The sequence below is a fragment of the Amborella trichopoda genome, chromosome 1 (assembly GCF_054954075.1).
Source record: "Amborella trichopoda isolate Santa Cruz 75 chromosome 1, AtrichopodaSantaCruz75HAP2 v2.0, whole genome shotgun sequence".
In the NCBI taxonomy this organism is placed as follows: Eukaryota; Viridiplantae; Streptophyta; class Magnoliopsida; order Amborellales; family Amborellaceae; genus Amborella; species Amborella trichopoda.
In genome coordinates this window covers 20,575,910-20,720,088 of record NC_142336.1, presented here as the reverse complement: position 1 = coordinate 20,720,088, position 144,179 = coordinate 20,575,910, and the positions used below count along the sequence as shown (strand labels likewise).

The window sequence follows — 144,179 nt, the reverse complement described above, 5'->3', positions numbered from 1 at the left end:
CTTTTTTTTTTTTTATTGCAAAGGAATTCTTCTTTTTTCTTTTTTTTCAAAAATGACAAAGGCCTTAATTTTTTTTTTTTTTTTCAAAGCAAGATGGCCTTAAAAGAAATTTTTTTTTTTTGAAAGACTATTGGCTTTTTAAAAAATAAAAAATTGTTTTTTCTCTCTCCCATACCCTAAAATTCTCTCTATCTATCTCACAATCTTTTCTTCCTATTTTCTCTCAATCTCCCTTTCCTATTTCTTCTCCGTATTTTCTCTCAATCTTCCTTCCCTATTTTCTCTTCCTATTTTCTCTCAATCTTCCTTCCCTATTTTCTCTCCCTATTGTCTCTCAATCTCCGTTCGCTATTTCCCTCAATCTCCCTTCCATAAATTTCCTCTGAAGGGATTTGTTGCTATCTAAGTAAATCTTTTATCAAGGGAATAGTTTCTATCTATTTCCCAAAATCCTCTTAACAACTCATGCACCTCATCCCACTTAACTTAAAGTCGCGTATTATTGATATGAAAAACTATCCCATGATTACCAAAGAAGAAAAAATTATTCCATGAATATCAAAAATAGATTAAGGAAGAAGAGACCAAAGAATGTTTTGAATGTGAATACCAGCAGAGACTGCTAACAATTAACCCAAAGTGATAACTACGGAATAACTCCAAATAGAAAGCTCTATCTCTTAATCAAAAACTCTACCTCTTTTAATAAGATAAAGGAAAATGAATAAACAACAAGGAAACCTTATGAAGAAAGAAAAGAAGACAACAACGAATTAAAAAAAAAAAAAAGGAAACTAAAGTTAGAATCCCAAAAGAAAATATTTATGCCCTTCTCTCTCTTTCTCTCTGTCTAAAACTCACAAAAGTTCAAAGAGATGAACATAAAATAGAAAACATTGAGATCTAAAAATGTATAGCCATAAACAAAGACATGCAAGTTCCCTGAAACACAAGAAAGTTATTTGGAACTGATCTAAGCCCTTAAAAAGTTGGAGTAGGTGGAGAGAGAATAAAATAGAAGTTGAGTAACCTTTTTTAATAGAGATAAGCATGAACCCAAAACAACCTTTTACAAGTAGAAAAGAAACAGACACATAAATATAAACATGCTCATATCACAAAAGTCTATGAGTGATCCTTTTTTTCTTTTTCTTTTTTTTATACTTACAAACTAAAATAATAATAATAAATAAATAAAATGAAAAGAAATACTAAGGGAAAAAGGTAACAAAAATAAGATTTTCCTATGAAAAAGACTATTTTATTTTTTTTCGTTTCTTTTGGAATTTTTTTTTTTTAAAAAAAAGACTCTAAAAAGGAGATCAGGGGCCGATTTTATTTTATTTTTTATTTTTATTTATTTTTCGTTCACGAATCTAGCTCGAAATACCCCACGGTGGGCGTCAAACTAGTGCAAAATCATAGATATCTTCAGAGGAAGATCCCTCAGATATAAACACCATAAACTAATTTTAAAAGAAGATGATAGATAATGTGGGGAAAATCGAATTCTGATCTGAGGCCAAATCCGTCGAGACACAAGCAGATCTGTTATCAGATCAGTGGCAGGGCCAGCATTGATCTGAATACATAACACGAAATAAAAAGTAATAAAAACTAATCTAATCTAATTAAAATGAAATAAAAGCAAAAAATAAATAATAAAAGAGTAAGAAAAGATGTCAAACCAGATGGTCCGAGACTCTCGAGCCTTTTGGGGCTCGCCCGTATCAGAACCGGTCCTCTTTTGTCTCTTTGAGTCAGATGTTCACCAGCAAGTCTCTTTTGTCTCTTTGAGACGGATGCTCACCAACAAGTTGAAAGTGGATGCAAAGACTAGAGCAAATTTTCAAGCCAAAAAATAAGGCAAAATGAACACCTTCAACAAGCCACTCGCTAAAAACCAAGCTAAGTGAATAAGTTACAATCCTTTTACATAACAATTACAACCATTTCTAGCCTTGTATAACCACTGTAAATAAACTCAAATACCAACCCCTTATGGGGCAATTACATATAAAGCAAGACTAGTTTATGAATTACACTTTCATAACACAAATTACATAAACTATGTCCCAAAGCTTTAATACATCATGCAACTAATCTAAACAAAATTCTAAAGAATAAAATCAACTAAACAGATAATTATAATGTCAAATTAAAATAGGAAAGTCATGTTTCGAACCCCTTGTGCTGGGGCCACGCAATCAGTCCCTATAAGGACTTAATTTTGTCCCTTCGAATTGTACAAAAGTGGTTCAATCTCACAAGAAGGTCTAATCCAAATAAGAAGAATTTGAAAATATTAAAATCACTTCTTAAGGTCTCAACATATTGGCATTACCATTCAAAATAGAATGAAAAATGTTTGAATTGAATCGGATAAAGAACAAGAGTGTTATGGCCAAACTACACACGGTGGTCCTCGGACCACCAAAACAGTCTTGTATGGAAAGGTTATGAACCCCTATAGGTAAAAATGTGATGAAAAAGTTCTGAAAATGGATCTATACGCTGATACTAAATTATTTGATGGGTTTGAAGCAAAGTAATTAATGGATACTATGCATGATCATGGATTCTCATGCATATAGGCTATAACTCATGAACGACCACACTATAAATTAGCATGATGAAAAAGATGATCAAATGGGGATTCTAAGATCAATTAAACTTTTCTAAATTAAAAATTCCAACAACTATAGATTCCAAGGATATGATCTTATGAGAAAAGAAAATTCAATACAGTTTACCTTGATAAATGTGCACTATGAACTTAAGCATAAGAAAGGAGGACCACCATAGAAATCACCATTAATAGAACTCTAAAATCTCTCTCTCTCTTCAATTTTCTTTCAAAAACCTTAGAAGAAGAAGGGGAGCAACAATTTTCCAAAATATTTTAAGAGTTGAGATAGTTAGGGTTTGAGATCTCACGATGTGCTTTTACAACATGGGTGTAACTTTGGATTCAATCAAAACCCTTGATGCACTAATCCAAAGGCACATGAGAGGCTAATGTACCTAGCCACCCATCCCCATCTAACCACTAGGATGAAGGGTCGGGATTTCACACCAATATCACTCACCCTAACCCTAAGTTATGCCACTTTATCATTTTATCCTTGGCCCATATTTTTGTTCCAATTTTATCCAATATGCCCTTACAAAAATACCTTTAGTTTTTTTTAATAATGTATTAGAGTAAATAACCACAAAGGCTAAAGGGTAAAGAAGTAATTGACAAAGCTCACATATGTGTAGATATTCTACATTATCAAAGCTAATCACTTTATAGATCTAGAATTTCAAGCCAATCGATTTAAAGATAATGTCCCCTTCACACATGTGTGTGAAGATATTTTTCAACTCAATTTGAAAATATATTTTCTCTTTAATATCAAATAAATAAAATAATTAAACTTCACACATGCCATGCATGACCATGTGTGAGTTAATTAAGACATGTGATAAAAAAGGGGCCTTAAACATAACCAAATATAACAATATATAACAAGACCCCATAACACAACCCCTTATAAAACAAGCAATCAAATGCCAATCTAGCCCCCCGCCAAGGGATCAGTGCCCAGATGGACAGTGATCCTAGAGTGAGGTGTGGGTTGCCATGTGGCAGCCCTATGGCCACTCGGATGCTACATGGCACTATCAAGTTATGACTAAAGTGGAATTTGAGCCAAACAATATGAAAACCCTCATTTTTTTATCAAATAAAATCCAAAAAAATTCTCCAACATTCACAATAAATATTTAAAGTATTTTTGAGCAATTACTAGGTTTTTCTCATCATTATAAAATCGTACAAAAGGTATAGTGAGATCTCAGGCTAATAACTATATGTATTGGAGTACTCCATTAGACTAGTCTCGAATGATGTTCCGTCGAGTCTCAGATCGACCCAATAGACCTATGTTCCACAGTCTAAATTAGGGACACATAATTGGTCATATCAAAGCTGTTGAGTCAGAACTTTCGATCATTTGGCTCTTAATGGATTACAAGTGTACCTTATGGGACATGGTCCAACTCAATTACAGGGGTCCTCTCAAAGTACATATGCACTGCCTCTTCCAAACTCGGATAATGCATTTTGTAGAGTGGCTTCCCGCATGAAATGAAAATGCACATGCCATGCAATGGTCTCATATAAGGATACAGACTTATATCCCATAAGTCTTGACCATTCCATACAGGGTGAATACTCAATAAGTACTCGGGTTCTATTTTTCTCATTTGGATTCTCCATGCCCTAGCCAATTGCAGCTAAACATGAGGCTAACCTATAAAATCCTGACTAGGAGATGACCCTCACACCTCCTTGAGAAATTGCTTTCTCATCACGCAAACTCTCGATGCCTCATGCGTACTAAGGGTAAAAGAATCTGGGCTGCATTTTTCAAGACGTTAAGATTTCAATCTCTTAATCTCTCCCACTGAATGAGAGACTGCTAGAGTTTAGGTCTTGATAGGCTATATTTCCAACATTCTCCCACTTGGCCTTTTGAGGCCTCAATTCGTATATCTCTCTCTCTCATTTTCATTCACAATAAATCAAAGCATGCAAACTTATCCATAGATTTATCATTCATAAGCAATGGACAAAGTAATAACAACTATGTCAACCTCCTTAAACACATCCCATGCACATGCCTCATAAAATCATTTGCCCCTAAGCCTTTTGTTAATGGATCTGCATGTATAGCCACAGATGGAATGTAACCAACTTCTACTTCACCAGCTGCTATCTTTTCTCTTACTCTATGTTATTGAGCTGTAATGTACCTTGACTTGTTGTGGAATCTTGGTTCAACTGCCACTGCTATTACAGCTTGATTGTCACACATGATTCTAATAGTTCCATGTTTTAGAGGGTTGAAGTTAAGATGATTCAAGAACTTCTTAATCCAAATGGCTTCTAAACTTGCGGAACCTAAAGCCATATACTCGGCTTCCATGGTAGATAGGGCTATAATGTCTTGCTTCTTGGTGCGCCAAGAAATGGCACCACCCCCATAAAGAAATAGATAACCCGAAGTGGATCTCGAGTCATCCGGGTCTCCTTGATAGTCGGAGTCTGTGTATCCCAAAACTTTAATCTCAATCACATTGTCATAGGCTAATCCATAAGCAAATGTTCTTTTCAAATACCTCATGATTCTTTTCACGGCTTTCCAATGTTCTAATCCAGTATCACTTCAGAATCCATCAATCAAGCTTTGAGCAAAAGCTAGATCGGGTTTAGTTCCCATGGTTAAATACATTAGTGATCCTACGACACTCCGATACGGGATCCTTTCCATCTCATTTCTCTCAATATCATTGTTTGGTTTCATATTGACATTTAATTTTCCTCTCATTTCCACAGGTGTATCTATAGGCTGGGATTCACTCATACCAAATCTCTCAAGAACTTTCTTGCAATATGTAGATTGAGATAATTGAATAGTGTGGGCTGCTCTATCTCTTATAATATGAATCCCTAACACATATGAAGCCTCTCTCATATCTTTCATATCAAAATTACTTGCTAGCATTGCCTTTGTGTCCCTTATATGGTCTAGGGTGCTACTAGCTATTAGAATGTCATCCACATTTAAAGTTGTGAAAGTAATGTCAGTCCCATTAGTCTTATGGTATACCCAATAGTCATCCTCATTTGGTTTGAATCCATACCTAATCAGGGTTTGGTGGAACTTGAAGAACCATCTTCTTGATGCTTGTTTGAGACCATAAAGTGATTTGTTAAGTTTGTACACGAACTATTCATTTCCGTTCACAACAAAACCCTCAGGTTGGTTCATGTATATATCCTCTTCTAGGTCACCATTTAAGAAGGAGATTTTCACATCCATTTGATGCAATTCTAGGTCAAGGTAGGTTGTTATGGATATGATCATCCTAATGGAAGGCATTTTGACACCAGATGAGTAGGTGTCAAAATAATCTACCCCTTCCTTTTGAGTAAAACCTTTTACTACAAGTCTTGCCTTATATTTTTCAATACACCCTTCGGAGTTGTTTCTTTTTTAATATCCACTTACATCCAATGGATTTAATGTTAGGTGATAATCGGACTAACTCCCATACATGGTTCTTTATGATTGAATTTATCTCATCTTGCATGGCATCCTTCCATAACTTATTATCCGAACAAGACATAGCATGTAGGTAAGAATAAGGTTCATCAGCGGGTTCTTCACTAATCCTCTCATAGTCCTCCCCAAGGGAAGTAAAAAAGGTAGGTGGTCTCTTTATTCTCTCACTTCACTTAAGTGGGATGGTTTCAATTTCTTTGTTAGGCTAAAGCTCATGAAAGTCTACTCTCTTTTGGATTGATTCTCTCTCAAGGAATTCATCTTCAAGGAAATGGGCATCAAGGCTTTCAATCACATTACGATTCAAGAAGTTATAAAACCTAAAACCCTTCCCATGACTTGGGTATCCTATGAAAATATATTTTATGGTTTTAGGATCAAGTTTGGACCTATTTTGGGATGGTATGAGAACATGGGCTGAACATTCCCAAACCTTGAGGTGCTTTATTGAGGGAGGTCGGCCCATGAAGAGTTGGTAAGGAGTTGATTGAATTACTTTGGTGGGAGTCCGATTAAGGACATATGTGGCGGTAAGAATCGCCTCTCCCCAAAACTCTAATTCAAGATTAATGGTACTCATCATACTTCTCACTATCTCAACTAAGGTCCTATTCCTTCTCTCGACAACCCCATTTTGTTCAGGTGAGTAAGGCATGGTGGTTTGGTGGACAATCCCATATTGGACACAAAGATCTTGGAAGGCTTGGGAAGTGTGTTCCCCACCCTATCAAATTTAAGGCTTTTGATGGTTCAACCTAGTTGGTTTTCAACTTTCACTTTATATTGTTGGAATTTGGTTATTGCCTCATTTTTGTTTCTCATGAGATAGGTGTGACTAAAACAGGAATGGTCATCAATGAATGTTATGAAATACCTCATGTGCCCATGGTAGGCACACTCATAGGTCCACACACATCTGAGTGGATTAGTTCTAAAAGACTAGAGACCCTTTCGACTTTTTGGTGGGACTTCTTTACCATCTTTCTTTTAAGGCAATCCTCGCATCTATTATGAGAATCGATATTCATTTTATCAAGCAATCCTTCTTTCATCATAATATGCATTCTCGATGGAGTAATATGATCTAACCTCAAATGCCATAAAGTAAAATTTTGTAAATCATCACCCATATAAACAAACTCCCTTTTCATTTTGATTTCATAAAGCCCTTGAACCAAGTGGGCTACAAAAATAAGGTCTCCATTAATAGAGCCATCATACACATAGACCTTTTCCTCCTTGAACAAGAGCACAAACCCGGCTTTACTCATCTTGAAAACTGAGATTAGATTCTTTTTAATCCTGGGTGCATAGAGGGTGTCCTTAAGCATGAGAGTCTCACTATTAGTGAACTCTAACACATAGTCTCCCTTTCCTAAGACCCTTTCCATTCGATTTCCACCCATATAAAGATTATGGTTACCGGGTTTGACATCATTAAACCTTCTAAAGCCCTTCATAGAATTTGTGACATGGATAGTAGCCCTCGAGTCAAGAACGCACACATCCGCCTCCTCATTGGCAATCAAAGTCTCATGGACAACACAAACTCTCTCCTTCCTTAGTCCTCCACCGGTATTAGCTTGAGGCTTACCGGTATTGGGCTTAGGAGCAAAATGAGGGTTTTTTGGAGGAGGATGATACCTATAAAACTTTTGAGTATGCCCGTATTTCTTGCATCTAAAGCATTGCACCTTTGAATAATCTTGACTGGAAGGCCAAATCGACCTCCCACCTACCATCATTGGTGTGGACGGTGGTTTAGGCCTAAAAGGCATGGGGCTAGCATGATTTGGTGGGTAGGCATGAGTTTTAGGAGGGTAAGGGCTAAATGGATAAGGGGAGTAGGATTTTCCCTTTTGCCTTCCCTTCCCTTTCCATTTGCCTTTTCCCTTTCTTTTCTTGTTCTTAGCATTATCACTCCCACTCACTCTCACATTACATGTATTCACCATAGAAGAGTTAGGAAGAGAAGAAGAGATAGGAGTAATGAGTAAGGGTATGAAGCAGATGAGGGTTGGTGAGATTTTACCATATGGACCATGGAAGATGGTCCATCCATTGCCATCCATCTTTGCTCTTCCCCTTCCATGAAAAATGCAATCTCCTCCAATGTTGTAGGCGTATCTTTGCCCATCAAATTGGCCACAAAGATCTCCCATGAGGGAGAGATCGAAAGCACAAACATCGTCGTTTGTGTCACCTCATCATATAAGGGACCGGCTCACTCACTCTCTCTTATACAACTCTTGAACTCTCGTAGATTATCACCTACTTTGGTGTGATCATCCATTTTGTAACACATGATATTCCTCATTCTCATGATCCTTTGAGCTTCATTCGGTGTGTCGTATTTCTTTTTCATGCTCTCCATAATATCTTTAACACATATGGAATTCTCGTACTCCTTAACAAATGAATCACTCATGGTTGCAAAAATAATATTCATGGCACTTCGGTTTTTGTTATGTCATATCTCATATGCATCCTTAACAACTTGAGGAGCATTGATTGCAGGCGAATTAGGTGGTCTAGAAGTCAATAATGGCAATAGACCATCTTCATGAAACACATAACCAATATTTCTTCTCCATTCGGAGAAGTTGGTTCCATTGAACCTCTCCTCCTTAAGCAATTCGGTGAGTATGAACGGCCTGCAATGGGTTCCTATTTGACACTCCATAATCCCTCTAAAGACCCTAAAAGAGGCTGTAAATGTGCCTAGCTTTGATACCAATTGAAAGTGGGTACAAAGACTAGAGTAAATTTTCAAGCTGAAAAACAAGGCAAAATGGGCACATTCAACAAGCCACTTGCTAAAACCAAGCTAAGTGAATAAAATACAATCCTTTTACATAACAATTACAACCATTTCTTGCCTTGTATAACCACTATAAATAAACTCAAATACCAATCCCTTATGGGGCAATTACATATAAAGCAAGACTAGCTTATGAATTACACTTTCATATCACAAATTACACAAACTATGCCCCAAAGCTTCAATACATCATGAAACTAATCTAAAAAAAAATCGACAGAATAAAATAAACTAAACAGGGAATTAGAATACCAAATTTAAATAGGGAAGCCATGTTTCAAACCCCTTGTGTCGGGGCCACGCAATCGGGCCTTCTAAGGACTTAATTTGTCCCTTTGGATTGTACAAAAGTGGTTCAAACTCACAAGAGTGTCTAATCCAAATGGGAAAAAGTTACACACCTTAAAATCACTTCTTAAGATCTCAACATATTGGCATTACCATCCAAAACAGAGTGAAAAATGTTTGAATTGAATTGGATAACATGATCATGGATTCTCATGCATATAGGCTATAACTCATGAAGGACCACACTATGATTAAGCATGATGAAAAAGATGATAATCAATGAAAATTTTATAAATTAAAAACTCCAGCAACTATAGATGCTAAAGATAAAATCTTATGAGAAAAGAAAATTTAATGGAGTTTACCTTGATAAATGCACACTATGGACTTAAGCATAAGAAAGGAAGACCACCATCAAGATCACCATTCATAGAACTCTAAAAGCTCTCTCTCTTCAATTTTCTCTCACAAAACCTTAGAAGAAGGAGGGGAGCAATAATTTTCCAAAATGGTTCAAGAGTTGAGATAGTTAGGGTTTGAGATCTCATGATGTGCTTTTATAACATGGGTGTAACTTTGGATTCAATCAACACCCTTGATGCACTAATCCAAAGGCACATGAGAGGCTAATGTACCTAGCCACCCATGCTTATCCAACCACTAGGATGAAGGGATGGGATTTCACACCATTATCACTCACCCTAACCCTAAGTTGTGTCACTTTACCATTTTGTCTTTGGCCCATGTTTTTGTTCCAATTGTATCCAATATAGCCTTACAAAAATACCTTTAGTTTTTTTTAATAATGTATTAGAGTAGATAACCACAAAAGCTAAAGGGCAAAGAAGTAATTGACAAAGCTCACACATATGTAGATATTCTACTTTATCAAAGCCAATCCCTTTCTAGATTTAGAATTTCAAACCAATCAATTTAAAGATAATGTCCCCTTCACACATGTGTGTGAAGTTATTTTTCAACTCAAATTTGAAAATGAATTTTCTCTTTAATATCAAATAAATAAAATAATTAATTTTCACACATGTCATGCATGACCCATGTGTGAGTTAATTAAGACATGTGATAAAAAAGGGGCCTTAATTTATAACATAACAATATATAAAAAGACACCATAACACAACCCCTTATAAAATTAGCAACCAAATGCCAATCTAATCCCCTGCCTAGGGATCAGTGCCCAGCTGGGCGGTGATCCTAGAGTGAGGTGTGGGGTGCCATGTGGCTGCCCTATGGCCGGCCACTCGGACACCACGTGACACTACCAAATCTAGACTAACGTGGAATTTCAGCCAAACAATATGAAAACCCTCATTTTTTTAACAAATAAAATTTTGAAAAATTCTATAAAATTCACAATAAATATTTGAAGTATTTTTGAGTAATTACTAGTTTTTCTCATCATTATAAAATCGGACAAAAGGTACAGTGAAATCTCAAGCTAATAACTATAGGTATCGGAGTACTCCATTGGGCTAGTCTCGAATGATGTTCCGTCGAAGTCTCGGTTCGACCCAATAGACCTATGTCCCACTATCTAAAGCAGGGATATATAATTGGTCATATCAAACCCGCTTAGCCAGAACTTTTGATCATTCAACTCTCAATGGATTACAAGTATATCCCTATGGGACATGATCCAACTCAATTACAGAGGTCGTCTCAAAGCATATGTGCACTGCCTCTTCCAAACTAAGATAATGCATTTGGAAGAATGGCTTCCCATACGAAATAAATATTCACATGCCATGCAATGGTCTCGTGTCAGGATACGGACTTATGTCCTATAAGTCTTGACCATTCCATACAGGGCGAATACTTAATAAGTACTCGGGTTCTATTTTTCTCATTTGAATTCTCCATGCCCTAGCCGATTGTAGCTAAACATGAGGCTAACCTATAAAATCATGACTAGGAGGTGACCCTCACACCTCCTTGAGAAATTTTTTTCTCAACACGTGAACTCTCGACGCCTCATGTGTACTCGGGGTAACAGAATCTGGGCTCCATTTCGCAACATGTCAAGATTTCAATCTCTCATTCTCTTCCACTGGATGAGAGACTACTGGAATTTAGGCCCTGATAGGCCACATTTCCAGCACAAGTCTCTGGTTTAAGAAGGGTGGTTATACCCTTAGGGTAGATCTAGGGTGGTTATGCCCTAGGCTTAGGTTTTCCCAGACTTAGGTTTTCTCTCAGGAGGCTTGGGTTCCTGAAGCAGTTTCTAGGATTTTCTTTTCTTTCGTGTAACTTTCTCTCTTGTTTTTTCTCTCTGATCTCTATCTATTCTCTTCCCTAGGGTTTTGGTCTCTTAGATTTTTTATCTCTATCTGCTCTCTCCTATGGTTTGGTCTCCCTCTTTTTTTTTTTCAAATGACTATGAAAAGAGGGTTTATATGTGTCAAAATCCATTGGGGATGATATACTCACACAACCTACACGTACTTATCCAAAAAAATGGGTTTACTAGGTTAAGTATGATCCTAAGGGTTCAGGAAACGACAGAATTTGCCAAATTTAAAATGGGGTGTCTACACAAGGCTCGAATCCAATCCGGGCATGTTGAGCCTCTATAGACCAACTTGTCTCGTATGACTTGCCAAGCCTGGCAGTCCACTACTCAACCTAGCGCTGATCTTCCAGAAGAAACAGTCAGTTTCATGGTGATCAATGCGCCGGATGATGCCCAAGAAGAGCAAATGAATAGGTTCGAAGTAATGACGCAGTCCATCGTCGAAAAAATGGATCACCTAGAAGCCTTCAAGTCCCCTTCTTCTCACCATGAGACCGATTCCCCGTATGGTGAAGACACAATTCCCAGACAAACTCCCCCCCCCCCCCGGTTTCCCAAGACAGCTTTGCTTCCCGTGGGGTCTCCCAAACTAACATAGATGTCATGGTTGCCCACAGTCTCAAGAAGAAGGTCTCGGGCTTGCAAGAGGCACCGCTCTATCAAAAGTCGTACCCCTTGTACATCGATCAGGTGTCGTTTCCCCCAAATTACCAAAAAGGGGAGCTTCCCCTATTCAACAGCATTACAACCCCGCACTAGCATACTGCTCACTTCCAAGCGACCTGTCGAGAGATGGCAACCGACGGGCGAATCCTCCTCCATCAGTTCGTCAAGACTCTCGAGGAGCCAGCCTTCCAGTGGTATGCTCGGCTGCCTCCCAACTCAGCACACGCATGGAAAGAAATGGAACAGTTGTTTTACTAATACTTTTACAAAGTCTAAAGAAACATGGAGACGATCGAGCTCCTCACTCTGACTCAAGACCCCGGTGACCCAGTTGACAAGTTCATCGCGCGATGGAGAGAGTTGTCAACCTTTCATGCTACTCCCATGACTGAAAAAGAGGCAGTTCAAACCTGCATAAGAAATATGCTGCTCGAGATCGCCCGGCATGTTGAGGCCTCCAATCCACCCTCCATGTCAGAGCTCATATCTAAAGCAGTTCATATAGAAGGTCTGTCCAAACACCATGGAGGATCTCATCAATAGCCCTCTAGCTCCGGAAACAACAGGGACAATCCTCGCTCCAACAATCGGGGCAACCAACAAAAAGCAGTGATTAGTGTGACTGTCACCATGACCGACACTAACAAAGCCGCTCCTCAAACCTTGGACCTCTCCATGGCACAGACGCCTTAGGCCAAGGGCAAGCAGCAGTCCTACAACAGGGTCCCGCCCCCTAAGAATATAAATCAAAATGACTTCTTGATCCAGTACCAAAACAAGGTGTACCCCTTCGAGAAGAAGTGGGTCCCTGCAATGCTTTGGTTACTGGTAGAGCAGAGTATGATCCAGCTACCAAAGGTCAAAACCCTAGAGCTGGCCGGACAAAAGACACTCAATAGGTACTTCGCCTATCACCGAGCAGTAGGCCACCCCACTCAAGATTGTTATACACTCAAGGACATTATTGAAGCCCTTATTAACAAGGGTTAGATAAAGCTCGAAGAGTTAAAGAAAGCGTTCGGGGGCAACTGAGGCTGCCCACATAGTGTCAATACAAGAAAATGACGAGGCACCTGCTATCCTCCATGCACTATTTTCCATAATGCTCGAAAAAAGACTCATCACATCAATGCAGACTAGGCAGCCCAATTTCCTGCCCCCTGGAACTGAGAACCTCTGGTGCTCTTATCACCTGATACAAGGCCATGACCTGAGCAAATGCTTTGGCTTCCATAAGCTCTTGGTAGAGAAGATGCATCCATACCTGGAAATTCAGAATAACCTAGAAGGACACCCCCTATTCCCTCTTCCACCAGTGTAAGAAGAACTCCCGACACAAGTCCAAAGATGCGCTGAGCCAGATCCTCTGCAAGCCCTCTTCAAGGCAATGCTCCAATAGGGTCTCATCATTTCCAAGCCCGCCAGGCAACCCAAGCGTCTTGCCCAGGGTACGAAGAATCTCTGGTACCCATATCACCAAGTATGGGGCCACAAATTGAAAGAATCCTCTTGGTTCGAAGCTGTAGTCATGAAGAAAGTTGAGAAAGGCCACATTGTTTGTGTCGTCCTCCCAGAACACTTCCAAGCCATTGCTCCCATTCAAGAGGAAGCCCCACTACAAGCCCCCTCTGAGCATACATTGGACCCTTCAGAGCCCTTGATTTCTCAACCCTAGGAAGTTTACCATGGGCAAAGTAGGCTCAAGTCCCTGAAGCATGAGGCAGTCCACCAGGCTAGGACTACTCACCAACTCGATAGGGCAGACCAAACACCTCCTCAGGGATTCAAAAGGAGACAAGCACTCAAGTCAGCCCGCCAAAGGAACCACATCCCTCAGCCACCAGTCAAGGAAGAATATCTCAGACCTCTTCTCCCACTGCCGACCTTGCGGGACTTCATCCCAAGCGTAGCTCGCCTTATTCTATCATCCGATCAGGTGGACATCCCTGAGTCATCAACTGCTCGGGATTTGTCCAATACAGGTGATAACGCTAAAAGCACCCCACAACGGTCAAAGCTGGGGCAAGACCTAAAATACCCCCTGCACACTTCCAATTCTAACGACGACGTAAAAAGCTGCTCAGAATATACTAATGCTTCTTCTTCTCCTCCTCTCTCCTCATCTATTTCTTTCACACGTGTTGCACACCACTACCTTTGAAATCTGGGCACACTGCCTGACACCCGCGGCGTGGCCTGTCACCATGCATGCAGAGGGTGACCTTTCGGCGTCCCACAGCCTATTACCTCCTCGACCGTTACGGCCTTGCAATGCCTCGGGATCTCAGCAAAGTTTCTCTCCTCGCCTGGAACTCACTCTTATTCGCTGAGAAACTTTTCCACTGATGACTGAAGTTAGCGAAAAACTGTCGAAATTTCATAAAACGCTTCCCTGTGACCCTGCGGGTTTCCCTTCTCCCTTCTTCGCACTTCTACAGTTTTCCACCATTCACCAGAATTTCACTATGCTTTCGGTGTGTCCACTGCTGCTTCTCCTTCTTTTCTCTTGATAACCAGAGGACCGTCAGAACCCCCTGACCCTTCTGCAACCTGCCGACAACTACAAAACTACTGGAAAAACACTAGAACTCCGGCAGCGCACCACTGTGACTCTTGCAGCTTCACTGGAAAAGTCCTGATGAAACTCTGAGTAGCCCCTACTCCTAAAAATCCGTGGCACTCTCCGAAAACACTCGCAAGCACACTGCGAACGCCCACGTCCTGCTCAAACTCGCAGGAAAGCTACTGAAGGCCTGTCTGCTACAAATTTTGGTTGAGAAGCTATTGTTGGAAGTCTCTTGATGGAAGCTCCAACTCTCTCTCTAAAAAAAAAAACTCTCTTCAACAGTTTTACCTCTCCATAAAATAATAAAATGGGGTTTTCCCCCTTTTATACTCAGCGGTGCCACAAACTGCCCTCGAAATTGCGCTCCTGTCATCATCTTCAGACTGTAATAAGATCAGGCAGGGGCACGTCAAGCCCAAGACGGGAAAGGGTTATCACGGTGCGCTTCCCCAAGGAGCTATCGTCGTGCGCTTCGTCAAGGAGCTATCGCCGCATGCTTCGAGAGGACTTGATGTCACACGCGCCTCACCCAAAAGTCATCGCTGCAACAAGGGCTTAATGCTGCGTGCCCTTCACAAGGGCCTAACGCCGTGTGCCCTTCATCAAGGCCTAATGCTGCATGCGCCATCCAAAACTTAGCATCGTGCGCATGCCATGGCACTCCCATCTGGACCTTCGTTCTGCATCCCCAGGAAGTTCATTCCCTACACCCCAGTCTCACTCTTCACGAGTCAAGTCTCCAGTTACGGCTCTGTTCCCAAGAGATTCACTTTCCCTTATCATAACCATGGTCTAGATGCACGACCCTAAACTGCATGGTCCAAACTCTACGACCTTAAACTGTAGCGGAGGTCTAGTTGCAAGACCTTAAACTGCATGGTCCTAGTTGCATGACTTTAAACTGCATTGCCATGGTCAAAGCTACAAGACCTTAAAACTGTAATGCACATCCCTATAAGCACGATGATAGACGACTCGACAAATAGTCCATACGCATGACTCTAAACTGTGAAATGGACGCACCTCTTCGTCAGGTGTATTCCATCAACAACCCTAGTGGAGTTAGACATATTCCATCAACATTACCAGTGGAGTTAGATGTATAAAAGAAAAATAGGGTCACCTTACCCCTTCAATCCCCGATGGGTCTGTTTCACACCAACATCCCCAGTAAGAGTCACATCTTTACCATGACCCATTATCTCCACAAGGTCATTCTTGTCTTTTCAAATCCCAGTGGGGTTACATATGTTCCCTGGCCTATCACCCTCAGCAGAATTACATCCATACCATTACTCACTATCCCCGGGGAGCCACACTGGCCCTTCTAATCTCTAGTGGAGTTCACTTCCATTTACCACTCCTCGTAGGGCCATCGTCTTCATCTAAAGCGCTCTGCTTGTGTGTAGCCTAAACTATTTCCCCAGGGAGTCAAATTGCTATTCATAGACCTACCTCCCATGCAACTTCACCTACATGGCGATCCATATAATGGTCCTAGCCGCATGACCCTAAACAGCACAGCCATGGTCCAAACTATATGACCTTAAGATGTAGCAGAAGTCTAGTTGCACGACCTTAAACTGTATAGTCCTAGCTGCATGACTTTAAACTGCACAGCCATGGTCCAAACTATACGACCACAAACCACAGTCTACATCTTAGTTGTATGACATTAAAAGGCTTAGCATCATGGTCCAAACTATATTACCTTAAAAATGTAGAGAAGGGCTAGTTGTACGACCTTAAACTGCATGGTCCTAGTTGCATGACTTTAAACTGCATAACCACGCTCCAAGCTATATGACCTTAAACCATAGTGCACGTCCTGGCTGCATAACGTTAAATTGCTCTGCACAAGTCCTAGAGGCATGACCTTAAACACACCCTGGCGTATGTCCACACCCCCTTTACGTGCATCTTCATACATGCCTCCCCTAATCAACCCATCTGTGTGCATACATCACCTTCATTGCTTCCCTAGTGAAACTATTCACTTCACTACCACTATTCATCATTCCCCAATGAGTCTCACCCATGCTCACAAAATGGCGAACCATCTCGCCATCCATACTCGTCATTAGCTAGTGGGTCACCATTTTCACCCACTCATACATCATTCATTTTTCATAGGTAGCCTCATGTCATATGACTAAAGTGAGTCAAAACCACCATCATACTCACTCCATGGCCTCCACAGACTGTCATCCATCTCCACTCTGATCCAGCTATACGACCCTAAACTATAGTACATGTCCTGGCCGCATGACAATGACAGTCTTTGCACAGGTCCCGAAGGCATGACCTTAAACACGCCTTCACAAAAAATAACGGGCATGATGTATACCTGGACAAGGGAACGCCATGAGTAAAAATGATGGACGGGCATGGTCACGAAACCATGAGTAAAACAGTTCTGTAAAAATAAAAACCTAGGCATGGTGAAAACCCCAAAAGGGCACCGTGAGAAAAAATGGATGAAAAGGGTGGACATATCTGAAAGTTCATAGTAAAAGAGCCCAAAAATCAAGGAGGTTGGTGAAAACCATCTCTATGGCGCCACTTCCCTAGTCCAGGTGAAAACCCGTAAAGGGTGCTTGGACCAACAAAAAGCAGGTTGACACAGCATCACAGCCTCAGTCGGCACCTAATTGCCAAATAGGCACAATTCTGGCTAGTGAGTCCATACAAAATCCTCAACTGCCGATATCCAATCAACACAAAATGGCTCACCAGGGAGTGAGAGCCTCACAAGATCTCCCAACCAACAAGAATAAGAAAACCTTATGACAAACCAAAGACTCCGAAAGCAAGAAACTGACAAAGCCAGGGCAGATCAGAGACTTCAGGCCGCCTCGCCAAAATCCCCTCTAGCCGACAAGCCCAAACCTTCGAGACAGGCAAACAAACCTCCGACTGGACCCGACAGATGAGGCCCACATAGGTACCATGATGTCCAAAGCAAATGTGGTGTAGTAGCAAACAAACACCGACCAAAGGTTCTTTGGTTGTCAATCCAATAGTGCCCTAAAGCACGGCACCCAGCCTTTAGATAGGCCTGATTCTGACCAACGAGGTCCACACAAAAGCCTCAGTTGCCAGAATTGCAAATAGTCCCTTGAGGGTGAGGACTTCGATAGATCCCTCAAAAGTCTCTTCTCCCCCCAAAGTCTCCACAGATGGACATGTACATTGCATCCAAAAAATTGAGCATTTTAGTTACAACATTGCGCGAATCTCCTCGGCATTCACGTAGTCCTGTGGCTAAGAAGAAAATAGAAATAGAGCTAGAGGAAATTTTCCAAATGATTGTCCTTCTTGTTTCTCTCAAAGCACAACATTCAGTGGGGCATGCTGTTGGAATATATTTTTCATCACCATGGGTCCCCGATGAGGAATAAAAGAGAAACCAGTCAATAAAGCCTAACAAACAGTGGAAATTTTGATAGTCTCAGAATGGCTCCCAGAATAGGTCAAGATCTTCATAAGGATTCTCAAAGGTCTCCTGCCAAGTTTTGTCACATTCTGAAATGTCTAGCACAGTGCAGACTGAGAAACAGTTTTCGCAGAATCAGCCTCTTGCACCCTAAAACGGACCCCTATAACTAGAACTATGTTTTCAGTACATTAAACGAAAATTTTAAGAAGACATTATAGGCAAAAGAATGAAACAGGAGGAGCCGCATGCTATTCCCGTGCAGCCACCCTGCAACTAAACTCTATTAAAGGGACAATCATGAATAGTGACCTACGATGCTTATATCACCCTCGTCCAAGATCAGATCATACTCAAACTTCTTAAAGAGTGTTCGTCTCATTGAGACGAGCGTTTCGATATGTGGCATGCTCTATGACTCTGCCCGAATACAGAGAAAAGCTAGAGGGAAATAGCTGATCCGTGAAGAAAGTTATAGGAAAATCAACAGCAATATGCCTCACTCGAGCGGTCGAATCATGACGCTCGCGAACTCGATCGGTGTAAAACCAGTTGCAATGCGTGTGTAAGCCCCATGATTATCACTTGCCCTATCCTCGTGCATGATGAACCGTTGAATTTTGCACACAAAGCTGATAAAGTGACTGCAAATTTCGATGCTGGAATTCCAGATTCCGGCCAAAACTCTGATGTTGCAAAATTCCCATCCGGACACGAAATCAAGTTGCGTTTGTTGCCACGTAATCATGACAGCGTGCTTGGTGCGATCCAGTGAAGAAATCATGGAAAAACATTAAGAAATGACCACACTATCGATTCGAAATTTGCAAGATTCATCCAAAATTTAAGTCACATGATCGTGGCCTAAAACACCATCCATGGCTCGAAGTTGGTATCAAATTGATCGTCATGCCGAGCACTACAAGAAACAATCATCTTTCTATCAAATGGACATCAGAACAACCCTGAATCATTCATAAAAGATCACACAAGTTCTAAGGCAGCAACAGGGACTGTTTTGGAATTCCATGAATTGTTAGAAAGGGCAAATCTGTCATTTTTGCACCTTATTTTCCTATTTTATTTAATTCAGTTAAATCTTAATTTCCAGAAATTAGGTTTATTTTGATCATCCACACATGTTTGGGTAAAACTCTATATATACCACATGCTACCTTTGTCTGCAGGACCCTTCGCCAAAGCGCATTTTACTCAATAAAACTTCCTCTTCTTCTTATTTTTGGGTCACATTCTGAGAGAGAGAGGTAGGAGAGAGAAACTTTCAAATCAGTATCCCTAGGCTCAAGGTAAATCTCTCTCTCTTCCCCTTCCTTCCTTTCTTCTTCTCTCTCTTCTTCTTCGTCTGGGCTTTTCTCAAAGGCCATGCACAGCAGTGGCAGTGTCGTGCACACCTCTTTCTTTTTTTCTTCTCTTGTGGCTTCACAGGTCGTGCATGGCGATGCCAGCACCATGCGCGAGCTTCTTTCCCCTTCTTTTTTTCCATCTCTATCTCTTGGCAAGGCTCGCAGACAATGTTGCTCATCGTTGTCCAAAGATGTGTCTTCGACGTCTCAGCGAGGAGCGCAGACGGCAAAGCCTATCGCCACCCACGAGGGTCTTCCTTGTTGCACGCCTATCACAGACGGCGATGCCTATCGCCGTCCATGGGGGTCTTCCCTTGTTGCACACGTATCACAGACGGCGATGCCTATCGCCGCCCGCAAAGGGTCGCAGCAACACCTATCGCCATCTGCAAGCTCCTTTTGTGTGCTTGGCGCCTATTGCCGTCCTCAAGCTTCCTTCGTGCACTCGGTGCCTATCGCCGTCTGCAAGCCTCTTTCAGCCATTCGGTGCCCATCGCCATCCGCTGGTTTCTCTTGTGTCCCACGCTTATCGTCATATGCCTCAAAGGGAACTATCGTAGCGCGCTTCACAAGTGGCTATTGCTGCGCACTTCACAAGAGGCTATCGCCGCACGCAAAGGGGTGTGTTGCCCTCTCATGTTGCCGACGACGATGTTTAACGTCGCCCGTAGTTCACTGCTCACCCTCCAACCGGAAGCAGTAGTGCCTAGCGTCGTCCAAGGGCCATGACATTGTTGCTCCACGAATGTGAATGGCATTGCCTAAACGCTGTCAGGACCCCGTCTCTTCATCATCTTGTGCTTTCTCTTCATTCTCTTCTCTTCTCACTTAACTGAGGGTAGACTCAGCCTAGTATTGCCATAACGGTCTAGCTGTCGAGTAGTATTGATGTCGTGCTGGTCTTGAGTATCATGTCCGTCTTACTACCACATTAGATTAGGACAGCCACATCGACCTCTGTTTCAAGTAGTATTATCGTCGTGCTGGTCCTGAGTACCATGCATGTCTTGCTACCACTCCGAGTCGGTCGCTAGTCCATCTATCATGCTAGTCTCATCCCCTTATCAAGTTCCCTTCTCTGTCTTTATTCGAACCTTCCGTTTCATCCCCCTCACTTATAAATGTGCCTTGCCCTAGGACAAGGGTGGTTCCCTCGGCCCACTTGTCCTGCAAGTTAACCATGATAATGTTGTGTCGAAAGCAAGGAGATTGCAGGTCAAGGGAGGATATTTCGAACCAACTGAAGAAGTTGGGGGGCTTTTCGTCGTGATCTAATAGGGCGCCCGTGCAAGTCAGCCCGAGGAAGTCATGCACTCAGTTGAGGTTGGTTCCCACCTCGCATTAAAATTCCTCTCTCACTAGTTGGACACCTGCCCTTGTTCTGTGAACGAGGTTCTCGAGAGAGCGATCTCAGATCCAGGTCTTTCAACTCGAGATAGTGTCACCTAATCACCTAGATCAGGGGAGACAAGATCGAGGCACCTAACCAGGCTGCTCACCGAAGGAGAAAACCCCCTCAACCTCATACAGAGGGTGAATTCCTCAAGCACCTTCCTCCGTTTCCAACCCTGCAAAATTTCTTCCTTGAGTCAATCGCTTTTACTGACCAAGACCTGTAATCCAATCAACAGGGCATTCCTGAGCCTTCCTCGGCTCAAATTCCCACTATGTCCAATAAGGGTGATGACATTAAAAGCACCCCCCAACGGTCCAAGCAGAGTAATGATCTAAAAGATTCCCTACACACATCCAATTCTAGTGATGACGTTAAAAGCTACCGGGATCGGTCCAATCTAAGTAATGACCTTACTCTCCCCCATCTTCTATCCCAGACTCTTCTAAACCTTCTTCTTCTCCTCCTAACACGTCTTTTGTAGGTTCAACTCTCAAATGCCCAGACTTTGAGGCTCTTGACAAAAAGCTTAAAAGTTGCAACATCAGCAGGCGGCATAGAAAACAACTGAAGAAGATGGTGGCCTAAGCAGCTAGGTTTCTGATAGTCCCTGATGCCTTGGTATCTCAAACCAATACAAAGCCTCCTCCCACTATTGAGGAGCTCCTCAAGCGACACAAGAATCCCAAGGCCAAGAAACCCCAATGACCTCTTGAGGCCGACTTCGAGCAATGGCTGGAAGAATAAAGATGGCAGAGCTTCCATTCTCACGAAACATTCCACATGGTGCAGGTCTTTGAAGCAGTGACAAATGCTAACCCAATCAATCTCAGGTCAAGCAAGACGTTACCGCCACTCATTCAGGAACCAAGACTCTTGAAGTACCTTGGTCCGCTGCTCATCCCCGTACCTTAATACACCAACCAATCCACCACTCCTTAGGTTCCCGGGACCACCATTAGCCCATATACCCAACCATCTCCAAACCCTCAACTTCCATCAACCTCTATTTTACCAACCTCTATTCCTATCGCCCAATCTAACCAGTCCACACCAGACTTGACTACATGACCTGACCAGTCCGCACCAAGTCCAGTGGCGCAACCTTTATCTTCCCAATCCTCACAAACTCACCAATCCATACCGGTAACGCAGCAAAGTCAGTCGGCAACCCAAAACAAACCTCTACCATCTAAGCCTACCTCATAATCTACCATCCCACTAAAGCTTGTGGCAGATCCAGGAGTACATAGAAATGGTAAGCGCAAGAAAGAGAATGATGTAGTGGTTGTATCTATGATCTCCGAATCCCAGAACCCTCCCCTCACATTCTTTGAACCGTACTCTTCCCAGCCGACTCAGGTGCCCCAAAATTCACTCTGTCGACTCTATGCACCCCCTCTCCTTGAAACCGACCCCTCATCAAGTAAACAAGCAGTAGAAGTAGCCACCACACTCTATACTGTCAAAGCCCAATTTGAGGCGGAGATTTAAGAGCATGGGTACTTACAAACTCTGAGATCGAGATATTTGAGTTTAATGAAGGATCCTCTAGATCATCAACTGATGACGAAGTGGAAGTTCAAGAAGCCCCTGAGGAATGGGAAGAAGGTGGACAAGCTACAGTTGACGATCTCGAGGAAATAAACTTAGGCGATGAAAAGGATCTTAGACCAACTTTTATTTCAGCTAACATGTCTTCATATGAGAAGGAACAATAGAGTGCCTTACTTAGAGCAAATCGAGACGTCTTCGCCTGACACTATCATGAGATTCCCGGTCTCGATTCCCAAGTTATGGTACATCGGCTTGGCATTACCCATCCTTCGAACCATTAAAGTAGAAATCGAGAAGGTTTCGGCCCGATCTTGAAATGTAGATAGATGCTAAACTAACCAAACTCAGGGAACTTTTATTCGGGAAGTCAAATACCCGAAATGGATCTCCAATGTACTGCCAGTTAAAAAGAAGAACGGGCAAATCAGGGTCTACATTGATTTTCGGGACTTGAATGCTGCTTGTCCAAAGGGTGACTTCCCATTGTCGTTCACAAAATTTTTATCGATTCCACAGCCCATTGCCAAATCTTCTCCTTCATGGACGGATACTCAAGGTACAATCAAATTAGGATGGCACCAAAGGATGAGAGGCTATCGCTTTTCTGACTCGCAAATGGGTCTTCTGTTACACAATGATGCCATTTGGATTGAAGAGTGCAGGTTTTATGTATCAGCGAGCAATGACCACCATTTTCAAAGATATGCTGCACAAGGAGGTGGAATGTTATGTAGATGATTTGGTAGTGAAATCCGAAAAGAAGGATGTTCACATGCAGGACCTTGACCGAGTGTTCGAGCGGCTCCGCCTTCATTAGCTCAAGATGAACCCCTTGAAATGCACCTTTGGCATATGTTCAAGGAAATGCTTAGGGTTCATTGTCAGATATCGGGGATTGGAGATCGAGCTTGTCAAGATTAAGGCAATTCAAGGAATGCCACCGCCAACGACACTCAGAGAACTTTGATCTCTTCAAGGCCAGCTTGCTTATATTCGAAGATTCATTTCCAATCTCTCAAGTCGTTGTAAGCCTTTTACAAACCTATTGAAGAAGGACTCTCCTTTCATATGGGGTGAGGCATGTCAAGCTGCCTTGGATGATATCAAAGACTATTTGCTACGCCCCCTGGTACTCTCCACATTAGTGTTAGGAAAGCCCATCATTCTGTAGATGATCGCCCTCGATGAGTTGCGTGGTGTGCTCCTGACACAAAACAATGAGAGAGGGAATGAAACTGCTCTATACTACCTCAGCCGCAGTGTGCAAGGGGTTGAAAAGAATTACCCTCCAATCGAGAAGATGTCTCTAGCACTGATTTTCGTAGTCCAAAATCATCGCCATTGTCTGCTCGGTCTTAAGGTGTAGCTTATCTCAAGAGCTGACCCCATCAAGTTCCTCATGGCGCGCCCTTGTCTGTCAGGGCACTTGGCTAAATGGGCACTATTACTAATGGAATTCAACATCAAGTATGTGCCGCAAAAAGCCGTCAAAGGCTAAGCCTTGGCTGATTTCTTAGCATCACACCCCTTACCGGCAGAATCTCCCCTATCGAGTGACCTCTCAATGAGGAAGTGTTTTATGCTGAGCCAGTTATGATTGGAAGATGTACTTTGACGGGGCCTTTCTGTCTGAACGAGGTGGTGCTGGTGTAGTATTTCTGACCCCTCAAGATGGCGTCATTCCCTTGTCCTTCTCCCTTGCAAAGGCCGACTCGCACAATGAGGCTAAGTATCAAGCCCTCATAATAGGGCTCGATGTCACCTTAGACCTCGAACTGGAACGGTTAGCCATTTTTGGTGATTCCGAGCTAGTAATACAGCAGCTCAAAGGGATATACGATGTGAGAAAAGACAGCCTCAAGCCTTATCATGACACTGCTAAGACCCTGATGGCGAACCTCGATGACTTTTCCATAGGGCACATTAACAGAAGGTTGAATTCTCAAGCTGATGTCGTTGCCATACTCGGTGCCACTATCCAAATCTCCTCGAAAGAACCCACGCCTATGTGGGTAGCAGAGTGAAGACACATAGAGCAGGTTAAAGAGTTGGATGGGGACGATGAAAGGATTTTTTTCCCATAATGACCTCCTAACCCATTTGAGGCACTCCTCACTGCCAAGGATGCTCTCAAAGACGAGAGAAAGGCGAAGCAGTTCCAAGGTGATAAGTTTGAGAAACATGAAGGAGAAATCTTTGATCCAATATGTGCAGAGATCGAACAGGTTGAGGATTAGAGGGAACCCATAATCAACTTTATCAAACATGGTTGGCTACCCGATGATCGCATTGAGCGCAACAGTATACAAAGAATGTCCACCGAATACACTCTTCTTGGCGGGAATGCTCTCTTCCAGCGATCCTTCGACGGCATCCTCCTCCGATGCGTCGACACAAAACGGGCGAAACAAGTATTGGAAGAAGTGGATGCCGGGATCTATGGCCTACATCAGTCTGGTCCTAAGCTCTACGAACGGATACGCAGGTTGGGGTATTACTGATCATCGATGGTCGCAGATGCGATGACCTCTGCGAAGAGGTGTCAAGTGTGTCAAATACATTCAAACCTTATTCACCAGCCACCAGAGCCTTTGTATCCTATAGTGATGTCATGGCCTTTCTCGCAATGGGGTATGGATATAGTCGGACTCATCGACCCTCCCTCAGCATTGGGCCATACCTTCATCTTAGCCGCTACAGATTACTTCTCCAAATGGGCTGAAGCGATCCCTCTCAAACATGTTCCTGGGGAATCTGTGGCAAAATTCGTGACACATCATATCATTTACTGATTCGGTGTGCCTAACGGGATCATATAAGATAATGGTCCCCAGTTGAGAAGCCAACACATCAACCGCTTGGCTAACCAATTTGGTTTTTAGTGGAAGTACTCTACTATGTACCATCCGTGGGCAAATGGTTTAGTCCAAGCCTTCAACAAAACTCTTTGCAGTGTTCTGAGGAAATCGATATCAAAGACAAGGAAAAATTGGCATGAGAAGCTCCCTGAGGCTTCTGGGCTTATCGCACAACTACAAGGAGTGCCACCGACTCTACTTCATACTCCTTGGTATATGGAAGTGAAGTGGTATTGCCCCTTGAAATCCAACTTCCATCGCTTCGTGTTGCCATACATCAAGGTTTGACTGAAGATGAGTAGGTTAAACTTTGTTATCAAGAATTAGATGCACTCGATAAAAAGAGATTAGAAGCTCAGCAAAACCTTAAGCTCCATCAAGGGACGATGAAGAGGGCCTTCGACAAATTAGTCAAAGTTCGTTCATTCAGTCATGGTGACTTGGTTCTAGCAGGAAAAAGGTCGATCGTCATGCACGGGCGATGTAAAGGGAAGTTTGAGCCAAAGTGGGAGGGCCTTTTCGTAATAAAAAAGGTGTCCTCAAATGGAGCTTATATATTGGCTCATCCAGATGGGAAGGATGCAATGCCCCCCATCAATGGATGTTACTTGAAAAGGTATTACCCATGATCCTTATAGTCTCGGAGGAAAAACCTTAAACCTGCCTTCAGGTATTGGTGTATGACCCTGAAAACACAATCCTCAAAGGAAGCAGAGGTTGAAGAGGTAATGACACGAAAGAGAAGGAGAGACAATCAGTGCAAACAAACAAAACTTTTCATTAAGAGAAGCTACAAGTCATAGATACAACTTTTCGTTACAAGTGTGACATATCAAAATTCAACCCTATGCAATGAGAGGGGTCATCAGCATTGTTCTTACATATGAGGAAAAGAGAGCAGTTGATCCTCAGCGTTGCTCTTGCATCTGAGGAAAATAGAGCAATTTATTGCCAGTGTTGCCCCAGCTTCAGAGAAACAAAGAAGGGTTTTGGATCGAGTATATCAGACATACAAAGAAGACTTCTCTAGCAAGGAACTGGCCTATGATGGAGAGCATGCCCAGTTCATAGTGAATTCCCTTCCACAGAGCAACCTGGAGTTCACAATTGTTCTTGAGAACTTGGCACCCAACAGACTTTGTGATCCAGATGGGATTCCCCTTAACTGAGTTATCACCAATGAAGTTATCAGTTCCAAAATCCCCGACCCTTAGGAGGATCTTCATCAAGGGAATGCCTTCAGAAAATCCCACCAATGGATACGAACACTTCCCCTTTTGAGTGACGGTCCAAGCTGTCGTGCATGTTCGACTGTTGTACACGTTCACCGCCAGGCACAATTAGCCGCCGTGCACAAAATCTTATTCGGTCACTTTCTTATTGGGTCACTTAACAAGCGTGTTCCCTACGCGTGTGCACCCGCCACACGTTTTCACGCGACGTTTTGTCTCAGTACCAAAAAAGGTGACCCCTCGGTTGCCCTTAACCCTTGGGCTTCCTGTGCTCCTCGGCTTCCCTGCGACCCTTCAATTCACCAAGACCCTCTGAGTTCTATTAGAAACTCCTCGGTTTGCCGAAAAACCAACTACAAACACATGGTCGAGCCTTCTTCTCCCCTGCCCCGTGCATCCACTTTATCGAAATTTCACCAATACCCAATCAAAAAACTCTGCGCAGTCTCTTATTGCCATGCACCTTTCCAGAAAATCCCTGCAAACCTTTTTCCTTCACTATCTGAAAATTTGTGCAAATCGTTGAAAACACCCTGCTGAAATTCCTAAAGCTCTGGCATGTTCCCCTTTGCCAACAAATGTCTGCAAACCTACCATAACCCTCAGCTTTCCCCCTCATTTTCCCTGCCGGAACCTCTCCCTTTTTCTTGCTGAAAATTCCCTCACACTAAGCCTTAGCTGTTTTTACCTTTAGTAAAACGATAAAGGAATTTTACCCCCTTTTATAACCGAACATTCCCTTTCTTGCCCTGTAAGGACCCGAGCTTTCCAGCGTATTGTAGTGCGCTAGCGATTCGTCGGCACAAGAGAGCTGGCGTGCAGGCACTTTTGAGAGCGCAGGCGGAGGTGAACCGACGCACAGTTGAGCACGGGCGACTGAGTATGAACGTAGAGAGCGCGAATGGTTTAATGCACCGTTGAGCACAGTGAGCGTGTGGTTGAGCGCGGGCAGGTGTGTGCGCTGATGCGTGGATGGGCTAGTGCATGCGATGAGTGCGCGAGTGGACATGGAGCGGTTGAGCGCAGATGGATGAGCGCATTGGCAAGCGCAGGTGTCTGGACACGTGTTATGGGAACAGGCCGATGAGCGTGCCGCTGGGCGCAAGTGGTATACGGTAGTCTAGAGAGCTCCTTCTCTGTCATGATATCTCTGTCTCCATGCATGAGTGTCGTGTGGCACAAGCATGCTCCAGCCCATAATGATGATGTCTCCCATGCTTGCTACCTCTCTCTCCTCTTGCATACCACTTGTCAATTGCATGCTTCCATCCCATGATGTTGTCTCCCATGCTCTCTCTCTCCTCATGCATGCCCTCTTGGATGCCATGTGGTAATTGTATGCTGCCACCATTTTGATTATTTATATACCCCACCACCCATAAAATGGGGTTTCTATCTCTTACCCACCCATGTTCTCCACCTCTTGCCTTCTTACTTTGAGATTTGAGACCTTTCCCAGCCTTAAGCCTTTGAGCATGAACCTATCTAGCTTGGTATTCGAGGTGAAACTTGTAGAGAACTTTGGAATTTCATTTAGTGTTGTAAGTGGATCAGGTTTCCTTGTTTTCATGCTTTTGACTAATGCTTGTTTACTTAGTTTATTAAAGTATAAAATTCGAGTATGAATATGGATGTGATTGTGAATATGGGTGTGGATGTATGTTACTGACATCCTGTGCTTTGTTTTCCAGAACTGTGACTCCCGTTTGTTAAATCGTTTGGGTATTGTGAATACCTATTTTGATCATAAAATTTTGTGGGACAGTAGCCCTTTGAGTCTATTTTAAAATGGAAAAGACCTCTTGTCAATACCTACTTTTATTTGAAAGTTATTAGCCATTTTCTGAAGCATGCCAGATTTGTGAAATGAAATTCCATGGATTTAATGTGATTTTATGTAGAGCTTTTCAAAGAAAAAATATATCAAAATGAGGTCAAACTACTTCTAAATGAACGATAAATGAATCTATCCTGAATATAGTTTTTGAATCATAGTAAATTCCCTGTCGTTTGAAAGTTATGCCCAATTTTTATGAGGATGTCACACTGGGTTTTCTTCTGTAAAAACAAGAACTTTCCATAACTGTTATGTGTCTTGTGTGGAATGTTGACTAATTAAAATATATTAGAATGATCTCAAACTACTTTTAAAGAATGATCTCAAACTACTTCTATGAGTATATCGCCCTAGATTTTCTTCCTTGCAAACAGAAACTTTACCCAAGAACATCAAACAGTTTGATAGGATTTAAGCCAAAATTTGAGGTTACCCCCTTCACAAAAATTTTGTTTTCATGAGCATAGATTGTTATGACAGTGGTCTCAGGTCTAAATATGTAACGACCCAAATTTCTTGAGCATGATGAAGTCACTGCAGCACGTGATAAAAGAAGAGCGCATGGTGAAGGGAGAAGGAAGAGAGCGCACAACAATAGGGGAAGAAGAGGTGCGGTGAGAAGGAAGAAGGCATGTGGTAATAAGGAGAGAAGGAAGAGAGCGCACGGCGATAGGAGAAGAAGGCATGCGGTAATAAGGATGAAGGCGTGCGGCAATAAGGAGAGAAGGAAGATAGAGCACGGTGATAGGGGAAGAAGGCATGAGGCGATAGGGGAAGAAGGCGCGCGGCGGGAAAGAAGAAGGCGCGCAGCAGGAGGGAAGAAGGCCCGCAGTGAAAAGGAGAGAAGGAAGAGAGCGCGCGGTGAGAGGGGAATAAGGTGCATGGCGAGAAGAGAGGAGTGCCGCGCGACTAGCATGCTCGGAGATAAGATGAAAAAGAAAGAGAAGGGGAAAGCGCGCGTGCAGTGAAGTGGAAGAAGAGAAGGTCGTGCATGAAGCAAGCCGACCACCTTTTGGTTGCATGTTGTCTTATGCGCCAAATGTCAACCTTCCTTCCATGGAAAGGCCTCTTGGAGAGCATAAAAAGCCACCTCCCCACCTTTGGAGTACAAAACCACTCTTTCTCTCTCAACACCTCACGTTTTGAAGCTCAAGCTTAGCCCTTTGTACCATTGTTGGAGAGTTTGAGAAAGCTTGGTCAAGGGGACTGTAGAAGGAGATTTGGGATCACCTTTGGGGACACAAAATGTAAGTATATCACTACCTTACAGACCCATAAGCATGGAACATGAATGAAGTATGGTTTGAGCCTAGTTTGAGCATAAGCATGTGCAAAAATGGTGACTGCATTTTTCATAAAGCTTGCCTTCTTTTGCATAATAAGAAATGAGCACTAAAGTCCTTTTTATGGTCCTAAATTTCTGTGGGAGGATACTCTTGTGAGTCTAGTTTAAGCTAGAATTGGTTTCATGTTATTACCTTGCATGGATTAAGTGTTAGGAGATGATTTTGGGAAGGGTGTCATGGCTGGACTGTGATTTTCTAAGGAATTTGCATGTTTTTTTAATAAGATTTTGAATGAGAAAATGATATCAATTTGACCTCAAATTTGAAAGATCTATGAGTCCATTTTGAGTTTGGTGTTTATGTCCAATTGAGATTCTTGCTAGTTTGGAAGATATGTTTTATTTTATGCATGTATGTCATTGTTAGCAAACTGTGATAACTTCCAGAAATATTACTTCTAATGTACTAAGACTTTGCCTAACCTATTGAAGTCCAAATGACACAAAAATACAACCATTTGATAGATGCATGAGTCTTCTATGATTTTCATGTCTTAACATTGCCCAAAGTCTTTGTAAATGAAGGGCTATACTCAAGAATGTTCCAAAATGTCACTGTTGACAGACCTCACAAGAACTCAAAATTTTGGTCTCTGTTGCCCTGAACTTTGGCTATCCAAATAGAGTCCAATTGCTCCGAAACCATAGCTTTTTGGAAGTTCTGAATGTCTACTAAAAATTGCATGTTTAAATTATTTTGAAATTCCTGCTAGGTTGAAAGTTGTGATTTGAATTGTGAACATATGTGACTAATGGCAGAATTCAGCAAGATTCAAGACAATATGATTAACCCTTAATTAACCAAGTAATATTCAATCAATGAATTGGGATCGAAATTTAGTTAAATTCATCTTCTTAATTTAGGTGGTATGCCTCATTCTGTATATGCCCATGATTAATAAGAACAACAATGAATTTGTAAGTTGTACATGAATTATGCACATATCATGCATCAACGTTTCTTTCTGAGCATAGATTATCCTTTTTGCAAGGTGATTAAATGTTTTGTTATAAGACACCGAAATGGCATGCTTATGACCCTATAAATGTTGATCGCTCCTGCCCCTTTAAAAAGAGTAAAGGACGAATGGATGAATGTTGAGCATGCTTATACACGGTGCAACTAATATATGTTATTTCTGGCCACTACGCAATGAGTCCTCCATTGGTAGTGGACATTCTGATTCTGTTATATGAACTCTAATATATGTGATTTTTGGCCACTACGCAATGGGTCCTCCATTGGTAGTGGATATTCTGATTCTGTTATATGAACTATAATATATGTGTTGGCCACTTCGCAATGGGTTCTCCATTGGTAGTGGATATTATGATTCGATTATATGAACTCTGATATATGTGACTTCTGGCCACTATGCAATGGGCCCTCCATTGGTAGTGGATATTGTGTTGTCGACAAATTCTAATTTTGCCACGACTCCAATAATAGGAGTGGAGTCGGGAGATAATTGTAAATAATAGGGTGGGTCGCACCCCCCAAATTGTTATGGGCACTATGCATTAGGTCCTCCAATGGTGGTGTAACGCCCTCTCACCTAAAGGCGAAAGGAGAGGGTCATGTCTTCCAAGGCCTTAGCCAATCAAAACCCAAAGCGCGCTTGGGATCGGGTGCGTGAGTGAGGACACTATGAAATGGGACCTCCATTTGTCATTGTCCTCCCTCTCGAATGAGGGTGGAAGTTTCAAGCTGCAGGATTGGCTTAGCCTGATCGATGTGACTTCTACTTCGGGAATAATGATTTTATTCTTGATTTTGTTTTTTATTTATTTTTTATTCTTATTTTGTCTTTGTCTATTTGAATTAAGTATCTTCTATGATTGTCTGACTGCAACTATGATATGCATCAATGTAACTGCCATTTCGGGAAATCTTATATTCTCCGACTTATGAACAATACTCATTTTATGTTGTTAATATGCATATTATGGGGAATGACTTTACTTTTTGATTGCCAATACGATGTTTAATGAATTGTAGGCCCTGTCATTATTTGTAAGCTTGTAGGCAAGATTGCAGGGTACTGATTTACTTACTGGGATTTTAGCTCATGCCTCTCTTTTCCCTTCCATGTAGTATTGTTTACCTTGCAAAATCGAAGCAATCTGTGGATGTAAATCACTCTGATTTGACACTTTAAATTGATGAAAAATGAAGGAAATAAAATGACAAAGAGCGTGGGAATAATCAAATTCATATTTGAGATCAGATCTGCCAAAAAAGAGGATATATGCTTTTAGATCTATGGCGGAGCCAATATGATCCAAAGCATTTAAAATACGATTGTTCAATCAAAACAAATCAAAATCAGATCAAAACAAATAAATAAAATAAAATAAAGGAGAATGAGTACTTGACCGGGCCGGATGGCTCGAGACTCCCGAGCCTTATGGGGCTCACCCATATCAGAACCGGTTTCTCTTGCCCTTCTGGTCCAGATGTCAATCAGCAAGTCTCAGGTAGATCTAGGATGATTGTGCCCTAGGTCTAGGTTTTCTTTTGCTTTGGGGTCAGAGTCTCAGGAAGCTAGGGTTTTCTCTAGGGTTTCTCTCATTCTCTCTTTCGTTTCAATCTCTATCTCTAGGTTTTTTTCTCTCTGAAGTCTCGATCGTATTCTCTGTCTCCCCCTATTTCTCTCTCTGTCCCCCTCTAAGTAGTCCGGAAAAGATGCTAAAAAGGGGGCCACAATTGTTGGGAAGGAGATCCTCCCGCAACAAACAAATACCCCCAATCAAAGACACCATTTTGGGGAGGCGGATTTGAGCAGCACGGGGCGATCAGCCCAAGTAAATCACAAAAAGAATCGAAAATTGATTTAGGGCTTGATCGGTACTATGTGGCACGGGTCGTGTCGCCTGGGCGGCATGCCCCGTGTTGCACATACCAATTTTGGTCCAAATTGAGATTTTTCACCTTTGGTGTGTTCCTCAGCCACTTGTGAAGCTCTCAAAGAAAATTTGGGTCAAAACGGATTTTCTCTACTATTTTTAATGATTTTTTTTATAAAACAGGGCATTTACAGGAATCTGAGTCAAAACAGTGCATCTGCAAGGTTTTGGGCAGGCCAACTGGTTCTAGATCACGAGGTAGGCTTTGTGAACTATGGATTTGGGTTTACTAGGTTAAGTGTGGTCCTAAGGGTTCAAGAAGCCACAGACTTTTCCATTATTAAAATGGGGTGTCTACAAGAGTGACAATCGATAGCTTGTATGTGGACAGCTGGACGTGGTAGCAGACTTTAAATCTTGATATTGTAAGTGTCTAGTGGCATTGCCACAATGTTATTCTGATGAATTGTATTTTGTTGTTGAGCCAGTAGTGCCTTGAACCTTTGTAAAAGAATTTTTTAAGGCTGGATCTATTTAAATGGTTTCTATTTGGCTCTGCTTGTGGCCGTGTGTTTATGTTTTATTTTTAGTTCATGGTTTGCTTTAATTCCACAATTATAACACATGTTGATGCTACTCCCACCTGAGGGATGCACGCGACCTCCGGTCACGATCCCGCACTCTGTCGCCCTCCGTTTGGGAACGGTAAGGGTCAGGGGGTAGGGTCGTGACAAAATGGTTTCTGAACTTCATGATATGCCTCTAAAGGTGAACTGTGTTCACTGTGAAAAACAAAAAAAATAATCTGAAGATGCCCTTTGAGCTAATGAGCTTGATGACATAGTATGCTTTAGATACATTATTATTTCATATGAACATGTCTCTGTTATGATATGTGTACATGAAAGCATGCTCTGTTATGAAATGAAAGTATGATAATGAGACATAATCTGTTATGAACTGAATGCATGACAATGAGCCATATTCTGTTATAAAATGAAGGTAAGCTCTGTTATGAAATAAAAGCATACTCTGTTATGAAATGAAAGGATGCTCTGTTGTGAAATGATGAATGTGCATGGTTGTAATAAGACATGCCTATGAAATAATGAATGTGCATGGTTGTAATAAGACATGTCTATGAAATAATGAATGTGCATGGTTGTAATAAAACATGCCATAGATGTGAAATGAAGTACTATGCAATGGGTCATTCATTGGTAGTGTGATGTGATATGATAAGAATGTGATATGAGGCATATTTTGTTATGAAATGAAATCATGCTATGTTATGATATGAATGCATGTTATGAATGCATGTAGTAAGACCTGCTCAATTATTATATGTGTGCCAGATTATGATACATGTTCTGTTGTGATATGTGTGCATGATTGTGAGATGTGCTAAGTGTTATGTGATAAGACCTATATGGTCAGCAATGTGATGTGTGTTATATAATAAGACATGTGTGGTCAGTTATGTGATAAGAGTTATGTGATAAGATCTGTGTGGTCAGCTATGTGATAAGTGTTATGTGATTCCCAGGCATGCTTTGAGCGAAATGCATGGCCTGACTTTGTGATTCCTTGGCATCCTTTGAGCGTATTGCATGGCCACAATGATATGCGATGTGTGAGCATGGACTTGCTGCACGATGAGATGTGATGTGTGAGCATGGACTTGCTGCACGATGAGATGTGATGTGTGAGCATGGACTTGCCGCACGATCAGATATGATATGTGAGCATGGACTTTCCACATGATGGATCACCCATTATCATTGTCTTCCCTCCTGAATGATGGTAGAAGTCCTAAGCAATGGGATTGGCTTGGCCTAATGGATAGGGTTTCTACTTCCGGAATAGGTGAATTAGGGAGTGAGTTAGTGGTGATGGTTGATTTTCACCTTAATATGTTGATTGTTAAGATTTGTATGGTTGAATGATTTGATTGAACTATGCTTCATATTATATATGATTGATCTTATTTGTAATTGGGTGGTTGTGGTTGGAGTTTTTGTTTTCTTTTGTGGTTTGCTTTGATCTGATTTGTAATTGGGTGGTTGTGGTTGGAGTTTTTTGTTTTCTTTTGTGGTTTTCTTTTTGTTTTATCGTTTTTTTAAGGCATTAGGCGCACTCCCACCTGAGTGGCATTCGCTATCTATGATCATGGTTCCGCACCCTAGTACCCTTCGGCAAGTACAGTAAGGGGGAAGGAGGCGGGGCTATGACAATTGTGGTATCACAGCAACCATGATATGATTCTTGGCCTAGAGAGTCATAGAAGTGTTCTTATAGTGGTTTTTGGAGAGGTTAGTAACTATCGTCTGGGTTTTCCTGTTATAGGTCAACATGCCGAGGACTCATGCCAATAATTCGAGCTTGAGTAATGGGAACACGGAGGCTTTCAGGGAATTCTTTAGGACACTTGGGGCCATGACTCAAGTTATGAAGGATTGTATGCCGGTCTCGGCTACCCCTACCCTAAACCAGGCAGATAGTGGACTGATTGAGAGATTTAGGAGACTTGCACATTCTCGGGACATTGAGGAGTGGAAAAGGCTAAAAGATAGAGGAGGAAAGTAGAAAAGATATTTGAGGTTCTACATTGTTTTGATGAGAAAAAATTTATATTGGGGACCTTTATGCTAGAAGGGGATGCCGAACATTTGTGGAGTTCGGTGAAACAATCTTGGGTGGAGACATGGACTGCGGCCACTTGGGAGGACTTCCTAGTGGTGTTTAATGAGAAGTATTTCCCTGATTCTGTCAGAGAGAGGAAAGAAGTTGAGTTTATTGAACTGCAGCAAGGGAGACTATCAATGGGACAGTATACAGCCAAGTTTGCAGAGCTCTCCTACTATGCGCCTCATATCATTAACACAGAGGCGCGTAAGGTGCAAATTTGAGAGGGGCCTTAGGCCAGATATTCGAGGGCGAGTGATGTCAGCCAATCTTAAGCTGTTCTCCCCATTGATGGACTTGGCTACAAAAATTGAAAAAGACTGTGAGGAGTACCAGTTTATAATGATATTGGCCACTACGCGGTGGGATACTCATTAGTAGTGGATACTGTGTTGTTAAATTGATGAGAGTGTTGACCACTATGCATTGGGACCCGAACCCTTTGGTAGCGGATATTGGACTTATTGATGAGAACATTGGCCGCTACATGGTGGGACCCAAGCCCATCAGTAGCAAGAGCTAGGTTCACCAAGACATTGATGAGAATATTGGCCACTACACGATCCGATAGTATATGTTGTTATGATATTGCCTGCTACGCGATGGGACATTCATTTGTAGTAAGGAAGGAGATGTCGGCATATCCCCTAACCTGCATAATGATAGGAACGGGTTAAGGGAGAGGATAAAACACCCTAGATTTATGAAATGATATGTGATTGATTCCTTACAAGGTAAGGGCCTATCGAAACCCCAATGCGCACTGGGGACCGTGTGAGTGTGTTGAGGGTATTACAAAGTGGACACCTCACTTGTCATTACCCTCCCTTCTGTGTGATGGTAGAGGTATTAAGCAATGGGATTGGCTTAGTCTGATGGATAGGACCTCTACTGCAGGAGTAGGTAATTAAGGGAGTGCGTGGGTGATGATTAAATTTCTTTATAAGGAATGTTTAGCATTATAATGATGGAATGATTTATGATTTCATTAATTGAAGGCTCTGATCGCACTGATTTAGTGATGACTGCCATTTAAATGAAATGTTCACCTATATGGTCAGCAATGTGATGAGTGTTATGTAATAAGACCTGTGTGGTCAGTTATGTGATAAGAGTTATGTGATAAGATCTGTGTGGTCAGCTATGTGATAAGTGTTATGTGATTCCCAGGCATGCTTTGAGCGAAATGCATGGCCTGACTTTGTGATTCCTTGGCATCCTTTGAGCGTATTGCATGGCCACAATGATATGCGATGTGTGAGCATGGACTTGCTGCACGATGAGATGTGATGTGTGAGCATGGACTTGCTGCACGATGAGATGTGATGTGTGAGCATGGACTTGCCGCACGATCAGATATGATATGTGAGCATGGACTTTCCACATGATGGATCACCCATTATCATTGTCTTCCCTCCTGAATGATGGTAGAAGTCCTAAGCAATGGGATTGGCTTGGCCTAATGGATAGGGTTTCTACTTCCGGAATAGGTGAATTAGGGAGTGAGTTAGTGGTGATGGTTGATTTTCACCTTAATATGTTGATTGTTAAGATTTGTATGGTTGAATGATTTGATTGAACTATGCTTCATATTATATATGATTGATCTGATTTGTAATTGGGTGGTTGTGGTTGGAGTTTTTGTTTTCTTTTGTGGTTTGCTTTGATCTGATTTGTAATTGGGTGGTTGTGGTTGGAGTTTTTTGTTTTCTTTTGTGGTTTTCTTTTTGTTTTATCGTTTTTTTAAGGCATTAGGCGCACTCCCACCTGAGTGGCATTCGCTATCTATGATCATGGTTCCGCACCCTAGTACCCTTCGGCAAGTACAGTAAGGGGGAAGGAGGCGGGGCTATGACAATTGTGGTATCACAGCAACCATGATATGATTCTTGGCCTAGAGAGTCATAGAAGTGTTCTTATAGTGGTTTTTGGAGAGGTTAGTAACTATCGTCTGGGTTTTCCTGTTATAGGTCAACATGCCGAGGACTCATGCCAATAATTCGAGCTTGAGTAATGGGAACACGGAGGCTTTCAGGGAATTCTTTAGGACACTTGGGGCCATGACTCAAGTTATGAAGGATTGTATGCCGGTCTCGGCTACCCCTACCCTAAACCAGGCAGATAGTGGACTGATTGAGAGATTTAGGAGACTAGCACATTCTCGGGACATTGAGGAGTGGAAAAGGCTAAAAGATAGAGGAGGAAAGTAGAAAAGATATTTGAGGTTCTACATTGTTTTGATGAGAAAAAATTTATATTGGGGACCTTTATGCTAGAAGGGGATGCCGAACATTTGTGGAGTTCGGTGAAACAATCTTGGGTGGAGACATGGACTGCGGCCACTTGGGAGGACTTCCTAGTGGTGTTTAATGAGAAGTATTTCCCTGATTCTGTCAGAGAGAGGAAAGAAGTTGAGTTTATTGAACTGCAGCAAGGGAGACTATCAATGGGACAGTATACAGCCAAGTTTGCAGAGCTCTCCTACTATGCGCCTCATATCATTAACACAGAGGCGCGTAAGGTGCAAATTTGAGAGGGGCCTTAGGCCAGATATTCGAGGGCGAGTGATGTCAGCCAATCTTAAGCTGTTCTCCCCATTGATGGACTTGGCTACAAAAATTGAAAAAGACTGTGAGGAGTACCAGTTTATAATGATATTGGCCACTACGCGGTGGGATACTCATTAGTAGTGGATACTGTGTTGTTAAATTGATGAGAGTGTTGACCACTATGCATTGGGACCCGAACCCTTTGGTAGCGGATATTGGACTTATTGATGAGAACATTGGCCGCTACATGGTGGGACCCAAGCCCATCAGTAGCAAGAGCTAGGTTCACCAAGACATTGATGAGAATATTGGCCACTACACGATCCGATAGTATATGTTGTTATGATATTGCCTGCTACGCGATGGGACATTCATTTGTAGTAAGGAAGGAGATGTCGGCATATCCCCTAACCTGCATAATGATAGGAACGGGTTAAGGGAGAGGATAAAACACCCTAGATTTATGAAATGATATGTGATTGATTCCTTACAAGGTAAGGGCCTATCGAAACCCCAATGCGCACTGGGGACCGTGTGAGTGTGTTGAGGGTATTACAAAGTGGACACCTCACTTGTCATTACCCTCCCTTCTGTGTGATGGTAGAGGTATTAAGCAATGGCATTGGCTTAGTCTGATGGATAGGACCTCTACTGCAGGAGTAGGTAATTAAGGGAGTGCGTGGGTGATGATTAAATTTCTTTATAAGGAATGTTTAGCATTATAATGATGGAATGATTTATGATTTCATTAATTGAAGGCTCTGATCGCACTGATTTAGTGATGACTGCCATTTAAATGAAATGTTCACATTCGATGTCTTGACTTAAGATGCATTTATGCTAAATTATGACTTTATATTGATAAATTGTACTATTGTCACATATGGATAGCACCACCACAGATGTATAGCACTAGACCTGCTTACTGTGCTGTATAGGTCATCCCATCATTTCTCGTCTACCTGTAGATTGATAGCGGCAGGTGCAGAGCTGGAAGTTCATGTTTGGCAGCTGGAAGACAATGCAATCGTTTTTGAAGAAGGTGCTTAGACCATATTTATGTCTGGACTGTTTGGCCCTGGTTTGTTTTGTTCTTGATAGATATGTATAATATTGGGCCTAAATGCCCCGAACTGAATGTAATATTCTGGAAGATTTTTTTTTATATTATGAATTTTGGTGTGCGGAGTTTTTCCTTACTCTTCTACTGGTTAAGCTTGTCGCTTTAGCTCTTCCATGGTTTGCTCGATTTCTGAATATAAAGGCATTGAGTCCACTCTTACCTGAGTGAAAAATGTTACATTGAATCACGAACCCACGCTCGATCTCCCGTCGCCGCTTAAGGTACGGTGGTCGGGTGCGAGGTCATGATAGATGTGGTATCAGAGCAGCCAAGAGAGGATTCTTGGCCTGAGAAATTTAGGAGAGTCCTTAGATTAGTTTTGGGGTAGGCATGTGACTAGGTGTTCTTGTGACTAAGTTAAAGGATGCCGAGAGCTCGTAACCACAACGCGAGTTGTAGTAATGAAAACACCGAAGCACTCGGTGAGTTTTATAAGACTCTGGGGGCGATGACCCAAATAATGAAGGAATTGATGCCAACCCAGTCTACCCTGACACCAAAGCAGAATGATAGTAGCCTCATGAAGAGGTTTAGGAGGATGGCACCCCCAACCTTTTTGGGGCATCGAGGAGTAGAGAAGGCTGCGAGGTGGAAGAAACAAATAAATAAGATATTATAGGTGTTACACTACTCAGATGAGCAAAAGGTCAAGCTAGGGGCCTTTATGCTGGAAGGGGAAGCAAAATACTGGTGGGACTCGATAAAGCAGGCTTGGAGTGAGACAGGGACCGAGGTCACCTGAGAAAACTTCTTGACGGCATTTGACGCGAAGTACTTCCCCGATTCAGTCAAGGAAAGGAAGGAAGTAGAATTCATTGAACTCCAGCAAGGGGGCATGACTGTTGAACAATATGCCACCCGATTCGTAGAGCTCTCTACGTATGCACCCCACATCATAAATACCGAGGCACAAAAAGTGGCTAAATTTGAAAGGGGCTTACGACTAGATATCAGGAGTAGGGTGATGTCGGCTAATATAAATTTGTACACCCTGATGGTAGACCATGCTCTGAAGATGGAAAAAGATTGCGAAGATTGCAGATTAAGAGACGAAGGAAAAAGGAAAACAGTGTTGTTGGGAAAGTTTGGGAAGAAATCCTGACAGTCTTCTAGGAGAAACGCTAAAGGGAGACCGTACACACCTAACCTAAGAATCCCAAGGAGTCTTCCGCGAAATATAGACTATGACCAACGCTCGATTTGTACTTGTTGTGGGAAAAGCAACCACACTACCGCAGAATGCTATCAGAAGAAGAATGTATGTCTGAAATGTGGCAAGCTTGGCAACTGGGAGAAGGACTGTCCAATGATGAAGACCAAGGATCGCCTGAAGACCCAAGAACGAGTGTTCGCACTCACTGATTAAGAGGCTAAGGCATCCACCTCGATGATCAGAGATATGCTCTCAATTCGTGAAATTAATGCTAAAGTCTTAATTTACCTTGGATCCTCTCATTCATTTGCTGCACCCCATTTCGCTCGTTACATGAATGTTGCACCTGCATGTCTGAATTACACTTTAGTAGTATGTACATCGGTGGGAGACTCTATGGAGACTGATGTAGTATATAAACAATGTAAGATTACAATTGATGGGTGTGACCTACCAGTAGATATGATCCACCTAGATATTCAAGACTTTGATGTAATTCTTGGCATGGATTGGTTGTTTACACACCATGCCACCGTCGACTGCCATGAAAAGACGATAACCTTTAAACGTCTAGATCAAGCGGAAGTACACCTTGAGAGCATTAGGGATACTTCTCATCTGTACTTTATCTCTACCCTTCGGGCCTCTTGCCTCTTGGTTAAGAGATGTGAGGATATTTGGCATATGTAGTAGAGAATCGAGATGTTCAGACCCAGTTATAAGAGATACCTGTAGTAAACGAATACCCTGAGGTGTTCCCAGAAGAATTGTTATCCCTACCTCCAGAAAGAGAAATTGAGTTTGAGATAAAGGTAGTACCTGGCATAGCTCCCATGTCTAAAACCCCTTACAGAATGGCCCCCGCAAAATTGAAAGAGTTAAAAGAGCAGTTGTAGGAATTATTGGTTAAGGGATTTATCCGACCTAATGTGTTGCCTTGGGATGCACCAGCCCTGTTTGTGAAGAAAAAGGATGGGTCCTTGAGATTATGAATTGACTATAGGCAGTTGAACCAAGTGACGGTGAAAAATAAGTACACCCTGCCTAGGATTGATGATCTCTTTGACCAGCTCCAAGGGGCCCAAGTGTTCTCAAAGATTGACCTTAGATCGGGTTATCACCAATTGTAGGTCAAGGAGGAAGACATCTCAAAGACCGCTTTCAGAACTCGATACGGTCACTATGAGTTTCTTGTGATGTCGTTCGGGTTAACCAATTCCCCCGCTGTGTTCATGGATTTGATGAATAGGGTGTTCGGACCCATCCTAAATGACTTTGTAGTGGTGTTTATCGATGATATCTTGATATATTCAAAGAGTCCAGAACTGCATGAGCAACATCTAAGGATGGTTTGCAAACTTTGAAGTCGGAAAGATTGTATGATAAGTTGAGCAAGAGCGAGTTTTGTCTCCCCAGTGTGGCCTTCCTTGGACACATTATTTCTAAAGAAAAAATCACGGTCGACCCCTCTAAGATCGAAGCCGTACTTAAGTGGGAAAGGCCAACAAATGTGACTGGGGTTCGTAGCTTCCTAGGACTGACAGGGTACTATAGGCGTTTTGTAGAATAGTGCTCCCCCTAACTCGGCTGACCCAGAAGAATGAAAAATTTGTATGGTCAGAGGAGTGTGAGAGGAGTTTCCAGGAATTTAAGAAGAGCCTAGTCACAACCCCAATATTAGCCTTGCTCGAAGGAAATGAAGACTTTGTGGTTTATACTGATGCATTCCATAAAGGGCTCGGATGTGTACTTATGCAGAGAGGTAAAGCTATTGCTTAAGCCTCCAAACAGCTAAAGCCGCATGATCAAAACTATCCCACTCAAGACTTAGAGCTCGAGGCAGTAGCGTTCGCATTAAAAATTTACAAACACTACCTTTGTAGGGCCCAGTTTAAGGTGTTCACGGACCACAAGAGCCTCAAGTACCTGTTTTCCTAAAGAGAGCTAAACATGAGGCAAAGAAGATGGATGGATTTATTGAATGATTATATGACTGTACAATTGATTAACAACCAGGCAAGACCAATGTAGTGGTCGATGCCCTAAGTCGAATGGTTGCGGTTTCTGTGACACACTAATGATTCGAGAAATAAAGTTGTTAGAGGATGTAGCAAAGTGGCACCCATCACAGCTCCGTGATGAGAGGGAAGGAATGTTGTCATGTTTAAGGATGGAACCCCAACTCCTTCAACGAATTCAAGCGGCCCCAAAAGGAGATCCCCAGCTGATAAAGATCCTTGAAGAAATAAAAATGGAAGGAAAAGGAGATTTCTTTATGAGCAGTGATGACTTGTTAAGGTTTAGAGGCCAAGTGTGTGTTCCTAATGATGAGAATATAAAAACGGTTGTCCTAGAGGAAGCACACCACTCCCACTACACGGTACACCCAGGGAATACAAAGATGTACCAAGATTTGAAAAAGACCTTCTGGTAGAACAACATGAAGTAAGATGTGGCACAGTTTGTCGTTAAGTGTTTGACATGCCAACAAGTGAAGGTAGAACATCATAAACCTAAAGGACTATTACAACCCCTACCCATACCAGAATGAAAATGGGAACACATCACGATGGACTTTGTTTTTGGATTACCGAGATCAAGTGCAGGGCATGATAGTAACTGGGTCGTGGTGGACAGATTAACTAAGGCTGCTCACTTCTTACCCATTCACACGACCTATACTCTGGATAAATTGACCCAATTATACATCAGATAAATTGTGAGATTGCACGGAGTGCCCAACAGCATTGTGTTAAACAGGAACACTAGATTCACCTCCAGATTTTGGGCAAGTCTGCAGTCAGCGTTGGGAACCAGACTTACATTTAGCACCGCCTTTCACCTCCAAACAGGTGGACAGTCAAAGAGAATCATTCAAACCTTAGAGGACATGTTAAGGGCATGTGTCAATGACTTTAAGGGAAGCTAGGAAGGCCATCTACCCATGATAGAATTTGCCTACAATAACAGCTTCCAAGCTAGTATTTAAACGGCACCATATGAGGCCCTGTATGGAAGAAAGTGTAAGTCTCCCATCTGTTGAGACGAGCTGGGCGAAAGAAGATTATTAGTACCCGAAATAGTTCAGATGACTTCTTAGAAGATTGCCTTGATTAGAGAGCGGCTCAAGATAGCCCAAAGTCGGCAAAAGAGCTACGCCGATAATCGTAAGAGAGACCTCGAGTATGAGGTAGGGGATCGAGTCTTCCTAAAGGTATCACCAACCAAGGGTGTTACAAGATTTGGTAAAAAGGGGAAATTGAGCCCACAATTCATTGGACCTTAGAAAGAATCGGAAGCGTGGCTTACCGACTTGCCCTGCCAACTGAGTTGACAAGCATCCACGATGTCTTCTATATATCACTGCTAAGGAAATATCAACCTGACCGTCCCATGTCTAGGAGCATAAACTAATCCCGCTCAAGGAAGACTTGACCTTCAACCAATTGGGATTTTGGACAGAAGAGTACAATTGTTGCGTAATAAAGAAGTTCCCTAGTCCGAGTACAATGGCAATATCATTCAAGGGAAAAATCGACATGGGAACAGGAAGATGAGATTAGGGAGAAATACCCCCACCTTTTTGGTTGATGTTAATACGATTTTGAGGAAAAAATCCCTTTAAAGGAGTGGATAATGTAAGGGAAAAATTTTCTCCCAAGCCTGTATCACTGCGAGGGAAGAGAGATGTAATGCCGAGCGAGAAGGCGTAAGGATTTTCGCCGCACACAAAATGCATATGGAGTATTGATGTTTGAGGCGCTGCCGCACATGTTTAAAGAACAGGACCAATTGGAAGAGAAGAGAGTAGCATGCCGGTTGGAGCTGCGCCAGTTGGAAGAGAAGACAGAGCAACGCCGGTTGGAAGAGAACAGAGTAGCGTGCCAATTGGAGCAGTGCCAGTCAGAAGAAAAAAGAGTAGCGCACAGGTTGGAGCAGCGCCTGTTGAAAGAGAAGAGAGCAGTGCGTCAGTTGGAGCAGCACCGGTTGGAAGAGAAGATAGTAGAGCGTCGATTAGAGCAGCGCCGATTAGAAGAGAAGAGAGAGCAGTGCCAGTTGGAAGAGAAGAGAGTAGCGCGCCGATTGGAGCAGCGCCGGTTGGAAGAGAAGAGAGTAGCATGCCGGTTGGAAGACAAGAGAGAGCAGCGCCGGTTGGAAGAGAAGAGAGAGCAGCGCCGATTGGAACGGAAGAGAGTAGCACGTTGATTGAAGAAGCACCGGTTGGAAGAGAAGAGAGTAGAGCTCCGATTGGAGTGGTGCCTATTGGAAGATAAGAGAGTAGCACACCAGTTGGAGCAATGCCAGTTGGAAGAGAAGAGAGAGCAGCACCAGTTGAAAGAGAAGAGAGTAGCACATCGATTGGAACAACGCCGGTTGGAAGAGAAGAGAGTAGCACATCGATTGGAGCAGTGTTGATTAACAGAGAAGAGAGAGAAGCACCGGTTGGAAGAGAAGAGAGTAGAACGTCGGTTGGAGTAGCACCGGTTGAGAGAGAAAAGAAAGCAGCACTGGTTGGAAGAGAAGAGCGAGCAGCGTCGGTTGCATGTTTGATAGTGCAGTGTCGGGAGTGTCTTAGTCAACGTACAGCCTCTGTGCATGTCAGAGTCGCCCCGTACATGTCAGAGAAATGAGTGATTGTGTCAGCCACAGTGTTTTCCAACCACCCTCTCTTTTTAATCCTTGGGAAACATAGATCTCTCCCATTTTTTCTCAACTTTTCCCTCTCTCTTGAAGCTCATTGCTGCCCCTTTCAAGACAACCCACTGGTGAAACCAAGGAAAGCCCGTGAAGGCCATGAGTGAGAATTTGTGATATCGTGAGAAGTCAAGGTAAGTGGGTTTAGCTTTATGCATCCATGAGTATTGTAAAAATGTTGAAATGGATTAGATGATATAAAGGAAAATGTCAAGAATGAATGGGTTAACATGAGGTTGAAGTTTCAGTTTGTGCTTCTCAATGCCACGACTGTGTCTACCACATGTTTGATTTTTTTATTTATGAAAACTAATGAAATCGCTCATCATGAGACTCCTTATCACGAATAAGGTTCCAAGCCCAAAGTGTAGCTTGGCTAGGAAATATTAAGTGTTCTTTAAAAGTATGTTAATTTGAGAATGTGAATTTTCAGAACTGTGAATGTTTTTGCATCTATATGTTCGACCACCAAATGGCGTCCAAATAGGACCAAATCTGTCCCAAATAAAAGATATGTGTGTATGCTCCAAGTTTACTTTTTTTCATGATAAAATATTCTATGGATAAAAAGATATGGCCCTAAATGTCAAGGCATGACACCGTTCACAGTCGCTGCTATTTCTAGCAACTGTGACCCCCTTTGGGAAATGCTTTTGACTTAGCTAATGGTATCCAAAAACCTTGAAATTACTGCCATTGGAAAGGTCTATGAATATGCTTAAGTTGCATGCTTTGAGATGTTTGAAACTCCCCACGGATTTTGAGCTATGACCCAAAATGCGCGAACACGTCACGGAGCACTGTTGCAAGGAAATTTCCGTCAACTAAGGTTAACATTATACTGAGCTATTGACCCATCAAATGGCACCCAAATTTCTTCAAATCACTGTTTTTGTAAAGAAATGTGCATTAGCTTAAGGTTTTATGTTTGAGGCATCCTGAAACTCCCCCTACATCGGGAGCTACGCCCACGTTAAGAGGGGCATGTCACTGTTACTTGTCACTGCATCATTATATGACCATGCGACGCTAAGTTATCCCTATATATGATAAAAGTGAATGCCATATGATAAATTCCATGAGAATTCCATAAAGATATGTGAATGATGCCATGTAAATTGCACTTTCAGAGAAAAATGGGCCACGAGCGCGATAATGATGAAATGAATTAACAATGAATGTTAACTGCTACTGAGAAAGCTTATGTATAAATGCCCGGTGATAGCTTATGAAATGCATGTCTTTTGCGAAATGTTATGACGTTATGATGAAATATGATTCATCTGTTATGAGGCGATGAATGGCCGTTGTTTATATTGATATTGGCCACTACGCGGTGGGACACTCACCAGCAGTGGATATTGTGTTGTTAAATTGATGAGAGTGTTGACCACTACACATTGGGAGCCGAGCCATTTGGTAGCGAATATTGAACTTATTGATGGGAACATTGGCCGCTACGTAGTGGGACCCGATCCCATTGGTAGCGAGAGTTAGATTCACTAAGACATTGATGAGAATATTGGTCACTATGATGTGGGACACTCACTAGTAGTGGATGCTACTATGATATGGCCTGATACACGATGGGACACTCATTGGTAGTAAGGAAATAGATGTCGGCATATCCCCTAACCTGCATAATGATAGGAACAGGTTAAGATAGAGGATAAAAGGGTCGAACCCTAGATTTATAAAATGATATGTGATTGATGCCTTGCAAGGTAAGGTCCTATCGAAACCCCAATGTGTGTTGGGAACTGTAAGAGTGTGTTGAGGGTATTACGAAGTGGACACCGCACTTGTCATTACCCTCCCTCCTGTGTGGTGGTAAAGGTCTTAAGCAATGGGATTGACTTAGCTTGATGGATAGGACCTCTACTGCGATAGTAAGTGATTCAAGGAGTGCATGGGTAATGATTGAAGTTCTTTATAACGAATGTTTAGCATTATAATGATGGAATGATTTATGATTTCATTAATTAAAGGCTCTGATCGCACTGATTTAGTGTTGACTGCCATTTAAATGCAATGTTCACATTCGATGTCTTGACTTGAGATGCATTTATCCCAAATTATGACTTTATATTGATAAATTATACTATTATCACATATGGATAGCACCACCATAAATGTATAGCACTAGACCTGCTTACTGGGCTGTATATGTCATCCCATCATTTCTCCTCTACTTGTAGATTGATAGCGGCAGGTGCAGGGCTGGAAGTTCGTGTTTGGCGGCTGGAAGACAAAGCTAGCATTTTTGAAGAAGGTGCTTAGACTTTATTTATGTCTAAGCTGTTTGACCCTGGTTTTGTTTTGTTCTTGGTAGATATGTGTAACGTTGGGACTAGATGCCCCGAACTGAATGTAATATTTTGGAAGATTTTTTTTATTATTATGAATTTTAGTGTGCGAAGTTTTTCCTTACTCTTTTGCTTGTTAAGCTTGTTTTGCTCGATTTCTAAATATAAAGGCATTGAGTCCACTCCTACCTGAGTGACAAACGTTACATTGCATCACGAACCCGCGCTCAATCGCCCGTCGCTGCTTAAGGTACGGTGGTCGAGGGCAGGGTCGTGACACACATACATGACAACTCATACACGATCTAGTGGCATGACCCTACATTGTAGCGCATGTCTTGGCCATATGACATTAAACTACATCGCACCACGGTCCAGATGTATGACCCTAAACTGTAGTGCACGTCTTGGCCGTAGGACGTTAAACTACTTCGCACCACTGTCCAATTGCATGGCCCTAAATTGTAAAGCATGTCTTAGCCATATGACATTAAACTACTTTGCTCCAATTGCATGACCCTAAAATGTAGCAAACATCCTACTTCGCACCACGGTCCAGTTGCATGACCCTAAACTGTAGCATACGTCCTGACCGCATGACACTAAACTGCTTTGTACGACGGTCTAGTTTCCCGAACCTAAACTATAGCACACGTCCTGGCCGTATGACGTTAAGCTGCTTTGCTCAGGTCCCGGTGGTATGACCTTAAGCACACCTCAACCCACGTGTGCCCCTCCACTGCACGCCTGCCCTTAGCAAGCCGTTCCACGCATGCTTCCCCTAGCAGGCCCTTCCGCATGCGCATACCACCTACACTTCCTCCCCAGTGAGTCCATTACCATTCATAAATTCATAACATTCCCTAGTGAGTCGGGTCCATGCTCACAAAACCTCGGTGAGCCATTCCATCATCCATACTCACCGATAGCTAGTGGGCCACTCACTATCCATCTTCCATACACCACCCGTCATACATAGACAGTCTTGTGCCATCTCCCCTAAGTAAATCAAGCCATCACAATACTCACTCTATGGCCTCCACAAACCATCACCCATCGCCATCACGGTCCAAGTTATATGACCCTAAACTATAGCGTACATCCTGACCGCCTGACGTTAAACTGCTTCGCACAATGGTCAAGGCTATATATGACCTGAAATCATAGTCTAGGTCCCAGAGGCATGACCTTAAATACGCCACCACAAAAAAAACTCGAAAGGGGAACACCATGAGTAAAAATGACAGACGGGCATGGTCACGAAACCATAAGTAAGAGTATTCTATGAAATAAAAATTGGGCATAGTGAAAACCCGCAAAGGGCATCGTGAACAAAAATGGAAAAAAGGGTAGACATGACTGTCAGGTCATGGGAAAAAGCGCCTAATAAAATGAAGGTCGATGAAAACCTTCTCTACAGCACCGCTTCCTCCGTACGAGTGAAAACCTAAAAGGTTGCTTGAGCCAATAAGCAGGTTGATGCAATGCTCGCCTCCATAGGTGGCTTCAACTGGCATTTCAAGAAATATCCTCAGTAGTAGAATACCCTATTATTAGGACCCAAACACAAGAGCGTTCACAGGCAAGAAACTGTCAAACTAGGTCCAACAAACCTGGTGAGGCTGCAAACAATTTCGTTCATACGTCCAATAAGGTGTAGACTTTAAAATCATCCCGTCATACGTCCAACGGGGTGTATACATTAAAATCATCCCTCAAAATCATTCACAGGCAAGAAACTGTCAAATCAGGTCAATACCTTCCCACAGCAACAAGGGTAGATCCCTTTCAAGGCCGCCTCACAAAAATCCCACCCTGGTCGGACCAAACATTCAGGACATGCCAACAAAAAGCCCCCGACTGGACTCAGTAGAATGGCGCCCACAGAGGTACCTTGCTTGTCAAAGCAAACCTGGTGTAGCAGCAAACAACACTGCAAATAGGTCCAACACGGGTGAGGACTTTAAAAGCATCTTGTACATCCGACAAGGGTGAGGACTTTAAACACATCCCCCAAAAGTCTCAACGTCTAGATCCACAACAAGGCCCCCAGTCGTCTGAGCACCTTGGTCACCCCTCCAAGAAGCAACTTTGCACGAGTGTCCCTTTAAAGTTCGTGTGATCCGATGGCCAGGAAGAAAACTAAAGGCGAAGGAACAATTTTGTTTTCGAATGTTATAATTATCGCTTCTCTTGAAGCACAACATTCGGCAGCGCAAGCTATTTGAGGGTATTTTCCATCACTTGTATCCCTGTGAGAATAAAGAGAGCATTTCGTGACCTAAGTCCATAGGTACCAAAATGCCTGAGGACCACGGAAGCAGTAGGACAATAAACCCTGATCCATAAGAGAAATTTTCAAAAGTCTCAAAATGTCCAAAGAAGGTTCAAGATCATGCCTAACAGTCTCCTAAGAACACCTGCCAAGTTTCGTCACAAACTGACGAGATTAAGGCAGTGCAGACGACAAAATAGTATTGCGAAATTCGACCTCTATCATACTGAAAATGGACCCTGAACTACAACACCATTATCAGAGCATCAAAAGATCTTCAGACCATCGTCGTTGGATTTTGAACATTCAAACACCCTCAGGTACCAATTTTGGACACATTTGGATGCTTCAGGAACAATTTATGGCTAAATTACCCAAAATAGGTAGGTCGTACACTATTACAGTGCACTCTCAGTAACCTAGTTTCCATTAATGGAAATTGTGCTTCACCATTTCGGGGACAAACTTTCCATTGACGTATCTTCCTCATCCTGGGTCGGATCGAGCCCAAATTTTGGAAGCATGGTCGTCTCGTCGACCCAGTCGATTTGATATGCGACACACACGACGACACACCCTGAGCTGAGAGAAATAAAAGAGAGAAGATCACCGAAAAGTTCCAAAAGTAGCATGATATTTCAAGCAACACATCCCCTGGATCAAACGCCCACATCACGGTGCTCGCACATCAAATCAACGTAAAATCGGACCCATTATGACCACAAGGTCGAGAGCTTCCTCTAGGCCAAACCTTGCGCGTGATGGATGGTCGGATTTCTAAAAAATCAGGGATGAATAGTGGAAAATTCTGGCCACCAGAATCTAGATTCCGACCAAAGTTTCCCAATTTGGAAAATGGTTGTCCAGGCATCAAATCGAGCCATTCTTTTTGCAGAATGATCGTGGCAACTTGTTCATCACGCTACAGTGAAGAAATCAATGAAGAACACTGAGAAATGGGCTAAATCCTAAATCTAAAGTCGCATGTTCTCTCATGTTTTTGTCGCGTCATGATCGTGGCCCAAGAGTCGGATCCATGAATCGAAATGGGTATCAAAACGATCGTCTTCATGAGCTGATCAAGAAAAGAACAATCTTTTGGCTAGATGAAGACCGGAAGGACCCCAAACGGACCCTACAAGATCATGAAAATTGCATGACCATGATTGGGACCTAATTGGAATTTCAAGATTTGTGGGTAAGGGGCAAAATCGTCATTTTGCCCATATTTTCTTAATTTTCTTTAAATCATTTAATTCTTATTTTTCTACAATTAGATTAGAATTTGATCACCCACTCATATTTGGGTCTAAAATCTATATAAGCACATGATGTTATTGAAAATCTTGTAAAGGCGGAGGCTTTTGATCAATAAAATTTGAGCTTTACGTTTAAGGTTTTAGGCCACGGTCCAGAGAGAGAGAGGATAGAGAAGATTTTGGTGGGTACCCCTTGGCATTAAGGTAACTTTCTCTCTCCTCTCTTCTCTTCTTTATCTCTCATCTCTTTTTTCTTCTTCTCTCTCCTCTCCTCTCCTCTTCTCCTTCTCTCTTCTTTCTCTCTTCTCGTCTCTCTCCTCTTTCTCTCTCCTCCTTCTCTCTCTTCTTTCCCTCTTTCATTTCTCTCTCTCTTTCTTTCTTTTCTCTCTTTTTCTTTCCTTTCTATCTTCTTTCTTTCTTTTTTCTCTCTTCTTCTTTCCTTTCTCTCTTCTTCTTTCATTTCTCTTCCTGTTTCTTTCCTTTCTCTCTCTCCTTTCCCTTCTCTTTTCTCTCCTTTCCACTCTCTTCTTCTTTCCCTTTCTTTCTGCTCTCTCTGTCTCTCTCTCTTCACAGGGGCAGCAACATGGGCTTATCCTTTTTGGCAGGCCTCGCTGCAGTCTCTGTATTCTTTCTCTTTGTCTCTCTCTTTCCATAGGGGTAGCGATGTGGGCCTAACCTTTTTGGCGGGCCTCGTTGTGGTCTCTGCATTCTTTCTCTTTATCTCTCTCTTTCTATAAGGACAGCGGTGTGGGCCTACCCTTTTTAGCTGGCCTCATTGTGGTTTTTATATTCTCTCTCTTCTTTTTCCTTTATCTCCTTTCTCTCTCTTCTTTCCCTTTCTTCACAGACGGCTACCTAGCCGCTGTCTGTGCATTCCCTTCTTCTTTCTCTCTCCCTTCTCACTTCCCTCTCTCTTCTCTTTCTCTCTTCTTTTTCCTTTATCTCCTTTATCTCTCTTCTTTCCCTTTCTTCACAAACGGTAGCCTAGCCGCCGTTTGAGCCCTCTCTTCTTCTTTTTCTCTCTTCTCCCTCTTCACAGACGGCAGCTAAGCCACAGTCTGTGCTCTACCTTTTCTCTCTTCATAGATGGCAGCTAAGTCATCATCCGTGTACTCTCAGTTTATCTGCTCTCTTTCTCACAGACGGCATCCCAAGCCGTCGTCTGTGCTCTCTCTGCTCTCTTTTTCACATATGGCAGCATACGCTGTCGTCCGCGTACTCTCATTCCCCCTTCTCTCTCTTCACAGATGGTAGCTAAGCCGTCGTCTGTGCTTTCTCTTTTTTCCTTTCACAGACAGCAGCCCAAGCCGCCATCTGTGCTCTCTCTTCTTTCTTTTTCACAAATATCAGCCCAAGCCGATGTCTGTGCTCTCTCTTCTCTTTCACAGACGGCAACCCAATCCTTCGTCTGTGCACTCTCATTCCCTCTTCTCTATCTTCACAAACGACAACTAAATCGCCATCTGTGCTTTCTCTTTCTCTTCTTTCTCTCTTCACAGACGGCAGTTAAGCCACCGTTTGTGTCTCTCCTCTTTCTCTTTCTCTCCTTTCTTTTAACTTTCTTTTCACTATCTCCTTTGAAGGATCTGTGTCAAAAACAAACCAGCTTTCTCTTTAATCATTCGCATTATGAAGGACTAGTTGAAAGTCATACTAGCCATTCGTTTCTTTTTCTCTAAAGGATTAGTTGAAAGTCATACTAGCCCTTTGTTTCACTTCTCTTTACTTTTTCTCTGAATGACTAGTTAAAAGACATACTAGCCCTTCGATTCTCTTCTCTATCTCAACTTTCTTCTCTCTCTCTGCAGAATCAGGTGAAAGCCAAACTAATCTTTATTACTTTATTCTACTCTCTTCTCTCTTTGTCTTTCTTTGTCTCTCCCTCATGTTCTTTATTTCACCCCCTTTTTGCGTCCATTCATTTTTCATTAAGAAATAATGTCACGAATCTCTTGCTAAGAGGACGCCGGAAGGCTATCCAATTGACAGGGACCAATGGCATTGTTCCTTCATTATCCCCTCGAATGTACACGCCCATGTGCATTCATTCAAAGACAATGAGTCTTTTAACTCACTTGTCTGTATTTTAATGTGTGTGTGTGTTTGCAGGTAAGAAGAAACAGGTCAAGGGAGACGATTCCAAACCGGCCACAAGCCAGGGGGCATTCTACGTGATCTAAGAAGGTACCCATGTGAGCCAGCCCCAGTGTGTCACGGACCAACGTGAAGTAAGTCCCGCCTCACGACCCAATTCCTCTCTCACCGATTGGTATTCCTGCCCGCGTTCTCCTTATACTGTTCACGAGAGAATGTTCTCAAGTCCCCTGTCCATCTCGAACTCAGAACCATGCCACCAGGTCATCCCGACCTGGAGGATGAGATCGAGAGATCTAACCAAGCATCAACAAAGTTAGAACTTTGGAGGGATGCTCTAGAATCCAAAGGTTTTGAAATTAGTCGGACAAAGACAAAATATATGAAATGCAAGTTTAATAATAATAGGCGTAGAGATGAGAAGTAGTTAAGATTGTCAGTCAGGAAATACAAAAAAGGCCGCACTTTCGAGATTGCGGAAGATGTCGCACACAGAATTAGAGCTGGGTGACGAAGTGACGATGTGCAACTGGAATTTTATGTGATCGCCGCATACCAATTAAACCGACGGGCAAGTTTTAAAGGACAATGGTGAGACCAGCTTTGCTCTATAGGGCAGAATGTTGGGCGGACAAGAAACAATGTATCCATAGAATGAATGTAGCAGATACGAGGATGTTGAGATGGATGAGTGGCAAGACAAGAAAGGATAGAATTTGAAATAAATATATTCGAGAGAACTTAGGCGTGGCACTAATAGGCAATAAAATGAGAGAGAATAGACTTAGGTAGGTCGACTATGTGTGGCATCGACCAAGTACAACACTTGTTAGGAGATGCGAGTTAGTTCAAGTGGAAAGACTGAAAAGGGAAAGGGGTAGGCCCAAAAAGATGTGGTTGGAAGTAGTCTGAAATTATATGAGGGCTTATGACGTCATTTGTGATATGGCCTTCAATAAAGCAGAATGGAGAACTAGGATTCATGTAGTTAACCTCAATTAATTGGAAAAAGACTAAAATGATGATGATGGCACATATATAGGAAAACGCTAACAATAGCTAGGCAGCTATGATGCATACTAATATAGGTAGAACCCCAGCCGTCAGATCTTTATCATGTAGTTCTGAATACATATCACTATATGAATTTTAATAATTTTTCTAAAAATCATATCATAATAAAATTTTAGTCTTGTGTACGAAAAAATAGGGCGCACAATTAAAAAATATATAAAAAATAGTTCCCAAAATATAAGATGATCGAAATACCCCTGAAAAATAATGGGGGTAATTTGGTTATTTTAAATTATTGAAAATAATATTTTTATATTTTTATATGGTGTGCAATAGTGTGCGGTATATACACCCAAAATTTCATCTTAATCATAATTATATAAAAAAATTAAAATTCATATAGTGATATGCATTTTGAATCATATGATGAAGATCTGACGTGTCATGACCCCAATCCCTGACCCCTGTTGGAAGGTGAGAGCGCGGGATCATGACCGGAGGTCGCGAATGTCACTCAGGTGCGAGTGGCTCAACGAATGAAACATGAAATCGAGAGCAAATCATGAAAGAAAACTAAAATAAATCAATACATCCAACAATTATCAATCCAAAAAGTACAACCAATTCATTTCTTTCCAAGTCAAAGTCTTTACAAAATCGTTAAGGCACTATTGGCCCAAAAGATACACAAAATGAGGAATACATCAAATCATTGAAATCAGCAAAACATATTGCGGAAGTCTTCAGAAGACAGTTTCTGAAACTTTTTGATTTCAAGCTTCAGGCCCTCAAAAATTACCACCCACCTTAAGCACAGATGTCACCACCCTTCACTCTACAGTTATGAAATTAAAATGGAATGAGCTAAAAGCCCAGTAAGCAGATCACTACCCTTGCAGTTCTGACTATCAGTATATACACGTTAACATGCTCATAGTTCATTAGAAATCGTATTTTGTCTTACAGAGTAAGGTCACATATTAGAGTGCACGTGAAAGCCATATAAAAGAATCAAAATCAGTAAACGGAACATTACTTGCATATCACAGTCACAGTCGGATAATCTTATAGAATACAGAATTCAAACAAGTAGAACAGAGTAGTTTACTCCGGAAGTAAAAGCCATAGTGATCAAGCTAAGCCAATCCTGAGCTTGGGACTTCTACCCTCATTCAGGAGGGAGGACAATAACAAGTAGACACCCTACTTCGTAGTATCCTCACTCACGCACACATCCTCAACGTGCTTTGGGGTTTTTGATAGGCTGAGGCCTTGCAAGACACTGCCCTCTTACTCTCTCACCACTAGAAGACATTACACTACCAAAGGGGTCCCAATGGATAGTGCCTAGAAATCTTGGGGGCTGCGACCCTCCCGAGTACAATCAGAGCCAAGCTCCCTTCCTATCATCGGGAGTCAGGGAAAGATCATGTGGCAAGTCCATGCTCACATGTCAAGGTGCGGCAAGTCCATGCTCACACTTACAGAGTCTGACAGATTACCAATCATTGTGCGGCAAGTCCATGCTCACACAAACAAGTCCATTGTGTAGCGGTCAGATATCAGAATTCGTATAACAACATCAGACAGTATCAGTGTAACAAAAATCACAATATTCATATAACAGAATCAGACAATGCACTACCAATGGGGAACCCATTACGTAGTGTTCATTCATTTAACAGAATCTAACAGTATCAGTATCACAAAATGGCCAGGTTAATATCAAAGAATAGCAATTTCAGTAACACAAAGTAACAATATTAGTATCACGGAGTGACGGTATTAGTATCACGGAGTAACAATATCAATGTCACATGATAGCTTTTCCTGTAATTTTATACAGTGATATCCTATCAAACGGGATCATAACTTTTGATTCGTTTGGAATTTAAAGATAGTTTCGGAAACAATTTTATGTTGGACACAACTATCTTTCAATTAAAGGTGGTTTGAACGCAATTGGACCTTATTTGATCCCTCAAAAGAACCCAAGAACAGAGACACTTAGTCTGAAATCTATTGTGTGGTGAAAACAGTGACATGTCTTTGAAATTCTGCCCATGTTTCAAAATCAATACGGAACCTTGAAAAGCGCTCAACATGTGAATTAAAGATGACTCATAATCGATTCCAATGGCTAGGGTTGGGCTAAAATTCAGTGATATCAGAAGCATTAAATCTGTGCTTTTGCTAAAACTGTTCATAGCAACATACCTTCATAAAACAAAGCATAACTTTCAATCCAAAGAGAATTCTGAAATATTTTCTCCATACAACTTTTAACCCATTCAAAGATACTTCAAATGGCTGTGGTTTAGGTGAAAATGGATGTCATTTGGTTACTTAAAATTGATGAACACAGTGGTTACTGATGACAAATCTAGGAAAACAGTCCACAGTGATATACCCTCTTATTTCGAAACATAACTTCATTTTTGTAAAGAATTTCAACAGTGGGTAAAAACAATCATTTTACTAGGCTCATGTATCTTTCCAATGGTGGTAGTTTGAGGTCAATCGGACTCCATTTAGCTATTCAAAAACCTCATTCAAGAACACACATATTCATGGAATTTCACGGTTTCATTTAACATGTGTCAAGAATGCATTCCATAACCACCATTTCATAATGAAGAACATGATAACCTCCATTCTCTCACAATGTGAACACACACAACATGTATTTCTTACATAATCTAAGAATCACAACTCCATTCTTACATTCATCATTATTATGGAACAAAAACCCCCAATTTCCATTAAAAAAGACGTAAGGTTATTTTTCCACATTGCATACACTTCTATTGCTCATTCATATGCCTAAGTTTCCATGCATTCCCATGACTACAATACAAGGGTAATGGATATACTTACGTAATTAACAATTGGGCCTCCTCAAACCTTTGCTCACAACTTTCACCCGCCCAACAGTGGCTGCTCACAAAGTCACTCTTCCACTTGTGTCTTAGAGAAAGAAAGAGGGGTAAGAATGAGGGGCATGGGTGAGAGAATAGGCTTAAGTACTCTCATGTTTGGGGTGGCTGGCCAAGTGCCACCAAGGGCCTCAAAAATCTGGACAAGTGGCACTCACATCAACATGCATTAAACAAGTGTCACCTCCAACTCATGCACGTCAGAGACAGCCGGTGCTGGCCCTCTACACAGCCGACGCTGCTCATATCCAACCGGTGCTGGGCTCTTCCACTTCACAATCAGCGATGTTCTTCCCAACCAGCGCTGAGCAACCGGCGCTAGGCTCTTCCTCTTCACAGCCAGCGCTGCTTACATTCAATCGACACTAGACAACTCAACCGGCGTTGGCCTCCTTCTGGCGCTGAACAACTCAACCTGCGTTGGCCTCCTTCTGGCGCTGAACAACTCAACCTGCGTTGGCCTCCTTCTGACGCTGAACAACTCAACCAGCGCTGGCCTCCTTCTAGCGCTGGACAACTCAATCGGCATTGGCCTCCTTCTGGTGCTAGACAACTCAACCAGCTGGCATCCTTCTGGCGCTGGACAACTCAACTGGCACTATCATAACTTCTTCCCTCCTTCGCCTTCCATGCATTCTAACTGGCCGGGAAAAGTTTGGGTCGTCACATGACGGCTGAGATTCTACCTATATTACCCTTCATTATAGTTGCCCAGCTATTGAAAGGTTTACTTATATATATATATATATATATATATATATATATATATATATATATATATATATATATGAATTTATTTATCTAGAAATTCAATCTCTCTTCCTCTCTCTAAAAATAAATTCTCTTTCTATAAATTCAGCCTCTCTTTCTCTCTCTTAAAACCCTTTCTCTCTCTAAAACCGATTTTGTATTGAATCCCCAAATACGATCGGGTGAAGAGAGAGAGAGAACAATTTTTGGGGCTTCTATCAGTTTAATGCTCCTATGCCAATCCCCAATCCTCATCACTAATTCTTTGGTTCTGAGATGCTCTCTTGGTTCCTTCTCTCTCTCTTGGTTGTTTCTCTCCCTTCAGCTTCTTCTTCTTCCCTTTGAGCACGAACTTGAGGAGGCTCAAAACAAAATAAGTTATTTACAAGATAGGACTCAATTATTGAGTGCAAAAGTGCAAGAAAAACATAAGAATATTAGTGCATCAGTGGCTAGGAAGGAATCAAAACTTACGGACTTTGAGTCTTACACATGAAGAAACCAAAGCTTCTCTTGCAAATTGAACTCCGAAATCCAATGTGTAAAATTGAACTCTAGGGTTTTGGTTCTTATTGTTAGTCATCATTATGGAGAATAGATCTAGGATATTGATCATATAAGACTTGTGGGGTTAGAGATCTTAGTCATACAATCTTTAGATCAATCATCATGATTAAAAGAAATCTGCTAGAACATTATCCATCAGCTTCCTTAACGTAATCCCGTCAAATAAAATAATTATGAAAAATATATCATACTTTCCTAGCTTTCATAATTCTCTAACATATGCACTATTTTGAAAATCAAATCTCTTAATTTTTAAAACTTGCCTTTTTTATTTTAATTTGATTGAGAGCCTTGATGGTCTCATCAAAAAATAGGACGTTTAATGCACAAAGTGGAGCGTGTCACTTTTGGTGCCCATATGTGGGCCCCACGTAATTTCCACATGTGTTTTATGGTGGCCCTCATTGCTCATGGTGGGCCTATATATTTTATGAATTATAAAATATAGAAATTTATTTTTAAAAAAAAGTTATTTTATTTTTCTATCAGAATATTTAAAATACTGAAAAATTAGTTTCTCTCTATTTATAAATCCACTTTATGAAAATAAAATATCCAAAGACTCTAAAAAATTCAAATTATCGATCTAAAAATATTTAAGATCAAAATAATTAATTCTAAATTATTTTGATGGGATTTGAATCCAACTATATTAAGGAAATAATAATTTTGTTAAAGCACTCTATCTTCTAACATAAATTATAAGCCATACTCTCTTTCTTAAACTGACCCAACAGTTCCCATGACCCACAGACAATCGCAGGGATTCATGATTGAGCTACCAAATTCATCTAATAAATTAGAGGACACAATCCTAGTGTGTAGATTACAGGTTCCCCCTAAAGACAAATCCAAGGTTACACAAACTTGGTGCAACCACAACTCTATGGTGCATATGGGGGTCATCTCTCGCATATGTACATGTATTACCTTCAATGGTTATTTGCTTCCCCAACATGGCTATCATATGTATGTGTTGTGTGATGGTTCAAGATGAGGTTGTAGCTCTCATCCTTACAGGCCTACCATCACATACAAGGTTCACATAATTCTTGGCTCACTACCTTACGTAACGCTGACCTCATCAAGGGATAACCATGCTAACGCTAATCAGTTGTGCTCTATGCACATGTATTTAAGGTTTTGTAACTCGACTGACTTAGCTCGTTAAGCCTAGTTTGAGTCTTGGCAAACATCTTTTACCAATCTCGGTTCCATTGGACCATGCTTCCATTAAGTTCATTGTTCAACTATATCAAAATATTGATTACATGTTCTCATAAACCCTGTAATGGCCACCAATACCAAACAAAAAAAGAAAACAAAACAGCATACTAAACACAAGAACTACATTAGTAACAAAAAGAACAACCCCCAAGGAATGGGATTATTTTTGGAAGGAAAGTATTGCAGTTAACAAAAATAAAGACATCTGAAATTATAAAATAGTCGTTCATCTGAATTGCTATACGGTATACACTAATGAAATATAAAAGAAACAATTGAAAAGTTAAAATCAAAGTTTTAAAAAGCATCGATCTGGATTGGGCAAGGTAAAATCAAGGTTTTAAAAAACATCGATCCAAATCGAAAATGCCTGATCCGGATAGAATATCGACAGGGGACCGTTTCGATTCCCTATGTATATCAGGAACAGGCCTGTTCACTGAAAGAACTACCCAAGTTCAAATAGTGAACCAATCTACCAACCTTTGACTTTAAATATTAGTTTTGTCTTTATATTTTATTTGATAATAGGGAAATTATCACAAATATACCTAAATTTTAGCTAAATTGGAAAAAAAAAAAAAAAAAAAAAAAAAAAAAAAAAAGCCCAACTTTCATAGACCTCTTCTACACCCTTTTGCCTTATTTTGGATGAAAATAACCTTTACGGTAGTCATTTTACCCTCATACATATTGTAAGTTATACAGTAATTCAAATACCGTAACAAAATGAAGTAATATTACGGTACTTTAAGTATCGTAATACATAAGGTTATCTTTATGGTATTCTTTTTATCGTAAGAAGTTGAAGTTTTATTACGGCAATCAAAATGACGCAATAATTTCACATGCTCTCTACCCTAACCCCGAAGCTAATTTTGCCTTTAGGGCTCTTATTCTACTGTACGGTTCTCAACGTCAAGATTTGTGGCGCTCAATCTCCCACAGGTCTCTCTCCCTCATTTCTGTCACCTCATCAGATCTTTGAGGTAAAAAATCTTTCTCCAAATTTAGAAATGAGATTGTATCTTGATTTTTTTATTCCACATTTCGAGCTTGCCGTGTGATGAGCGATTGTATTGTTTCTATATTCTAATCTTGCTTTCTTTGAATTTGTTTAGCATTGTGCTTTTTTTCTGTACATTATTCTAATTTTCTCATATTTATTTTTCATGTCTGCAATGGTTAGGGATTTATATCTTCATCGTTTGAGACAACCAAATTCAGGATATGTACTCACACCTAGGGCTTAAGCTCTTTGTGTGTTTTGTGTAGTAATGAATGTGATGAAATCTACTTGATTCACTTGTACTAAAAGAGTCCAGTCAGCTATTCGCAAAAAACTGTGATTAATCCTACTTGATTCACACATACAATCTTTTTTATCTGTTAATGAGTAGAATATTCCTATTCCAACTTCTGAACCAATAAAATTTAAAAAAAACCTCAGTTGAGGATTTGTTTTTTATTTTTTTATTATTTTGACAAAGCTTAGAAAGTGTTTTAGTCAACCATTCGCAAAAAACTGTGATTAAACCTACTTGATTCACACATACAATCTCGTCATATTTGTAATGTCGTCATCATCATCAATACATATTATATTACTGTTACTTAGTAACTTTGGATCAATATACCTAATAGTCATGGTACTTGGGGCATAATGTGATACTTTTGACAAGGCATCTGCTACTTGGTCAAATGATGAGATCCCCTTGTAAAATATAACCTTCATGTTCTCATCGTCATAGAAAATACATCCATCATTAGATTTCCTCCTGAAAAAACTACCAAAGTGTAAAATGATTTTTACTCTATTGTTACTCATTATTGTTGTGTACAAGCTCAATAACTGCATAGAATTTCAAATGGAAGCAAATATAAAATACTTATATATAATGAGGAGGTTGCATTATAGAGGGATATTAGATTGCAATACAAATGCCACAATATAAATAAAATTATAATGGTCAACCCAACTACATCAAGTACTATAGAAAACCAATATTTTGATGGCCAACCATTAAATAAATCTAAAATTTATTTATGAAATATTTTAGACAAAAAAATTAAAATGACCAACCCAACTACATCAAGTACTATAGAAAAACAACATAATATTTTTTATTACATACCTATAAAATAGTGTTGGTGTGTGTTGATGCTCACGAATTGGGAAATAGCTCTCAGAGAGACCGTTCAGAGATTGATAAATAATAATAGATGAGAGGATAGAAAATGGATGAGAGAGAGAAAAATGTTTAGAAATCGTGAAAATAGGGTTTTATGATAAAAAAAAATTGGGTAGAAAATAATTACGGTTATTTTTATGCTGTATAATCTATGGAAAGTATTACGGTAGTTCCAGTACCATAATTGAAGATATTACGACATTAAAAATGTTGTATAATCACATTACAATAGTTAAAATACAGTATAAAATGTGCTAAACATTACGTATGTAAATTACCGTATAAAATTCGCTGGTCATTATGGTAGTTAAATTACCGTATAAAATTTGATAATCATTACGGTATATAAATTACCATATAAAATAGGATAATAATTACGATACTTAAATTACCGTAATATTCTTCACGATAAAATGAGTATCGTGAAGGTAATTTCGTAAACAAAAGCCAAATATGATAAAAAATAGTGTAGACGAAGTTTATGAAAGTTAAGCTTCTTCTTTTTTTTCCAATTTAGCTAAGATTTAAGTATATTTATGATAATTTCCCTTGATGATAAGGATGGAATTGGGCCACGTCCTTTAAAATATTTATTAACCCAAGGCCCTCTTAATAAAAAGGTCCCTTACACATTCATGATCAACACAACCATGTGGGCTTCCTGGCTCACTCTCTTATGTTTGCTCACGTGCTCCTCTAACCCCGTGACACTATGCCACTCTTCAATGTAAGATCAATGCCATGTGCAAATCAATCCCACACACTGATTGTGCAATAAGAGAGATGTTAACGCAATGAAAGATAGAGAGATGATGGAAATATGAGAGAGATGGAAAAAATGCCCAGAGAAAGAGGGAGAGAGACGGCAAGCACACGAGAGAAAAATATGTGCATGAGAGAGAAATATGTTTGATTCTTAAGAAGCTTTGATTTTTTTTTTTTGATGGATGTTAAAAAATTTATTGATCAAACACTAAAAGAAATTACAGAATCATAGACTATAGTCCCACTCAAAGTAGTCCTACCTTTGGCAAGATGGTCAGCTAATACATTAGCTTCAAGGTAGACATGTACAAAAGAACAACATAACGTCTTAGAAATGTCCAAAATATCCAAAAGAAAGGACCGGAAAACCCATGGTGATTTTTGTTCCATCGTACACCACTTGATGACATTGAGCGAGTCACCCTCCACCACACAAGGCACACCAAAATTCCTGGCAGCAAAAAGCTTTAAACCATAAAGAAGAGCCCTAATCTCCGCAAAATTAGTAGTATTAACACCCAACAAACCCATTCCAATCTCTTACCACTCCACCTAAACCAGCAGGACTTGGATTATCCATAGAACTCCCATCAAAATTTAGTTTAAAAACTCCCAAAGATGGTGGTGACCGTCTTCCCAACAGTCTACTAGAAAATGGCTTCAATTGGAGAATATTAGAAAATTCCTTCTTACATCCACTTCTAGCACATCTTTTCCTTCCTTAGTGGTTAAATAGGAGAGCTAAATTGAATGTAAAATTTTATCCAAAATACTCTCTACAGACAAAGAGCATCCCTCAAAGACCCTTCGACTTCTCTCCTTCCAAAGTTCCCAAAGAACTCTCGAAATTTGCCATAATATTAGACCCGTTTTTGGCAGCCAAGATACTGCTAAATGTGATAAGATCACCTTAACATTCACATGCATCATCAGTGTACCCCCCAATTGTGCAAAAAACCAATGCCAAATCTTTTGTGTAAAAAGGCAGTGCAAAAATAAATGAGCTCCTGATTCAGCATCGCTCTTACACAATAAACAAATATTAGGCAAGATTTTACCATGTTTGATGAGGTTATCAACAATTGGAATCTTATCTTGTACTGCTAACCATAAAAAAGCTTTGACCTTCGGGGGCATGGGCCATTTCCAAATGACTGTAAGTTTCAGCAAAGTCCACCTCCATCGATCATGAAAATAATAGCTTGTACATAGACTTAACCAAAAACATTCCATCCGGAGCATGTTCCCAAAGAACTTCATCTGAAGCATTATTTGGGATATATACTTCATTGAGACATGCTAATATTTGAACAAACTCCTGAAAGACCAACTCTGGAATGCGATTATAAGGTAACTCAATTTTCCAATGGACCTGATTTCCTGTAATGTCAACGATGTCTGAGAGCATTGCATTAGTATTGGTCATTCGCTCAAAGATCAAAGGGAATAAATATTTAAGAGGTGAATCCTGCCAAAAAGCTATATTTTGTCCATTCCTCAAGTTCCATCTAATATCCCTTTGTATCAATGGTTTACAATAATTAATAGACCTCCAACAAAATGATATTCCCTAAAACCATTCCTTGATCCAACCCACATATGAAAGTTATCTACGTCATATTTAGCAGCAATAACTTTATACCAAAGATGATTTTTTAAATTAAGGCTCCGCCACCACCATTTACACAATAAAGCTTGATTAACCAGGGATATCTTCCTTAAACCCAAACCCCCATCTCTAATAGGACTGCACACTCTTTCCCATCTAAGGAGGTGAAACTTCTTAGAGCTATCAATGGACCCCCATAGAAAATTACGCATTAAAGTCTCTATTTTTTTAACCACCCTTGGGGGAATCAGAAATAAAGACATTTGATAATTGGGAGATTCGACAAGCAGGCTTTTACCAAAGTGATGCTTCCCCCCAAGGAAAGGTACTTATACTTTCATAAATCCAGTTTTAATTGAATCCTTTGAATGATTCTATCCTAAACTACCATAGGAAGACGTCCATCTGAGATTAGCATGCCTAAGTATCAAAATGGGAACTTGTCTATCTTGTAGCCCAACACCTCAGCAATATCATTGATTAATGATTCATCACAGTTAATGCCAATAACTGAAGATTTATTGAAATTAACTTTTATACCTAATGCAATTCCATAACATTGTAAGAAGGTAGCAATTCTATCAACTTGGTCAATACTTGCTTCACAAAATAAAAGGGTGTCATCTGCATATTGTAAGTGTGAAATACATGGTCCATCATTGGGCATTTGAAAACCCGTAAAGTGTCCTTTTACTTCAACATTGCTAAAAAGCCTACTGAAACTCTCAACATAAATAGTGTAAAGGAATGGGGATAAAGGATCTCCTTGACGAAGACCCTGCGATGCCCCAAAGAAACCCAAAGGACTACCTTTGAAAATGATTGAAAAATGGGCCGAAGACAAGCAGTCATACATTCAATTTCTCCACCTCTCACCAAACCCCATATTCTTCATTATTTCCAACAAGATATTCTATTCCACTCTATCATAAGGTTTTTCCATATCCAACTTGATCACAATTCCAGCACTACCACTACCCTATCTTGAATGAATGCATTCCTGAGCAATCAAAACACTTTCTATAATCATTTTATCTTTGATGAAAGTAGCTTGATGCCCAGTTATGATCTCTGGTAAAACCAATTTTAGTCTTTCTGCTAACACTTTAGCAATAATTTTGTAGAGACTTGAAAGAAGGCTAATGGGCCTCAAATCTCCCAAAAAACCAATAACCAATTTTTTTGGGATAAGGCCAATGTAAGTAGAATTGACTCCTTTGAAAAGCACACCAGTTCACATAAAATCATGCACCATAATCAATAATTCAGCTGAGATAAGGTTCCAAAATTTGTGAAAGAAAATCAAAGGAAAACCATCAGGATCTGGTGCCTTATCCCCTGGGAGACTAAAAACTGCCTTCTTTAACTCTTCAATAGTCACCTCCCTCTCCAACATATCAACTGACTGAGGAGCCAAGAGACTGAAACCCACTCTAGAAAGATGAGGCGTGTAGGCAACCTCAGTACATAAAGCTTTCTTAAAATGTTCTACAATAGCATTTGACATCCCATCTAAATCATCTAGGTCCATTCTATCTATAACCAGGACAGAAACTTCATTCTGATGTCTCAGGGCATTGGCCATAGCATGAAAAAATTTTGTATTTGAATCCCCTTCCTTCAGCCATTTGACCCTATATATTTGCTTCCAAGACATCGCTTCAATCCTACGAATTTCATGAAGCTCATTAAGTTTAGAGCTCTTTGCTAACACCAACTCCTCCGAAAGGATACCTAAATTTTGGGTCTTAGCATCGACATCTATAATAAATTTAAGAGCCTCTTCGATCTTGCCTTTCACATTGAACCCACTATCAATCTTCCATGCCGTCAATTTATGTTTCACACAAAGAAGCTTTTTGTGCAATTGAAAATCCACAGACCCAAAAGAAATGCAATTCTCCCATGCACTTTTAATCAAATCCACCACCTCCTTATCTTCCAACCAATAGGCCTCCATCCAAAAAGGCCTAGGCCCATGTGTACGAACTTTAGTACACAGAAGGATTGGAGTATGGTCGGAAGAGAGTCTGGGTACAGCCCTAACAGAGGCTAAGGGAAAAAAATCCAACTAGTCAGCTAAGACCAAAAAATGATCAAGCTTAGACATTGATAAAGCAGACATACTCCCATTAGACCACGTAAAAGACATACCAAAAATAGGAAAATCCACCAACGCATTGGACTCAAAAAAGGAATTAAAAAGACGCACAGCCGAAGTAATAGATCCACCATTGGAACATTCATCTGGCCATCTAGTAAAGTTAGAGTCGCCTCCCAAACAAAGTGGAAAATCAACAAAATTAATAACAGTTGACATCTCACTAATAAAAATTTGGTTTTTAGGCCAAGCCTGCGGACCACAGACAGTTAATAAACCCCATCTAAAACCAGTTTTAGGACCAATAAAACCAACCATAGGAAAATTATCTCTAAAAACAGAGTAAAACATGTGCACGCAGAAAGGGTCTCACATAATCTATGGCCCACCAGAGGCCCCCACCGAGTCTAAACCCAAAATATCAACTGCCCTAGGACCGCAAACTTTCCGAGCACTCACAACAGTGGGCTTGGGAAGTTTGGTTTCCTGCAAAATGAGAATCATAGGGTTGTAATGAGAAACTAAAAGAAGAACATCTTTTTTACTTTTTGGATCACCCAAACCGTGCACATTCCAAGAAATGATGTTCATGATAAAGGGTTGGCAGAAGAAGAACCTGGCCCATCCCAGTGAGGGAGGGGGAAGTTTTCCTCAGGAATCGAACTAACCTCTGAGTCTTCGTCATCATTTGTAGCAGTTTAAGAACTAACCTTCACCATTTGCGAATCTACAATGACTATCCCTGTCACACCCCAAGAATTTACAATACTGTTATTCCTGAGATGTGGCAGACAAAACATATATACATCTATTGATAGGACAAATTTACAGTGGCGAGGTCTTACATAGTAAATAAAGAAAGCTAGCACAACAACAGTATTTTCCAAGGTTGATCTTGACTAGCACTCAAAATGAATCCGCAGTTATCCTGAAAAAATGTTTACCATAGTTTGATGAGTTTGGCTACTCAGTAAGTGATCATCATAATCCTAAAAATAATCATGATTGAAAGATATCAATATTTTCCAAAATGAGATCTATTAACAAAAATGCATCAACAGTTTCACTTTCAATAAATGCATAATTAACTATAATCCGAGTAATCGAAATGCTTATAACACTTTTAACGGCAGTACATAATTCAAAGGATTTCACAAAATACCCTACTGGCGTCCCAAGTAGGTCACCTATATACCCCATCAGCGTCCTGATGGGTCCACTTAATCCCTATCGGCGTCCCAGATAGGTCCACTTAATCCCTGCAGGTCCACTTATACCTCACCGGCGTACCGGATGAGTCCACTTAATCCCTACCGGCGTCTCAGATAGGTCCGCTTATACCTCACCGGCGAACCGGATGAGTCCACTTGCATACTTAAATTATTTCTAAATCTCTTTAAACATTCGAAAGCAGCAATATCATGTACTCAACATATCACTGAAATCATTAATATGAATTTCACTTAAACCATTAATAACAGTCACTCTCTATAACATTTCAAAAATAACCAATCAAATATTTTGGGCTCAAATTTATAAAGGTAGCAGTTTGTAAAGGCATTCTAGCATAATTGCCAATTTAATATGTATAGAAAGACTCTTATAAAAATTCAAGAATACGGAATTATCACAATTTATGGGATATCAATCCACAAATAAACATTTCACAACAATACTATAATCAATTGCAAAAATGTCAATTTTTTTAAATAATAAGGCAGTCATTTGCACATGAATTTTACAATGTCTAAATATTCAGAACAGTAGAAAGAAATATCACAGTTTTACTAAAAGCAGAAATATCACATTTATTTCTAACAATAAACAAGAAAAATAAATAAATTTATTTTTCTAATTTACAGCATTCAAAATTTCTAACATAGATAAAATATCACAATTTGTATTAAAAAGATTATTTTTCATGATAATGAGGTCAAGTGCGCATAAAATTTATCGCGCCTAAAATTCATGATAATAAGCAGAAATAATTATTTCATTTCATTTTTAAAAAGAATGGATTATTTTTCGAGACAATGAGGTCACTTACACACAAAACTTATAAAATAACGATCCTGAACGAAAATAACACTATTTATTAAAAACATACTATTTTTCAGGAAGACGATGTCACTTACTTAAAATATTTGAGAGGGAGCTTCCGATAAAAATTCGGCTAGGGAGAAGAGCTCACTGTGTTTCGACCAGAAAGGGAAAGATTTCAGAAGTTTTCTAAGGTGGGAGTCCTCGCCTCTCATATTTAAACTCTTACGACACCTTATTATAATATTTTATTAAGTGACACCTCATAAACGAGGTGCAACCGTTACAATACCCCTTATATGCTTAACGCCCACGTCCACTTGACGTGGCAAGGCAGGAGCAAACCAAAGAAACTTAACCAAAAGATTTTTGAAAATAGTGATGGTCCCTGAGGACCATCATGCTCATATAGACCATCACTTATTAAGAGTTTCTTTCCTTCTTTTTTTTTTAAATTTTATTTTTTTATTTTAATTTTATTTTTTAAAATTTTAGAATTATTACAATCCCTCTCCTAGCTCTGTTGGGTCTGGACTCCCCACGAGCCTGAAGCCTTGCCGAAGTTCTTGTAACCTAAGCCACCACCTTGCCTTTGGCTTTCGCTTTACCAGCAGCAGTCGAAGTTCGCATATCGGTACCTCCATCTTTCCTAGAACTATCACCATTAGCGTTCAAAGCACCTGCAACAACTATCTTCTGCAAGGAAATCTCTTCAGCACACTTCTTCTTCTTTGCAATAATCTCCTTAAAGACCTCTTCAATTGGGAGATTGAAGTCCATCCCACTATCAGAGACTAAGGAAGAGACTATTGAAGCCTCCTTTGAATGAGCATTGACACCATCAGCCACCGGAACAGAACTCTACATAATCATCTCTGACTCAGGTCTCGGGCCAGGCATCTTCACAGGGTCAGACTCAGAAACCTGAGTTGTAGCAAAGGACGGAGAATCCGTCGGAGGAGCAGAGGACGAAAAGCTAAGCAGTAGTGGTCTCTCTTCATGGCGGATGACATTAATGGGACTCGGGACTTCCAGTTCAACCATTGCCAAATCCGGAACAATCTCCTCCGAAAACTTTCTTGATTTTGATTAATATTCTGATCTTGTTCTTCGTTAATCACAACCAGTGCCACGGGAACGATCAAGAGAGGATCAAATCCTTGGTTAGCAATGATTCGCGACATCTTGGCTTTCCTTGAGGCACAACGATGGAAGAAAGGATACATCTTGGCAATTACTAAAAGCACAAGGGACATAACCGAGCAATGCTTATGACCTGCAATGGAAAGCGCCGCAGCAAACCAGAAGAATGGACTGAACTCTCTGCTAGGGTTGTTGTATTGGACTGACACCTTAGAAGAAAATGAAGAAGAAAGAGAAAGAGTAAGAGTAAGAGAAACCTTTCCAATACTCGAGGTGCCCAGCTGAATTACCGGAGAGATTGCCACGTTTGGTTCCACTTTCCCCGATAAAGGTATAGGCATATCTATGCTGCCACCATGCACCAAAAAGGTAGGGAAATATTTTTGTGATCCGTGAGGGACCACCTTATCAGATGCGTCATCGTGCAGGGACGTAACCGAATATTGCATTAACGGTGGACTATTCACGAACGACCCACCAGGATCCACCGTTTCATGATTTTCAAATTTTGAAATTTTTCGTTCAGTTTTCTGGCAAACCTGCGGTGACCATTAGCCGAGGATCTCAAAGGCTTGCGAACCTGAGCTTCAGGAGCAGCATCTCTAGCAGGTCTAATCCGATGAATAACTGTGGTCCATTCACCTTTTAGCCTCTGAGTAAATCTTAATAAAAAACGATTCTTGTCCCACCAATAATCTGATTGGTTTGAAAGTGGAGCGCCTTTCCATTTCCAAATCTGCATTCTGACTTAATTCAGATCAACCCCCAGGAAGGATAATCTATTAATATCACAAAATTCTTCACAACAGGTGGCAATCTTATGAAAAGTTTCTATCGACCAAGCATGTAGTGGGACCCCTGACACAGAAATCTAGACACTTTCCTTGGGGATATAAGAATAATGAGAAGATGGTTTCCAAAGATCTAAGGATATTAGCTTACCCCGAATTCTAACAAATCGATTTCTCAACGCGTATTGGGCATCTTCTTTGCTGCGCAGAATGAAAGCAATCCTATTCTCACCAGGAACTTTGATTTTTGGAGCATAAGAAAGACCCTAACCTCTTTTGGCCCAATCACTCAGACCAAAGATGTCATTCGTCGGTCGAGAAAAGGATCCAATCACTGGAAAAGGAGCATCCAGTAATAAACCAGTGGATAAATCATACCGAATAGAAACAACAAGCATCTTCTTACCATCTTCCTCTCATCCCCATCACCAGAATCACTCTCACCTCCCCTCAGTGGCTCCTCCATTAAGAAGCTTTGATTTTACATGAGATCAAAATCAAACTTCTTACAAAATTATTTAAAACTACTTAGAATGAAACTTTTTACAAAATCAAGCTAATGTATCCTTCTACTGATTTTGACCATTTATTTTTGAAAAATATGATGACGCTTCTTATGAAATAACTTTTAGATTCAAATTGCTGCAAGAATATATATATATATATATATATATTTTTTTAAATTTAATTGATTTAGATGGTATGAGAAATAATTTCAGTGTTGAATTGAGTTTTTATTGGCACATATTTCTTTATCTATTTAGATAACTGAGAGGGAAGATGAATTGTTGACTATAAAGTGGATTTAATGGACAACATACACTCGGATATTAAACAAGTTCTCAATATTTATATATTTTTATAAAATAATGAAAAATCATAAAGAACTAAAAAAACTAGATCTTTAAGAATTTTTTCCTTTTTTTTTAAAAATGTTTTAATGCCGGATCCAGCCGATTCTCCAATCCACCAATCCGACTCAAATTTCCAGATGTCCAAATAATCGAAGCTCACCTTGGATTCCTAGTTGTCTAAATCTTTAATGGCCATTGAATCTCTCTTTTGCTCTTTACAATGGCGTTTTTTGTTTAGAAAAAAAAAAAGACTTTGCATTTGGTTACTGTTTTTCTAACTCTAACTATTAATTCGAGATATATGGTTGTTTTGGTGGATTTTTATTGGAGAATATATGTCACTTTTTTTAAGCGAAGATATTGGTAAAATTTTTTTATTAAAATTTTTGTTAAATCAAGATTCTTAATTCAATTCTATTTTTAATGTGCTTATCTCTGAACCAAAATTCAAATATATTAAATTAAAGAAGAGATAAAGTTATATGGAGTAGTGGTTTCCATTATCATCATCACACACTTTTTTCAATAAATTAGGGTTGGCTGTCCATCATTCTACTCTATTGAAATCCATATTTTAATATCTCATTGAGGCCCTAAGTCTTCATTCTTAAAAGTTTTTTTAAAAATATAAAATACAACCCATATTTATTTTAAACATTTTTCTAAAAACTCAAATTTCTTAACAATTTACATGAGCGCGTCATGATCCTACGAGACCCTTCCAAACCTCTAGGACCCCACATGATCACACAATTTTAAAATATCATAAATGTTTTCGAAAAAAATCTGCGTTTTAATTTTTTCCCGTCGCAGTTTTTGATCGGCTTTACTTCTCTCTTTCTCAATTAAGCCAGAAGGGCAGCTTTAGGGTTGCTTCCAATTCAAAATTCCCCCCTTTCCCAACTCATCTAAATTCCCCCTCTCTCTCTACACTTGGAGAGGGAAAACCCTCACATTTTGATCATCAAACCCATTCGAAGAAGAATCCCCCTAGGAATGAAATGGGGGCAATGGAGGCCGAAGATATTGAAGCGGTTCTCGAGAGGGTATGGGACTTGCACGATAAGATCAGTGATGCCATCCATTTCATCTCCAAAACCCACTTGTTAAATTCCATCTCTAAACCACCACCTATCAACACAGAGGAAGACGCTTTTTCCCCTGAAAAAACCCTAAAAAATGAAGAACAGAACAACAAATTCACCAATGGCTTTGTGTTCATGAAGAAGGAGAATCAAGCCTTTGATACTGATGGACTTGTCGCAGAGGCGAGAAGTTTAAATGCAATCAGGACTGCTCTCGAAGACCTTGAAGATCAGCTCGAATTCTTCCATGTATGTAGTCTTAACTCTCTCTCTCTCTCTCTCTCTACATTTAATCTTTGCCTATTAGTTCTGTCCCAAACTTATGATGATGTATTTTGATCCTTGTTAATGTTGAACCACATCTATTTCGCATGTTGAACTTTAGGCAAACAATGTTTTTACGTACTATTTTCATGCTCAAAATTGACCTCACTTTTTTTCTTTACCACGAATTCTCTGTGAACTGATCCAATTTTGATATAGGATATGTTCTCTTGACCATTTGGTTTTGGAAACGGGGTTTTCTTTCTGTAAAATGCCATCTGATTCTGGCCCTTACATGATAGTATGTTGAAACTTTTGAAAATGATATGAACTGAAACCATAGGCATGCTGATTCCATTTTTTATCCATTTTTCTTGTGGAAATTACTTGGGACGTGATTATTACGTGTATTGCAACTTTGGTTTGACTGCAACTTGGTGGATAGAGTGCCTTTCTTTTTACTTTCTTGCTTAAATGAACACTGGTGTTGATTTTTAGGTGATCCAAATGCTTGAGTGCATCTTAAGATTATGCATGTGCAGTGAAAAAAACAATTGGCTGCCTAGCAGCCTAGGTAATCTGGGGGCCCGCCAAACCTCAAGGGCCTAGGCTGGTGTCATGCGGACACGTGCCTGGGAACCTGCCCAGGGGTGGGCTTTTGGGTGGGTACCTGGGGTTAAACAAGATGATGTGGGGATGAGAGTTGTGGCTGGCCATTTGTGAAAATATGTTTTTGAAAAGAAAAGGCAAATTGAGAGGTATTCGATAATTGACAGCAGCATGGGTTGAGAACACGTGGTGGAGTGTAGAGAAAGAGAGGAGAGTTGATGGAGAAAGAAAGAGTGAGAGAAGAGAGAGAGGTTGGACAGTGATTTAAAATGGAGACAGTTAAGAGATAAAGGAGAGAGATCAGGCACTCCTTGAGACGGAGAGAGAGTTAAGAAAGAGAGAAAAGAGAGAGAGGGCATGACTGAAGATGATGTGGCGCAGTGGTGGGATGATGATGATTATTTGTAGGGGCCACTGTGGTGCATTTTTTGAATCTTGTGATCTTGAGAAGGGGAGGGCACAGCTGTATACATCCAAGGTATTGGGAGAAATATGGGTGACCTGGTTCAATTATCACCAATAAAGAGCAAAGAACGGGGATGCTTGTGAATGAAATTTAATCCTTCTGATGAATAGGAGGGACGATGTGTATGGGTGGTGGGATGCATGGATGGATTTGGGGTTCGTGGAAGCGTGCCGAGGTCCAATTAGGGATTTAACGGGACTGCTGTAGGGTGTAAAAATTGAGATACTAAGGGCAGTGTAGCTGAATCTATGCCAAGTGAATGAGGGGTGGGCTGGAGTAAGATTTCAATAGAGCAGATAAGTTTATTAAGTAATGACCTGCAAATGGAAATTTAATTATCTTGTTAGCTCAATTTTTATAAACCAAAAAAATTAGATATGGCGAGATTATTAAGTAATGACATGCTGCCACCCATAAGGATGATATAAAACCCTTGATAATGCGTGAAAAAGACAAACTTAAACACAACCTTCTTTTTTTTTTTTTAAATATAAACTTATTGTTAATATTAAGGGATTGTATACTATAAGACCATTTATTTTATTACAAGGAGGTCACTATTAATCCTAGCCGTCAGGTATCAAATTGGATGGCTTGGGATGTGCTACCAAGCTTGCGAAAATTTCTTTTGAAATTTGAGATCCGGTTTGAAATCTTACGGTTCTAACCATCCGGTTTGAAATCTTACGGACAAAAGTAATTGTGACGTCCATGTATCAAACAAAGGTAAATGCTCTTTTTGTATATTTTTCCTAATATTAAAGATTTAAAAGAAAATCATACCATAACTTTTAAATCGTAGTCTTAAAGGTGTGCTAGGTTAGGCCTCCCAAACAAAAACTTATTTGTGCTTACTAAAATTCATTTTATGATGAATGATTCACCCTTCAAACAAAGTGAAACTGAATTAACTCTTATTCTTAAATGTGCACAATGTTGAGCCTCTTAAAAGAAAAGAATACCAAAAAGGGCCACCTAGGAATCTAGGTGCGGGTCTAGGAGGCCACCCGGCAGCCTAAGTGGAGTCCAATTTTTTGAACGTTTTTCAAGTGCAGCTATGTCTGTTACAATTGTTGTCTAGTGTGAGATTGTGATCATAGTTTTATCAGCCCATTTGATTGCCAAATTGTGATTATTTCCATCTTGCCTAGTTTGTAAGTCCTAAAAATACATGGATATTATTTCTCAAGGTCGCTCATGACTTGCGGCCGTGTCTTCGATGTCAGTTTGTGATCACCAAGCGTACCGATTTTATCATGAAGGACACTATCAAGTAAATCTTGCTAGAAAAGTTTTTTTGCATTGTAAAGTTTGTGGCTAGAATTTCTCTTTACTCTGTCTTTGGGAGGGCATGGTTTTTCCTTCTTTAAAGAACTAACCATCCTAATTAATGACAAAAAGATTGATGCACCATTGAACTTTCCTTCTCCATTTGATTGAGTTGTTTATCAAAATTTTCTAGATAGTGCTTGTAGAAGTTGGAACAAGTGACATATGGTTGTCAATTTCAATATTAGGAGCAATGTTTTGGAACTTGGCTTGGCCTCGGACTCAATCCTGGCTAGAGCTGAGTTATAGGGATGAATCCAAGTGGACTCGCTCAAGTAGCGTATAGGGCCCAAAAAGCCAAAAAAATAAAATAAAAAGAATTGTTAAAAATAAAATAAAATAGTAAAAAATAAAATTATACTAAAAGAAACCTAAAAGGTCCAAATAAGCTGGAAAAAATATATAAAACATGGATTCAGAAAATGATTTAATGTTGTAGACATTTCAGAAAAATCCAAAAAAGAATAAAACGTAAAATTCGGGCATATGACAAGAAAAATCACAAATCATTGTTAAAAAAATCCAATACATGTAAAATATTTATGCATTGTTTCCACAATTTTATATAATTTTTATGATTGTTTTTATTTTGTTGATTTGCCTAGTTCTACCCAGTGTTTTAAAGTGCGGGATGCGGCCCTGATGCGGTGGGGGGCCGATGGGGCGATGCGGCCTGGATGCAGGTGCATCGCGATGATGCGGTCAATAAATGTAAAAAATTTTAAAAAATTTTAAAAAATAAGTTAAAGCATATAAAAAAATATGAAGGTGATATATGTGATAGTAGGTATTTTAGTTTAATGATTAACTTCAAAACTATTAGCTGTCGGAGATTCTGTATCCAGTTATCCACCCATATAAGTATTTCCACAATGCAAGCATATCACACAATTTCTATCTTTGGGATTTTTGAGTTTAGCATATTTCCAAGCCGGGTCCATATTATTAGAAAGATTGGGAAGAAGACATTGTCCCAAATTTATGTATAATAGTAATATTGTACAAGAAGGAAAAAAATTTTACCGACTCTGTGAAGTACTGCTCGATTTCTTTTCGATCTCTGAAACTCCCGAGTTTTTATCACAAATTCACCCTAACCTCTTCAAATCAACAATCAAAGGCATCCAATGGACATCCAAGTATCAAACAACCGCCAAATCAAAGATTTTGATGAAAACAAATTCCGCCTAAATTTTTTTTCCCTCGATTTGATGCAAAAAAAGCCACAAAAGTGGCTGAAAATATTCATTTAGGGCCCCTAATACCCCCCAAACAGTTTCCCTAACATTTGGATGGTCAAAAAGATTATTTTGCCCCTCCCCGAGGGGCAAAACAGAAAACAAATTCGGCGGACACGGTAGCAGTGGGATGCGGCCATGATGCGGCCTGATGCGGCGCATATGCGGCCGCATCTGTCAAAAGTGCATATGCGCCTGTTTTTGATGCGGATGCGAGCGCATCCCGCATGATGCGGCCGCATATGCGGCGATGCGGCCGCATTTTAAAACACTGGTTCTACCTGAGTACTTGGCTCTGCAAGGGGCCAAGTCCAAGTAACTCAGCTTAGTCTGAGTGGACTCAGCTGAGTTTCTGAACATGATTAGAAGCACTAATTTTCAAAGTGGGACCATTACCTCTGTAGGTGGTTCCTTTAGTTAATGAGCATTCTTGCATTTGTTTTTGGTTGGTCTTCAACCTATGGTGTTGTGTAGGAAGTACAATCAATTCGCTTTGGCTCCAAGGTCATTTATGTGTTCTTTATTCGTTTCTGAGCAAATTATAAATTAATTTCCTTGGTTTTTCCTTGGCTTGTTACTTTCGTTTTTTTGTTTTTTGGCTTGGTAGGGTAGTTCAGCAGTAGGATTCGAACTTCAGATGTAGTGCTGAAAAGGTCAACACCCTTAACCTATCAAGCTTAAGACTGATCTCTACCTTTTATTTTCATAATTGGTGACTTCTTGCTGGTGACCTATCTATTTGAAGTTTCTTTGCAATTTAATGAGTGCTCAAGGGTTTCAAGTGCTCATATGATCAAACGTTTCTCAGGTAGAGGTGTCCTTATTGTCTACGTCTTCAATTGAAGCATAAAACTCCTTGCCTCATGTGCCGTATTGACAAACCATGATGAGCTTTCTCGGTACAATATGATATGTGGTTATCTCCTTGTGAACCTACTTTTGTGGCATGTTCTGATGTCCAATTTCCCTTTTCAAATGGGTGTTGCTAATCCTTTCCATTAGTTTTTCTTCCCACACTTCTCTATGAAGACATTTGTTCTTCTCATAAAACTGGTTGATTGCTAGGCAACAACTTCTTTTTTTTTTCTTCCTGATGATCCGTATGCAACATCTTCAACATGTTGATGAAGCTACTTGAGAGTATTATTGAGCGTTTCTTGAGTATTGTGTTTTCCTTTTAGAGTTTCAACTGAGGTTGACTATTTGACATTCTCTGATCATGGCTGAAACTTTCTTATTACTAATTATAAATTTTTCCCCAATCTGTCTTAGATTGACTAGTTGGCTGCCTTTCTCATTGGTTCAAAATTTTATTATAGATATTAATTTATATGAAGAAACATGATAATCTTCATTTGGAAGGTAAAGCAAGCTTTTCTTATCGAGAGTGGTAGTTTGGTATGATTGCTCATCAACTGCATGAATGTTTTATGCTAATTTGTTCATGTGTAAATCACGAGTTGTTTGCCTCCTTTTATTCTCAAAAGAATTTCTTAAAATGCCACCTTCTCTAGATTATTTGATGATATGCTGAACACCAAACTTGGAGAAATGTATAAGATGCCTCGTCTGGTAATACAAGTAGTCAAACAATGGAAGTTGTGGATAAATGAATGTTCTTAATAGCAGTCCATATGGGTTTAGCGATCCATATGTGGCATGATTTCATTAGCCCCACATGCTTGTATAAAATGTAGGAAAGTTTGATATTTGCTTTTTGCTAGAGTTTTTAACAAATTACCATGAGGGTATGCCCTCCATTTTGGTTTTAGTTTTATTAAATGTAAAGAGCATGGGTATTTTAATAACAAGGGAAATTGGAGTGAATTAAAGGAGGATAAAGGTGTTTAAATGCATACCACACATCTTGATGGCATGATGGTGGATGGTGGGCTAGGATCATGCCGCTTTTTGTAGCCATTAGTAGATGACATGAAGGGCCAAGATTCATCCATCTAGAAGCATCTCCACACTTGAGGTTTTAGAACTTATAAATACCCCTTTGAGCCTCATTTCTCACATGAGTACACCTCACAATTTTCCCTCCAAAAGAGGCATGCCACCCTCTGTCTCTTCTCCCTTTGAGGGGCACGCCCATGCTAGTCTTCTTCTTCCTTTCTCTCTCTAAAATCCTTCTTCATGTTAAGGTGAGAAAAGAACTCTATTGAAGGTCTTATACTACTTTCATTAATAGTGATCCAAAGCTCATTTTCAAGCCATGGATGATATAGTCTCCAAGCCTTCAACAATTGAAAGATCTTTCCTATTTCCATTGATTTCTTAAGTTTCTCCTTGCTGTAAATTCCCAATTTAGCAACATTTCATCATCCTTTGATGATTAGATTGTTGATCCTTTGAATCATCAATGATCTCTCTTGATCCATATAGCTTAAGGCTTCATCCATGCACATTTTGACATATTTTTCCATAAGCTTTCTTACTTTGGAGTGTTTTGGCTGATACTTTCTTGAGTATTTCATGATCATATCAGTCACCTAAATCTTCTTCTTGACCTTTTGAATTGTTGATTTCATAAGAGGAGCGACTATATGCCAAAATTTTGTGAGCGAAATTGTGAACTCAATTGAACCGGTTTTGTGTTTTAAGAGCCCGGTTTTCTCCCACAATTTTGCCACTTGATTTGATCTTTAGATTTCTGTAGATCCTTCCATTTTTTAAGTGTGTATTAGTAGATGCTTGGCTTCCCACGTATTAGATGATCAATGGGCTCGATTTTGAGATATGTCATCGCATGTCACCCAATGACACATCGCTAAGACCCCATACCATAAACCGGGCACCCGAGAGCTCCAATTGGCTTCCCATGTTCATGTTGCATTGTATACTTGAGCATACATATGTTGATATAATGGTGATCATGTTGTGGTGAGTTTTTATGAGTTCATTTATATATATATATATATATATATATATATATATATATATATATAGGAAGGTACTACAAAACGCCTATAGGCGAAAATGAACTGTGATTTCGTCTACCCTCATCATCCTCCAAAATTCATTGCACGGTCACGATTGTCCAGTAGTGTTTTATTTTTCATTTTTTTTTTATAAATCAGAATAATTTGAAATTTGGAGCGTGTGTTCATAAATAAAATAGGCAAATCTACAAAAAATATCAAAAAAATATTTTACATGAAATAAATTGACCAAAATACCCCAAAAAAGTTTCAGGGGTATTTTGGTCAATTTTTTTTCAAGAATTATTATTTTTTATATTTTTATTAGGTGTGCATCATTAAGATGTACACATGCTCTAAATTTCAGATCATTCCGATTTGTAAAAAAAAATAAAAAATGAAACACTATCGGTCAATCGTGATCGTGCGATGAACTTTGGATGGTGATGAGGGTAGGCGAAATCACTGTTCATTTTCACCTATAAGCATTGGGAAGACTTTTCCATAGATATATATATATATATATATATATATATATATATATATATTGCTTTGTGAGTTTGAGTGGTGCTGATTTTTCAAATGCATACTATGCATGTGTAGTTTGATGATTCCCAACTTGTTTTGTTCATGTGCAAGGGAACCCGAATTGAGTTGTATCCTTTCAATTTAGTATATTTGAAAGTCAATAGCTAACCATAGTTACAATGACTGATGAAATTTGTTTTTACAAGTTGTAATTTCAAAATGTATTAAAAAATTTCGAAGTGTATTGGCTTGTTTTGTGGTACCTATTTACAAGAACAAATGAGACATACAAAATTGTGCAAACTATTGAGGGATCAAGCTTATGAGCCATACTATGAAGCTCTGGTAGAGAGTTATTGATCAACGACTTAAGCATGAAACGAGTGTATCTAAAAACCAATTTGGTTTTATGCGAAGAAGGTCAACAATTGGGGCTATTTTCCTACTTAAGCACCTGATTGAGAAGTTTAGGATGAAGGGAAAAGACCTCCACATGATCTTTATTGATCTAGAGAAAGTTTATGATAAAGTACCTCGATATTTGATTTGGCAGGTGCTGGAAAAGAAATGTGTCTCTAAACATTGTATTGACTTGGTGAGAGATATGTACGATGAAGCACTAACTAGTGTACGAACAACTAGTGGAGAGATGAGTGAGTTTTCAGTGACAATAGGTCTACATCAAGGGTCAACATTGAGCCCCTACCTCTTTGTCTTAGTTATGGACGACTTAACTAAACACCTACAGGATGAGGTACTGTAGTGCATGTTGTTCACAGATGACATAGTTTTGATTGATGAGACCCGAAACGGCATCAACACAAAGTTAGAACTTTGGAAGGATGCTCTAGAATCCAAAGGTTTTAAAATTAGTCGGAATAAGACAGAGTATATGGAGTGCAAGTTTAGTAACAGTAGGAGTAGAGACGAGGAAGTAGTCAAGATTGACGGCCAGGAAGTATAAAAAAGACCGCACTTTCGATATCTTGGGTCGATAATCCCAGAAAATAGAGAGATCGATGAAGATGTTGCACACAAAATTAGAGCTTGGTGGGCGAAGTGGAGATGTGCAACTGGAATTTTATGTGCCACATACCAATGACGCTGAAGGGCAAGTTCTATTGGACATCGGTGAGACTGGCTTTGCTCTATGGCGCAGAATGTTGGGCGGACAAAAAAAAAATACCTATAAAATGAGTGTAGCGGAGATGAGGATATTGATATGGGTGAGTGGCATGACAAGAAGGGATAGAATTCGAAATGAATCTATTCGAAAGAATTTAGGCTTGGCACCAATCGGCAATAAAATGAGAGAGAATAGACTTAAGTGGGTTGGCCATGTATGGCGTCGACCAAGTACAACACCTGTTAGGAGGGGCACGTTAGTTCAAGTAGAAAGATTGGAAAAGGCAAGAGGTAGGCCCAAAATGATGTGGTTGGAAGTAGTCCGAAAAGATGTGGGGACCTATGGCCTCATTGAGGATATGGCCTTTAATAGAGCAGAATGAAGAACTAGGATTCGTGTAGCCGACCCAATTAATTGGGAAAAGGCTAAAATGATGATGATGATGATTGGCTTGTTTTGTCTACATTGTAGTCCAAGTCAAGAGAATTGGTTTCTATAGACTTTCACCGTCATCCAATAGGAACTCTGTGAAACTCCGATGAGAGATATTCTTCCCCTGAATCTGATCTCAATATATGTGGATGTACATGTGTTCATGCGCGCGTGCCTGCGTGTAAAGGCTGCTGGCTATAGGTGCTCCCATTGTGTGGAGCTTCAATCATGGGTCTATTGCCGGCTTCTGCTCTGAACCACTATCTAGAAAAGATTATTGGGATTTTTAGTAGTGGATTTTTGGAAGCAAATGGCAAGAAATAGTATAGAGCAGATTAAATGTTAAAAAAGGCAAAATCATCTGATAAATGGAACCATCTGTTGATGCAAAGATAATATTGAATTTTTATGAAAGCTCCAAAGGTAGTCTAGAACCAGCTAGATTGGAGGATTTTACTTTGAACATGGTAGAATAATACTAATGGTGTACTATGGAGCGCTTAAAAGGTATGATGCATATGAACCGAGGCATGGACATTATGGTGTTGAGAAATGGACACTGGAATGTAGAGACATACAGACACAATGAGAGAGGCCTTTAAGATTATCTCATGGTTAAGTTGGAAAAAAGCATAACCATGGAGGGCAACAGATGTTGTTGAAGAAATCTTTGAGCTAACAAGAGACCTTAATGTCTCTTTCAATCATTCGAGCAGGAAGACAAATGAGATTACTGATCAACTAGCAAGGAATGGTGTCTTGAAAACTTCTCTGGAAGTCATAATTTTGTAGTTATATTAGATGTCACATAGAATAGGATATGTCTTGTGTACATTAGTCATACATGTAATTTTGTGATAATATTAGTGAAATAAAGTTAACTGAAAAACAAAATGAACTTTTGCAGGTTTATCTTGATATGGGGACCAAGTGTTATATAGTGACATCATATTATAGTGACATCATATTGGTGCCAATGAGCATGTTAGTGATAAATGTTTATACACTGGACCTTGGTGCTGTATCCTCTTTGCTCTTTCTTGCATATTGTTGCATGAAGCAAGAGGCAAACAATTTCTGCTGGGATTAATAGGTAGACAATAGAACAATATCAACTTGCCTACTGAACCAAATCCAAAGGAAATAATGATGAAAGCTAACAGTCTGCATTCTGGCATTTGTCAGAGATATTGAATAAACTGACGAAATTTGATTGTAGCCGTCCCAGATCTGCCATGTATTGGCTAACATGAACAGCATATACAATATTACTCTGGTGCAGATTGATTATAATACCTATTGGCTCATGGTGCATTGTTGCTGACTGTTACCGATTCACCCTCTTATTCCGCGTCTCTTATGTGCAGTTCAAGGGTTCTACATAGGCTTTCTCAATGTTGTTATCTTGGGTAAAGTACATGACCATGTGAAATCAAGCAGTTTTCATGCCCATGATTTTTTCCTTGTTACCTAGCTCTTTCCTTTGGAGCCCTAAATTCATTTGCTATTCCAAATGATCTTGTATTGACAGTCATCTACCATAAGTAGGATATTACGCTTGTGCTCTAGAAGTGTGATATTATTGATTGCATTCGTTCTAATGAAAATGGAATGATCACTATCACTTTGCAGTATGACTATTTATGGTCTAATAAAATAATGGTATATTGCTGTCGCTTGTTAAGAGAGTGATTTGTATTACGACTCTTCTTGATAAATTTGATCTAATAAAATAATGGAATATCACTATCACTTGTTAAGATAAGTCTATGAATGTGTAGCTGAACTTTCAAAACTACTGAATCTTTCTACTTTACAACCCCTTCTTGAGGCAAGTTATGTTGTTGTTTAACTTCAAACTTGGAAGAGGCATCCCAATCTGCTCTTGTAAGTCCTCATGAGAATATTTCTTAAAATCCATCTTTATAATGAAGGCCTGCATATCATTAAAGCAATGACAGCAGTTGTGCAGACTGATTGGTTTTACTAGGGGATCCCCAAAGTCTCTCAACATATTTCTCTCACTAATGATCCATGGGAGATGAGTTTCACCTTGTAGACCCATTCGTTTCCAATTGCTGTTTTTTCTTAATCAGAACCAAGTTCCCAAGTTTCATTTTGATTTAGGGCTTGTTCAGTGTTTCAAGAAACTCTAGGCGGCGCTTAGACGGCCGGGGGGGTCTAGGCCTCCCAACGCTTAGGCGGGCCCCTAGAACCTGGGTGGCCCAATAGAAGAAAAAGTATCTGTATAGTCTAACAATATAAGTATAATGTCTCTATAGTCTATCAATATAAGTATAACTATAAAACACATCAGAGTTAGGGATTTAGGGCACATCAAATGTAATAGTACACAAGTCCACATAGCACACTGTTTACGATTCGTTCTGCGTTGATCTCTGGGATGAGATTTGCACAAATCTTAGCAAAAACTGAGTTACTTTTTGAAAAGGTAAAGAGAGTGGGGTCTCTTGAATTATAGGCTTAGAAAAATCCCAGATCTATGCATCCGGTCTTTTTCTGAGTCCACTGGCAACGCTAGCTCCAAATCCGTATTTTGACCTAAAAAAAAACGCTTCTAGATTTAATTAAATCTAATAATAAATTAATTTCCAAAAAAATAAAATAAAACAGAGAATTAAATGAAGAAAAACAAATTAAATCAAGCAAAAAAAAATATACTTACCTTTAGGGACTCGAAACCTAGAGTTTCGAGTTTGGATTATGTCGCTCTTCCAATTTACGCCACCATCTCCTTTTTTGGATGCCTTTTGCTTGCTGGAATTGGTAGATCTAAGGTTCATTCTTTGACTTAGATCTAGGGTTCCTAAAGCACGAGGAAAAATTGGGGATTTTAGATAGGGTCCACTAGGCTTTTCTTGCTATTTCTTGAGATTGGAGAAGAATTTCCCTTAGTTTTCTAAGGGTTTTGGGATCTCCAAAGGTTGAATATGAATTATGGCATTTTCTATGATTTTTTGGGGATTTTCCTACTTTTTTAGGAATTTTCTAATGGTTTTTCCTATTTTTGGGCTATTTTTCTAATTTCGAGAATTTCTAAGGGATTTCTTTATCCTTTTTTTTTTCCCGTCTCCTTTTTGGGTTATGTAGAGGGGGTATTTATAGGATTCAATTGGTGATTTTTCTTAATTTTTTTCAATTTTTTTGGAATTTTTTGGATTTATTTTGAATCTTTAGGCTTATCCAATTAAATAAAACTCCTTTACTGCATCATAAAACGTATTAACTGCGTCATAAATGCCTTTACTGCATCATCAAACGTGTTTACTGCATCATTAGGCTGCGTTTAGGCATGCCGAGCCGTGTTACAGCCTAGTCCGTGGCCCGATTCTTGGGTCTCACAAGGAGTAAATTGTCATTTGTTAGATATTTTTATCTGTAGGTCCGATTCAGGCGATTCTTTGACCGTTGGAAAGCTCTGGGGCTCGACTTCAAGTTGGAATAGGTTTTGGACAATTTTGAAGCAATTATATGGGGTCTAGGTTGCCTATGGTCTACTAAGATTTGTGTGGTCCTTTAAGCTCAGAAATGAGGTTTTTAGGTATTCCCATAACTAGAATTTCAGAGGGGGTTGTCTACAATTGCCCCTCTTTGGCGTTCACCTGGGGCACCAGGTGAATGGCAAATAAGTAGACATTGAGACACGGTGGGAAGGAAAACCTTTTTGTGGGATCATTCTTTTGAATGACCAGTACCTTTTGGGTAGGCGGTACGTCGAAGGATGCTTTTGATCCGTAAGACATCGAATTGGCACTGCTATCTTTGAGTCAGTGCGGTTGAGATGTCTCCGATAATTGAGATTTGAAGTGACAGTCAACAGGAACTGTACCATCTTTGAGCTGGTGACACTCCTTGTTGTAGTAACTCTTATGCTACTTGGGAAGGTGCCAGTGTAGTCATTCGACTTTAGACCTCTTTCTTGGGGTCTGATTCTCCAGTCGAATGGGATTTTGATTCAGAAAAAATGATGGGATGATGAATTTCTGACTAATTGAACTTCTTTTTTGCCTTCAATTCTGATTCTTGGGGTCCATAGGTTCACGCTTTTTGGTATGGGAACGTATGGGTTGGTCTCTGTTTTCCTAAGGGTTTGCAAGCATGACAATCCAGGATTTGGTGGCGGCGGACACATCATATCCAAGCCTTCATGAAACTCATTCGGTTTTGAAGATAGATTGAATTTGAAACGGAAACAGAGTTTCGGTCTACGTTTTAACTGAAGAAATTAAGGTTTTTGAAAACTCATGAAACACATAGGAGAAATTTTGAAGATGGATACGAAATTTTGAAAAACAAGTTTTTGGTAAGTAGTTTAGGCTCATGCTATCATGGAGCTCTCTCTTCTTCTTCCTTTTTTTTTTTTTTTTTTTTTTTTTTATTGTTTTTCATGAGCTTGTCGAGCCTCTACTTGGGACTTTCAGGACGAGGAATCTCTAAGTACTTCCTCATCTTCTAATATTGGCTCTTATGTCACAATTCAAGAAGACTTTTTCTTATTTTTCCGTGCAAACCAGTGTCTTGGATAATATGGGATGTGCCTTAAAGTGTTGAGAATAGCCTTGGACTTCCAATTTTGTTCCTCCGTTACCACTCTTTTGAAGTTTTGATAGTCAAACCTCTTCAGGTTTTACTTGAACTGATGCCTTCCTTTGCTTTCTGATGCCATTCTAACTTGAGAAGAGAAGATTTTCAGGAGATTTTGGAGAAGAGACGAAAAGATAGAAAAGTTCTATTTTTTTATCACCTCGAGGTCCCTTTCGGGTGTTCAACTCGATAGCTTTTTTCCAAAACTTAAGTTTCTCTTCGGATTTTCTGCCTGGAGGAATTTTTTTTTTCATTGCCTCTAGTGTCCCTTTCGGGTGTTCAACTCAATGGCTTGTTTTTTCAACCCTCGATATTCCTTTCAATTTTTCATCTCGGCGGATTTTTTTTTTTTTTTCGAAGTAGATGAAGAAAGAGGAGAAGGAGAAGTGTGGATGGCGTTTTTTTCTTTTTTGTGGCACTTCATCCTAAAAACTTGGTAAGAACTCGATCATCCTTTCTTCTTCCAAAATGTTGTTCTCCTTAGATTTTCGTTTCCCCTGGTTTCTGATACTTCCTTGACAAAATGTTGTCGAATCCTTATAGAATATTTCCTCCTTGGATTGCTTCCTTCGTGCCTTGATCTTCAAACTCGGAGTCACTCTCAGCTTCCTAGTCCTTCAATCTCTTGTTGGGTTGGCTAAGCCCATTTTTTTCTCTTTCTTTTTTTTATTTTATTTTATTTTATTTTATTTTTATTTTTTTTCTTCTTTCAGGAGTAGTATTTCTTGAGGTACATAGCATTGATAGGTTCATTCAGTTCTTCTCCTTCAAGGTTTTAGAGTTTGTAGGAATTACTTGAATGGGTTTGGGTTATGACCTATGGTCCTTCCCAATTAGCTTGAACTTTCCTAATGGGTGAGGATTCACCGTCGAATGGAAGATTTTCTTTAGAACTAGGTCCCCAACTCTGAATTCTTGGAGTATCACCTTCTTTCGATATGCTCGCTTAATTTTGTGATGATAGAATATCATTTTGTCAGTTGCTCGTAGTTGTCTCTCATCCAGGGTTTCAAGAGTAGCCAGTTGAGTTTCAGCCTGTTGCTTATAGTCTGTTTCTTTATGAGCAAGTACCCTAAGATTTCCACATCGATTGGAAGTACTGCCTCCATGCCATAGACTAGTGAGTAGGGACTCATCCATGAGGTTGTTTCCTTAGTGGTTCTATAAGCTCAGAGTGCAGCTTGTAATATCTCATGCCAATCCTAGCCACTTTCTATGGTTCGATCTATGATCTTCAGGAGGGCTTTGTTGGTTGCTTCTTCTTGACCATTGCCTTGGGGGTAATAGGGTGAAGATAACTTATGCTCAATTCCAAATCTTTTACACATCTTTGCTACCTTTTCATTTTTGTAGTTAGTCCCAGTATCAGTGATGATCATTTCGGGGATTCCAAATCTATGGATGATGTTGCTTGTAATGAATCTGGTCACATGTTGTCCTTCTATTTTGGTGAATGAAGCAGCCTTGACCCACTTTGTAAAATATTCAGTAGTAGTGAGGATATACCTGTGTCCATTAGAAGCTCTTGGTGTTTTCATTCCAATTATGTCTAGAGCCCACATGGAAAATGGCCAGACTGGAGGTGTTGAATTGAGTGGCATGGAAGGAACGTGTATGAGATTTAGGACATCTCTTCACATATTTCCAACAGTCTTCGGCCATAGTAGTCCAGTAGTATCCTTGTCTTCTGACTTTTTAAGCTAGGACTGCTGCCCCTGCGTGACCTCCTTTTGTTGTGCAGTTCTTTGAGCACTGTGTCAACCTTTGATTGGTCAATATACCGTAGGAGGATTCCTTCAAAGGATTTCTTGTAGAGGGTGTCGTCTTTGATCAAGAAGTTGATTGAGAATCTTCTTAAGGTGTCCCTATATCTCTTTAAGGCTCCTTTGGGATACGTTCCATCTTTGAGTAAGACTGATACATCATGATACAAGGGCTTAGCTTTGACTATCTGGTTGGTCCCTAAGGGTGAACTCTTCTTCGTCCCTCTTTGATTCTTGATCTTCTTCTTCCGACTCCATCTTGGGAGGAGAAAGATTACTCTTGTGTCTAATGTAGAATGGTTGGACACTCATTTGGGGAGGAATGTCCACCATTGTTGCGAGAGTGGCTAAGGTATCGACGAACTGGTTGTTTTCTCGAGTCACATGTTGAAAGGTTACTCTTTGAAGCATTTTGACAACTTTTCAATTGAGTCCTGATAGAGCTGGAGCTTTTTGTCTCTAATCTTCCATTCTTTATTGATTTGATTTATTACAAGCAAAGAATCGCCCATGACCCGTAATTGTTCAATTTGGAGTTCACGGGCTTTCTTTAGACTAGCTATTAAGGCTTCATATTCTACAACGTTGTTTGTGCAGGGAAAATTAAGCCTTATAGCGGTTGGAAACATTATTTTCTCTGGAGAGCATAAGATGACTCTAATACCAGTGCCGTATTCATTCCTAGCCTTGTCAAAGTATAACTTCCAAGTGGGATCCTCAATGACAAAGAGGTCCTCATTAGGGAGATTCATTTTGATGGGGACGCAGTCAGGTAAGGCATGCTTAGCTAAGTGATCGGCAATTGCTTGCCCCTTGACTGATTTTTGAGTAACATATTCGATGTCAAATTCACTTAGAAGCATTTTCCATTTAGCTAATTGTCCATTTAGAACATGTCTTTTTAGAAGGTACTTGAGTGGATCCTTCTTGGATATCAGCTTGATGGTTTGAGACAGCACATAATGCCTAAGCTTTTGAGTTGCCCACACTAAGGTTGGACAATGTTTTTTCGCATCCGAGTATCGTGTTTCATAGTCGACCATTGTTTTACTGATGTTTTAGATGGTCTTCTTTTTTCCTTGGTCATTATATTACCCTAATATCGCCTCTATTGTCTTATCTGTCACAGCAAGGTAAAGGAATAGAGGTTTGTTGGGATCAGGTGGACTCAAGATCGGTAGGTTAGAAAGGTACCCCCCTATACGGTCAAAGGCTTTCTGACATGCCTCTTCCCAGATAAACGGGGTGTCCTTCTTTAACAGACGATTGAATGGACCACAGTTTTCAGCTAATTGGGATATAAATCTCCGGATAGCTTGGATTCTACCTTGCATCCCACAAATTTCTTGAATATTTTTTGGAGGTGGCATTTTTGAGATAGCCGTAATTTTCATTAGGTCCACTTCTATTCCTCTTTGGCTTACAATGAAGCCAAGCAACTTGCCAGACTCGACACTGAATGCGCTCTTCTGAGGATTCAGCTTTAGTTCGTGCTCTTGAAGTGGATCAAATACTCTTTTCACATTGGAAAGGTGGGCATCCCGAGCTTTGGATTTGACTAGTATGTCATCCACAGTCTTCCATAATGTTATGTATCAAGACATGAAATATAGCAGTCATGACCCTCTGGTAGGTTGCCCCAACATTTTTAAGATAGAAAGGCATGACTCTATAACAGTATGTCCCCCCCATTGCGTGATGAAGGAAGTCTTTTTTTGGTCTTCTTTCGCCATCAGAATCTAATTGTATCCAGAAAAACCGTCCATGTAAGATAGCATATGGTGTGCAGCAGTGTTATCAACTAGGGCATCTATATTTGGAAGAGGAAAGTCGTCCTTAAGACAGGCTTTGTTCAGGTCCCTATAGTCGATACAAACTCTGATTCTCCGATCTTTCTTAGGTACTACCACGATATTAGCTAACCAATTCGGATAGTCTACAGGTAAGATGAACTTTTCCTTTAAAAGTTTGTCAGTCTCTTCTTTTGTCTTCAGCTCCAAGTGAGGCTTTTGTCGGCGTAGTTTCTGTTTGACGGCTCTTGCCCCTTCATGGAATACAAGATGATGTTTTACCAATTTGGGATTTAAGTCAGGCATATATCTTCATAGGACCAGACAAATATGTCAATTTATTCTTTTAAGAGGGAGATCATCTTGCCTTATTCTTCTGATGACGGAGAGCTTCCAATTCTTGTGATCTTCAAATCTTTCTCAGTTCCTAGATTGATGTCTAAGGTCTCCTCGACAATAGCAAAAGGACTACTGTTGAATCTTGTCTTAAACTGCTTAGCTTGGAACATGAGTTCCTCAGTGGGAGGTTCTTCATCTGCCTCAAAATTTTCATCGGCAGGTGACTCCTCATTTGTTTAATTTTCATTTTCTTCCTTGACTTTAAGTTTTCACTGCGTTTGTCAAGGGTCTTGATTGCATTTTCTACAATTGGAAAGGTAATGGTGTCAGAGAAGCTTCGTGTAGGATGCCTGTTTAGGCTTCCTGCGCCAACCCGTTTTTTGTGATGGTACGGCCACTGTCGAGTTCTCAAACTTTGCATTGACAGTGGCGACCTTTTTGACCTTTCATAGAAAGCAACTTGATCTATCATCTGTTGAAGTGAGAAAGGTCGCAACCTATGACTGAAGAAATTTATTTACTCTGGTAGGGAATTCTTCAAGCACATGCCCATCTGAGAGGTCTCAGGAAGTGCGCAATCAATGACCTTTGATGCAGATTCCCGGAATCGATTAGCAAAGTCAGGGAACGACTCACCAATGTTTTGTTTGGTCGCAACCAACTCCTCGAGGGTCATTGGTTGTTGCTTTGTCCCTTGAGATTGTTCAACGAATCGCCAAAACAATTCGTCAGGAGTCTGCTCAGGGCACTTGGATATTACTTCTTGGAACCACATTAGAGGTGGTCCGGAGAGACTGTATTGAAACATGGCCTTTAGATGGTGCGGTTTGTCTTCTAATGTTGGAACATTCAACAAGTAATCGGTGACGTGATTATTAGGGTCACCCTTCCCGCTGAACTTGTTTTCAAACTTTGGGAACACGAAACCTGGAGGAAGGGGTTTGACATCCCCGGGAACATCCTTGACATAAGATCGTGAAGGTAGTATATTTGGAACTTCGATCTTAGCCAGGGTCTCTTTAATCGTGGCTAATTTGCCTTTCAGCTGAGCGAGCTCAATCGACTCAGTAGTCAGTTAGTTGCCCGAAGCAGATGGCATAATTTGTGGTGCAAGGGATGCAGCTGATATGGGCTGTACTAGACTAGACGTAAGCAGGGCCCGCGAGATGGTTGGAGCCACGTTAGGCGCCGACACAGGAAAAGAGGTTTGAGTCAGGGCAGACGGAGCATGATACAGAATAGGTGTAGGTAGAGGTGCTTGAGTTGGTGGATAATATGGGTAAGTCTGAGGAACGACCTGGGCTTGAGGAGCCAGAGGCTGATAAGCCGGTGCCAGGGCCTCGAAATAGACAGTCGGGGCCTGGTGCACAGGATATCCCAGGTATGGGTGACTAGAGGCCAAGATTGCAGCCGGAGGGTATGGAGCCGACTGGTATGGCTGACTTAGGGGATATTGAGTTGGAACAGGAGCCGAATAGGGCACCTGTGACTGATGGTATGGAATTGGAGTGGCCTGAAGAGGCTGCAACGGTGAATGACTATACATAACTTGTGGAGGGTGAAGTCTGGACCGACTATGGGATGAACGGTCATGTGGTCAAGTCGGATCTACTGGAGTTGGAGGATGAGAAGATTGGCGATGCCGGCTCACTGACGGGGTGGAACTCATATGACTTTGTTGGTCATTGGGGTGGAAGGTGAACTTTTAGAAAGGGCCTCCTGTATCCAGTGTTTGCATTATTACAAGAAGTTTAATTAGCCAGAAATGCATCATCCTATCATTTCATCTAAATCAAAATCCCATTCGATTGGAGAATCAGGCCTAAAGTCAAAGATGACTACATTGACATCTTCCTAGGTAGCATTGGCGTGACTACAACAAGGAGTGTCACCGGCTCAAAGATGACATGGTTCCTATTGACTATCACTTCGAATCCCGATTGTCGAAGCCATCTCAATTACATTGACTCAAAGATAGCAGTGCCAGTTCGATGTCTTACAGATCAAAAGCATCCATCGGCATACCGCCTACCCAAAGGGTACTGGTCATTCAAAAGAATGATCCCTCGAAAAAGGTTTTCCTTCCCACCGTGTCTCAATATCTACTTATTTGCCATTCACCTAGTGCCCCAGGTGAACGCTAAATAGGGGCAATTGTAGACACCTCCCTTGAAATTCTAGTTAAGGGAATGCTTAAAAACCTCTATTCTGAGTCTAAAGGACCACACAAACCTTAGTAGACCATAGGCAACCTAAACCCCATATAATTGCTCCAAAATTGTCCAAAACCTATCCCAATTTGAAGTAGAGCCCGAGAGCTTTCCAACGGTCTAAGAATCGCCTGAATCGGACTTATAGATAAAAATATCTAACAAATGACAATTTGGTCTCTGTGAGACCCAAGAATCGGGCCACGAGCCAAGCTGTAACACGGCTCGACAGGCCTAAATGCGGCCTGATGACGCAGTAAACACGTTTGATAGTGCAATAAAGGCATTTATGATGCAGTTAATACTTTTTTATGAAGTAGTAAAGACGTTTTCTTTAATTGGATAAGGATAAAGCTTCAACATAAATCCAAAAAATTCCAAAAAAATAAGAAAAATCACCAATTGAATCCTGTAAATACCCCTTCTCCATAACCCAAAAAGGAGACAAAAAAAAGAAAAAAGAGATTATGAAATCCCTTAGAAAGTCTTGAAATTAAAAAAATACCCAAACATAGGAAAAACCCTTAGAAAATTCCTAAAAAAAAGAAAAATCCCCAAAAATCATAGAAAATCCCAACCTTTGGAGATCTCAAAACCTTTAGAAAGCTAAGGGAAATTCTTCTCCAATCCCAAGAAATTCCAAGAAATCCGTTGGGCTGAAAGTCCTTAAGGAAACTTGAGCTTTGGAAGGAAAGCTACCAGGCTGAACACCTGAAAGGGTCCCGAGGGCGATAGAAAAACATAACTTCTCTATCTTTTCGTCTCTTCTCCAAAATTTCCTGAAATTCTTCTTTTCTCAGGTTAGAATGGCATCAGAGAGCAAAGGCATCAAAGAAGGGCAACTTCTTTGCCATTTACCTGGTGCCCTAGGTGAATGTCAAAGAGGGGCAACTGTAGACACCTCCTTTGAAATTCTAATTAAGGGAACTCTTAAAAACCTCGATTATGAGCCTAAAGAACCACACAAACCCTAGTAGACCATAGGCAACCTTGATCCAATATAATTGCTCCATAATTGCCCAAAACCTATCCAAACTTGAAGTAGAGCCCAAGACCTTTCCAACAGTCCAAAAATCATCTGAATCGGACTTACGGATAAAAATATCTAATAAATGACAATTGAGTCCCTATGAGATCCTAGAATCGAGCCTCGGGCTGTGCTGTAACGCGGCTTGATTATGCAGTAAACGCGTTTGATGATGCAATAAAGTCATTTGTGAGGTAGTTAATGTATTTTATGATGTCGTAAAGGCGTTTTCTTGAATTGGATTGGCTAAAGCCTCAAGATAAATCCAAAAACTTCCAAAAAAGTCAAGAAAAATTACCAATTGAATCTTATAAATACGCTCTCTCCATAACCCAATAGGGAGATAGAAAGAGAAAAAAAAGAGGGAAAAATCCTTCAGAAATTTTCGAAATTAGAAAAATACCCAAAATAAGAAAAATCCTTGGAAAATTCCTAAAAAATTAGGAAAAATTTTCAAAAACCTTCAAAAATCAGTGAAAATCCCAAAATTCATAATTAACCTTTGGAAATCCCAAAAACCTTAGAAAACTAAGGGAAATTGTTCTCCAATCGCAAGAAATACCAATAAAGGTCTAGGTAGACCTTACTTAAAATCCCCAGCTTTTCCCCGTGCCTTAGGAACCCTAGATCTAGGTCAAAGAACCTTAGATTTATCAATTCCAGCAAGCAAAAGGCATCCAAAAAGGGAGATGGTGGCACAAATCGGAAGAGCGACCTGATTCAATCCTGAAACTTCGGGTTTCGGGTCCCTAGACGTAAGTATATCTTTCTTTGTTTGATTTAATTTGTTTTTCTTCATTTAATTCTCTGATTTATTTTATTTTTTTGGAAATGAATTTAATTTTTTAGGTCAAAAACGGATTTGGAGGTGGCACTGCCAGTGGACTCAGAAAAAGACCGGATGTATAGATCTGGGATTTTTCTGAGCTCATAATTCAAGTGACCCCACTCTACCTTTTCAAAAGTAACGCTGTTTTTGCTAAGATTTGAGCAGATCTCATCTCATATCTGGGATGAGATCTGCTCAAATCTTATTGAAAACTGTGTTACTTTTGAAAAGGTAAAGAGAGTGGGATCGTTTGAATTATGGGCTCAGAAAAATCCCAGATTTATACATCCGGTCTTTTTCTGAGTCCACTGACAACGCCAGCTCCAAATCCGTATTTTGACCAAAAAAAAAAAGCTTCTAGAAAATCTAATAATAAATTAATTTTCAAAAAAATAAAAGAAAGCAAAGAATTAAGTGAAGAAAAACAAATTTAATCAAGCAAAGAAAGATATACTTACCTCTAGGGACTTGAAACGCAGAGTTTCGAGCTTGGATCAGGCTGCTCTTCCAATTTACGCCATCATTTCCTTTTTTGCATGCCTTTTGCTTGATGGAATTGGTAGATTTAAGGTTTTTTGACCTAGATCTAAGGTTTCTAAAACACGGGGAAAAGATGGGGATTTTAGGTAGGGTCTACCTAGGATTTTCTCAGTATTTCTTGGGATTGGAGAAGAATTTCCCATAGTTTTCTAACGGTTTTGGAATCTCCAAAGGTTGAATATAAATTTTGGGTTTCTCTTTGATTTTTGGGGATTTTGGATAATTTTTTTAGAAATTTTCTAAGGGGTTATCCTATTTTTGGGCTATTTTTCTATTTTCATGAATTTCTAAAGGATTTCTTGATCTCTTTCTGTCTTCTTTTTGGGTTATGGAGAGAGGGTATTTATAGGATTCAATTGGTGATTTTTTTTTGAAATTTTGTGGAATTTTTTGGATTTATCTTAAAGCTTTTAGCCTTATCCAATTAAAGAAAACGCTTTTACTGCATAATAAAATGCATTGATTGCATCATAAATGCCTTTATTGCATCATCAAACACGTTTACTGCATCATCAAGCCATGTCTGGGCCTATCGGGCCTCGTTACAGCCCAGCCACGGCCCGATTGTTGGGTCTCACATGGACTAAATTGTCATTTGTTAGATCTTTTTATTCGTAGGTCCGATTTCAGCGATTCTTGAACCGTTGGAAAGCTATCTGGCTCTACTTAAAGTTGGGATTGGTTTGGGCAATTTTGGAGCAATTATATTGAGTTTAGGTTGTCTATGGTCTATTAGGGTTTTCTATGGTCCTTTAGGCTCAGAAACAAATCAAATAGCAATCGACAAGATCACTGCTATATGATTAAAATGTTTAGTCATATGTTGCTCATATTGATCCAAACACCATGCTTTTGATGTAGGATCAGATTATCATGTTTTTTATTAAGAATTGGATAGAGAATTATGAGTTATTTAGACAGTTAACTGTAACTACACTTAATAGTAGCAGTATGCATCATTAATGATCAAGTTTGATAGGAGTTCAACTGCTGATTTTCAGCAGTAAAATTAATCAAGTTTGATTAAGTCTTAGTAGCTTGATCTAAAGTTTTAAATGTCCAATTAATAGACTCAATATGTGAAATTATTTTTGGACATTTTGGAGCCACCTTGATGGCTTGTTTTAGATCGAAATTGCTGCTGATATTTGTAACAGTCAACGGCTAGCTTTTCAGCAATACTTTTGGTTCAATTAATTGAGTTTTGGTTGTGCAATTAAGTAGGGAATTGATGCACATTGTGTGTGATGATAATCACATAAGCTTACCCCTATTTGATGACATAACATTGTGTTGAAGTTTAGATCAACGAGGTCAAACATCTGCTGTCGTTGCGGACAGGAATGTGTTGAATTTGAGCATCAAATACGGTCAAAATAGGCATAGTTCCACACTATGTACCATCGCATCTGGACGACATGATTGCGTTACTCCATTATCATATATAAAGTCAACAAGAGATCATCAAACGACGGATATGATAAGAATTAGTAGCAAGAAATCATAAAAAAAATAAAATAAAATAGATATCATATACAAATTTGTAGATACCTCTCCATGTACGATATACAATGCATAGGTTGTTCAAGTTTCTCAAGGTATATGGGAATCTACATATATAACTAACCTAAATAGCAAACTTCCATGAAAAGGAAAAAAAAAACTCATTTCCTAAACTCACATTAAAAATGTCAAAATAATATTCCCCTGGGTACATAACCTTTCAGTTAAAACCTTTCAAAAGCTCTGTTCTCAATAATTTGTTGGCAACCATGCCAATCGTTTGAGGACTCAAGATTTTTCCCATCAGGAAATCAATAACCAAATATGACATTTCAAGAGTTGGAATCAATGTAAATCTTGGCATTCCTTTCTTGATCTGAACAAGAGGGTATATAACGCAAACTTTAGGAAAAGGGAAATGATGAGAAAACGAACAAAAGCACAAGCGCTTAAGAAACATTAACCATCATCCTCATCATCATCAGAGCCTTTTCCCAACTATTTTGGATTGGCTACACAAATCTTGGTCCGCAATTCTGCTCATTAATGGCCTCATCTTTAGTGAGGCAAGTCCCCATCTCGTTTCTCACTACTTCCACCATATCCTTTTTGGGCATACTCCTTGTCCTTTTTGAGCCTTCTACTTGAACGAACTTGCACCTTCTAAGTCTATTTTCTTTCATCTCGTCGCCTATTGGAGTCATACCTATGAACCTGAATGTATTCAATTTCGAATTCTATCCCTTCTTGTCTTGCCACTCATCGATCTCAACATCTTCATCTTAGCTACACTCATCCTATAAAGCAATGCTGGTCTCACAATTGTCCTATAGAACTTACTCTTCACCTTCAGGTATATGAGCCGATCACATAAAACTCTAGTTGCACGTCTCAACTTCTTCCATCTAGGTCTAATTCTATGTGTGACATCTTCCTCAATCTCTCCATTTTCTTGGATTGTCGACCCAAGTTCTCGAAAATGTGCTATTTTTGGTATTTTTTGGCCGTCAATATTAACTATTTCCTCGTCTCTACTTCTATTATTACTAAACTTGCATTTCATATATTCTTAGTCCAGCAAATTTTAAAACCTTTAGATTTTAGTGCATCCCTCCAAAGTTCTAACTTTGTGTTGACGTTGCTTAGTATCTCATTGATCAAAACGATGTAGTTCGCAAACATCATAGACCACAATACCTCATCTTTTAGGTGCTTAGTTAAATCATCCATAACTGAGATAGAGACATATGGGCTCAACCTTAACCCCTGATGTAGACCTATTGTCACATTAGGGATTCATGAAAAGTTTTTGCAACATTTGACATTGGCTGCCTATATAACACAACCCACCTCCTTTACCTGGTCTTGGGATGGGTTAAGAGAAAGTTTAAGGTCCTCACCCTTCTTAGACCATTTTAAGAAACATAAACCATTCTACAAAATATGTAGCAACACAATTTCACATTTTCTCTAGTACTCCATTGAGTTGTTTTTTGGATACTACTGGGTTGTGAAGTTGGATCATAAACTCAACATTAACTTTTAACTAATCAACACATAAAATAGCATAAGATCATTGCTCTATGATCAAAACAGATAAAACTTGGAGTGGTAATAAGAAAGATAGAGGTGATATCTAGAGAAGAGAGAGAGAAAGAGAGAGAGCGTGAGGGGTTTCGGTGAGGGTGGGGTGAACTTTTTTTACGGGGGAGCAGGAAATGAAATGAGAGGCGAGCTCCTAGAGGCACTGCTCTCTTAGGGGGTTCAAGGGGTAGATGGAAGGGTGCATCTGCTACACTCTGACTGGGGTGTGTAGCCAAACTAGGAAGTTGAAGCATGGGAGTTGTCAAACATGCCTTAGATCAAGCTACTAAGATTTGATCAAACTTTATGGATTTACTGCTGAATATCAGCAGTAGAACTCTTATCAATTGATCATTAATGATATATATTGTTACTATTAAGTGTAGTTATAATTGTCGAAAATATGGCCTATCAAGGCCTAAATTCCAGCAGTCTCTCATTTAGTGAGAGCCATTGAGAGATTGAAATCTTTACTCCTTACGAAATGCAGCCCAAATTCTTTTACCCTGAGTACCCATGAGGCATCGAGAGTTCATGTGTTGAGAAAGTAATTTCTCAAGGAGGTGTGAGGGTCACCTCTTAGTCAGGATTTTATAGGTTAGCCTCGTGTTTAGCTACGATCGATCAGGGCTTGGAGAAGCCAAACGAGAAAAATAAAACCTGAGTACTTATTGAGTATTCGCCCTATATGGAATGGTCAAGACTTATGGGACATAAGTCCGTATCATGACGTGAGACCATTACATAGCATGTGCATTTTCATTTCGTACAGGAAGCTTGGAAGATCCAGTATACATGTGCTTTGAGAGGACCCCTGTGATTGAGTTAGATCATGTCTCACAGGGGTACACCTGTAATCCATTGTGAGCTGGATGATCGGAAGTTCTGCCTCAGCGGCTTTGATATGTCCAATTATGTTTTCCTGCTTTGGACTGTGGAACATAGGTCTATTGGGTCGATTTGAGACTCGGCGGAACACCATTCAGGACTAGCCTAATGGAGTACTTCGATATTTATAGTTATTAGCATGAGATCTCACTATACCTTTTGTCCGATTTTATAATGATGAGAAAAACCTAATAATTGCTCGAAAATACTTTAAATATTTATTGTGAATTTTAGAGAATTTTTGGGGATTTTATTTGCTAAAAAAATGAGGTTTTTCGAATTATTTGACTCAAAATCTACTTTAGTCTCGACCTGGTAGTGCCATGTGACGTCCGAGTGGTCATAGGGCTGCCACGTGGCAACCCACGCCTCACTCTAAGATCACCGCCAAGCTGGGCACAAATCCCTAGGTGGGGTGGACCAGATTGGCATTTGGTTGCCTTTTTTATAAGGGGTTGTGTTATGGTGTCTTTTCATATATTGTTATATTTTGTTATATAGTGTTATAACTTAAGGCCCCTTTTTATCACATGTCTTAATTAACTCACACATGAGCTATGCATGGCATGTGTGAAGCTTAATTAATTTATTTATTTGATTTTAAAGAGAAAATGGATTTTCAGATTTAAGTTGAAAAATATCTTCACACACGTGTGAAGGGGACATTATCTTTAAATTGATTGGTTTGAAATTTTAGATCTACAAAGTTATTGGCTTTGATAAAGTAGAATATCTTCACATGTGTGAGCTTTGTCAATTACTTTTTTGCCCTTTACCCTTGGTGGTTATCTACTCTAATACATTATTAAAAAAAACTAAGGGTGTTTTTGTAAGGGCATATTGTATGCAATTGGAAAAAAAACATGGGTCAATGACAAAATGGTAAAGTGGCATAACTTAGGGTTAGGGTTAGTGATAATGGTGTGAAATCCCATTCCTTCATCCTAGTGGTCTTCCTTTCTTATGTTCTTATGCTTAAGTCCATAGTGTACATTTATCAAGGTAAACTCCATTGAATTTTTTTCTCATAAGTTCATATTCTTGGCATCTATAGTTGCTGGAGTTTTGAATTTACAAAAGTTTCATTGATCTTGGAATTCCCATTTGATCATCTTACATCATGCTTATTCATAGTGTGGTTCCCGATTTTAATTTAGTTTGGCCTTAATTCATCGTGCTTATTCTCGTGGACCCGGCGCAAGGGGTTCGAAACATGGCTTCTCGATTTTAATTTAGCATTCTAATTCCCTATTCAGTTGATTTTATTCCTTAGAATTTTGTTTAGAATAGTTGTATGTTGCATTTATGCTTTGGAACATAGTTTATGTAATTTATGCTATGAAAGTGTAATTCATAAGCTAGTCTTGCTTTATATGTAATTGCCCCATAAGGGGTTGGTATTTGAGTTTATTTACAGTGGTTTTACAAGGCTAGAAATAGTTGTAATTGTTATTTAAAGGATTGTAACTTATTCATTGAGCTTGGTTTTAAGCAAGTGGCTTGTTGAAGGTGTGCATTTTGCCTTGTTTTTCGGCTTAAAAATTTTCTCTAGTCTTTGTATCTGCTATCAATAATTAACTGTCATTAACATCCATAATAATTCATAATTTTCTCTCTCCAATTCTTAATAAAAACATTATAATATGATCTTAGAACATGTCTATCCTAATAAAGGTGATGACCTTAAACTTTCCATTAACTTGTTCCAAGCCCGGGTAAAGGAAGTGGTTGCATTAGGTAGGCGACAGCCAGTGTAAAACTTTGCCACGTCTTATCATGAATCCTGAACTGATGTTAGAATGGAGGAACAAGATTCATGTAGGCGACCCCAAATAGTTGGGACATGGCTTGGATGATGATGATGATGATGATGATGTTGATGATATCGTAAGCATGTTTGGATCAATATGAGCAGCATATGACTAAAGATTTTGATCACATATCAGTTATCTTGTCGATTGTTATTTATTGGTTTGTTATAAGTTAAAGCAGTTTATGGTCTTTTTAATTTGTTTGTTGGATTGAAATCATAACAAGAGCAAAATGTATAGTACATTCTGCAAAACATAAATCGTTGCAATTATTACTTGTTATCGATGTCAATGACTGTTTTTGAAATTCAAGATTTTTGGTGAAGTCAAATGTTACTTGTGGCAGTTTTTTATTTATTTGGATCAAAATGGCAGTGTTTCAGACTTTCAAGCTCGATTATCATTGAGAATACCTACTGTGTTGTGCTTGCCTTGTATGTCCCCTTCTGAATATATGCCCGAAATGTTGGGTTAGTGGCGTGTACTATAGAGTGGGTAAGGCTTTGATACTTATATGTGATAATGAAGTATGCAATATGTTGTGTTGAATCGATAAATGTCTACACGTAATTGTACAATATGTTGTGTTGAATCAACAAATGTCTACATGTAATTGTGGATTGTTCGTCGGAATGGTTGTATTATCTATCCGAATTGCTCTCCAATGCCCCTAATATAATCCTGAACTCTTTAGGCATGGAGACTTAAACCAGGAGTAATACTAAGAAATCTTCACAATGGACTACTACTCTAGAGATTTCTTTCATTCAATCTATGTTGACGAGGTAACGAAGAATTGCGCGAGGGGAAGAAAAAGGTCATCATGTGGACTTCCATCGAGAAGCATGGGATATGATGAGTGCTAGGATTTAACACTCCATGTTGAATCATTTGGTCACGCCAGATTGAAAAACAACCACAAATTAATTAGGAAAATGTACACTCAGCTCAAGAAACTAATCTATTCAACTGGATTTTGATGGGGTTCACTAGGAGGTATGGTGACAGGTGAGAATGAAGTTTGGAATGCATACATAAAGGTTAGTTCATTGTACCAATAGCTATACTTTTATGGAAGTTGTACTGTTTATATAGATTACTTAGTACAGCATGTCTATAATTTCATAGGAACACCCATGTACTAGCATGTTTTGAGGCAAGAGTGACCATGATGTTAACACGCTAGACAATATATTTGGTGACATTGTTGTTGATGGTAGGCATATTAAGGCTTTGGATGTCATAGACATTGATGACAATGATCCTCTCATTGAAGTTGAAGATTCATCAACGCCTTTAAAGTCTCCCTTGTAGATGCTATTGATGAAGATAGCGATTCATCCATACTAAGTGATGCTTGTAGAACATCACTGTAGCAATTCAAGATGCATCACCCTATTACTCCCTTTGAGATGTGATGAAGGAAGAAGCATGGCATTCCTTCTGAACAAGTTGCACAAAGTTTGGTTAAGTTGGTGGGCATTATATTAGATATGATGTGTCTCCAGGCCCTTGCACAACATGAGATGAAGATGAATAAGTGCATGGATGCTATAGATGAGCTACATAAGAAGTGAGATGTGGGCTTAGAGGCCATCTTGAAGGCTGCTCGTATTTTCCAAAATGCAATAATGGTGCATATGTTCCTAGCATTGCAGCCTAAGACTGACATTTCTAGAGGAGGAAATGAGGCAAATGGAAGATTAATCTTTTAATGTGAAGTTCTTGTGGAATTTGTTTATCTTGACTTGGACCTTTATAGGTTTTGTTATATTGTGTTTATGTCGGTTTTGTTTGTGTTGGGAAGTAGACTTATGTTTATGCATGGTTTATACTACTATTTAAATGCGGTTTATATGTGTGTTTTCCTTTGAACTGTAGTACCATGGAATGCATTTCTTCTTAGAAATTGGAGATGCAAGATGAAGGATTTGGTGATGTTGTACATTGTCCTTCTTAGTTCTTTAACATTGTTAAATGTCCCTTCTATTCGTTATTTTGTTTTTGAGCCAACACTCTATAGTATGTTGTGTTTCTTTGCTCACAGGCTTGTGGTGACCTAGTATCTAGAGTCTTATGTTCATTATTTACCTTCCTATTGTGTTTTATAGTTTCGACGATTTAATTTACCAGATACGAATGATATGGATCCTTTCGAGCGCCTTAATTTCAGTGCGATGCAATGTTGTTTATATGTTGTGTTATGTGATCTTCTGGTAGTGCAATACATTATTAATGAGACAGAGAGTTCACACTGCTCCATTCACGGGACTAGACTTTGTTGCCTAGATATTGGATGGACATGAGCGTAATTGCTTTGATCTACTGCATATGGAATGACGTAGATTCATTGAACTTTGCAGGCTTTTACGAGACAAGTCCACACTGCAGAAAACCGGATTTGTAGAAGAACACATGGCCATATTCCTTAGCATTGTAACACACGATGAATGTAACAGGATGACACAAATTTGTTTTCAGCACTAGAGGCAAATCATTAGTTACTATTTCAATAAAATTCTTAGAGTGGTTATGGCTGTAGGAAATCTAGTTATACAGCCCATAAGGACAAACAACTGCTCGCATAGCTGGGCTATGAAAGATATGATCCATATTTCAAAGTAACCAATAGTACTCAAAATCAGAAATTCATTATGGAATTGGTAGCCTTAATTAGCATTTTCTATTAGGATTGTTTAGGAAAAATTGACGGAACAGACATCCCAGTGTGGGTTAAGAGTCACATACATAGACAATTTCGCAATATGAAGGGTGTTATATCCCAGAATGTGATTGCTGTGGTGGGCTTCAATATGCGATTCTTGTATATACTTGCTAGATGGGAAGGATCTGCATTCGACTACATGGTCTTATACGATGCTTTATAAAGGGAGACGGTTGGTTAACGATGCCTGAATGTAACTTTCAAAAAAGAAAGCAATGTCTGAAGTAGCTCAAGTTTATGACCCTTTTGTACAATAAGATAGTGAGTAGTAAAGCAATTGATCATGTTACAGCTTGGTGTAGGAAAATATTATCTTTTGGATGGAGGCTATCACACTATGCGGAGTTTCATTGCTCCATATAAGTTAGTTTGCTACCAAATGAGTGATTATAAGGCAGGCAATAGGGCACCAAAGAACGCCAAAGAATTATTTAATAAAGCCCACGCATCATTGAGGAACACTGTTGAGCAAAATTTTGGGTTGTGGAAAGCGTGCTTTCTAATTCTTAATTTCAATATCCATTAAGCACAAAGGTCGAAATAATAACAGCAACAATTGTTTTGTGGAACTTTATTAGGATGATGCGAGGAGCGGATGGTGTGCACGAGTTGGAATTTATAGAAAGAATTTTAGAGAACATAGCCAATGGGGTAGATGACAGTCATCTAGTAGCAACTCAAAGTAATGAGGACCATGTCGAAGGAGTACAACTGTGAGATGAAATTGCATCTCAATAGTGGGACAACCATGTCAATGGTTCCCCCAAAAAACAAAACAGAAGCAAAGAAAATTGTCTCCTTGTCTTTGTAGCATCAAGAGAACCATATATTGGTGATTTGTATTTGACTCTAATGTATTGAATCTACTTCTCTGTAAAGTCTAAACAAATCCAACTCGATGCTTATCACCTGAACTTACAAATCCAATTAAAACTAACAAATATATTTCCTATATAAGGAGCTTGGATAGAAGAGGTCTTTTGGGTATAATTAAATAAGAAATAAAAATAATAGTACAAAGTGATAATGAAACTGCTATAAAATGGTCGGCTACTTATTGTATTTTATTACATTTTGGGGGCTCTATCCGGTTCTTCTTTTTTGATCTATTGTGGATGACCTAATACATTCTCATGCAATAAACTAATATTGCCCCTCATTATAAATTCTTCCATGTATGGATTAAACTGGTTTGTTACCAAGTCTCCAGGTTTTGATAAATTCCAGGTGTACCAAACTCAGGTTTCCAGGCTTCCTCTAAATTCTAGACAGGTTATCAAACACAAATGTTTTTTAGTACAAGGAGCTAGACCATCCAGCTTCACAGGGAGAAGGAACTTCCACGCTCTAGATAACAGCATGCTTCCAGCTGTCAAATAGGCCCCTAAAGTCTTAAATGTCCAAGTAATAGACTCAACATGTGAAATTTTTTTTGGACATTTTGGAGCCACCTTGATGTCCTCGTTTTAGATTGAAATTGCAGCTGATTGCTAGCTTTTCAGCAGTACTTTTGGTTCATTTAATTGAGTTTTGACTGTGCAATTAAGTAGGGAATTCATGCACACTGTGTGTGATGATAATCACAGAAGCTTGACCCTATTTGATCAATAACATCTGCTGTCCCTGTAGACATCAGGAATGTGTTAAATCTGATTATTGGATATGGTCAAAATAGGCTCAGTTCAGCACTAGGTGCCATCGATTCAGCACAACATGATTGCATTACTCTATTATCATATATAAATATCAACAAGAGATCAATAATCTAGATATAAGATAAGAATTAGCTGCAAGAGACCAACAAAACATTTGAAGTCATATATAATTTGTAGATATATCATGTATAATATTCCATCCAGAGGCTATTGAAAGTTCTCATGGTGCATAATAAAGCTACATATATAAATAACCTAAATGAAAAACTTCCATGAAAAAGAGCAGGGAAAAAAAAAAAAATTCATTTCCTAGATATATAAAAAATGGCAAAATAAATAGTGCACTGGCTAAATCCCCTCTAGGCTGAGCTCTGTTCTCAATAATTTGTAGGCAACCATGCCAATCATTTGAGGACTCAAGATTTTTCCCATTAGGAGAAAGTTAAGCATGAGGAATGCGATACTAATAGTATAATCCTTGAAATAGTTAGCCGAAGTTTATATACCGCAACACCCCTAGTCAGAAGTCTAATAACTGGCATGTGACTAAAAACTAAGTACTTGCAAGTACAACCATATCCCCAAGTTATTCCTATTTCTTGGTTTTATCACCTTCAGACCCCTCATGAGTTGACATTGTGCGCTTGAAATCCTTCCCAAACTGCTTACACAATCAACTTGTGACTTTCCTGGAAAAACCTTGCATGTTTTGGTCACAAAATTGAACTAAAAAAACAAAAAAATTCATTTTCAGATTGTTAAAATTTAATCCCCTCAGTACAAAAAAAATTTGGTTGCGTCCCCCATCCTCCTCTTCCAACCAAAAGGAAATAGCCCTTCCCTCGACCTTTTTTGGCCTTTCTTAATGAAAATAGCACTGCTTGTGGCTATTTTCCTAACCACGAGCAAGGCTCTTGATGCAGACGCATAGCTTCGGCATATGTGGGGCCTGTACGGCCTACCCACGCGGTTGCATCAGGTAAACCCACCCAAGCGCCTGGCTGCATGACTTTGACGCAGCACATAATGCTTTATGTGGTTGCATTTGATAATGATGTCTTCATTGTTGCCCCCCGAGAACATGCCGCAAAGATATCTCACATGAGTTAGCCAAGCACATGATCTCAAAAACTACGCCTTCTTTTTACGACTTGACAGATTTTCTCAGTAACATTGTAAAGTTGATATTCCTTTGGTGTGATTCGGTGTGGAAGCAATTTCAAGTCCTTACAGGTACCAAATCCTTATGATATTGGAAGTTGCATTATTAGTTTGAGCCCTATAGGAGTTCCTATTTTAATCAATAAAAATTAAGAAAGACGTAAGGTTTAGAGAGAGGGTCTCATGTGGGTATCCTTTTGGGTTCTCTCTTTCTAAAAGATGTTTTATGGAAGAGAAAACACGCTTGTGAAAGAGAAACAAAAATCGTGAGTTCTCTGTAGCCTTTGGGTGGATATTCTAGATAAAACAAATGAAAACACGCTTGTGAAAGAGAAACAAAAATCCCGAGAACTCTTTAGACTTTGGGTTGATATTCTAGAGAAAGACTTTGTTTTAGGGTTTGTGAGAGAGTTTCAAAACTCTTGTATTCACCATGCTTGCATGCTGTTTTTTAATTAGCAAAAAAGAAAGTCTGCTACCATGTGGGTATAGACAATTGAAAGAACTATATAAATCTTTGTGCTTGCTCTTTAATTTTTGCACACTTTTCTTTCCCCTTTTGTTTTTATCCACAAATTGGTTTTTATCCTCTAAATTTAGTATCAGAGCTCTAGGGTTTGATATTCTTGTTGGGCAAGGGGTTTGTGGTAGGTTGCAGATCTTTGAAGATGCATGCGATGTTAGTGAAAGATGGTTGCAAAGTTCCCCTGACAGACAAAGATAAGAGACAAAAAAGGATGGGAGAAGGGGTTTTTGATGAGAATGATTAGTTGGTCATGGTAAATATTCTTTTGGCCTTGGATCTTTTTTAATCAATGTTGCCTTGAAAACATCAACAATGGATTTATAAGATAGGCTAAAAAATACTTATGAAGTCGAACCTCTTCTAACAAAAAATTTCTCTTTGTTCGCAATTTTATAATCTCTAGGTAACTGATGATGCTTCATTGGAAGGACACTTGAATGAGTTCAATGACCTAGATGGCATTGGATGTGAAAATTGACAAAAAATACACGACAACCATATTACTTTGTTCTATGTCGGAACCATGAGATGGGTTGGTCATGAATTTCAATATTGCACAGTAGATTTTACTTTGTAGTGTATATATACTTTTTACTGAAGATTCTAGGTGAAAGTTTATCATGAATCCTTTGAGATTGTGTTTGTAGCTTGGGCATATCAATCAGAGAATTGCAGGATGGAATCAATCAAGATCCAAGTCGAAAGGGTGTAGATTAGAGTGTGGAAAAATAAGCTATGTGAAGGAAGATTGTAAGGCACAACAAGGTAACTAGAAGCCCCTAAATCTAGTTTCAATGAGAAGCGCAGGTCAAGTGAGTCTTAAGGAAATATGGTGAAAGAAATTGAGTTTTTTTGAAATTGGTAAAGTTTTGTTTACGGATGGGGAGGAAATTCTACAATATTGATTATTTGATTATGGTGCATTCTTTTTCATTATTCCACGTACGGAAAACAAGGCAGTTAGGCGCAAGACTAGGCGACCTGGCATAACACCCTAGCAGGTGGCCAGGCGCACGACCGGTCATGCTCAACAGGAAACAAGGCAGTTAGGCACTAGACAAGGCAACTTAGCATAACGTCGTGGCAGGTGGCCAGGCCCATGACCCGTCATGCTCAGAGGGAAACTAGGTACTTAGAGGCAAGACCAGACGACCTAGCATAACGCTCTGGCAGGTGGTCAGGCGCACGACTTGTCATGCCCAGCAGTTAGGTGCAAGACCAGGTATACAACCTGTCATAATGCCCCTGCATATAACCGATCAAGGCACGGGGCCAACTGTCAGCTGCCCACGACCCAGTCTAGATAGGTGCATGTGCACCATGTGTCTTAGATTTTCATTTGTAGAGTGTTATATAAACCCCAGGCCCATATCCTAGAAGAGGGAATCTATGACATTATATGTAAAAGCAAACGTAAAGATTTGAATAAAGAAAGGGGTGGAGGCCCTTGACAAAAACGTGAGTGTGTTGGTGTATGTGCTTGTGAGTGTTCCTAGACCTTAAACCGGTGTGGTGTTAAGGCTGGTCTAGTCTTAGTCAAGCAAGGACATAGGCTAGACACTGCACGAGGTAAACAAAAAAAAACTAACCCCTTCCCGTGACACTTTTTTTGTCTGCCTCTTGCGGTGTCTAGCCTATGTCTTTACTTGACTAAGGCTAGACCAGCCTTCACACCTCATCGGTTTAAGGTCTTGGGACACTCACAAGCACATACACCAACATGCGTTTTTGGTCAAGGGCCTCAGCACCTTTTTTTATTCAAAGCTTTACACTTGCTTTTACAATATACTGCTACTGATGCCCCCTTCAAGGGTCTGGGCCTGGGGTTTATATAGCCTTGTTCTACAAATTCAAATCCAGGATACATGGTGTACATGCACCTACCTAGACTGGGTCATGGGTAGCTGACTGGCAGCCAACTGCCCCATGCCTTGAGCGATAACATGCAAGGGCGTTACAACGGGTCTTGCGTTTAACTGCTGGGCATGACGGGTCGTGCTCCTGGCCACCTGCCAGGTCACCTGGTCTTGCGCCTGACTACCTAGTTTCTCCGCTGGGCATGACGGTCATACGCCTAGCCACCTGCCTAGTCTTGCGTGTGACTGCTTTGTTTCCTGCTAAGCGTGACGGGTCATGCGCCTGGCCACCTGCCAGGGCATTATGTCAAGGCATGATGCTAGGTAGCTTGGTCTTGCTCCTAACTGCCTTGTTTTTCGTTGAGCATGACGAGTCATGCGCCTGGTTACCTATCAGGGCGTTATGCCAGTTGTTGGGTCCCGCGCCTGATTGCATTGTTTCTCGCTGAACATGATGGGTCGTGTGTCTGGTCACCTTCTAGGACGTTGTGCTAGGTTGTTAGTCTCCAAGGTGGGTTTGAGCTCAAGCCGAGTGCCTGCCATCTCTGCTGCACCCCCTCGCTACATTGCACACTCTCCACAGGTGCCCGTGCACCTCGAGGGAGCCTTGTCCATGACTCAAGACTTCCATACTTCCCTCAAGTATGGGAGTGGTGTTAGTTTCCTCGGTCCTGAGGTGCGACCGCTCCAAGGGTTGAACTTAGCCTCCGGCAGCCCTCAGGTGCCTGGAGCCTTCAAGACATAGCCTCTGGCCAACACAGGGGGCAAGCTCCGTCCAAGACAGGCTGGCTGAGGCACTTGAGGAGGTTTGCTAGTCTCCCCCTTAGCCAAAATCCAAGCAGCCATACGGGGTCCCAATATGCCTCCCGCCACCTCAGTTCCTGACCTCCCTTTCAAGGGCCTACCCAAGAACTCTTAAACTAGGCCTTCGTACTCTATGCTGCAAGGGTCACACATTCTCTTGGCTCTCTACGTTGGGCAACTCCGACCTCATCTGCTAACCCTCCTTGGTTGTGCTCTAAGCCCAGAGAATTAAGGGTTTTCCATCTCGACTAGCCTAGCGCATTAAGCCTAGTTTGAGTCTCGGCAAATATCATTTTCCTATCTTGGTCCAATTGGATCATATTCTCATTGAGTTTATGTTCCACTATATGAATATATTGATTACATGCTCTCAAAAGGCCTTTAATAGCCACAAATACCCAACACGCCTTAATTTGATTGTTTAGGGCCTCACCCTTATATAAACTTTTTCCTTTTATTAAAACATGTAGAAAGAAGTACTGGATTTATATTTTGATTTTCTTCTAAAATTGAGTTTCATTTATTTTGTGCTGTTAACCATTATTTGGGTCCTTCTATGAAATAAGTCTTTACATGATGGCTTAGGGAATAAACTGTGACCTTGCTAGGTTTCTTGCCCCACATCTGCCTTGTTCCAGAGGTGGACTACAATATATACTCGAAGACATGATGGTGCCATTAAGATCATCAGTCAAATAGATGATCTCCTCTTTTGATCATGAGATTGAATGCTTTCAAAGGCCAACTTTGGCTGGCATATCATTCCAGCATTCATCTCATGAGTTCAATAAGATCATCAGTCAAATAGATGATCTCCTCTTTTGAATATGAGATTGAATGCTTTCAAAGGCCAACTTTGGCTGGCATATCATTCCAGCATTCATCTCATGAGTTCAATCGCTCAAATGACTTTCAGAAGAGTGTTCAGGGAGATTTAGATCTTGTTTGCGAACGGATTCTGGCCAGGATGTAATTCTGAGAATTTCAATATGCAGAGTACCAATTGCTAAGTTTGGCATTGAATTAGGTTCGACCTGATTCCAAGTTGCCCAAATTAAGTGCACTTCTTACAGAAGTCCAAAAATGCTATCTGCTTTTAGGGTATTCAGATCTGTTGCCACATTGTGGTAAAAATGAGGGCCATCCAAAGGGCCCCTTCTAAAGACATTTATTCTGATACCTCTCCTCATGGGAATGGGTGGTTGGGTTGGAATCTTTTTTTTTGTTTTTCTTTTTGTACCCTCTTGATCAATTTTGCCTTCCAATTCAGTTCCTTTTATCTTCTTCCTTTTGACATGTTGTTGCCACTCTACCTTTGAATCTATATCTAATACAATCCGCAGGCAGTCAAGTCTGTGGGTTCACAAGGTGCTACTGTTCCAAGACAAGGCATTAATAAATTTGCATTGGGTTGTTGGCTCATGGTCCAGGACCAAGGCTCTACTTTATGATTGAGTGGCCTATGCTTATTGGTTCTCATCGGCCCGAAGGACGTAGCAGTCATGTAGCAGTCATGATAGTCGCATACTCTTTTTATTGAAAGGTCACAGGAATACCCTTGAATTTCCAGGTAATTATACATAAAGTTTTCTGAGTGAAAATAATGCCAGTGCTTTATACTTATTTACATGCATATCCTGGATCAACTATGTACATCTGATGATGGCCTAGACCTAATATATTATAACAAATTGCAAAATAGGATTATTTTATAAAACAATTGACTGAAAGAGAGTAAAAACAAAGAGGAAGAAAAAATCAAGTGCATGCTCCAAAGAAAAGAGAAGGAAACTGAAAAGAAATGATTGTAAAGAAGAACTTATATAAAAAGAACGATTGTAAAGAAGAAAAGGAAATGAAAATAAATTTAAAGATGAAACTGAACTATAAGTGTTTCCATTTTCTCCATTGATTAACCAAACTGACATTTCTATTGTATTATCATCTTAACAGTAAATCTCAGTGCTTACTTGCCTCCCTCCCGAACCCCTCTCTCCCAAAATAAAAATAAAAAATAAAAAACTGTTGTTCATTTCCTGTTCATAATGACTTATTTTCTGTGATCAAAGCCTGTAAGAATTTGCACCGTGTATGAATTGTAATGGTTTACATGATCACCAAAATAGCTTTGATGGAAGGCCACTATTTTTTCTGTTGCACTATGCAGACTGTGCAGTCACAGCAAAGGGCAGAAAGAGATGTGGCTATGGCAAGGCTGGAACAAAGTCGCATGGTTCTGGCCATGAGGCTGGCTGATCATCGGGGCAAGAAATATGGAGTGATTGAGGAAGCCCTAGCTTTTGTTGGTGATGTGGAAGCAGTGGAGCGCTCTGTTGCACCCGAGAATCTATATGAAATGCCACCATTACAAAGTGGAGAACATTTTCAAGATGAAGAGAAGAGCTCTAGTGCCCTCTCGAAGATGCTTAATGTTGCCAAAAACTCCGTGAAGTTGGATAGGGTTGTTGGGTTTTTTGGAAATGTTGCACTTATAGTCATAGGAATGCACGTGCTATTGCAGCTTCGCCCTGTTGCCTTTAGAACTGGGACCACTTCTAGAAGTTCACAGTTAGATGAGGATTCCGGTTTTGCAAGGGGGATCAGGGATCTGCGTGAGGTGGATGATTCTTTTGAGATGAAAGGTGGGAGCAAACGAAATGACCTTTCAAAAGATGGCCGGGTTAAAGGTTTGGACGTGTTGTTGGCAAGGGGCTGATAGTTCGGTTTATAAGCTGGGCATATTTGTGGCAGCCTGTACTTATGAAATCCATTTGTTGATATTTGATAACCATTCCTTTTTTCTCTTTGGAATCTTGTATTAGAACATCTAATGATGAGCAATTTTCCAATGCCAGATGCACAGATGCTTCACAAATCAGTGACATGCAAAGATGAAAAATTTGGAAATCAAGGGTATGATTAGGACTGGAGAGGCTTACCCTGTCACTATGATAAGTCTCACTAGGCCTGCATGCTGTTTGCCCAAATATAGAAACACGAAGTGCTGAGTTCTGCGTTATTCTGCTTCTGGTTTAAACCCCACAACCAAGAAACTATAGAATTTGTCAGCATCAATTGATTTTTCCCCTGGTGTTCTCGAATGGAGTGTAATTTGTCACTTGCATGTTAAAAGTGTTGAAGGAAAGTTGGTAATGGAGTGATTTTATACGTTATTCTTTAAAAAAATTATAAGCAGTTATAAATTCTGTTATATATGATATTTTCCAAAGATAGGCCATTAAGCTGTTCTTTTTAAAAAATAATTTTGCTGTTTTGTCTTCCTATTGTTATTATTCTGTCCAAATAGCCCATGCCATCATACCAACTAATATGGATTTTTATAGCATTGATGTGACATGGCAGCATTGTATATGGATGCAAGTCTGTTTTTCAATTATGGCGCACCTTATTCTATTTAAAGAAGTTTAAAAGTGATATTTTAGGTGAAAGTAAGTATATTTTTAGTAAAATTTTAAGAAAAAAAATGAAGAAATTTTTTTTCTAAGTGCTAAGATGAGTATGTCAGGAGGGTTGGCAAGTGCAAAAAAACCTTAAAACACGTGCCCATGTTACTTAGACCCATTGAAATAGATCGAGTTTCGTAACCATAAATATTAAGGTAAAGGTGGGTGTTGTTGGCTGCATTAGATGGCTCAGTATGCCCTCAGATCTATACTAATCCATTCAATATTATGGGTGGGCAAACCAAGAATTACGATTCTGTATGGGCCGTTATTTGGATCGCAGAACTTGCAATGAGTGATCGACTAACGTAGTGTGGGAGGAATCCATCACCCTTTAAATAAAGAATTTTTTTTTAGTGCATCATAGGATGCATGAATCCCCGAGTTTCCTACTGATTGAGGATTTGAAATAGATCCCAAATGTCTACAAATCCATTTTTGTGTCCTAATCCATGAATTTAGGGTTCCAAAAACAGAGCAGATCTTGTGACTCTTGAAGAATTGCCATGAAAGGTCAAAAAAAAACAATTAAATAGAAGGTTAAATTAAACTTCAAAATAGAAGGTTTGTGTTTTTTTTTTTTTATTAGTCTTCTATTTAATATCGTGGTTGCGGAGACAATAAACATGTAGAATTTTGGATCCTTCAGTTGGAATGTATTGTGGCTAATTGACTTCTAATTGAGTTAGTCTATAGCCTGAGTCATGTCCAAACCCCTTACTCCTAAGCATGTGGCACTACTATTGAGGGTTTGTTGAGAGTCATCCCTTGTTGATGTCAGACAGATGCCTAGAGACATTGTTTTTAATATAAGAAAGCTATATGGTCTCCTGTGTACGAAGGAAGGGCCTCATGAGAATGAGAGACAAATCCTCGACAAAATTTCCTCACAACATGTACATATGGCAATCACATTTTTTTTTAGAATCAACCCTATATAGAAGAGGGACACATTTGAGCATCCCCTTTCCACTGCGTGTCCATTTTAACTTGTTTAGAAGCGGGGAACTTGTAATTTATTTAGTAGGACTGTGGTTCTACTGTTTATTGGCTAACTATGATAGGTCAATTAAGAGTCATTGTACTTGACTGTAGGTCATAGGTCCCGTTGGTTAGTTTGAGAAGGCAGTAGTAGATCGTGGTTCTTGACATGGGTGGAGTGCCTTTTTTTTTTCCTATTTTTTTGACCTATTAGATTCCTAACCACTTCTAAATTGTGTTTCTATGTGTTTTGGATTTATATGAAACTCAAAAAATATTGTTTTCAACTAAAAATACATTAATGTGATCTTTAAGATTTTTTAGAATTTTAAAACGATTTTTTAATGTGTAAAAACCCTAAAATAGTATCTCGGAAATTTTAATATTACAGGGGTGTTTTTGAAATTTCAAATTTTTTTGGTAGGATCGACATAAAGGCTAAGGACCCAGGCCCCACACATGTGGGCACCACATAGGGGCATCATGTGAAGTCCACCAAGCCCACGCGTGCCATTAATTGGCATGCCAACTTCTATGTGTACTTGTTTTTTTCAAAAAAAAAAAGACAAGATTTTTTTAGTTATAAAATATTATTTTATTAGAAATATTTTTTAGTTAGTCTTTTGTTAAAATGATTTTAGTGATTTTCTTAATAACTAGAATATTTGACCAAATCATAATTGTATTCGAAGTTCTAATTATCTCTTTGTGAGAGAATATGATTCCTAGTTTATCTTGAATTGTTTAAGATAATATTTGACTAGTTAAAGTTATAGATGGATTAAAAGTGGATACATGTAAAATTTCAATGGTTAAGGCTTCTGAATATTCTTTCTAAATCATGATGGTTGATCTCAAAGATAGTAAGCTCAAATTATTTTTTTCTCTCACCACACAAATCACCTAAATAATTTTGGATCAAATTGAACTCCTAATTTGGTTGGGACACCCTCACGCCCCAAGTTCACTAACATTTCTGATGTGCGACAGACTATTCTTATACTATATATATATATATATATATATATATATATATATAACAAATTCAAATTCCTATTTACCAAAATAGTTTTTTATTTTTTATTTTTTTTATTTTTATATTTTTTTTTGTTTTTTTAATCTATGGAAAGTCTACTCACAACAAATATTATACATGAAGAGTAGGTGTATATATTTCTTGATGAAACAAAAATTACAATGGGGAATTCGATCCAACGTTACAAGGGAAAGTCAATTATGACTACAAATTTCTTCAAAGATGGTCTTGCTGCATTCAAACTTATGAAATTAGAATTACCCTGAAAAGAATTTACTATAGTTTGATGAGTTTGGCTACTCGGTAAGTGATCATCATAGTCCTCAAAAATAATCATGGTTGGAAGATATCAACACATTCAAAAAAGGAGGTCTATTAAAAACAATAAGAGGAAGAGCACTTATATAGAACAATTTCACTTCTAGGAATACACAATTAAGTATAATCTAAAAGATTGAAATGCATAAAAACAATTTAATAGAAATGCATAACTCAAAGGATTTCACAAAATACCCTATTGGCGTCCCAAATAGGTCACCTATATACCCCACCAACGTCCTAGATGGGTCCACATGTTCTTCCCTTCATTCTACACATTTGATCTCTCTCTCTCTCTCTCTCTCTCTCTCTAAGTTTCTTCCTTATTCACCCAAAAAAAGTTTCTCTCTCTAAAATAGGCATGCCACCAGCTTAGGTTTCTAGGGTGGCACACCTAGTAAAAGAGGGAGAAAAAGAGGTATGTCCAACCCTAGGCTTAGGGTTTTGTGCCTTTTGTGACATGCCCTAGTTTTTTTTAGGGTTTAAAAATTCTATAAAGGTATCCTAGAGGAGCTTCCCAATTCAGATTTGGGAATTCAGTAGGATCCACAATTTAAATATGACATTGATTAGGTGATTGGGTGTTGGGTATGCTAAGCTCTAGAAATGTAAGTCTGGGTAAAAGCCAGTAAGTCATCCCTCATTTAGTTTTATTTGTTATTGTTTTTGTATTATTTTTGCCACCAAAAGTCTCAATATTGTATTCAATTGAATAAAGTTTATTTTGGCGGTAAGTTTATAAAGATCCTAGATTGTAGTAGGCTAAATTTACCGTATTTGTGGCACCTATAAGTAGAAATTCTAGCAATTAATAAAAATGCATAAATTTTTTTGAATTTATAATTTGGAATTCTACATAGTCACCTTTCATTCATATTAGAGCTAGTCTTCTTACTACCTTACTGTAGGGATTCTTTTATTTTTTTTTTAGTCAAGAACACGGCGGCAAAGACCTTTATGGTTGAACTTCTTAAAACCAAGAAGTTTCATGGGACGAACTATATTAGTTGGAAGAGAAAGTTAAACTATGTCCACTATGAAGGACTTAGTCAGATCCTCGCAGATTCTCCTTCACCGGTCCCAAGAGACAATGCTTATGAAAGATAATTCACTAGGATGCTTATGCTTAGTGGAGTGTAAAAACACCTTGACTAAGTATCTCCTTTTGATAGCTATGGATGATGCTCATGTACTGAAACATTGAACATTGCAAAGGAGATTCTAAGAGTTTCGAGGACAATGCTACCCCTTCTCTCACCGGAAAGACATTTGCAATGAAGCAATATTTATATTTGAAGATGAAGGAAGGAAGAAGTCCTAGCAACTCAACAATTCAAAGAACTAGTCCAAGAACTTGAAGCGGCACAAATAACGTTTGAAGAAAGTATGCAAGTATGTCACTTGCTCAATAGTTGCCCACTTCATAGGAAGCCTTTACCTCAACCCTTATTGCACAGGAGAGCACCGTGTAGCTGGATGCAATTATCACAAAGCTCAAAGCTTAAGAAGATTGAAGAATGGTGTGTGATCCTTCAGGTATTGGAGACTCTTGAATCTGGTAAATCTCCAACCCAACTCTGGCTCATTTAAGTAAAAGAAGAGCAAAGGGAAAAATACAAATAAGAGAGATGAGAATCAAAATGGGAAAATTGAGCTTAGAAATAGAACTTAAAGAACTCATAACTGCAACAAGTATAGGCACATAGCTAAGTATTGCAAGGCACCAAAGAATTCGAATTTCAGAGGGGGTAGGGAGCATGCTTTTCTTATTGTTGAGACCATGCTAACAGATCCTAAAGAGGGATCCTGGTATTTTGACTCAGTGTCTACTGCCCATGTATCTCACACCAAGGATAGTTTCAAAATTTTTAAACCGGTTATTCAAGGTACCATCATATCTTTATGAGTGGCAATGAGAAGACTAAAAATACATAGTATTGGTGATTATGTCCTTCAATTGGATAATGAAAAAAACATGGTCCTAAAGTAAACTGTTTATGCTCTTGACATGACGAAGAGTTTAGTTTCGGTCTCAAAGTTGACTAAGGCTAGATACTCCACCATCTTCTCTGATAATAAGGTGGAAGCCAAATTAAGCAAGGAATTAGTCATGAGCGATCTTCTTATAGACAATTTCTTTACAGTTGCAATAAAGAAGTCTATTTGGTATGTCTCGTTTTTTGATGATTGTGATATTGTATACATATGGCACATGAACTGGGGCACGTAAATTATAAAAGAATGGAGAGATTAAAGAGAGAGGAACTTCTAAAGGACCTTAAAGGATATTTAATAAAAATGTGTGAATTATGCATTCAAGGAAAGCTAGCTAAAAAATCATTTACAAAAATAGAGCTACCGGTATTTTAGATGTTGTCTATAGTGATATTTGTGGTCTTATGATTGTGGTGGCTTAGGGCCTCAAGAGGTACTTTATCAATTTTATAGATCTCTACTCTTGTTTTGGCCATGTTTACCTGATGAGTGAAAAAGTAGAAGCCTGGATTGTCTTGTAGAGTACAAAGCCGAGGTAAAGACCCAACAAACCAAAAAAATCAAGATCCACAGAACTAATAAGGGCGGTGAGTATTCCTCGCAATTGTTTAAGGAGAGTTTTGTACTAAGCAAGTTATCATACGCCAATATACTACACCATACACTCCTCAATAGAACAATGTAGCTGAGAGTCAGAGCATGACCCTGATAGGAATGGTAAGGCGTATGATGGGACATACTGAGCTCTCCCTAGATTTCTTCGGGGGTGCAGTTTTAACAGCGGGTTTTATTCTTAATCAGACTCCCTTAAAAGTAGTCTCACTAATTGCTTATGAGAACTTCACTGGCCATGCTCCGTCTCTTGACCATTTTAAAGTGTAGAGTGTTCTACCCATGCTTAATACCCCACTAAAACAAGAAAAAACTAGATCATAAAATCGTTAAGTCTATCTTCATAGGATACCTACATCATTGTAAAGGATATTGGTTCTATAACCTAGATACAGGGGTTGTCCTAGAAATTAGAGATGCCCATTTCCTTGAGGGTCATGCCACTTGAATGCCAACATAATTTTATGAAATTATGAGTGACACGAGCATGTCTGCGGATCTTGAACAACCTCGCCGTAGGAGAAGTAACCTCATTAGAAAGAAACTTGAATACTTCACTTTCTTAGGAGAGTTCTATGAGCGAATTGAAGAGGAATCTTTACATGAATCTTATTCCTACGAAGAAGCCATAACTTGTTCAAAAAAAATAGTGGGACGAAGCCATAATCAATGAACTTAACTCAATTAAACAAAACCATGTCTGGGACTTAATCACCTTACCTCATAATAGAAAACCCATAGGCTTTACCTGGATCTATAGAAAACTCTAAATGTGGAAGGGAAGTTAGAAAAGTATAAAGGTAGATTAGTTGCAAAGGGGTTTACTCATAAAGAAGGGATTTGACTATGATGATTTTCTCATGTAGCTATGATCCCATCTATTAGGATCCTTATAGCTATAGTAGCTCATTTTGACTTCAAGCTCCATAGATAGATGTAGAGATGGAATTTCTAAATATGGAATTAGAAGAAGAAATTTACATGAACATCTTGGGGGTTTCATAAAAAAGTGAAAAGACGATCTAGTGTGTAAACTACGAAGATCCCTTTATAGCTTAAAACAAACTTCTAAGCAGTGATACAAAAAGTTTCAAGAGACATTGTCAAGAGCTGGCTTTGTGCCTAATCAGGAAGATTATTATGTATATGTCAAAGTCAATGGGAATGATGTTGTGTTTGTCTTTCTATGTGTCGATGACCTGCTAATGGCAAGTAGTTTAATGATTCTTGTTTTGAAAACAAAAGTTTTTCTGTCACAAGACTTATGAAAGACCTTAGAGAGGCTTCGTTTGTTCTGGGATTCAAGACAACAAGAAACATAAGAGAGAACTATACAGCTATCGCAAGAGACATACTGCAAGAAAATATTGAAAAGATTTGAAATAGGAAATTGTAAGGCCATACTGACTCTCGTAGATAAGAAGACAAAGTTAAGCCTAGCCATGTATCCCACAAGATCAAAAGAAAAAGAGGCCATGCAGAGAATTCATATAGAAATCCAGTTGAGTCGCTGATGTGTGCTATGGGGTTAAATTAAACCATGCTCTTCTCCATTTTGACCCCACTCTAATCTTAATGTTGAATTTGGACACTCTTCTCCATTTTGATCCCACTCTAATCTTAATGTTGAATTTGGTATGTCCAGGAGCGAAATTGCAAATAAATGATTGAATTCTAACTAATAAAATCCAAGTTTGAGTATACGTACTTGAGAATATGGGATGGGATACTTTTGTTGGTTTATTATTACAAATTGTTTTTACCCTTTGGCAGATTATTCCTATTATGTAATTCATTTTTATTTTTCTTTTGTTTACAAACTTTCACAAACTTTTTGAATGTTTTTGAGTTTCCATCTAATATTTCAATAATAAAATTATGGGGAAGACCCTTTTGGGTAAAGGGGTTTGAGGCCATCACCGCCCGTTAGCATTTGAGGCCATCACCACCTGCAAACCCTCGCCGTCAAGTACTATCCAACCACCGCCTGCAAATCCTTACTACCAGCCACCGTCCAACCACTGCAAGCAATCAACGTCCCTTGCAGCCGCCTTCAAGCCATCGCTCTAGTTTGTGCCCTTAGCCCTCAAGAAGAGAGAGACCTTCGGCTTCCTGCATCAAATTCCGGTGGCCCGCAATGACCTCCGACGACCTGCAACAATCTTCTGGCGACTAGCAACTACCTCTGGCGACCAACAATGTTTTTATATCATTATCTTTTCTCTTTTTTTCTAGTAGATTCTTTGCCTCCCAACTTCTTTTTCCTTGGTCCTCTGTTTCTAGGCTCAGATCCGAGCTTTCGCCATAAGATCTGAGTCTTTTATCCTACATCTTGTCTACTTTGTTCCTTTTCATTTTCTTCTTATTGTTCTCTCCTTTTCTTTCTTAATATTTTTATTTTCTTGACCCATTTTTTTGCATATCTTTTAGGAGTTCCCTTCCTTTCGGTTTTCAAGGAGAGACAGAGAGAAAGATTGTTCTTTAGTGTTGGGTGCGGATGGGGACCCTCTCCCCCACCCTCACCCCCACCCCCACCCCTGCTCCGCTCCTCCTTTTCTCATTCGTCTTTTCTCTCCATCCTTTCTATCTCCATCTTCTCACTTTTGCCATCCTTTTCATTCCTATTCTTGTCATGGCATCTTCTTTCATCTTTACCTCTCCCTCTTTTGCATATCTCATCTACCCCAATAAGGTTAACGCTAAAGATGGAGTGACCCTTGGGATTCGACATCCTATCATTATTTTTTCTAGGTCTTCTGGTTAGGAAGATATTTGTATGGGGTTAACGTCTAAGATGAGGCTTATTCATTGAGAGCCCTGTCGCGAAGGATGGGTCCTTAGGGTTTCTTTTGAGGACTGGAAGATTAATGTATGATGCTACAATAGGTTAACACCTAAGATGAGGCTTTTCACTGGGATCCCTGTCATGGAGGTTGGAGTTCCGTTGTGGCTCTAATTTTCTTATTTTGTGGCCAAGTACAATTTTTGAGAAGATGACTTTGATTTTCTCACCTCTTCTTTGTTCCTCTTGGTCCTCTCATGTCCTTACTCCAGCCCTTTTCTCCTTTGGCCTCCTTTCTCGCTCTTTTTCCTCTTGGCCATTTTTTGTCCTTTTGTTGGTCGCGGTTACAGCACTGGCACCCTAGGTAGGTTGTTGGTTGCCCAAACCCCAACTACGCGGAGATCGTTGATAAGGAGGTTGTCACAACCCTGCCCTCGACCCCCAAAACGTACTTGACAGAGGATGGCCTGGTGCGAGTCCATGATCTCGATGTAGTATATGCCAGTCAGGTCGGAGTGACTCAATGCCTTGATAATGCGGTAAACATAGCAAATCATGGAAAAGAACTAAAACAATATCTCAACTGGCAGATGAACATAGAAAATCCCATACACCAAAAATCACTATATAAAATTCTTCCAAAATATTATACTTCAATTCGGGGCATCTAGGCCCAATATTACACATATCCACAAAGAATAAAAACCCAAGGCCAAGCAGCCCAGATACAAACAAGATCTAAGCACCTTCTTTTAGAAATCTAGCTTCAACTTCCCGTCGCAAAACACGAACTCCAGGCCCTAAACCTACCGCTATCAATCTACAAGGAGAGGAGAAATAATGAAATGAGTTATACAACCCAGTCAGTAGGTCTAATCGCTATACATTGATAATAAGTCTATTCATGTATAATAAACAGTTCATGCATTTATACAAGGGTGCAACACAGTAGACAAGTACATTGGAAATCAAATCAGTGCATCAATTGTAGACATTATATCCAGAAAGAAGATAGTATTCAATCATTGCTATTATAGGGATTCACATTCACTATTCAATCGTTACCCACTCACTCCTTAGCTCGCCTACTCCCACAGTAGAGGCCCTATCCATCGGGCTAAGTCAATCCCATTGCTTAGGACCTCTACCATCTCACAAGAGGGAGGGTAATAGTGGGGAAATCTACTTCGTAATATCGTCATACTCACGCACACCGCCACGAACGCGCATTGGGGTTCGATAGGCACTTACCTTGCAAAGCGTCAGTCACTAGTCTCCTTTCATGAATCTCGAGGGATACGACCCTCCCATTTCACTGTTGCCTAACTGCATCTTATCATTCAGCTAGTTAGGGGATAGCCGACATCTCTTTTTCTCAGTATAACAATCTTCACTACCGATGGGTGCCCCATCGCCTAGCGAGCAGTATCATTATCCAATGGCCAGTACCACAACATTATCACAGAATAGTGCCCACTACCAATGGGTGTCCTATTGTGTAGTAGTCATCATTATGGTCTCATGTCATGCTCAAGCACTCCAGTCATTGATGCTCACTCAGTGCATTGTGACAGATAAGTCAATTTATCATTACGCAAGAATGGAGTCATACCCAAAATCATTCAGTAGTCACGTAACATCATAACATTTAACACAAGGTATCTACTACATGAGTATTCACATGGTATTTATGCTTAAATATCATCGATAACAACTCGGCATTTATCATGTAACATTCATTACAGAGTCATCGTATTACCATTACACTTATCACTTTTTCACTTATGTGCAATTACATGGCACCACCCACACAACCCTATGTTATTTGCATGAATATTTTCATATAATACTCATGCCTATTACTTATCAATATAGCATTATTTCAATGTCTTAATGAGAAATTCAGCGAAGGGTAACAGGAGACGAGCGTAACCATGGATCTGTGACGTACAACAGTGACGTACCACACTTCTCGGGGGCGTAACTCTAAATTTACAAGAAATCTCAAAATTATCAAAACATGCAACTTCAAGCTTATTCACTGATCTTTCAAATGGTGGCAGTTTGAAGACGTTCGGCACCGTTTGATAGGTCAAAAGTGCGGCACAAAAAGAGTCAGTTGCTGGAATTAACCGTGACTGTGGGCAATGACATGCCCCAACATTTTGGGGCATATATTTTGATCCATACAAAATTTTAACATAATAAAGGAAGCCAACTTAAAATAAACATGCATATCTTTAATTCAAGACCGCTTTGGACACATTTGGGTACCATTTGATCACCGAAAAGAACAAGGCAAAGACCCTCACAGTTGCTGGAAAATCCCTCATCCTACGTTTTAACATGCTATCCATTTGATACACCATTTCATTAACCAAAGATAAAACTTAACACAAGCCTTACTCATGTCAAGCAAATTAAGTAAGCTTACAAGGAAACTACTATATAAATTTATCAATTTCATTACTCAATGCTCAATCATTCATTCAAGTCCTTTTTATTCATTTGTTTTTATACACCTCATTCTATCATCTTGCTCTTCATAGCAACTTGAGTTTAGGCCTTATGAAGTGAAGTGATGCACGTTGCTAAACCCACTTACTTGATCCCTCACGATGCCTTCAATCTCCTCCAACGGCTTTCTCTGTCTTCCTCTACCTCCGCCCGTTGGTTGTCTTCAAGGGGCAGCAGTAAGCTCCTTGGGGAGAGAGGGAGAGAGAGAGTATAAGGTAGAATGAGGAAAAATGTGTTGCCAAAAGGAGGGGGAAGGCTTAAGTACCCACGGTTGGTGGGATTCACTGTGGCTGACGGGTAGGTGAAAGTAACTATGGCTGACGCAATCACACACGGCTCTGACACGTATGACGACCATACGTTTGACCAAGGCACTGCTGACGCTGCCCTCAATTCACGCACGACATTGCTCTCATTTCACAGACGACTCTGGGTCGCAGCTAGCGATGGTTCACAGACGGCGCTACGCTCACTACGATGCCCCAATTTCACTCACGGTGATCTCTTTCGTACACGGAGTTACCCTTCCTTTCTCACTTCACAGCCAATGCTGGGTCTTGAATTCACAAACGGCAATGGGTCTCTTTTACACAGCCGGCGCTGCGTCATCTTACACAGCCGGCGATAGTTCCCACGCACGTGGCGTTACCGCTAACGCATGCGGTGATGCGCAGACGGCGTTGCACCCCCTTACATGCGCGGGGATGCGTCTTCTTTCTCTCTCCTCTGCTTCTTTACCACATACTGTGCTAAGCTCTTATACACGTACGGTGATGCTCCAAACGGCGCTAGGCCTCTACCTCACCCTCCATCGCCGTGCGTGTCACTGGGCTAGGAGAAAATTGTGGTCCTTACAGAGGTGCTCTCTAGCGGCTACTTGTTGGATGTTGGAGCTTGGAAGTATTGTTTTGAGAAGATGAGGCTTGTGTGAGTTTTTTTGTTTGGATTGGTTGGTGCTTAGGTAGTTTTGGTGTAGGATTAATGAGGTTTTGGGGATTGTTGTGCTCTAGGTTTGGTCAGTCTTAGATCTAGGGAATGCTCCTCCCTATTTCTTCGTCTTGTATTTTTGTATTTAGGAGCTTTGCTTCACTATCTAATGAATATTACTCTTACCGTTTCAATAAAAAAGATTATGGGGAAGAACTTCGTGCATGTTAAGATAACTAGTACCCAATGTTAACCTACCATGGCCTAAATGCTTTTTTTTCTACATACTTTCATGATTACCAAATACTCTTTCGAAAGGGCATCGCTAAAGCTTAGGAATCAATTAAGAGCAGTGTGTGCCTACAATTCTTTTCTCATAGAGGGATAATACATGCTTCTCAGATGAGATGTACGTTGTTCTACTCGCATATGCTATGTTAACTTGTCTTTACTCAAGTTCTTGCTACAAAGCTTTTCAACACGTGTTTACTGTTTACATATCTATTGTCGACATATTCAAGTTCTTGCAAGACTCGTTCTCCGTCATAATTGTCCGAGCATTATCCCTGCTATTTGCAGTTGGCTACACGAATCTAGTTCTGCTACTCTGCTCTATCAATGATCATATCTTCAGTCAGATTGAAAGTCATCATATATCTTATCATTATTTTCATTCAAGTTCTTTTGGGCCTTGCTTTTGGCCTTTAAGAGCCTTCCACTTGAATCAAATCTCCCTTCTAAATGGGTTTGTTCAAGGTAGCCGTTGCATATGGCCAGATCACCTATATCTATTTTCCCTCATCTTATCGCCTATTGGAGTTACCCTAAGTTCCCTCAAATGAATTATATCCTTTCTTATCATATCACTCATCTATCATAACATCCTCATCTCAGCTACACTCATTTTTTCTTGCCCAATGTTCCATACCATGAAGCATGGATGGTATGACAACCCCTCTTATATAACTTATCCTTGAGCTTCATTAGTATGCGAGGATCACATGAAACTATGGAAGCACATCTCCACTCAGTGCACCCAGCTCTAATTTAATGTATGACACTCATGTCTTCTACTTGAAAAGAAACCAATTTCTTCCCCTGTGATAGGATCCATGATCCACTAATATCTTCCCAAACTAACCCGATGAAACCCATGACCCATAGTCAAGTGCGGTGACTCATGATTGGCTCATCAAAGTTAGCCAATAAATAGTAGAACCACAGTCCTAGTATATGGATTACAAGTTCTCCGCCAAAGAGCAAGTCAAAATGCGCACACAATATGAAGTGGGCTCTCTCAATGCACATGCAACATGTACCTCTATATAGGGTTTCTTTCCAAAACAATGTGGTTGCCCTAAGTAATGTTGTGTGAAAGTTCTGTTGAGAATTTGACCATCTCTCATAGGCCCTTTCTTCGTACACAGGAGACTATGCAAATCCTTTGGCCTACAAACAACATAGTTGGGCATCTCTCCAATCTTAACAAGAGATGATCCTTAATAAACTCTCAACAGTAATGCCACATGCCCAGGTCTAAAGTTCTTTGACATAACCCTAGCCATAGACTGCACAATCTTAGGTCAGTCAGCCACAGTACACTATCGCTTAAGTACACAATTTACTATAAATAATTTATTTAAATGCTATCTAGGCCTTTAAATGTCATAAACCCTAGCATCTCCCACTTGGCCTTTAAAGGCCATACAACTGTCCTCTCTCTCTCTCTCTCTCTCTCTCTCTCTCTCATGCCCATCCCTTGTGTATGCTCGCTAAACACATTTGCCATTAATCCTTTTGTCAAAAGATCAGCTAACATAGCCTTTGTTGGAAGAAAAAAGATCTCAATCTCTCGCACTTGGATCTCGTTGCGAATGTGGTAGTAATCTATCTTTATATTGCACGACTTCTTGCACAAGACCAACAATTCTCTTTAAATATCGAAGAACTCTCTTTATTACCTTTTAGTGTTCCATGACTAGATTACTCTAGAACCTGCTGATCATGCTCATAGCAAATGCCACGTGCAGTCTTATCCCCTTCTACACATGCAAGAATTGGTAAGCTAAACATCAACTCCCCACCTTGTAACCCCTCACCCATCACCCATATAATATACAAAAATATTTTAAAAAAATTTAAAATAACCAAACGGCCCCTAAAAATAGCAGGGTCGTTTGGTTATTTTGAATTTGATATAATATTTGTTTTATGTTTTCTTTTATGCGGCCCATTATGTAGAACATATATACAAAATTTTATCTTGTATCAAATAGTAACATGTATTCTCAATCATCTTATTAAGATCTCAAAAAATGATTATCTCTTTTAGGTCAAGATCACGCCCTCTGTTGGGGGCACTCTAAAATTTCGCACTCCCATCAAATCAGCTGATTTTAAGTGTGACAATTTGGATCTCTAAAATGACATTCAAATCTGCTCAATATGTTGCCTGCAAATATGGAGTAGAATTGTTGTACATTTGGGGCATTTGTAGGGCAGCCCAAAGGTTCCAACTCTTTTTTTTTATTTTGCATTAATCTGTTTTCTGGGGTGTGAAAATATTCTAAAAAATTTACCGGTCTCTGCGCTAACGAAAGTGGTTTTTCAGGTGGGCGAGCACCAATATGGTGAATCTGCTGCTATCGTTTCATTAATGAATGAAGCTTACAGAGTAGAAAGAACAAAGCGTAACCAATGATTATATATCTTATAGTTCGTAAATGTAGCTTCTCTAGAATAGTGAGATGCAATTTTTGTAGTTCGAGTTTTTTTTTTTGCACTGATCTCAAATAAATAACATTGTCTTTTATATTTTTTATTTACATTTTATTTTTGGGGTTGGTTTGTACAACTACTGAAGTAAGGCACGCCTCCAAATTGTACCAAAAGTTATTGTTCTAGTGTTGAACTTTTGATGGCCTAAGAATTTGTATCTTCCTTAATCATAAATTTAAATATTTAAAAATAATGCAGATTTGGTGGACATATAAGCTTTCTATGCTTCACCTACAACATAAAACTTATATACTTCTGCTTATCCAAGCGTCCATTCTAAATGGAGGGCTAAGATTGCCCCAATCACAATGTTATGTTTCTACACTATTTTATTTTATTTTATTTTTTTATAAACTATTTTAACACCAAATTTTGTATGTCCGGTCCTCTATTAAACTCGCACTAGCAAAAAATATAAAAGAAATATTTCTACTAAAATATAATGACTAAAATACCCCTTAAAAATTTCAGGGGTATTTTGGTCATTATATTTTATCAAAAAATTATTTTTATTATTTTTTATAGGTTCGCCCTAATGAGAAGATGGCACATACCAAATTTTATATTTATAAAAATTTATAAAAAAACCTAAAAATAAAATACTTTGAAATGTCGGATCTAAGATCAAACGATGAGTGGCTCTCTTGATCAAAATTGGACGGCGGGATGGTAGGAGAAGCATAGATCTTCTATGATTTAGGGGAAGTATAGAAACCTTTCCCTCATATAAATGCTTGAAAATCATGAAAATAGACAATTACGATAATACATTGCAAAATGCAATATTTTCTGAACTTGAAATTTTTTTTATTTTTATTTTCATGAATCATACATCTTGAGGTCAAAATGATCAATTAGAGGGTTTTACAAAGTCCGAACAATATTTTCTGCGGGTTTTCTAATTGCACCTTCTACATTTTCTGCGGGTTTTCTAATTGCACCTTCTACATTATAAAGTTGACACCTTACCTAAATTATTTGCTTTATTTTAGGTTCCTCATTCATCATTATCATCATAATCTTTTCTCAATTAATTGGGATTGGCTATATGAATCTTGATGTGTTATTCTTCTCTATTAAAAGTCATACTCTCAGTGAGGCTATAAATCCTCATAATTTTTTCCATTTGTATATATTTTATATATAAATATCTAATTTATTTATACTAAATAAAATAAAAAAAATTTTCCCTCAAATCCGCCGAAACACCGAATCGCTTTATTTTTCTCACCAAATCGAAAAAGACTCCGAAACGAATCAAATAACATTGAGCCACTCACTCACAAATAGCCGAAGCCCCCATATTACCCGTGGGGCTCAAAACTGTTTGACAGACCTTGATCCCTTTCACTAGAAATTGAAGGCAACTCAAACAACGTTACTTCCGGGGCTTCGGGTGCTGCTTCCGACCCAGGGTCCCTTATCCACATCTTCAACAAAATCTCTCAGGTTATCCGAGGACTCACGATCATTTGGAGATCTTTTGAACCAGAAAAAAAATTCATCGCCAAGGTGGGTGCTACAAACACCACTGGCTGAGTTCAGTTTTTTTGCAAGGACCCCACCCCTTCCCATATTTCTGCTTTTGCATTATACGAGAAGCCATTTTTTGTTGTATATAGCCCCTGAAATGCTCAGGTGGCCTACTCTTGTATTCTTACACCCCCATTCAATACACTTGTTAACATCTTCCAAAAAAAAAAAAAAAAACTAATTTGTTAACTCTCTACGCACAGTTTGGGTATATATATCTTGGATCCAAAAGCCAGCGATCCACAAAAATATATATAGTAGGACAATTCACATCCATGTAACCTGCTGTTAAGGCAACTGCAGAACAGTAACGACAGAGACGAGTTAAAAGTGCAATTGAATTGCCCAAATATGCCTCAGTAAGCTCAGGCTCAAAATTTTTTGGTACACATCAGATTACTTCCCGGTGAGGCGAACTACTGAACAAGAATATGAATGGTATTTCGCTATTTCTGTCAATCATATATCAAAAACTGTCACTCATGAACACAATACTAAATGTGTGCCCAGGTTGAAAATCGTTTAACTAGTTCCTCTGGCAACCTTTGAATTCAAATCCATTTCCTTTGCAGCCTTGGGGTGTGTTTGTGGCTGTCCCTCACCAGCTAGTGTGAACTTCTTCACATTCTGCAAAAAAATGGAAGGAAATAAGAATGGGGTGAAAGAGAGGGGAGGGGAGGAGAGAGATCCTAACTATGAGCCAGTCAAAAAACAAGGCCACGCAAATTTTTTAGTCTCAACAACCGAGCAAATTATCTTGAATAACCACGTGTTTTCACTTACATACTTGCATTATATTTTGGTTAGCAAAAAAAGACTCAAAATAATAATGCATCATCCAAGAGTTCGGGAGGGTGCGGTCATATGCTTATATATACTTATTACTAATACACAGTATTAGCTTTCCTGCTATATATCAGGATAAAAAACCCATGAATTTCAAAATTACTAACAAACATGCATAAAAAACCCACAGCCCCAAGGTCACACCACACATAAACATGACAAACTGATCCTCTTCATTCATGTTTTTAACCTGCTAGGACTCTAGAGCTTTCTATTTCGTTTTAAGAGATTGTTTAATGATGACTATTTCTAGAGGAAGAGAAAGAAGAACCATTCCAGTTCCATCAAAAGAAGAAATTGTATTTGTTGAAGCATGTGGATCATCTCCAAAGTTGATTAAATTAGATTGAGTTTTAAAACTTAATTTCTTTTTAGCGCCAGGAAAGTGTTTTTCTTTTAATGATGGGTCCATCCTTGAGATATTTTGAGAATGGCCATTTGCATTTGCTGATCCACTCATTGAACACAATGGCTTTCCTTCCAAACATCACATGAGAACTGCAGAATTTTGGTAGTGGTGCTGTAGCGATTTATGGTTTTACTCATAATTGTTGTGATATCCCAACATAGGTGATGGTCCCACTCCATTTCTAGTTCCCTCGTTTCAGGAAAGGGATCTTCAAAGGATTTCAATTTTTAAGTTTAGTGATCTCAATTCTCCCAATCCCAACCTTAAAGACCAAGGTAATGACCAAAATGATGATTTTCAAGCCAGCTAGCAATGCAACTATATTTTTAACATAGTTACATTTTTCGCCAGCTATAAATAAAGAGATCCGTACTTTAAAGAGTGTATATAGTCCTTTAATTTTTAAGGTTAGGAGCAAGATCCCCGAAACGTTGGAATTGAGATTGCAAACGCTCGGAGAGATCCTTAACTTTCAGGATGTCATAACATCTTTTACTTAGCAGGGGAAAAAAAAGATGATCTCATTGCTTTCCAGAGCTTGATTCCAAACCATCATCAAGCAAGTCTATGAGGACCCTTCTTTTTCTGATGAGTCTAACATGACCTTTCTGAGTTACATAACCAAGGAAATGGCTCTGGCTTTTTAGTTTACTGCAGTACGTAAATTGAGAACGTAGAATTTGCTTTTAGAGCTTGCTTTCTATATAGATGGTCAAGGTAACATGGGGAGCAATACGGCAAGGAAAACTCAAGGAGAATTGGGCCCAGGTTAGCTTTCAAACTTCATAATTCATATTTCCTACATAACTAGTTCGTGTGATTGTACTTACTGTTTCCAATTGATTAAGCGACATACTGGGAATTATCTGACTCATAGTCCCTATCTCAAAAAAAATGCATTCAGGATCCTAATCCAAACCAGTTCCATTATAGGGTGCGAGAGATTGAATTACATTCTAGTGGATCCATGCTCCAAGCGTTGTAAAATGAATGTACTGATGTACATGTAAAATCCTTTTTCTGATCATTAATAAAACGTGTAGGGGCCCGTCATCACCACTGATTCACCCCCCCAACCTCCAGCCCCCAAAAAAAAAAAAGGATCCATGCTCCAAAGAGGAACATGTCAAAGACAGGGAGGCTGCACAAGCTTGTAAACATCCATTATAATCTTGAATTAAGGGAGAGGGCTAAGGGTTAAGGAGGGAGGTCAGCCATTACAACCCAATCAACCCTGACTACATTTTCAATAAGGATGTAATAAGATTAATGGCTGGTTGAGGAGGAACCAATAGTAAAAAGGAGAGCCTTCGAAGAGTTGCGAATCAGTCAGATGAAGTGGATGGGACCAACCAGGAGGATCTACAAAAGGTACCGGTAGAGGAGTTGAGGGGCAAGATGATAGGAGCTCCACTAAGGTCTAGGCTACATAGCCAAAGACAAAGCTATAGCTATAGACAACAAAGCCCAGGTGGTAAGCGACATAGCCCGCGACTGAGCTTGCTACCCATTCATGGTGTTGAGCATCATAGCTTACGAGGTGAGTGAGAGACCCCAGTTGGAGAGGGACAAAGCCAAGGTGGGGGTGGGGGTGAGCATGAGGACTGGACTAGCCTTGGCGACTATGGCTTAGGGGCCAATTTGACTGGGTTACCAGACTGGCAGGGAGGCACTGCTGGGATAGGGGTTGCTCCCTCCATCTTAAGGATATTTGGTGGCCCCCCTCCCTGATAGTGAGACCATGGAATCCCCTATACCCAAACAATGCTCCTTTTGGATATGTTTCTGTATTAGAGTGCTATTTGTGAGATGGCCCTTAATAGAATCGAATGGTGTACCAAGATTCATGTAGCCGACCCCCAAGTAGTTGGAAAAGGGCTTTGACGATGATGATGTGGGATGAGCTTGTATTTCATAAACATTGTGTACTCTAAGAGCATGTATTTCAGAGCCATTGTGTACACACTTTTTTATATAATTTGTCTATTATTCGTATTCTATTATTTTTTCTATTAATTACAATTTTTATGAATTTTGAGGAACTTTTCCCTTTTCTTCTTTTCCCGTTTCTTCTTTTCCCGAACCCTTTTGGCCTTGGGCGAGTACCTCGAGTAACTAGGTAATGGCCTTGGGCGAGTACCTCAAGTAACTAGGTAAGGGTAGTGGCTGAGTCCCGAGCCCAAGCCGAGTTTCTGGACACTCTCTGCCAAACACTCTCATCACACAACTATAAGTCCATTATAATTGGTTTAGCAGGTATTTCTAAGTATCTCATTAGGATTAGCTTGTATGATAGATTGTGTAGAGTAAAATTTGGTTAGAGGGTCCAGTATACTGTAAAGAAGGGCAGATATAATATCTCTAATGGATTTGCAGGATATGAAATACCATGCAAGCTTAGGTCTTGATCAGTCTTTCCAAAATCTCTTTGTTGAGAGAAGTAAATCCTTGGACTAAAATTTAAAATGCTATCATACTAGCCTAGAAAGTGAGTGAAATGCCTGTCACAATGAAAAGCATACAAACTCACATCAGTTCATGCTTAGTAAAGTCCGTAACTCTATGATTGTGGACTGAAGTTTGGGATTACCAAATTTCCCTTTGGAGATTCACAGCCAGAGCCAAAAAGTACTTTAGATACTCCATATGAAACAATGTATCATACTACGATCTATTTTCCTCCTTTTCTTTTTCCTCTTTTTTTGTTTTTGGGTTGTGTATGCTTGTTGTCTATGTATGGGAGGAATTGGCCTTTACAGGTTAGTCCAATCCAAGTGTTGCCATTAAGTAGGTTTTTTACTCATAAGGTCCCTGGTGTAGGGTACTGGGAATAGTGCACACAAGGCTTTTGCCCATGATAATATGCAGTATATTAAGATAGGTTTTTTTTCCTACATGTTAGTTGTACGCTATGCCTTATAGCAGATATGCTCAAATAGCATATAAAGGAGGCCAAAGTGGGGCACTCTTCTCAAGTAATAGAACCAAATAGCAGCAAGTACATGAAAATAACTGCCAATAAATGTTGTGTGCAACATTTATGCATGGGGGTAACATAATGCCCCTTCTATCAAGAGAATCTTATTCAAAATAACAGCTGTTATATGATGTACAAACGGTCATTATATTGGGCCTTACTATTTTAAGAACATCAGAAAAAAGAAAATACCCTTTTACAAGAATGGCCATAGTTTTGTCGACAAAGGCCCTTTTAAGAATATCATAAGATTTAGAAAATCCTTTTTTTCTGTTTCCCATTTTGCCCCATGGTTTCTGTTTTTTTCCTCATTGTTTCCCTTTTTGCATTTTTCCTTTTTATCGTTTTTATACATTTCCAGTGATTTTCATAGTAACAGAGTCTCAATACAATACAATGTTTATGGACTGATATCCGTTATTTGAACCTTGTGTTCAAGTAGCTTTATACACTCCCTGGCATGGCATTTGTACACCACCATGTCATAACTGATACACTATGCATTCCAGCAAGACTTTAAGAAAGGATTCTGAGTTTCCTAGGTATCTACTTGAATTGGCGAAGGCTCAAGAGCTTTACCCTACAAGGCCACACAATAAATTTGATCTGAAGGATCTGTCCAAGGGGGACATTGAAGCCTCTTCATTGTACTTCCTAAGTGATTCTTATCTTGGAGGAATTCTTGGTTGTTTTAGAGGTTAGGCATGCACGGGTGATGTCTTAAAGTGAATGCCCATCTTTGTTCATTCATGTTCATCCGACAATTGTGCCCATGAACTGATTCGCCACATTCCATACTTCCTCTCATATCTTTCTCCAAGCTTCATTTGTTTGGACTTTGGAAGTTCCTATGGACAATGATTCTATACCTTGGTGATGTAACCTAAGATCAGCTACTCATTAATCTTGGATTACAGGATCCCAAAACATGTTTGGAGAACAATAAATGTGAACAAGGTTAAAACTACAGTTTTGGCAGTAGTATTCCAACAAAACTAAGTAAGCAACAGTTAGTAAGTTGAACATACAATTGAGGAACTTATTTAATAGTCAAGAGGTGGCGATTAAAATCCAGAATGGATTGAAATCTGTCCTTCAATAAAATTAGCCAAGCAATATCGGTTTCCAATCAAGTCTAAGGCTAGCCTATAACCCAGAGTGAACATGGCACATACTGAGGAGAGTTCTTCTTATTCTTCAACGTACCTATCTTGCTAATGCATCAGAAAACAAGAACAGCTAATGAGTAGTGAGTAAAATAAATCTAATGGAGGAAACCTGACGTTGTTAACACACAAGTGTTGGTTGGCTTAATGGAGGAAACCTGGCCTCGTTAACACACAAGTGCTGGTTGGGGTTCAAAAACTTCCCCTCCGGAAAGATTACTTCTCATAAATACTCAAACCACATTGATTACAAGAAAAAAGCCAAAAGATAAATTTCTACTAACTCCTCATGTAATCTACTCGATAAACCCAAGGAAATAGCCAAAATATCAACTCCTATTAACTACTCATGTAAATCTACGCAAAGACTCGGTCAACCCGATATATACAACTTTATTAACTACTCCTACACAACTCTGCACGAGATATACATACCCATGCCTTCCTTATTTACCATGCTTATCATTAAAGAAGATGATACATGTTAGGCACGTAACATCTCCTCCCTCCTTAAAATTAGGTCATGTGCTCGACCAAAATCCAAAAATTGCTGGTTTGTTGCAACGATGCTATCTTCTTCTTCATAACAAGCCTCAATTAAAAACAACTTCTTACATTAATGCCCCGGCATTAATTTCTCGTTACAATTATAGCACAACCCTTTTGCAAGTCTCTATCGCAATTCAGCAGGTGTCATCCGCCGAACTGAAAGCGTAGGACTGTTTTTGGTTGCCTCCTTGCTGGTTGTGATGGACTCTTTCGCATCAGACATTGGAACAACTCGCCGTTGCGAGAAATTGCAGGCCTCGTACAAATGAGCAAGTTTGATAGCTGCTGATAAGGTCGTAGGGTGCCCTACCCAGCTAACACGTCTCCCCTGATGTTGTCCCTTAATCCGCTGATGAAATAGCTGCCTTGGCGGTTAGGACGAAGATACCCTGCCTTAGTAAGCAACCTTTCAAATTGAGTTTGGTAGTCTCGAACAGTTCCAATTTGTTGTAACTTAGCTAACTCTACAAAGAAATCTTGGAATTGGGTGGGATCGTACCTAACGTGCAACCCGTCACAAAACGTCTGCCAGGTCATTTTGCCTCCTTCTTGTTTGAATAATTGATACCACAGCTAAGCGTCACCCTTCAAATGGAAGGACGTAAGAGCCACATGTTCTTCCTTTGGTGTTTGATGGAACTGAAAAAATTGTTCCACCCTGCAAGTCCAACTCGTCATGTCTTCTTCACCATTAAAGCGGGGAAAATCAAGTTTGACAAGCTTTAGAGAGAAGGACTGCTGCGATCCATTTTGACAGTTTCCATTGGTATTCCCAGGTCGTATTCCATGGTTTTGGAGTGGAGCCCTTGAGTTCTCCCCTACTTCAGGTTCAATATTAGCTGGACGTGAACTAAGCTTTTCGAACAGCTCATTAAGCTTGTCCATTATATGTTGTTGTCCAACATTGAGAGCGCTCACATCATCTTCCAACTTCTTTACTCGCTGATCCATGCCTTTGCTCTGATACCACAATGGCACGTACTGAGGAGAGTTCTTCTTGTTCTTCGACTTACCTATCTTGCTAATGCATCAGAAAACAAGAACAACTAATAAGTAGTGAGTAAAGTAAGAGTTTTCTTGTCCTTCGACGTACCTATCTTGCTAATGCATCAGAAAACAAGAACAACTAATGAGTAGTGAGTAAAGTAGGTTTAATGGAGGAAACCTGGCGTCATTAACACACAAGTGTTGGTTGGTTTAATGGAGGAAATCTGGCCTCGTTAACACACAAGTGTTGATTGGGGTTCAAAAGCTTCCCCTCCCGAAAGATTACTTCTCACAAATACTCAAGCCACGTTGATTACAAGAAAAAAGCCAAAAGATAACTTCTACTAACTATTCATGTAATCTACCCGAAAGGAAATAGCCAAAATATCAACTCCTATTAACTACTCATGTAAATCTACCCAAAGACTCGGTCAACCCGATATACATGACTTTATTAACTACTCCTACACGATTCTGCATGAGATATACATACCCATGCCTTCCTTATTTACCATGCTTATCATTAAAGAAGATGAGCTACATGTTAGGCACGTAACAGAACAAGGGGGACTAGAATAGCTTTAGGTTAATTCCGCAAATTGCCACAATTTAGCTCTAGGGTTTTGGGTTCGTTGGAGTGAAAATTAGGGAAATTATCGCAAATATACCTTAATTTTCGTCTATTTAGAAAAAAAACCCTCAACTTTCATAAATCTCGCCCACACCCTTTTTCCGCAATTTTGGACGTTTTTTGACCAAAATAACCTTCACGGTAGTCTTATTACCGTTAAGCACAATTACGTAAAAACTAACCCATATTATACAAAATTTAAAGTACCGTAAAAACTAACCCATGTTATACGGCATTTTAAGTACCGTAAAAACTCACCCATGTTATACGGCATTTAAGTACCATAAAAACTAACCCATGTTATACGGCACTTGAAAAGCCGTAAACCTTTTTCTCCTTGTGTTTATATTTATCTCTTTCATCTTTAATTCTTTTAATGTTTATCTCTTCTTTCTCTCTCTAATTCTTTTTAATATTTATCTCTTTTTTTTCCCTCGAATTCTTTTTTATCTCTTTTTTCTCTCTTTAAATCTTTTATCTCTCACACTCTCTTTCTCTCTCCAAGGATATTTGTATAACAACCTGTGAGTACCTTCCCCTCTCCTATAAAAACTCCCTTCAACCCCATCTCCTATGAAAATTAGGCGGAGTTTGTATCGTGTTGGAATTGTGTTTGTTGAGTTGAAGTAGAGAGAGAAAGAGAGCTAGAGAAAAGATTTAGAGAGAGGAAGAAGAGAAAAAATTAAAGAGAAATAAGAGATAAATATTAAAAAGAATTAGAGAGAGAAAAAAGAGATAAACATAAAAAGAATAAAAGAAAGAAGAGATAAACATAAAAAGAATTAGAGAAACAAGAGACAAACATAAAAAGAATTAGAGAGATGAAAGAGATAATATGAACAGAAGAAAAAAAGGGTTTACGGGATTTTGAAGGCCTTATAACATGGGTTAGTTCTTATGGTACTTAAAATGCCGTATAATATGGGTCGGTTTACGGCATTTCGAATGCCATATAAAATAGGATAATTTTTACAGTACTTAAATTGCTATATAACATGGGTTAGTTTTTACGGTACTTAAAGTACCGTAATTGTGCTTCACGGTAATACGACTACCCTGAAGGTTATTTTGGTAAAAAAAAACCCAAAATTGAACAAAAAAGCTGCGGGCGAGGTTTATGAAAGTTGATGGTTTTTTTCTAAATAGACGAAAATTAAGGTATATTTGTGATAATTTGAGTCTAAACAAGAAATTAGGGTCATAAGGTTTCAGTAGATCTTGCTTTTTGTTAATTTGAAAGAGGATCTATGGGTTAATTTTTTTTTTAAAGGCTTTTGATGCATTTTAATGGAGTGTGTGTGATGTAAGGCAAAACAGAAAGAAAGAAAAAATTAGAAAGAGTAAGCAAGAAAGAGAAAAGAATAATAAAAGAGAAGGAAGAAAAGAAGAAACAAGGGAAAAAGAAAAAAAATATAAGTTAGAAGATGACAAAAGAATTTAATAAAGGAAAAAGGAAGAGTGAAAAAGAAAGGAAAGGACAACAAAAATATGAAAATAAAAAGGAAGAAGGAAAAACAAAAGAATAAGGAGAGAAAAGGTAAGAAGGGAGAGGAAAAAGAGGAAACAAATAAGGACTGGGAGATAAAAGAAAAAAAAGGAAAAGACGAAAAGAGAGAAGAATTGAAGAATACCTTGGAAGGCGCTACCAAGCCTTCTCTATGGCCTTCAATCAAGGGGAAAATTTATGTGTGGCACCACCCACATGTAAAGAATATGTGGCCCCACTTCCCAGCTGATCGATATATGAATGGACACCTGGGATTGCTCCCATCACAATGTCATGTCAAATTGCTCTTTGATTTTTACTTTTTTCTACAAAACATTTTTAAGGGAAATTTGGGGAATCCCCTCACCTTATTGTGTCATGCCTAGAAAAAATACAAAAAAATATTTTCTGATAAAAATAAATGGCCAAAAAGCCCATGCAATTATTGGGTATTCTACACATTTGTTCCTTGTCAGAAATATGTTTCATTATTTTTATCTTGCACAACCCTGTTAGATGTGCACACCCCCACTACAAAATAATTTATAAAAATAAAATAAAAAATACTCTGAGCCATTGGATAAAGATTTGATGCTCAAGAGGAAACTTGTGATATTGCAATTGAAGTCATCTCATATATCCATTCAGATCAGATAGCTGAGAACAAGGGTCACATATACTTTACATGTTGGTGGCACCACATGTAAAGTTTTCCCTTCAATCAAAGGGGCAGGCAAGCCCATTCTAGGTTTTTCTTCTTTTTCTCAAAAGCTTCTCAAAAAATAATCCACAAGCCATCGGAAAGAGGGCTGCCAAATGGCCCAACCTGGCCCATGGATTTTCAGGCCGGAGCTCGATTCGTAGCAGGTTCAACCCGAATCTTAGGCCCATAGGACGGGGGATAGACCAGGCCATGTGGGCCTATTTAAATTGGAAGCAGGGCCTAGGGCACCCTTGGCCAGGCCCGAGTCCAGCCTGTCGTTACATAGTCAATATATGTATTACATAGAACATAGATTATGGACTGTCATCCATGTACTATAAAATATAATACTTTATATAATTAAAATTAAATATATAAAAATAAATCTAAATCCATGAATATGAAATTATAACCTTTAAAGCTCATAGTCTATTGACTAATTACCATCTATAGACCTTCAAAATTAAAACGAACCACATACAAATTAGCCTAGCAACCCCGTTCCCTTCCCCACCCCCTATCTCCATGTTCCCTGATTATATCTATAATACATATAAAGTTCAGCTTCCTTCGGAGTGGACGCGTTGAGTAAATAAGTTGTTGGAGCTTTGTCACAAGGTTCGGTCAGGAATCAAGACATTCATGTATTTGATTTATGAAGTTAAGCTTATGATTATATTATAATACAATATAGAAGATGTTATGTAATATAAAGTGGAAGCTCCCTTTGGAGCTTACGTGTCTAAAAGATATGGCTTCGCACCTTCGTATTAAAGTAAGGTACAGATTAAAGTATTGGTGGTTCTGATGTTCAAAAAAGTTACAATGAACTTTCATATATTTTATAAATCTCTTATTTTAAAAATATTGATATAGTCTTCCAATTATTCTAAAGTCTACATGAAATTCACATTAAAAATTATATTCAAAACATACCTTTCATGTGATGGATTAAATACACAATAAGGTACTTCTAGACCACTACACCAAATGTTTCCTCTCCTTCTATTAATAAATGTTGCGCCTTTGGCATATCATTGAATATAGTAATAATATAATACAGTATAGTATATTATATTATATTATATTATATTTATTATATTTTATTATATTATATTATATAATGTCTTCATGTGAAAATATCAGGATGCACATCCAGACATCCCATATTTATCACCTTATTTCACTGAAATATAGCAAAAATTTCAGTGAGCTAGACAAAATTACGGCTCTAAGATTTCATGGAAGGAAAAAGCATATGATGATCATGTGAGCGTATATTATATACATACTCTATTGCTTAGAACAGTCATAAAAAATGCAGATGAAAAAAATTAAATCAAATTTTTTTTTGAGTCTAGCTACTGCATTGAGCAATCAGATAAGCACATACCTGAGAAGTACCTTTAACAAAAGGCATATTTCTATCATTTGACTACATAGATATAAAGTAAAATATACTAATTCTAGTTTTTAGCTATTATTAATAAAAAAAAATTTTATAATATAGTATATAACATATTATATTATATAATCTTCTATTATGTTACATTAAAGAAGAAAATAAAAACAATAATAAATCACGACTATTATACTAAAAGATAAATCACAATGTGCTTCTGACTAAGGTATTCTTTAGGATTGTCAATTTTAAGGATGTCAAATTATGTTTTGTTTCATAAATATCTTATTAATTTCATATTTCTCATAGAAATAGACTCTCTTTCACAATATTCAGTTTTGATAAATGAAATCTGATATAGAAAGTTAAATTTCTGAAAATGTAAAATACAATCAGAATATTTTCAGAAAGAAAGCAATATTGCAAAATTAAATTTAAATTATAGCACTTCGTAAATGGGTTTCATACCTAAGATGCAAATATACAATGTAAACCCATAGGACCATGTGTTGCTATATTTTCACTCGCATAGTCCACTTAACCTTTTTAAGTGAAAAAGCCACTTACCCAACACCCTTACAAAGAGCGCACTTACTTTGATCTTCACGAAGCAGTGAGAATCGTATCACATCATCATGTAATCAAAGTACCAAACAGTCTGAATAGCTTATAAGAAAATATCTTATTTTTCTCTAAATGTAATTTAGAGATAAATAAGTGATGGGAATGAGTTTTCGTACAATCACTAAACATTTATATTAGAGGCACTCTCACTGAATGCAAAGCTTAGAGAGTTCCATGTGAGAGAGAGTACTTATTTCTTTTTTCATTTGTGCAGAAAAAAAGAAATAAAACATACTATGCACATGCATGAAAAAATAAACATCCACCCTTGAATAGGGACTCCACATTTTTTTTGAGAAAATGCGATTTAAGTAAATAATTATATATGTATACATGCAAATTGATATTACACATAAGGACTAGAAAAAACAATAATTTGCAATATCTAAATCATATATTGCGAACACGTGTGAGGCACATGTCCCTCATGTATACTCTCTATCAAAATTTATGTTATTTAACACTCAAATCTGACCACCCAATAATTGAATTGTATCTATTCAATCTACACTTCATTTTTGTAGGTGGTCTGGTCTATTGCTTTTTCCTTGTGCCTATTTTTCTTTAGGAGGGTGGTTCACAGGTACAACCTTTGTAACTTCATGGTCACCCATGGATTATCTAGCTCTTATTTGGAAGGATGCAAATTGTATGCCTCAGCTAAGATGGAGTCATACGCAAGAGCAACTTAAGTAGATTCAGTGCCTGTTGAAGTGGCAATCCCATAGCGAGTTTATGATTCAGATCCATACTCAGTGGATCAAGTTTCCCGAGTCCAAGCATAAATAGCTGGGGTAGCAGTGGGAACTCTCTCTATTCAATCTACACACGCTCTCCATCACTTATTATATCTGAACTTATTTTTAAAAAATGACCATTTATCATTTTACTCACTTAAATAATTAATTTGTCAATATGGGTATCTTGATAAATGAGATTGAGTTTTGGTACTTGCTCTAACAACGAGTATACTTGCTTACTTTGGCCTCCACAAATTAGTGAGAATTGCATCACAATCATCATCATATACTCATATACTCACAGTACCAAACAGTCTCAATAGCTCATAAGAAATACTTCTATCGCGTATATGAAAACCTCATTTTAGTAGATGATCCTTTATTGTTCAATATATTACTCACAATTCAACAGTCACTAAACATGTATGTTAGAAGAACTTTTTCTCTAAATGTAAAACTTATAGAGTTCCATGAGTGTATGTGTGTGTGTGAGAGAATAAGAGAGTGAGTGAGAGAGAGAGAGGGAGAGTACTTAAAGAGGCAAAATTTAGGATTTACTTCTATTGTTCTTTCTGCAAAAAAACAAAATAAAACATACTATATATATACATAAAAAATTAACAATAGACTGCACAATATTTTGAGAAATGGTGAGTTTAATAAATAATTATATAAATGTATATGCAGGTTGATATTACACATAGGCTTAGAGAAAACAATAATTTGTACCTTCTTTCACTTGTATATAAGACATTATTAACCTACTATGAGATACAGTCATATACTGTTAGAGCCAAGTAGATTATAATGCTAAAAAATTATAATGGAATCATTTGGAAAAGACCATACACCCAAATTCTTACCCTTATGTCTATCTTGCACTCTCTCTCTCCCTCTCTCTCTCTCTCTCTCTCTCTCTCTCTCACAGGCCGTGTTTGATGATGGGAAGTTATAGGGAGGAAGAAGAACATTCTGTAGTACTAAATCGCTTTCGCGTTTGATAATCGAAAGTGATACGTAATAACAAGGTCTCTCTACCCCATTGCAGGAAGTTAGAAAGGTTGGATTGCATCAGTTGGTATCAGAGCAAGTAAGATCCAACAAATGCAATGCCACCAAAAGCTAATCCTGCGATGGATGATCGACTGATACAAGTTTTAGAAATTTTGACCAAAGTCATGGAGGATGTTCGAACCGAAGTTGAAATGAATCAGCGGTTATAACGGTTGAATAACAATCTTCATCGTGAAGAGGGTGCTTGCAACCACATCAATCTTGCACCAATAGTCCCACGACAAATGTAGGGTGTTGATCTCGATCGTAATGAACAAATTTGCAGACAAGATCCACATCTTATAGAGCATCCACGAGATCTATTTTATAGATTGCAATAGGAGGAAGAACATAAATAGGTAAAAGATCAAGAATCAACTACCAATCCAAGCATTAATCACACATCACAGCTTGCTTCAAAAGTTGAGTTGATTAAGACTCATGAAATACAAGTGGTAGAAGGTGCAAGAGATTTTGGCATCACAATTGATATTTTAAGCATATCACGACTTTGTTCTATTAGGATCAACAATCAAAAGTAAGGCAAGACAAGGGTGAAAATTTGCCGTTGGAACAAAGTGGAGAAGATGAAGGAAAATCCTCGAGTTCCATAAGCTCGAGGTCGTGCTTCTCCCAACCCCAGGAGAATGATGCAAATAAAAATTGGGGTTATTAAAATTTTATTTTATTTTTTTAATTTTTGTTTTATGAATAGGAAATGCGTTGGTGTGAGTTAGGTGGGAGGATTTTGTGAGTGAGTTTAAGTAGGGGCCTGAGTTTTAGTAGGGGCCAAAGTTGTCACCCAGGAAGGCCTATCTTTTATTTTAGTAAATAGATAATCTTTTAAAATAATTAAAAAGTATATTTTACTATTAAGATAAAGTAGAAAATATCTTTACTATCTTTTAGAAAGGGTAACGTGAGGGATAAGGGGGATGTTGGAAAGGTTGGATGAGATGAAGAGAGAAAAGATATGGAGAGATAAAAGACGTAGGAGAGAGAGAGAGAGAGACGGATGTTTTTTATATTTTTTTTCTAAAGTCTATTTAAAGTGAGATGTCCCTTCATTGTAAAAGCAGAGAATGGAATTAAGTAAAGAGTTGGTCTTATGAAGATCTTTTTGGGGTGGACTCCCTTGTAGACCATGAGAGAGGGTATAATCTCTCAAACTTTTATTTTATTTTTATTTTCTAGTTTATTATTATTTCTCCTTGCATCAGACCTCAACCCTCTTTTATAGTCACTATCATTGCAAATTCCTTGTCCTATTTCTCAAAACAAATAAATTGGGCCCCGTTGACTGATTGAATAGCATAAGTGCCTATCTGGAAAAAGATAATGAGTATATTCCATAATTTTTACTAATTTTATTTGGCTTTTGGGATAGAATAGTAACCAACATTCCGGCTTTTCAAAGTCATTCTATCTTTCTCTAAACAAGATTTGTTTCTTAAAGAAGAAAGCATGTTTATTTGGTTTCTATATAAATTTACTTGGCTTAATGTCTCATCATATGAAATGGGTTTTTATCTATGTCTATGAAAACTGGAAAGACGCAGGCAGCGCACTACACAATCTCTATTATTTAGCCCCAATAACCTATTAGTGCTCTTTGATCCCTCCAACAGGTTGTCAAACACAGGTACTTAAAACTTCCTTAACATTCTAGCAAGTTATCAAACATAGGTACCCAGAACTACCTTACGATAACTTTCCACTTCCCAGCAAAGAATTTCCAATTTCCAAGAAGGTTTACCTTCCAACAATCAAACACACCCTAAAAGGGGCACATTTCTATTCTCTTTCCAAACCTATGTTCTTTTCAATCTCCCTACTAACCCATATTTGCCCCCTCTCTCTCTCTCTCTCTCTCTCTCTCTCTCTCTCTCTCTCTCTCTCTCTCTCTCTCTCTCTCTGTGTCCATCCCAAGAGGTAAATTATCTTTTTTATCAAAAGTTGTATACTCTCAAAAGGATTCAGCACTTACACAAAATCTCTCTCGATACACACACACACATGCACATCCATATGAATGCATCTGCCTGTACAGTTGGAACTTAATTACTAAAAAATATTGATTCATATAAAATCAAATTAGATCTAAGTTTAGGTAAAAAAGAAACTTTCTTTTGATAGGAGAATGCAAATCAAGATAGTCAGGTATGTGCAGTTAATATGATTATGAATAAAATTTGGTAAAAGACTCATCGTTATTGGAAGATTGTCACTTGTACATCTCATATGAGGGTTAGAAGTCATATGATAGTTAGGAATCTCATGCGAATTCTTATCACTCTAGAAGTTATACTATATCAGGTCTTTGTTATCAAATCATTTCGTGAATCATGTCGTTTAATGTACAATACTTTTTATATTTAATTTTGGTCTCATATTATACAATTCCTATTAAAAAATATAAGACATATTTTATATCAAATCAACTTATATAAAATTCATGAATTGTTGCTAAAACTTTTCTCATTTACTATGGTAAATATGGAACAACACAAAAATTTAAACCGAAAATATATACTCAAAACATCCTCGCTAGTATGTATGCATGTATGTATGTGTCTATATATATATATATATATATATATATATAACGTCGTCATCATCATCATCAAAGCTTTATCCCAACCAATTGGGATTGACTACACGAATCATGTGCCGCCATTTTACGCTTAATGTAGATTCAAGATTTGTGGAAAGAGATGGTAAAGTTTTACACTGGCTGACTACCTAACGCACCCACCTCCTTTACTCGAGGTTGGGACGGGTTAAGGGAAGGTTTAAGGTCCTCACCCTTATTCAGTGTTTCAAAAAGCGGACCGCCCAGCGCCTAGACGGTTCTGGGGGCCTAGGCTAGGAGCCCAAAAAAAACAAATATCCCTGGGCGCCTGCCTAGGTGCCCAGAAACCCGCCTAGGCGGCCGCATGAACCTGCCTAGGCGACCGCCCAAGGCCTGTGCCCCCCGTCCAGGGGTGGAAATGCCCCTTGTTGAGGGTATTTTTTGGTAATTTTTTTAATACTAAAGGTGCAAAATTGTAGGTTTTAGGTTCATTTGAAACCTAAAACCCATTAGAGCCTATTTTAAAGAGAGAAAACCCCAAAAAAAAAAATTTCTACTGGGCCACCCAGGTTCTGGGCGCCCGCCTAGGCATTGACCGGCCTGGACCCCCCCAACCGCCTAGGTGCTGCCCAGCGCTTTTTGAAACACTGCCCTTATTAGACCAAAAGACATGTAATAAACGCCGGGTAATATATCTATGAGCATGAAG

The 144,179-nt window shown here is 39.3% G+C and overlaps 1 protein-coding gene across 4 annotated transcripts; it reads left to right on the top strand.

Moving 5' to 3' along the window:
• The first annotated feature begins 71,618 nt into the window (after nt 1-71,618).
• Nucleotides 71,619-125,730, top strand: PDV1 (plastid division1). Of its 4 annotated transcripts, XM_088853330.1 has the most exons (4): nt 71,619-72,099; nt 106,370-106,487; nt 109,813-109,952; nt 110,550-111,257. In XM_088853330.1, exons 1-3 carry the CDS (start codon nt 71,767-71,769, stop codon nt 109,920-109,922), a joined length of 561 nt encoding a protein of 186 aa, XP_088709456.1. In that variant the 5' UTR covers nt 71,619-71,766; the 3' UTR covers nt 109,923-109,952; nt 110,550-111,257. The 4 variants fall into 4 exon arrangements, with proteins under 4 accessions (XP_088709456.1, XP_088709467.1, XP_088709477.1 ...); XM_088853341.1 differs by lacking the exon at nt 110,550-111,257 and having other exon boundaries at nt 109,726-109,835; XM_088853351.1 differs by lacking the exons at nt 106,370-106,487; nt 109,813-109,952; nt 110,550-111,257 and adding an exon at nt 125,626-125,730.
• Nucleotides 125,731-144,179: the final 18,449 nt, after the last annotated feature.

Coding starts and splice junctions, on each gene's coding strand:
- PDV1 (XM_006839132.4), top strand. CDS start 71,767: ATGGGGGCAATGGAGGCCGAAGATATTGAAGCGGTTCTCGAGAGGGTA. Junction 72,100..110,549: donor ATCAGCTCGAATTCTTCCAT/GTATGTAGTCTT, acceptor TGCACTATGCAG/ACTGTGCAGTCACAGCAAAG.